The sequence below is a fragment of the Theropithecus gelada genome, chromosome 2 (assembly GCF_003255815.1).
Source record: "Theropithecus gelada isolate Dixy chromosome 2, Tgel_1.0, whole genome shotgun sequence".
In the NCBI taxonomy this organism is placed as follows: domain Eukaryota; kingdom Metazoa; phylum Chordata; class Mammalia; order Primates; family Cercopithecidae; genus Theropithecus; species Theropithecus gelada.
Window position 1 is genome coordinate 12137247 of NC_037669.1, and position 144179 is coordinate 12281425.

The 144179-nt window shown below is 37.1% G+C and overlaps 3 protein-coding genes and 1 pseudogene across 12 annotated transcripts; 2 read left to right on the plus strand and 2 right to left on the minus strand.

Annotated features, from left to right (window-relative positions):
- Nucleotides 1-16547: 16547 nt before the first annotated feature.
- Nucleotides 16548-111828, minus strand: CGGBP1 (CGG triplet repeat binding protein 1). 5 transcript variants are annotated; one of them, XM_025374851.1, is made up of 5 exons: nucleotides 111653-111807; nucleotides 102929-103037; nucleotides 22514-22718; nucleotides 21763-21863; nucleotides 16548-20590 (listed from the first exon to the last, which is right to left on the minus strand). In XM_025374851.1, the coding sequence occupies exon 5, from the start codon at nucleotides 20565-20567 to the stop codon at nucleotides 20064-20066; it is 504 nt and encodes a 167-aa protein (XP_025230636.1). In that variant the 5' UTR covers nucleotides 20568-20590; nucleotides 21763-21863; nucleotides 22514-22718; nucleotides 102929-103037; nucleotides 111653-111807; the 3' UTR covers nucleotides 16548-20063. The 5 variants fall into 5 exon arrangements, with proteins under 5 accessions (XP_025230636.1, XP_025230635.1, XP_025230637.1 ...); XM_025374850.1 differs by lacking the exon at nucleotides 21763-21863 and having other exon boundaries at nucleotides 111653-111828; XM_025374849.1 differs by lacking the exons at nucleotides 102929-103037; nucleotides 111653-111807 and adding an exon at nucleotides 23317-23755 and having other exon boundaries at nucleotides 16549-20590.
- On the plus strand, nucleotides 23784-106617 carry ZNF654 (zinc finger protein 654). Of its 4 annotated transcripts, XM_025374840.1 has the most exons (9): nucleotides 23790-24004; nucleotides 50944-51089; nucleotides 77388-77469; nucleotides 87730-87865; nucleotides 90406-90608; nucleotides 91310-91449; nucleotides 96692-96833; nucleotides 100661-103007; nucleotides 103604-106617. In XM_025374840.1, the coding sequence occupies exons 1-9, from the start codon at nucleotides 23819-23821 to the stop codon at nucleotides 103609-103611; spliced, it is 3390 nt and encodes a 1129-aa protein (XP_025230625.1). In that variant the 5' UTR covers nucleotides 23790-23818; the 3' UTR covers nucleotides 103612-106617. The 4 variants fall into 4 exon arrangements, with proteins under 4 accessions (XP_025230629.1, XP_025230628.1, XP_025230625.1 ...); XM_025374844.1 differs by lacking the exon at nucleotides 90406-90608 and having other exon boundaries at nucleotides 23784-24004; XM_025374843.1 differs by lacking the exon at nucleotides 87730-87865 and having other exon boundaries at nucleotides 23784-24004.
- Nucleotides 58910-59471, minus strand: LOC112618333 (annotated as a pseudogene).
- On the plus strand, nucleotides 111810-120762 carry C2H3orf38 (chromosome 2 C3orf38 homolog). 3 transcript variants are annotated; one of them, XM_025374845.1, is made up of 3 exons: nucleotides 111810-112146; nucleotides 115209-115450; nucleotides 119654-120762. In XM_025374845.1, exons 1-3 carry the CDS (start codon nucleotides 112020-112022, stop codon nucleotides 120266-120268), a joined length of 984 nt encoding a protein of 327 aa, XP_025230630.1. In that variant the 5' UTR covers nucleotides 111810-112019; the 3' UTR covers nucleotides 120269-120762. The 3 variants fall into 3 exon arrangements, with proteins under 3 accessions (XP_025230630.1, XP_025230631.1, XP_025230632.1); XM_025374846.1 differs by having other exon boundaries at nucleotides 119657-120762; XM_025374847.1 differs by having other exon boundaries at nucleotides 119747-120762.
- The last annotated feature ends 23417 nt before the right edge of the window (nucleotides 120763-144179 follow it).

Here is a 144179-nt window from a genome sequence, read left to right on the forward strand (position 1 = left end):
CTGTCACCCAAGCTGGAGTGCAGTGGCACGATCTTGGCTCACTGCAACCTCCGCCTTCTGGGTTCAAGTGATTCTCCTGCCTCAGACTCCCAAGTAGCTGGGACTGTAGGTGCCCACCACCACGCCCGGCTAATTTTTGTATTTTCAGCAGAGGCAGGGTTTCACCAGGCTAGTTTCGAACTCCTGACTTAATCTACCCTCCTCGACCTCTGAAAGTTCTAGGATTACAGGCATGAGCCACCATACCCGGCCTATTTATTTATTTCTATTATGTATTCTCAATTATTTCAGAGGGGTTCTATAGGTGATAACCTTTGGAGACTTTGCAGGTCAGAATATTTATTTATTTTTATCTCACATCTAAATTCTAGTTTGGATAAGTGTATATTTTATATACTTGTAGTTTCAAAATAATTCATACTCAGCATTTCAAGCATTGATCTATTGACTTCTACAGTATAATACCCATCCAATGCTACATCACTGCTCAGCTTTAGGGAATATTTTCTGGACCCTGAGACACAAAGCCAGGGAATATCATGCACATGGGGCTGCCTAGAGTTTGCAACAGCCAGTTCCTGTGCAGACAGCGTTCTTTCGTTCTGGAAGCTTTTAGAAATTTATTTGAGTCCTAATAGTTCTGAAATTGCACAAGTAATTGTCTAAGGCAAAGATTTCCTTTGTTTGTTTTTGTCTTAACATTTAGAGCACTCTGAAATCTCAATACCTGTGGTTTAGCAGATTATGGGAAATTTTTCTCAGTTGCATATTTGTTTATTCATCCCCGTCATTTTCTCCGTTTTTGTCTTCCTGGTACTATTAACTGATAGCATTATGTATGGCGAATTGTCCCTTTTTTTTTTAACTTTTTTTTCTTTGGTAATCATCTCTTTGCCATTTGCTCCATAGTTTGGGGGAGTTCTGTAACCTTATTTTCCAAATCTTCCACTGGTATTTACTGTTTCTTAAATTTTAATTTTGTTAATTTGTAAGAACTATGTTTTCCTCTGATTGCCACCTTGTCATTGCTGTTCTTATTTTGTGGATACTTCATCCTGCTGTATAACTCCTTCTCTGAAGATAGTCAATTCATTTTTTTAAATGTTCTCTTATGGTTACTTGGATCATCTAATTGGCCATGTTAATGAATGCCTTTGGTTTTGTCAAATATGTGGTAAACTATTTCACTGATGCTCTAAGTTGATGGGTGAAGGTTATGTTATGCATTGAGTTGTGTTACCCAAAAAGATACTTTGAAATCCTAGACCCCATCCCAGAGAAAGTGACTTTATTTGGAAATACAGTCTTTGCAAATGCAATCAAGTTAAGATGAAGTCATTAGGGTGGCCCTAATTCTATATGACTGGGATCCCCTATAAAAAGGGAGATTTGGATCCACATACAGAGGGAGAATGTCATGTGCCAACAGATGCCAAGATTGAATTCATGCAACTAGAAACCAAGACACATCAAAGATTGCCCACAAACCACCAGAAGCTAGGAAGAGGCAAGGAAGGATTCTCCCCTGCAGGCTTCAGAGAAGAATGACCCTGCTGACACCTGGATTTCAAACTTATAATCTTTAGAATAGTGGGAAAACATATTTGCGTTACTTTAAGCCACCTAGTTTATAGTGCCCTGTTACAGCAGCCCTGGGAAACTGATACAAGTGGATTTCCTGGGTTTCATTTGCAACTGCTGTGTGAGTCCTTTTCCTCCCAGTCTTCTCCCCTGAATGGAAGAACTTTATAAGGGAGGCAGTACTCTAAAGCCTATGTAGGTGAAGAGCAAACAAACCAAAACAAACAAACAAACAAAAGAAACAAGGCTATGCCTCGCCATCCTCCGGAAGGAAGGCTTTACTTGAGTGGTGCATTAGTCAGGGTTTTATTCAGGGCTCACCCGCATTAGAGAGGGCAATCTTGCTTCCTCAGACCACCAATTCAAGTGTTAATTTCATCCTAAAACACCTTCATAGACACACCCAGAATAAAGTTTGACCAAATAGCTGGCCACCCCATGGCCTACTCAATTCACACATAAAACTATCATAAACCTACCCCTTATCAACCTGGTACCCATATACATGTCCTTAAACCATACTTAATCTCAAAAAAGACAACAAGGTCATATTTCCTCCTGTCATAATAAAACTATTCTGTGTACAACCAGAAACACACTAACATTTCAGAAGAGGAGATAAAGTCCTGAAATGATGTTAACTCTTCTCCTTGATGTCCTGTAACTTACACACAATGATGTAAAGTCAACACACCTTATTTTATATGATAAGGGGGTAGCAGGGAAGAAAACAAAAATATTTGCTTTATCCATCTATGTACACACACACATTTGTAACAAAATAAGGAGAAAATATTCATGACAATTATAGTCCTCATTTCTCACTTCTGTAACTGGTCGTTTGGCTATAGCTGGTATTTTTAACTACCTTCTTCCACCACCCAACCTGTATTCACTTTGCCTTCAGCAAAAACTTCAGCAGGCCATAGTTCTTTACATAGTGGGTAGCCCAAGTTTTCCTTCCTGAAAAGTCTGAGCTATGTATAGCCCTGTCTGAATTGGATTGTTGCAGTTTTACATTGGCCTTAATCACAGAGCATGGCAGTAATAACAGACACCCTAAGGGACCTCTTGTAGTCTAGACATATTCATCCTTACCACCATTGTTGTGTATTGGTTCTATTCCCCTTGGTAGTCAGGATCAGTCACCCCCATCAGAACACTAACTCCCTTCTTTGACTGGTGATTCATAGGCATGAGGAGCCCAAAGTGCCCAAGCGGCAGTCTTAACTTCCAGTTAAATGGACTCATTGTGTCTTGCGGTGGAAGCATTCCTCTCTTTGGAACTAAGACTTCTAGACCAGGAGAACATAAGACTGAGGAATCAGGAAGCAAACATTTTGCTAGTGGGCCATTAGGGGTACTAGTGAATGGTGCTTCTCCCATTTTCAGTCCTTGATTCTGGGACTCATGAATCTTGGCCATGGGAGAAGCAGCACCATGTATTGGATGCTGATCCAAAGCATATAAAGCCCTCTGAAGAGCCTTGTCCTAGCCTTGAAAGGTAATGCCACCTAGCTGGTTCTGGAACACTGTCTTTAGAAGGTCATTCCACCCCTCTGTTAAGACAGCTTCTTGCAGATGATGAAAAATATGGTAAGACTAGGGAACGCATGAGAAGGGGCCCGTTGCCATACTTTATTTGCTATAAGTTGAGTTCCTTGATGAAAACAAATGCTATATGGAATACTATTATGGTGTATAAGGCATGCCATAAGTTCACAGGTGATAGATTGGGTAGAAATAGTGTGTAGGGGGAAGGCAAATCCATATCAAGAGTGTCTATTCCAGTAAGAACAAGATGCTGCCCCTTCTATGATGGAAGAGGTTCGATGTAACCTGCCACTAGATTCTGGGTGACCACCTCAGGCAATTGTGCCTATTAGTGTTAGTCTCTCCCACTGGCAGATCGGGAACTCAGTGGTGGCTATAGCCGGGTTGGCCTTGGTTGGTGGGATTTTATACTACTGAGCCCCTGCATAACCTCCATCCTGCTGAAACAGGAGAGTTCCCTGACTCCCTCATGGGACATGCAACAGAGGTGTGGTTCATTCATTCGGCCACCATGCACTCAAATCCTTTATGGGAAGAGGAGCATGCAGGTGAGCAGGTGCAGGGGCCAAGGCAAGTGCTTTTGGGATCTGGCCTCACAGCAGTGTCTAAGGGTGTTACAATGCTCTTTTAGCCCTCCCCCTGTGGACAGCTTAAGTGTTAAACAGCTCAGTAAAGAGGCAGTGTGACAGCCTTTTTGGGTTCCCACACCCAGTGCATCCCAAATTCTTGTCTTGCATCCAGGGAGAATCAGATTACTTGGACTTGAAGGATGGTAAACGTGGGAATTTTATTGAGTGATCGAGATGGGGAGCTGGAGAGGGAATGGGGTGGGAAGATGATCTTCCCTTGGAGCTTGGCCATCCCGTCGTCAATCCCCTCTCCAACTGCCCCCAGCTGAACTCCTCTTGATGTTCAGATGCTTTCTCTCTTCTCTGCTTCTCTCCCACACCACTCTGCTGCTTTCTGCTCACGGATCCTGGGGTTTGGAGTTTATATGGGCAGAGGATAGGGGGCTGTGGTGGTCCAAAAGGCAATGTCTGGGGCAAAAACAGGAATGCCCGTTCTCATTTAGGGCCACAGGTCTAGGCTTGAGGGTGGGGCCCTTGCCAGGGACCCTGTCCTCCTCCCTCCTGTCCTTATCACTGCCACCATGGCTGCTTTGTTCACGAGCCCACTGGACAATGACAGGGATGGTTGGGGAAAGAGGCTGACTAGTATCCACAGAACAGGCCATCCTGTCCACTTAACTCCTAAAATCCTCCTCTGCTGAGGTCACATATTGGTGAACATTCCCATGGGATACAAATATCTCCACATTTTTTGGCCTATTGAAAGCGGTCTATCCACATATCCTTTCCTCAGATTTCCTTGTCACCAATTTTCTAATCATGTTCCTTCCAAGTCCCTCACCATTTAGCCAAACCACAGGCTGTAGCCCATGAATCAGCATATAATTGCATGTCTGGCCATTTCTCCATCCAATCAAAGTGAACAACCGGGTGCACAGATCAACATTCTGCACATTAAGACTTCCCTTCATCTTGGTACTTCACAGCCTCCAGAAAAGGGCTGTATTGCTGCAGCTGCTCACTTTGGGCTAGTGCCTGCATATTATGTGAAACTATCTGTAAACCATACCTGAATCTTCTCTTCCTCCACCAACTGAATGTAGAGAACTTCCCATGAGGCCATAGGTGCAGGCTGGGAGAGAGAAGGTAATGTAGCAGGTATGGAGACCATGAGCATTTGGGCCACTTATTCATGTAAGATACTTGTGCTTGATTTAAATATTTACCACTTCTGTTGGATGATGGAGTACCACTGTACACACCTAACTTTATGGTTAAGTAGATCAGATATCACTCCATTCATCATGGACCACTCAGGTCATGTGGTAACTTAGTGGTTGCCCATGGCTAAACAGTCAGCCTCTACTAAAATTTAGTAGCAGGCCAAGAGCTGTTTCTCAAAAACAGAGTAGTTCCCTGCAAAGGATAGCAGTGCTTTGCTCTAAATCCTAAGGGCCTCCACTGTCACTCACCTATTAGGGACCTGCCAAAAGCTCCAAACGGCATCCCTATCTGCTGCTGACACTTCCAACACCACTGGATGGCAGGATCATATGGCCCTGGCAAAGAAGTTGCAAGGCAGCCTGGATCTGTGGCAGAACCTTCTTTTATTCTCAGGCAAAACTAGCAGTTTTTCTGATCATTCACTAGATGGGCTGGAGTAACATATCAAAATAAGGAATGTATTGCCTCCAAAATCCAAAGAGGTCCATGAAGCATTATGGCTCTTTTGTTTGTTTGTTTATTTGTTTGTTTGTTTGTATTTGTAGGAGGGACCATATGCAGCAACTTATCCTGCATCTTAGAAGGAATATCTTGGCATGTTCCACACCACTAGACCCTGAGAAACGTCATTGAGGTGGAAGATCACTATTTTTACCCTATTTTGTTTGTCTTTTGTTTCCTTGACTTTATGGGCCTTCAATTTGTGTCAGATGTATTTCTCTGACATGCAAATGTCTTACCAGTGCATCTAGGGTAGTGGCTCCTTCTTGTTCACATGATTAACATACTATCATGGACCAGTGTGATCCCTTATAAAAGGGAAAGACAATAAAATCTCTGTGAACAAAATTATGACATATGGCCGGAGAGCTGATAGACCCCAGAAGTAGGATCATGAAGGTATATTTCTGGCTCTGGCAGCTAAAAGCAAACTGCTTTAAAAAATACCTGTCAATAAAGACAAGTACGAAGGAAAAAGCACTTTTCAGATCAAGTACCAGGGGATGTGTTCATTTGCTCAAGAAATTAAACCACATCTGGCATAGCAGTTGCAATTGGAGTGACCACCTGGTGAAGCTTACAATAATCCACTGTCATTTTGAAAGGTCCAACTGTCCTCTGCACAGGCCAAATAGATAAGTTGAATGGGGATGTGGTGGGAATCACCACCTCTATGTCTTTCAAGTCTTTGAATGGGGGCACTGATCTCTGCAATCCCTTCAGGAGTGTGCTCTGGCTTTTGTTTTATTGTATCCTTAGGTAGAGGTAATTCTACTTGGCCTTTGCCACCAGAATAGCCCTCACGCCACAGGTCAGGGCACCAATGTGGGGATTCTGTCAGCTGTTGAGTATATTTGTGCCAATTTCTGGAACTGAAGAAACTGAAGAAACTTTCTGGAACTGAAGGAATAACCATAGGCTAGGCTTAGGGGTCCATGGGACTCACTGTGAGATGGACCTCAACTAAAACTCCATTGATTACCGGACCTCCATAGGCTCGACTCTAAGCTGCAATATTAAATGTCAAATCTCTGCTTAGTGGGCTCATATCAATAAATTTGGCCTTATCCAACTTTATATTTCTTCTACTATTATCCCACACCCTTAGTAACTATTCCCACATATGTTGCCCCTGGATTTCTTCTTGTGTAAATTAAAAGCCCAAGTAATTATTTTGGAGTGTAGCACTGCAACTTATGGACCACACTTTGTATCTCACCTCTAGGAACCTCTAGGGTCTTAAGTCTATTTATGGGTCAAGAAGCAAGGAAGAGTATTGGGAGTGAATCCTGAGAAGACTCATGGTTGTCTTGCACGGCAACTGCAACTGCTTTAGTGGAGGCCATTACAATTTCCTCAGGTAATGTGGTTAATCTCCTCAGATGGGAATGGAGAGGCAGCTCTCAGTCAAGGTGGAGTGGCTTCTCCTACTGGGGTTCAGGAGGGAGCCCACTGACATTTAGGGGTTCAAAGGCACTGAGGTTTATCAGGCCCTTCCCACAAATGCTCATGCCAACTTTCAGGATACCATTCCTTCCCAATCAGTATCCTCACTTTAACAGTTCATACTTAACAAGGCTGGGAGTTCAACTTACATTGTAATTTAGCAAGTCACAGAATGAGAATCCGGGTTTGATTCTCAGCAATCTCAGCCCTGCAGGTACCAGAGCTAAGGGTCTTCTTCAGGGCACACACAGAAGCTTTTAGGTCATTCATGCAGCACGTGAGTTGGAAATTCAAATGCCTGGGTTCATCGTTTTCTTTTCTTTCTCCACTTTATTCAGTGACATTAGAAGCAACCAGCCCATCTCATTATACTCATTAATTTGCCAAAAATATTTCAAAGTATCTTATACATAAACAGATTCTTGCTTCTTGTAAGTAGTTGAGTATCCAATGGTGGTATTTTGTGTATCTCCATTGTCAGATCATGCCATGAACTATTACTGCTCTTTTCCTACTGAAAATAAAATCATTAGTGTTTACAAATTTAATCATCTTAGAGACCCAATTCCAGAAATCCCAGAATTAATGTCTAAAACTCATCGTTAAAATTCTGTTCTTCTGGACTCACTCTTAGTGACAAAATTTGTATTCGTTACCATCCTATAATAAACAAATAGAGCCAATAGGATGTATATATTCACAGAGAAAAAGACCTATTTATCTGGGTGAGAGAGAGATTTATTATAAAGAATTACCTCACACAAATATGCAGAATGACAGGTCCCAAAGGTGCAGTCAGCAAGCTGAGACACAGAAGAGTTGCTGGTATCATTTCCGTGAGCCTGAAAACCAGGCAAACCAATCATGTGGCTTCATTCCAATTGCTGATAGGCTGAAGACCCAGGAAGAGCCAATGCTTCAGTTTGATTTTGAAGGCAGGAAGAAACCAACGTCCCAGCACAAGGCAGTCAGGTGGTAGAAGACTCTCCCTTACTTTCGGAAGGGTCAGTCTTTTTATTCTATTCAGGCCTTCATCTGATTGAATGGGCCCCCAACCCTGCACATTAGGGAGGGCAATCTGCTTTACTCAATCTTCAGATTCAAGTGTTAATCTCATCCAAAACACCCTCATAGACAGACCCCTAAATAATGTTTGACCAATATCCAGACACCCATGGCAAGTTGACACATAAAGTTAATCATCGCAGATAGTAAAGGAGTTTGTGGCATTTAGGAGCTGGGCAGATATTTGCCTCTTTTCTTTCATTGACATTAGTCTAGACATCACAAATTCCTCTTTGGAATAATGTTTTCTAGGCCTTTCTATGTTATAACGGAAGGCATACTAGTGATAATAAGCAGTTCATTTTATTATAATGTAGTTTATAGGTTTTATATTCTACTCTTTTTTTTTTTTTTTTTTTTGAGACAGAGTCTCGCTCTGTCGCCCAGGCTGGAGTGCAGTGGCCGGATCTCAGCTCACTGCAAGCTCCACCTCCCGGGTTTGCGCCATTCTCCTGCCTCAGCCTCTCGAGTAGCTGGGACTACAGGCGCCCGCAACCTCGCCCGGCTAGTTTTTTGTATTTTTTAGTAGAGACAGGGTTTCACCGCGTTAGCCAGGATGGTCTCGATCTCCTGACCTCGTGATCCGCCCGTCTCGGCCTCCCAAAGTGCTGGGATTACAGGCTTGAGCCACCGCGCCCGGCCTATATTCTACTCTTAAACAATTAAACAGTGCTACCTTCTGTTTAGCATATGTAAGAAGAATAGTAAGACACTGTATAATCATTCACCCTGATGATTATTCAGAGACAACATCTCCTCCTCTTCATTTTTGTTCAGTTTCATTTGCCATTTTTCTGAATCTGCTCTGAATTCAGAAGTGGTTTTTTCAGAAAGTGTTTTTCTTTGAAGCATTTTGAGCTTTGGATTTTCTCTGTTCTTTTGCTTCTCAATCCATTCAATACAATCTACTTTTCATCATCCGTAAATCAACCTTTCCCTTGTCCAGAAATTCCTCAAGATATCTTATCTGCTCATCGGTTCCTTTCGTTCCTTTTAAGGCTACTATGAATTTCTTCTCAGTTATTAAGGTATTTGGTACACAGGAAAAGTCGTAATGAGGCTGTGTGAGGAAAATATAATGTTTCTAATAGGAAAGAGACAGACTAAACAAGCAGTCAGAAATAGAGGAAACAGAGATGATGCAGAAGTTGAAGAAAGCTTTAAAAAATTATAATAGTTGTCTGCGCACAGTGACTCATGCCTGTAATCCCAGCATTTTGGGAGGCTGAAGTGGGCAGATCGCAAGGTCAGGAGTTATAGACCAGCCTGGCCAACATGGTGAAGCCCCATCTCTACTAAAAATACAAAAATTAGCCGGGTGTGGTGGTAGGCACCTGTAATCCCAGCTACTTGGGAGGCTGAGGCAAGATAATCGCTTGAAACCGGAAAGCAGAGGTTGTAGTGAGCCGAGATCGTGCCACTACACTCCAGCCTGGGTGGAAGGGTGAAACTCTTTCTCAAAAAAAAAAAAAAAAAAAAAAAGAGAAAATTGTAATAGTCACAGAGAGATAACAGAATATATTGTAATCATAGACCTAAAATGGGATCCTATAAAAGTAAATGTTCTGAAAAGAATAAAGATGTCTTACAAATTCAAAGCAGGATAAAGTTAGTGTAGGAGAGTATATTATCAAAGCGACAATACAATATAACATAATATATATTACATTTATTTTTCTGAAGATCTCTCTTCTCAGGCCTCTTTACTCTTTCTCCAATCTGAACTTACATTTCTGCAGGTCTAATGCAGCAGTCATCCTGGGATATCTCTGCTTTGCTCTTTCTGAGGTGGTTAATATTCATATTATAAATATAATATAAAATCACACTATATATTTAAAAACAATATTGAGAAAAGCACTATACTTCATAATACAACTCTAGATACCAAAACACCAAATAGGGCACTGTGATTTATGTTTATGGAGCAATGCCTTCATATTATTAAACAAAATTATTTTCGGTCCACTTAGCCAAACTTTTAATTAATCATGAGGGAATAATGAAGCTATTTTCAGTCACACAAGATATTAAGAAATATCCCTTCGGGGTCTTTCTCAGGAAGCTTTTGGAGGATATGCTTATGCCAAGCAATGGATTAAGCAAGGCATAGGATCTGGGATACAGAAAAGGAAGGAACTAGCCAGAAAAGCAGTAAAGCAAAAGACATCCCAGGATAACCACTGTATTAGACTTAGAGGAAACTAAGTTCAGAATTATAAGCAGGAGGAAAGAAGGAGACAGGGGGCCTCAGGAAAGAAAAAAAGGAATTTATAGTTTAATTGACATATATTAGTGTTTGGAAAGATTATTTATAGGTGTTTGCCATATCTGTTGATGTATTTGGAGAAAATAGAATGCAAAACAAAGGGAAAAAAGATAAAATTATTAGATTTAAGAAAAATTATAGGAGACGGGAAAAAAATCACAGTGTACTACTTGGTTCGATGGTGAGCAATCATTTACATGGCCATAAAAACTGAAATACTGCCTACTGATTTTAACTACATAAAAATCCTATAGTGAGAAAAATGTGGGATGATAATAGTAGAAAGAGAACAAAATCTTCATTTTAAGCATCATGTGTAAAACTGATAATTCAAAAATGGTAGTATAAGCATATTATTTAAAACTATGAAAGTAAGTCCAGGTGCAGTGGCCCATGCTTGTAATCCCAGTACTTTTGGAGAGAGAGGCAGAAGGACAGCTTGAAGTCAGGAGTTTGAGACAAGCCTGGGCAACAAACCAAGATCCCCCTCCCCAATCGCCTGCCTATATGTACACAATATTTTAAAAATTAGCTAAGCATGGTGGCATCTGCCTGTAGCCCCAGCTACTTAGGAGGCTGAGGTGGGAGGATCCCTTGAGCCCAGGAGCTCAAGGCTACAGTGAGCTATCATTGTGCCACTGTATTCCAGCTTGGGTGACAGAGCACAGGGACCCATCTCTAAAAAGAAGGAAATAAAAAGTGAAAGTAAGTATCAGAAGAAATAGCAAAATGAGTTTAAAACAGGTGAATGGGGAGGCAGGGATTACTGATTATAAGTCATTTAGCATTATCTGATTTTTTTATCTGATATTTTTGCTAAAACAAGATGTGCACACAGTTTAAAAAATCAGATAATGCTAAATGACTTATAATCAGAACTGTGTGCACGTATTGTTTTGGCAAAAATATCAAATCTAAAAAGAATACAGATGCAAATAAAATGATACCAAGATATGCTGAATATAATTTTAAAACATATTTGTAAATGTTAGTTCTTTCCTAAATGTGGCATTGATATGGTTTGGCTCTGTGTCCCCACCCACATCTCATGTCAATTTATAATCCCTACATGTCAAAGGAGGGACCTGTAATCTCCACATGTTGAGGGAGGGAGGTGCTTGGATCATGGGAGTGGTTTTTCCCATGCTCTTCTCATGACAATGAGTGAGTTCTCACAAGATCTGATGGTTTTACAAGTGTTTGACAGTTCCTCCTTCATATGCTCTCTCTTGCTTGCTGCCATGTAAGATGTGCCTGCTTCCTCTTCTGCCATGATTGCATGTTTCTTGAGACCTCCCCAGCCATACCGAACTCTGGGTTGATTAAACCTCTTTTCTTTATAAATTACACAATCTTGGGCAGTTCTTTATAGCAGTGTGAAAACAGACTAAAACAAGCTAATGCTAACACATTGGTACTTTATATAGCCTTAAGGAAACAGTAAATTGATCGCACACACACACTTATATATATATAGCATTAGCTTCATGGTTAATAGCAGTTAACAGACACAAAAGTCAAGGTGACAGACATTACTATTCACCTCATGAGTTAAAGGTTAACTGACTAACAATAGTGGCAACAAATTTTATTGTAAAATATGTTTCTATAGACATGTAGAATCCAGAGACATGAGCATGTATGTCTTGATGAAGATACTAGATGCAGCATTCTGGCAATATTTGAAGACTGAATTACAAAAATCTGCTTCATTTCGTGGATGTACCTAAAAGTTTGGGCCAAAGGGGCAGCATTTAGAATCTGCAAGGGAGAGGAGGAGCCATTAGGAGAGAAAGAAGAAAGTAATATAGGAAAGAAAGATTAAGAACAGATGGCCATTCGTATAAGGAAAGAAGGCACCTTGACTGTGTTATATTACCACTACTACACTGAGTAGTAAAGGAACTAGTATTTTATCACTAAGCAAGGAGATGCTAGGTGATCCCTCAGCAGGAAACAACACTCAAAGGCACTGTACATTCTGAATTAGCAACCTTCCTGGAGAGGAAGATGACAAATGATTACCAGGTCTGAAGTTCCAATCCTTATCTGATACTGATTTTCTGAAAAAGAAAATTAAGGTGGCATATAGAAACTGTAAGTTGTAAAGAATCACCTGATGATATGTATGCCATTGATCTTATTCCCATTAACTAGCAGATTTTGAAACCTATCTACAGGGTTTTAGTAGTGATTAAATTTATGTTTGTTATAGGCATTATTAAAGCAGAGTGGAGTAATTTATACAATTACTGTAAACATCTAGAAGGCATAGGCTATTTTTAGAGTAAAAATGCAGGGATAATAAAGTCATAGCTTTGAAACTGACCCTGCTCCCCAATTACCTGCTTAGTAATGAATGACTTGGAAAAAATAATGATGCCTTAACTTTTTAAAGGTGCAACTTAATTTTATAAAAGAATTCAAAAAAGATACTTAAAAATACTTGCTAGGCAGGGCGCAGCGGCTCACGCCTGTAATCCCAGCACTTTGGAAGGCCAAGGAGGGCGGATCATGAGGTCAGATCGAGACCATCCTGGCCAACATGGTGAAACCCCATCTCTACTAAAAATACAAAAATTAGCTGGACATGGTGGCGCATGCTTGTAATCCCAACTACTCAGGAGGCTGAGGCAGGAGAATCGCTTGAACCAGGGAGGAGGAGGTTGCAGTGAGCCGAGGTCGCACCACCGCACTCTAGCCTGGGGACAGAGTGAGATACCATCTCAAAAAAATAATAATAATTAAATAAATGAATATTTGCTCATCAATTAAAATTCTTACATGAAAATTAAAGAACTAAAATGATTTAATATTTTCATTAATAAGGTAGATGAATTATGTCATATTGCTATTCTTTACAGTTTAGATACCACTATTGTGTGAACAGGTTTCAATAAAAGTCTACTTTATATTTTGTGTGTGACAAAAATAATATATAATTGCTTTAAATAAGTCAATCATACAAGAATGTATAAAAAGGCAGATGAATATTCTCCCCCCTGCCCCATTTGGTGTCACAACTTGCCTGTGATTTTAACATTCGGCGTGTGTCTGCTCATCTGGTACAAATATATTGCACTTATATAGCTGAAACTAGGCCTCACAAAACCTAAAAAGTTAGCACCAGGTGGCCCTAGATAGGGTCCCACCCTGCCTCGATAGGGTCCCACCCTGATAGGGTCCCACCCTGCCAATTCCGGGAAACAACCTCATGAGGTCCCACCCTGCCAATTCCAGGGGTCTCACCCTGCCTCGAAGTTCCCGGAATCAACAACTCCAGGAAAGAACCTCATAAGGTCCTGCTCTAACCAATTAAACCAAGACCCCTTGCTCAGGCTATAGCTAGACCCAATCATTTTACGCCTTAAGCTTTGTTTGAATTTCGCGCCATAAGCTGTGTTTGAACTTGTGTTTGCCTATATAAACAGCCTGTAACAAGCAGTCGGGGTCCCAGGGCCAACTTAGAGCTTGGGACCCTAGCGCGCTAGCAATAAATAACTCTCTGCTGTGAACCTCGTGTCGGTGATCCTTCGCGGCGACCCCTACCCAGGAGGGAATCGAGAGTTCGGTTCCAACATAGCCTTGTTCAATTTTTTTCAAAAGTGAGAAAATACACTGTAATTTTTTAAGCTAGCAATTACTGTAGACATCTCTTCTGATCCATAATTTTAGGTCACTTAAACAGCTCATAACATAGATGTGTTATAATGTTTTGACCACTGTCCTACTGAGGGACATTCAGAATATTTGTAGTTGTTTACTACTATATTAAAATGAACTTCCTTTTACATATATCTTTACATATTGCTATTTTATTTCTGTAGGATATATTCATAAAAGTAGAATTTGCACTTTGGGAGGCTGAGGTGGGCAGATCACAAGGTCAGGAGATCCAGACTATCCTGGCTAACACAGTGAGACCCCATCTCTACTAAAACTACAAAAAATTAGCCAGGCAAGGTGGCACACGCCTGTAGTCCCAGCTAGTCAGGAGGCAAAGGCAGAAGTTACAGTGAGCCGAGATCGCACCACTGCACTCCAGCCTGGGCGACAGAGTGAGACTTCATCTCAAAAAAACAAACAAACAAAAAAGTAGAATTTACTAGATTAAAAATACATAAAATTGTCATTATTATCATCATTATCACTATTGAATAGGTACTACCTAAGCACGGTAAAAAGAAAAACATTCAAAAAGGAAAAAGGGATATAAAAACCTAGTCTATTATACACCGATTCCTGTTATATTTTAAAAGTTTGGAGAGGCCAGGAGCGGTGGCTCACGCCTGTTATCCCAGCACTTTGGGAGGCCAAGCCGGGTGGATCACGAGGTTAGGAGATCGAGACCATCCTGGCCAGCGTGGTGAAACCCCGTCTCTACTAAAAAGTACAAAAAATTAGCTGGGCGTGGTGGCGGCGCCTGTAGTCCCAGCTACTCCAGAGGCTGAGGCAGGAGAATGGCGTGAACCCGGGAGGCGGAGCTTGCAGTGAGCCGAGATCGAGTCACTGCACTCCAGCCTGGGTGACAGAGCGAGACTCCGTCTCAAAAAAAAAAAAAGGTTTGGAGACTATATCATCTAATATACATACTAACCCAGACGACTGAATTATGATAATCATTAATGTGTCAATAGATATACCAGTGACTATCTTGATATCAAATATTCAATGAAGTGCCTGTCTTACTGTATTTCAGTAAAGTGTCTGTGGCAGGTTCTTACTTTACAAGCATTTAAATTGGTCACTTACATCACCTAACAGATTCTGAAAACTATTATTTTATGGATTATATAGACTACCAGATTTTCAAAGGAGAGACAGACCTTTTAAAAAATCTGCAAATTTTGAACTTTTATTGCCCTTCCTATACAAAATGAGAATCCAGATGAACCAGTGATAACTATTTACTGGCAACAAGTTTCATGATGAATGCTTAAAGGAGCTGCCTAGAAAAAACAAAGACCTCCTTAATCACCCCCAACCCCCCAGGGTCACTATATGATAACAATGACTCTTAACTAGAATGCATGCTCATTAAGGGCTGGGATTATTATTATTTCTGCTGTATCCCCCAGTGGCTAGTGTCAGAGACAGAGATTCAGTAAATACCAGTTGATTGCATATTATTCAAATTTGGCCAAGAGCTTGAGGACACGGGCTTTCAAATGATCTGATTCCAACATTTAAGCAAGGAAGAGCTAAGAAGCATTCACTCTAAATGGTATACATAAAAACAATTGAAAGCAAGTACCATATGGGAAGGGTAATTCGTTAGAAGTGATGTTATTCATATGATGCAAATCACACATCACATCAAAGTCTTGTTCTACTTCCTAGTTTTAGCTTTTTAGCTTTCCACAGTGCTAGGGTTAGCTAGTCTGATCCCAGAAGTATCCTTGCATCATGACCTATCACAGGTACATAATTCAACTTAATTCACACATAAATGGGGAAAAAAGAGAGAAACTTATAAGACTCAGAGGCACATTCAATAGGTTTACATTTAATAAAGGTTGTGGTGAGACACTTTAGGAAAAGTGAAGACAGAACTTTCATGGTTTGGTAATATTAAATTGGAAGCAGGGCCGGGAGCAGCAGCTCACGTTTGTAATCCCAGCACTTTGGGAGGCCAAGGTGGGCGGATCACCTGAGGTCAGGAGTTCGAGACCAGCCTGGCCAATATGGTGAAACCCTGTCTCTACTAAAAATACAAAAATTAGCCAGGCGTGGTGGCACATGGCTGTAATCCCAGCTACTCAGGGGGCTGAGGCAGGAGAATCGCTTGAACCCTAGAGGTTGAAGTTGCAGTGAGCTGAGATTGTGCCATTGCACTCCAGCCTGGGGGACAAGAGCGAGACTTCATCTCAAAAATAAACAAACAAACAAACAAATAAATAAATAATAAACTGGAAGCAGAACTATTGACTTAAGGCCCTTTCTGCCATTTTGAGTCCAGAAAAAAATAAAAACTGCCTTTTTGCCAAACAGAAGTGATTAGTAGCAGGTTTTCCCTCAAAATTATGTAAAATTGAAATATTTTTTATTTGTATGCATTTTTTGTTACAAGTGGTAATGAGGATATAGCAGTGAAACTTCCAGATTAGGTCCTTTAATAACTAATACTTCCAAAAGTAAAAAAAACCCAAATATTTCCAATTAAAAGCAATGATTAAGCTCAAATACTCTCTATATAATTTGGGAGCAAAAGGGGTATCTGTAGCTATGATGTGAATCTGATTTGACAGATTTTATACTTTTACATTGAGTTTAATGACTAATATTATAAAAGGGAGCTATAACTAGTAGAAAAATAACTCAATAAGATTCTGCTCTTTTGGAATCAGGAAATATATTTGTCATTGACTCACAAAACAAAATGTGCTTTCAAAATCTTTTGAAACAATTTTTCTGAAATTTATTTCTAAAAGAGACAAAACTTTAGAAGTGACACGTTTATACTAAGCATACATGCGTGAGCAAAAAATAAGCACGGAATACAAAAATGAAATAGTAAAATTTTAATACAGTATTCTGAATACAAGTAGAATACCACTAGATAAGATTTGTATTTACCTAAGAAATCTATGATAGTATGGGTTGAGATAAACCAGTTTAGGATAGCCACTTCACTATTCACATTTTAATCAGTGCTGACCAGAAGCTAAAACAATTTATTTTAGGCTAAGAGTTGCAATAAAATCATAGACCCAATCTTCCTTGTTATGAATCAAATGAACATGTTTTAAGGTGATTTGTCACTTAATGGTAGCTGGGGTAAGTCATACAATAGAGAGCCCTTACAAAGACTAAGCACCAAATGATGAACTGTTTGTGGCTTTTGTTTTGGGCTATCTTAAGTTTTATTTTGTGTTTTCCATTAACATTCATGTGCAAATTCTTACAGGCAAAATTTTAACATGGAAGTTTCAGCTTGGAGATCTTGCCAACTGCACTTACAACAGTTTTAAAGCAACTGATACTTTCAGAACAATCTCAAGCTTAATTGGTTACCATTACAAGATGCAGAACTTTTTCTTTAATGTTTTCTGGTCCCTGAAAATTCAATAGGGCCAAATGCATTAACTGGAAATAGCATTTTTTAAAGTCTTAATCAAAGATGATAATGGATAAAACAACTATATAGGCTCTCATACACAATCTTTCTAAATTTTCACCCTGTAAGAAATGATTACAATGTCCTTCAGGCTTGTTATACACCCCCACAGAATCAAAAAGAAAGCCAACAAAGAATTTAACATTTCAACAAGCTAGGAACTATTTACTGTAAGCATATCGTGAAATTCTGGAAGACATACTATCAATACTTTGAGAAAACACTATTAACATGTGTTGAAGAAGGCAGTTTATAAATGAAACATTACAAATCTTATGTTTATGCATACAACTTATAAAATAGAAAAAAGTTGCTATTTTTCCAATAGTATAGCATCACACTAACACTATATAGTTAAGATTGAAAACTTCTGTACACACGTTCACTACACCTCCAAAGCAGCGTATGCCTCTTAGACATCCTCATTTGTTATCTAACATATGCCAATCATGGTTTCAGGGATTTGTATCAGTTTGAGCAGGCTACAACAATCATTCTGCCTTATTTCTTTAACTTTAGACAAAGTCAATTAGTTTCAGGGAACAAAAATTTCATAATCAATGAAGAAACATTAATACCAAATCCCCACAACAAGATGGAAAACATTTCTAAGGAGAGGATATAATCCTAACAGAATGGACCAGGCCCCTAGGTACAGTGAATGTGGGAATTAGGAGTCTGAAAAATACATTAAGGTATACAAAATTTAAGTGATTATCAAATCAGTAGTAACTACTAGAAACTTAAATATGAATTATTGATGTTTTTCTAATGTAACATCATCCAGTTTACTGCTTAGGACCACTCTCAAAGCTGATCTGCCATTACATTTTGCCATTAGTGCAAATGAATACCCAAATAATAGGGAGCAGTTTCAATCACATGGAATTTCAAAAACCAGAATGATTGTATATCTAACTTTTTGTATTCTGAAAATAGTGCTATAAAACTCAATTATTCCTAGCTTCTAAAATCTACCATCTTGGATAGTTCAAATTAAACATGGTTGCCTGCAAATTCTTTTCTAGAGGAAGTAAACGCAAAACACATATGGTTCTGTTTTGCTGCTGGTCTCCTCATACACGTGCTTCATCAATGAGAGCACTACTCTAGGCATGCATTTATTATACTACTTTAACATAACTGAACATAAGGAAAACAGTTCACATTTTGATAAGTGATTTGTTTTGGTGGCAGGCTTATTTTTTAATGAAAACAAAGCAAATCTCTGAAGTTAAATGGCCAGTTTGACAACCTGAATTAGAAACTTAAGTCTGTAAAAAAATCTTAAGACATGGAAAGCTGTTACTGAAAAATACACAATCTAACTTTTTTTCACTTTGGCTTTTTCTTTTATAAATGAAGATTTGTGGTAAAAGTCAAAGATAACTCCAAGTCACATAGGGCATCATTTGTCACTGCTTTGTAATAGAAATATATCTCATAAGTATTTTTAACTTGAATTTCAAATAATTTAAGATTTTTTATTAAAGCTCTAGTCCAAGTTTCCAGCTGTTAAATTTTCAAAAAATATAATTTGGGTCTCTGATAGAACTTAGCTAGGCTAAGCTACTTGGATAACCTTACAGGACAGTGAGGTTCAAACAGAAATCATTTCCTGAACATGGTTGATCTTTAAGAGAACAATTTCCTCACCCAAACAGTTATGCAGGATACTGCCAGATCTCCACTACAAAAAACCTGCCAGAATTTCTAGACAATTGTTTACCATCCATGTTAAAAACCTTGTACCACCGGAGGCAAAGCAGATAAAGTAAACTTGTTTCTAGTCTATTCACCTAAATAAACTCATAAAGTCGTATAGAAAAATGAATAGAAAGTAATTTTATCTGTCAGCCAAAAAAATCATTACTAATTCTCTATAAAGAAGAGAAAACTCAACCACAACATGTTTAAATAAAAATGCCAACATTGAAGTCTTTTAACAGCAAGACATAGAAAAAAGTTTGCAAATGCAAGATGATGCTTAAAATGAAAGCTATGGTTTGAAATTAGTATTCATAGTAAGAGACTAAAATCTTGTCACTGCAAAATTCCCCTTGGCTTTTGGCATCGACATTGAAAGATTTTAGTCTTTTGGTCACTTGAAGCTGCTACAAAATACAACAATAAGCCTTTAAAATGGGGGCAGGGGAAGTATGGAATTGAAAGATAGTTAAGGTAACTACATCATATACAAGTAAAACGTAGTTTGAAATAAACAGTCATTTCTGCTAGGGATCTGAAGATATAAGAACAGTTTTCCACTATCCCTTCCTTTTTGAAGAGGATCCTCTAAAGAAAATAATTCCTATAAGTTACTGTTAAGTGGTGTTGCCTGGCAGCAGCTTCAATAGGCTAGTCTTCAATCCAAGTAATTAAGTAATCTTACAAGGAATAATCATACATGGCAACAGGGTAAAAAAGCAGGGCAGTTCTTCCATGCACAAACATTTCAGGAGAAAAACCATTAATTTTAAAGATAACCATCAGGTTTCAGGTATCCTAGCACACTCTAAACCTAGGTTTTGCTTTATACCATTGGTGACTAAAATTAACAATAAGTTTTGCAGTGAGGTGTTTTGTTTTTTTTTTTTGCCTGCAACTATATACACATTGCAAAACTATTCTGCGTCACATGATTTTAAATGAAATAAATACAAAAATGAACCACACAATCAACACATAACTTTAATACTCCACATTTATCTTGATCACAATGGTGGTAACCTCCTAGTCAACAATCTTGTGAGTTGAGGAGTTGATTCTCATTCTCATATCCATCAGGAAGATATGCCCTCCGTAGCTGGTCTGACTTAGGTATGGAGCCTCCATTCTTCACATGGCGAGATAGGAAAGCACGGACTGCTGGGTGATCAGCCTTCTCAAGTGGGATGTTGGCTTCCAGGCACATTTTCACAAAGTCCTGGATAACACTGACTTTCTCTGTTTGCGCAGTACTGTTGCACTGAAGAGATGCAGTTAGGGGCCTCTGCTTCTTTCTCACATTCTGCTCTTCAAATTCTGCCTTCCTCTTGGTATGAGTCTTTGACTTGAGGTGGTCACTAATGGCAGACTTGCGAACATGATTCAGAACCACATTGCAAGAAGTGCAGAAGAGTTTTCCTCCATCCTCATGCAGCTCACCTCCAAACTCAGTGACTCGATCCAGGGGAGTCACATACAGAGCAGTCTTAGAACGGTTTCGAGCAGGTGGTGCTGTTACTACAAATCGCTCCATTCTGACTCTAAATAAATATGGTTCTTTCAAGACAAAAGAAACAAAGATAAGTATTATAACAACAGTTCATTCTGGAACAATAAAAGGCAGTATATAAACACTTTAAGATTAAATACTTCAAAACAACTTAAATTAGTAGACTGTGTGTCTATTAATCTTAGCTTACCTGAAATATATAAGGAAAGGCAAAACTAGAACAAGTTACTAAGCAGTAGCAATCAGGTCTATTCCTTGATTTTTATGAAATTCAAATAAATTAGACTATAAAGAAAGAACTCAAACTATCCCAGATGTCACTATTATTTAGGGAAACCTAGTAACAGGTCAACATTTAGGATATAAATTACATTCAGGATATAAATTGTATTAGTCTCATCCAATTTAGATATGCATTCAAGTTCAAAAGAGTTTCTTTCCTGTCACAATTCTGGGACAACTGAGTTTAGAAAACTGTGGACAAAGTTTTTCAAACAGGTGGGCCTAAAAACTGCCATAATTCTATATGAAGATGAATATAATTTCCAAAACTGTTCTGAGTAAAAACCACAAAAAAAAATTTAATTAACAGCAACAATGACATTAAATTGTAAATCCAAAATACACAGTTCAAAGTAAGTTATTTTGTAATGCATGTATACCTGTTTTCTAAAAGGTGTTATGATATGCAGTCTTATTTCTCCAATACTTTTTTGTTTCCTTTTCCCATTAAAATTAGTAATTACATTTAACATTTACTTCACTTATTAACTAGTAAGAACAAAATCAAGAACATAGTGTCTAATATACAGCAGAACTTCAATTAAAATTTGATGGAAAAAGTAAGTGAGTACCTTCACTATTTGTCCAAATATTTATATTTAATCTAGAAGCAGCCTAATAATTTCTCAATTTACAATAGTAACACACTTTTATGAGCACTGCACTAAATACCAACATCACAGCCTTATGGGCATTGAAACGTTTAGATAATGAACATATTTTGGTAGGTGACAAATCATCAAGTCTTAATTGTTCCCTGGCCATACCTTTGGGCTCTTACAATAACCAAGACTTAAGAAGTTAAAGTGAATTTGATAAAATTCAAGATGGAATTCTGTCTGCATAAATATGATAGAGAAATAATTCTAAGTGTGCTCTGAAGAATTATGCTTTATAAGTGTAATCAGAAATGATGGAGTATTCAACGAATACATACTAGAGAATAGCTGGGTAACATGAACTCTGTTTCAAAATAACTTTATTTGCCAACATATCAGACATTCATGGACACAGAAGATTAAACATTCCACAGAAATTCTGAAAAGTACGACAAAGTATAGGTTTTAATAGATTTACTTTTATTTTTTCCACTTTTTTTTTTTTAAATTGCATAGCTCTCATTTGCCAAATATTGTGTTAGGCTACAGGTTTGCAACGGCAGAGAAGACAACTATGATTCCTACCTAATACTTACCATTACACGTTTATATTCTAAGTAAATGGTATGTGTTTTACACTCCCCCGACAAATCAGTACCAATTATGATTAACGGTTCTAACCTAGTTGTGGGAAATATTAAATATTTGTGCCCCGTAATGCGTAAATCTTACTTTCTACGTAAAAAGTCTTGTATCTTTAAACATTTGGATTTCAAAAACAATAAGCATGTAATTCTTTATAGCATAAAATGCTCAAACATTTGTGCTAATGTGAAAGGCCTATACTTTCCAATGTGTTTGTAATTTCAAAAAGTCTGTTTGTGTTACTGCAGAGGCAAATTTCCACCCAGTAGAGGATGCTCGAGTTTACACACCCAGAGAACAAAAGTGTTTTCAGTAGAAGATAAAGACATTTTCAACAGATGAAGAAATTAAAAAGTGCAGGAATTAGCCAACAAAAGAGAAAAAGCAAATCGTTTACTAGATCAAAATAAAACTCATCATAAGTTTTCAAGTTTAAATGTTTACCGGATTAGTTTCCAGTTTTTTTCGCCTTGATACTTAGCAGGGAAGGGTCTCCAGAGCAAAACCAGAGACGCATCAAATCCTGGCACTTTCCGTTTGTTCAACCCCGGAGATGCCTTCAAATCAGTTTTTCAACAAATGGTGGTGGGGAAATAGTTTCTGGGCTTGCACCCGATTTTCCCTGCGGTGCCAGGAAGTCATGCCTTTACTGTAAAACACGAAAAACAAATGGAAGGAAAAAATGGGGGACGGAAGGAGGGCGACTGAAAAGATGAACAAGAACGTCAACAACTGCCACCACGAAGGTGTTTCTAAAACCACTTTATAGGTAACTCCACACTACAAACCCGATCCCAGCGTTTACCCTAACACTTCCCCTCCCATGTCCTCCTCCGTGGTCCGCCCGCTTGGCACCTCCTCCCGCTCCCCAGGCCTCAGGGTTCGGGCGGGGGCGCGGGAGAGGCGGGGCGCGGGACGTTCCCGACGTCTGGGCTCCCACCTCGGGCGCCGAGCCCAGCACGCCGGCGCCCCGCCGTCCCGACCCCGCTAGCCGGGCAGGGCCGAGTCCCAGGTGCCAGCTGTGGGCCCGGGAACTCGACAGCCGAGTTGGCGGCAGTCTCAAGGGAGGCGGCGGCAGGCGCCTGGCGGAGGCGGCCGCTGTCAGGCTTCCCGTCTCCTCCCTCTTCCTCCCGCCGACAACTGTGCCCCGGCCCCGCCCCCGGTTCCAGCTTCAGGACGGAAGGCCCCGGGCCCAGAGCCCGCACCAACGGCTGGGCCCACCCTCGGCCTCCCTAGCTCCTTGGTACCGTAGGATCGAGGCCGCCGTTAGGGAAAGTGGACGAGGCACGGCCGGAAAGGAAAAGAGAAGGAAAAAGGAGGAGCAAGGGAATAAGAGAGGAGGAAGATCCGTCGCTGCCGCCGTCGCCGCCGTTGCCCGATCGAGCCCTGCGGCGGCCGCCGTGTCCCCCGCCGCGCCCCGTCCGCCTGCACCGCCTATGGCAGAGCCCGTAGGCGGTCCCCAGCAACCGCCGAGCAGCATTGACCAACAGTCGGCCGGTCTATCAAACGGACTGCTGATTTCACCAATAGGAGTAGAAGGGCGGGCATGGGCATGATTGGCAGCTTGCGTTTTCCAATGAAAACTGGGGGCGTGGGTGGGCGGAGCCGGAAGTAGAGCCCAGCCGAGAGGCCCCTGTCCGGCTAGGGAGGAGGGAAGGGGGAGGGAACTAGAGAGGAGGAGGAGGTTAGCCTAGGCAGCTACAGCGGCGGCGGCGCAGGGGCTGGTACGCGCTGGGCGGCGAGAGCCTCATGGCGGAGGAAGAGAGCGATCAAGAGGCCGAACGCCTCGGAGAAGAGCTTGTGGCCATTGTGGAGTCCCCGCTGGGCCCTGTGGGGCTTAGAGCTGCGGGCGACGGCAGAGGCGGCGCTGGCAGCGGCAACTGCGGCGGCGGCGTCGGGATCAGCAGTCGGGATTACTGCCGACGCTTCTGTCAGGTGAGGCGCCCGTTGGCCGCCCCGACTTGTCACCCGGGTCCTGGGCCTCTCTGCGTCTCCTGGCCTTCTCGTCCATGAATCTGGTCTATGTCCAGTGCCCGCTTCTCCCCAACAAGGAGAGTGAGGCTGAAGCTCCCTCCTCCACCTATCCGGCTTGGGGTGGGGGGCGGGGAGCAAGGCGAGGGTGACCCACAGGCTTAGGGTTGCTGAGAGAGTGAGAGTTTGTCGGGAATGGAGGGGCTGGAAAGAAGGAAGGTCGGCTGTCCGGAAAGCTCTGTCCTGACATGCCGTCCCTACCCCAAACAGACCTTCCTGCCCCAGAGTCCCGCCTTTCTTATGTTTCCTACCCTGCCTGGTCTTTCTCACCTCATTTGGCACCTCTGGAAACATTTTCTGCCTTCCCCTCTCCGCCGATTGCCCCCCGTGTTCTCCCCTTTTTTCCGGGATGGGAGACATGCCATCTTTCCTGTCACTGCCACCGTTCACCCTCTTCTAGGGTCTCCTGTCATCCCCTCACAAGATCTCGCTGGGCCGGCTCTCCAGTTGGCGTAGACGCTGACCCACGGTGATTTAGTTACTTTTTTCGGACAGAGGGTGCGTTAAGGCAGTGTGATTGTCATTTTTTTTTTTTTAACCTCCTTCCCTTGACACACGCACTCTTTTCTAATTAACTGCTCATAATGAAAGTAATTTTCCTTAAACTCTTGCTCCGGTTAACATTACCAATCTCCCTCACCCTTCAATTTATAATTTTTTTTATTTAGCCTGTAAAATACAGTGTCTGAATGGTGACATTAAATTATTTACTCAGTCGACCGTCACAGGGGTTTGATGTTGTTCAAAGTGTTTGTAATCAAATATGGCAAATATACCCCCACTTGTTTAGGGGTAAAGTTTGAGTACTCTGAATTCTCATCTACTTGCATTTATAAGTTAAACGGTTTGTTCCCATTCACAACAGTCTTTTTTTGCAAGCTATTTTGGAAAAAAAAAAAAAAAATAACTGCTCCTTTTCCATCCCATTCCTTTTAAAATGTATCTATTATTTTGGACGTACAGGGTTCAGATTCTGGCTCCACCATCTCCTGGCAGAAATTACTACCTTGAACAAGTTACTCTGTGTCAAAGAGGAATAATAGTTAAATAAATATGTGAAGGGTTTGAATCAGGTAGCTATTAGTTTCATTCTGATAACAAGTAGGAAATAAAGTTAATGAGAAGTGGGCATCATGTTTGCTGACATTTCTTTCACTGCTTGTACGGAATTTCTTTCAATGCTTGTAAGGGAAAGCTTGTAAGAATTCCCTTACAAGCACTGAAAGAAAAAGGATGGAGTTGACATTTTTCAGGTAAGTTTTTAATGCTTTAATTTAAATTGCCTTTTGAATTCATGTTTTCCCCCAGTGTCATAAAGAAGTTGGTTTGAAGGGTGTGTCAGTTTCTTTGGCATTGCTATTTAATGACTTTCTTGAAAATGTATTTTTATTTTGATAATTGGCTTTCACTTTTATTTTGAAAATTGGCATTCAGTGTCTTGTTTTCAGAGCACTTGTTTTTTCTAACCATACCTTTTACATCTAGAAACTACGCTATTGGTAGATTTTGTATCTATAGGAATTGTAAACTTCTGAAGATTAGGATACAATTTATATTTTTAATATATTCAGGGGCTGAAAATCTATTTAATTTTTTTGTTTTGCTTTTTATATCAATAATGAGCAACTAAAATTTTAAAATAAATGACAAATTTAGCCTGAAAACACAGTGACTGAATAGTGACAGCACAATATTTTAAGAACAAATGAAGTTGACTACTTTATGACTTCCCTACCTCCTGTATATCCAAGGAAATAAAACAGGAAGAACTTAATGAACGTTTATTTTCTATTGCTAAATTATGTTAGACTGACATACTTTCATGTTACCCACTTTTACCTGAAACATAGTTTATTACCTGAAACTTTACATATTTTATAATACTCTGGATTACTGATAGATATGCTCTGAGGTTCTGTCCTGATTTTACTTTGCAGGTGAGCTTTGTGAAGTCCTTTTTCATATTAAAGCTTTTGGATGGAATAAAATATTCCTTTATTAATTTGACTTGTATGTACCAGAAATAAAATTCTGCCATAGTAATTGCTTTATTTGTCAGTAAGGGAAGCAGGGGATTATTTAATCTAATTCCTAGTCGAAGATTTCTTTTTAAAAATTTGGTTTTCTGACACTTACTGAGGCTAATATTAAGTATAATAATTTGTATTTATTAGTGAATGACTTATTCATGAGTAATGAAATGGGTATTGTGCAGTTGGGGTATGTGACAGTTAACTAAATACATGAATTATACAGACAGCCTAGTGGTGTTTCAAAGAAAGGCTCTGGTTTATCTTCCTCTTTTTAGAGGGAAATATGAATCAAAATTTCTTGGCAGTTAGTTGTGTGGGCAAAGGGAGAGAGGAAGGAACACTTCTTTTCCAGAGCGGTTTTTGTGTCTTTTACCATAAGGAAAAGTAAAACAGAAGATACAGTGTAATGTTGGACTGGCCCTATCACATCCTCCCTTGGCTCTTGTTAGCTGACTCAATAAATGCTTAAATAAAACTGGCCCTTAACTGATACTTAATTTGCTTTGAGGATGAAAAGTAGGGGAAAGTAACTGTTATGGAAGACCTACTAACTCTTAAGCTTCAGACAGCAAGTAACATAGCTGAAATTGAGGACTGAGCAAGTTAATGTGTCTTAGTTTCCATTATGTAGACATGCTGGGATTTGAACTCAGTCTTCAGTTTCTGCTGAAAAGCAGATTGAAATTATAAGTAAATCCTCAATTATAGAGGGTTTTTTTTTTTTTTTTTTTTTTTTTCCGCAAGTGCTGTGAAAGGAAAAAGAAGTTACTGGAAATAACTTGGTATCATGGATGAAAAGTTTATAAAGTACTCTTTCATTATGACACAGTAGTAAACAATATTTCAAGAAGCAGACTATTATTGTCTGACTTGTTAAGTGCTGTAAACACTTTTCTAATTCCTGAAAGTTTTAATGATTCAATTTATTTTGTCACCAAATACACTGAATTTTTTTGTTATAAATTGATTGTAAACTAAGGAAGTTAAGATACTTCTTAGTACAGTGCCAGAATGAATGTAATGAGTAATAAAAAACGATTTCTGGAACCATTTTGATATGTTGATTGAAATATAATTTAAAATTATTTCATACTACAATGGGGTTAATATTCATGCCACAAGGATGTCATGAATATAAAAAGAGAGAAGAATATAAAGTACTTAGTATTGTACCTAGCACACAGATAGACTTAAATAGGTAGATGCTATTAGTATTTCTCTCTTGTAAAATCCTCTGAGGATTCAGGAGGGACGTTAGAGATAATCTGTAGGTAGCTTATAATTTGTGTTTTGCACTAAACTTGAGAGAAAATTTAGAAATGTTACAATTCTTAAATTCTGTTATTTAACTAGAAAAGCTGAATGCTCCTGGTGAAACACAATGATTTATAAAACAATTATGGCAGGGGTTCGTAACATCTCTATGGCAGGGGTTCTCGGATTTTGTTTCCCTTAGGAGACATTTGGCAATGTCAGGAGATACTTTTGATTGTCATGATTGAGGTTTGCTGCTGACATCTAGTGCATGGAGGCTAGAGATGCTACTGAACATCCTACAATGCACAGGATAGCTCTAACAGCAAAGAATTATCTGGTCCTGAATATCCATAGTGCCGAGGTTGCGAAACTTGGCTGTACCCTTACTTTGGGACTCTTAGTGGGTACCTTATATGTGTAATGCTGATATAAATGGCAGCAAAGTTTTTAATGATCCTCAAATACTTTTTAAGTAACGACTATGGGCCAGGCACTGTAATAGCTGCCTTAAGAGATGGTATTCACAGAAAAGAGAGTTTGTCTCATTGTGTTATAAAATCCATTCTAATGTCTGTTAATTTAGAGAAATTAAAATTTGTCTCAGGAAGAAACAATCCTTATTTCTTGGTCTTGGTATAGGATTTGCATAATACTTATTAGAGCTCTATGAGTAGTTTTCTAGGGTATAATACATTTTTACTAATTCTTGCTATTAATTGGGATTATTTTTACTTTATCTTTAATTTTTATTAATGTACATAGTTTTAAGAAGTCATATAAGGCCTAAATACCAGGAATTGCATTTTGGTGCTAATGGAGACCTGGTTTAAACAAGGTGGGCATTTATTTCTTATGTAAAAAAATCTTTAATAGACAGTGTAGGGATGGTACAGTGGCCATACTATCATTTGCTCTTTCTTACCAGTCATCCTTGTCTTACCATCCCGAGTTTGTGACATGATCCAAGGTAGTTGCTTGAGTCCCAACTATCACATCTGACTTCCTAGTGGCAGGAGCTGGTTGTCTCTATGGTGTAAACCAAAACAACTTGTCCTAAATCCTACTCAGTGACCCACTTTCATCTTGTGAGTTATCCCCATCTGAAAAGAATGTTAGGAAATTTTTCTAGATTTTTGATTCTGTCAGTATGGAAGAAAACAAGAATAGATATTATTGAAACAACCAGCTTCCTTCTTTTCCTTTCTTTTTGCCACAGCTTATAACAAAAAATAGCAGTCATGTCCTGTCCTCTTCCTTTTCGACTTCTTATTCTCCAGAGGCTATCACTGGCAACTCTTTGAGTTTTGATGTTTACCTCTATATTTATAAGTAATTTTTTCCCTAGTTGTTTTAGATGGAATCAGTTGGCCTAGTACACGAAGGACTTAGGGACTACCTTACTGTCTCACTATTGATCTCACTATTGAGCATGTTCACTATGTACACTTCGATTATACGCCGTTTTTGTTTATCCCCTTCCTTCCTCCTACTCTGTGTCCAAATGTTCAGTCTCTCAGAGAATTAGGAGTTAGTTTCCATTGTTTTGTTAGGGGAGGGACCTGGGGGAGATTTTGAACTGATCTTTTTGTTTCTGACTCTGTTTTCACTTCTTTTGGTGGTATGTGGTGCCTCAAATTCCTGAGATGTTCTGGGGTTCTGGGGTTTTTTCAAGCACACATTACCTTGTTCCCAAACTCCCTCTACTGATGGCTTGGCTTTCAGTTTCTTGGGTCTATTGAGTCAGTTACCACCCATCCATCTAATTTCCAATACCCATTTGTAGATATCTCTCCTTTTTCATTGCTTTGTCCTGTGGGTTTTGCGCTTTTAAAACACAAATATTTTTACTGTTATTTTAGTGGAGTTTTCAAGTAGGATCAGACGTAAATGTGGTTCAGTCTGTCACATTTAACTAGAAGTCTCAAATTAGTTTTCTAGCTCAGTAAATAATAGTATGAAAGATGAAAAGTATTGAAAATAATTTGCAGTCACTTACTTTTGAAAAAGAGTATCCTATTTTCTGATCTATTCTGTAGTGAATATCCAGAGCTAGAAATAATTTAATTACATTGATTTACATTATGTGTTCCTTTTGGCCAAATTATTTTTATTTCTCAATTGCAAATGAAAATTTTAGCTTTTTAAAAAGTTTTCAAATTTTGTCACATTTGGGATATTTCAAGTCTTCATAAAAGGTGAATTCCCTGGAAAGACATTAACTTGTTTATTATAATTAGGAAAAAACAAAGCAAATGAATCATGTTGATGGCTGTATTTGGGGAGCTAAATTTTTTTTGTTGTTGTTATTGTTGCTCCTTAATGCCTTTATAGGTTGACTTTCAGAGTTGAGTTGAACTGATTGTTCATAATGACATTATTTGTAATAGCAAATCATTGAAAACCACCTAAATGACTATTATTAGGGGAGTTAGTACATATAATGTAATCCTATGTCCCTTCTCCCTAAACAATCATATATTTAAAGAATATTTATTCATACAAGAAACTGTTTATAGTATAACTACTGAAAAGACACAGGACAAAGGTGTTTCACTTTTGTAAACAAAAAGACTGAAATATACCAAATTGTTGTTAACTTTGTAGTGTTATGCTTATGGCTGAATTTTATTTTATTTTTTACATTTGTTTATTTTTTAGATTTTAAAAAATTAAACCTACTTTATAATCAAAGAAAAAATAAAGTATATAAAATAAATTTCATTTTCTCTTCCTCACAGATTGTTTATTATTACTATTTTTTTGAGACAGGGTCTGGCTGGCTGTGTCATTCAGGCTGGAGTGCAGTGTCTGCCATCTAGGCTCACTGCAGCCTCCCTGTCCCAGGCTAAAGTGATTCTCAGCACCCACCAGCCCCCACCCCTAGTAGCTGGGACTACAGGCATGCACCACCATGCCTGGCTAAATTTTTGTAGTTTTAGTAGAGATGAGGTTTTACCATGATCTGCAGGCTGGTCCTTTTTTTTTTTTTTTTTTTTTTGAGACGGAGTCTGATTGCCTGTTGCCCAGGCGAGACTGCCTGCCTCCCGGGTTTACACCATTCTCCTGCCTCAGCCTCCCGAGTAGCTGGGACTACAGGCGCCGGCCACCTCGCCCCACTAGTTTTTTGTACTTTTTAGTAGAGACGGGGTTTCACCGGGTTAGTCAGGATGGTCTCGATTTCCTGACCTCGTGATCCGCCTGTCTTGAACTCCCAAAGTGCTGGGATTACAGGCTTGAGCCACCGGGCCTGGCTGCAGGCTGGTCTTAACTGCTGAGGTCAAGTGATTCACCCACCGTAGCCTCCCATGGTGCTAGGATTACAGGCATGAGCCACCGCGCCTAGCCCTAGATTGGTTATTTTGTACAAATAGGTGCAAAGTTATTTTGAGTATGATGAAATTTTAATTGTTTCCCCAAAACACGTGAGATGCTTTTTTAAAAAAATGAATTGGTTAAACTTATGAACATCATTTTAGAATGACCAATGAGGTTCTAAACTTCAGTGACTTTTTTATACATAGTCTTTCATTAGATACATGATTATTATTGCTTTCCAAATAACCACTCATTACATTGCTTAAAAAATCTATCCCGGCCAGAGTGTGGTGGCTCACACCTGTAATCCCAGCACTTTGGGAGTCCAAGGCAGGCAAATCGCTTGAGCTCAGGAGTTTGAGACCAGCCTGGGCAACATGGTGAAACCCTATCTCTACAAAAAAACAAAAAATTGGCTGGGTGTGGTGGCACACACCTGTAGTCCCAGCTACTTGGAAGGCTGAGGTGGGAGGATCGCTTATGCCCAGGAGGCGGAGTTTGCAGTGAGCAGAGATCTTCAGCCTGGGTGACAGAGCAAGACTCTGTATAAAAAACAAAAAACAAAACCTAAATTTTAATTTTGTAGATACAATGGCAGGAGGAAATAATATTTAAATGGAGTCATTCCTTTTAAGTTTTTTAGTTATATCATCTTTTCACAGTTCTACCAAACACAAGTAAGACACCATTTGTACTGTTATTATTGGCACTGAATTTTCTGGCCTTCCTGCCAAAATGTGCTAAACTATACCTTAAAAATTATAAACAAAAGAACTTTACGAAACCTGTAGTAAAATATTTGTCTGGTAAGATATGTGAAGAAATAAAATAAGATCAATTAAATCTGGCCCATTGAATGACACATTAATTGTATATTAATATGTAATGTTAAAGATATTAGGAGGTGGTGGGACATTGTGGCAAACTGAATTTGAGAGAGGTTGAATTGTATAATTTATGAAATCCTAGAGTCCAGTACATTAACACTGTATACTGTCAACTTTTCAAAGCAGTGGTGAATACAAAAATAACTTAAAGACTCTAAGCAGTAGAAAAGTCACTAATGTGAAGGTTGAAGCTTGTCAATTATATAAGGCATTGGGGATATAGTGGTAAGCAAACAGACATTGCCCAATTTTGTGTGCAGTTATAACTTTGGTAAGTGCTATGAAGAAAAGGTATGTAATACTATAAATGGGAACTAATAGGCTTGACTATGTATATTTGGATACCTGGGCAAGTTCTGCTCTACTGAGATCCTTTGATTTGGTTTGATATGTTCAATTTAAGGTGCTTTTGCCTCATCCAAGGAGAGATCTTGAAGATAGCTGGATTTAACAGAAGCTAGAGCTCAAAAGGGAGGTCTGGTTATCATAGCTGTGTGGATGGTATTCAAAGTCATATGTGTGAATGAGCTCACATAGGGAGAGAAAATAGACTAGGAAAAGGAGAGGACCTTAAAACTAAAGCTTGAGGAGCCTCAAAATTGAATGTCTCAGTAGGAAAGAATGAGTCTTCAAATAAAGTTTGAGAAGGATTAAAGAGGTTTCAAAAACCCAGAGAACTGTGGTGTCACAAAAGGCAAGGGAAGAGAATGTTTCAGGATGGGGTGAATGGTAACTGGCATTGCAAACTGTTGAGATCCAATCGTTGAATTAACATGGAGTCTTGGGTGACTCTAAGAGCTGTTTTGGTGTAGTGATGGGATCAGGAGTCAGGCTGGAATAGTTCCAAGAGTGGGAGGTGAAGGAATAGACAGTAAGTGTAAATAACCTATAAAGGAGAAGGAAAGATATGGTGGTAACTGGAGGCATTGTGGATTGAAGGTAACAATTTTCTTTTAGTAAATTGGTGTGAACTGTGTACACTTAAAATCTAGTGAGAATGATCCATTTGAAAGGAAGCTACGAATCTACAAAAGAAGGGATTATCTATATTATAAGACCCCTGAAGGGGAGGAAGGACAACACTGAAAGCACAAGTGGAGGGGTGTTACTTTATATAGGAGTTTTCGTGGTAGGAGTAAAGTTCATTTGTTAAGAGTACATGGAGGTGGTTGGTAGCTGATTAGAGAGGTATGTTGAATTGACCCACAGAACCATTTGAATTTGATCATTGTGAATGCAGAGTGACCACTAGTATGTACCTTTGTTCATCAGTGCTTATTTGTCTAGGTGAAGGCATAAAAAATGAATTACATTCATTCAGGATTGGGTGTAGACTATGATAAATCAGTTAATTAACTTTGAAAAAGAAAGGGACAGACAGGTTCATTTTCGGGCTCCACTTGTGGCCAAATATAGTACAGAGAAGTGAAAGGAGAATAGAAGTGGTTGTATCAGTACATATTAATTAGACAGGTGCACAAAATTGCCCTGTGTACTGTGAAAATAAGTGTGCATATATAATGTCCTAATAAAATATGTACAGTTTGTTAATATGTATTTCTACAACTAGAGTTTATTGACATTAACCAGTATGTTTTGGTTACTCTAAAGTTGAAATATTATAAATACTATTCCTAGTGATTTGATGTGTGTATGTAAATGTTTTTAATATCTGAAAGCTATTATGGGAATAGTTTCTATATGTATATGCTGTATATATGTATATAACTCATTTTGAATGCTTTTCATGAATCAGGGACTGTGATAAGTCCTTTACCTGTTTTAGCTCATTTAATCCACTACCCTACAAGCTATGTGCCATTATTCTCATTTTTATAGGTCAGGAAACTAAGACCAGAAGAAATGGCTTGACTAAGTCCTGTACCTAGTATGTGATAATCAGACTGTAACCTAGCCAGTTTGACAGTCAAAAGCCAGCCCGTGCACTCAGCCTCTACAGTATACATATACATTGTATTGTATCTAGGAATAAGCATTTGGTATCTATTGTATCATCTGTGCATATCTATTTGATATATACTGTAGCTTACTAAAGCAGTTTTGATTGAGTGGAAGCATTGGAATGGACACTGTTGAAAAGACACCAGGCAGCAGAAACTAAAGATGTTCATAAATGTGAAACAGAAGAAAAAATCAAATTCAGTCTAGCAGAAGTTCCCCATCAGAGGTGATTCTCAGGCCAGGCACAGTGGCTTACACCTGTAATCCCAGTACTTTGGGAGGCCGAGGCAGGTAGATTACCTGAGTCCAGGAGTTCAAGACCAGCCTGGCCAACATGGTGAAACCCCATGTCTATTCAAAATACAAAAATTAGTCGGGTATGGTGGTGCATGTCTGTATTCCCGGTTACTCGAGAGGCTGAGGCAGGAGAATCACTTGAACTCTGGAGGCAGAGGTTGCAGTGAGTCTAGATCGTGCCACTGCACTTCAGCCTGGGTGACGAAGTGAGACTCTGTTTAAAAAAAAAAAAAAGTGATTCTCAACTCTTAGTCCACCCCCCAACCCACTTGAATGTGATATGCTTAGATGAGATAGTAACAATGGCTCAGTTATAACTTTTCTTCATCGCACTTAACTACACAAAACAGGACAATGTTTGCTTACCACTATATCCCCAGTGTCTTATATAATTGACAAGCTTCAACATTCACATCAGTGACTTTTCTACTACTTAGATGGAGAGTCTTTAAGTTATTTTTGTATTCACCACTGCTTTGGAAAGTTGACATTATAGAGTGTTAATGTACTGTATTTTAGTATATATAATATATTAGTAATACAATAATTTAGTAATATAATATATTACACAAATTATAGCAGTTCTCAAAATACAAAAGTTATGGTGACTACAAACCAGTAGAAGTTATTTTATGTTTATTATCTTGTGTTTTGAAAGCAGGAGGGTATGGGATGTGTTTTAAATGTTTATCATAAATGATTAAAGTTCGTCAGTCTCTCCATATTTACATTTAACCTTGAATATCTGGAAATCCTGCCAGTCCCAAATACAATGGATGTGCTTTTTTGCCCTTTATCTGTCTTACTGTGGTTTGACAAATCTCTCAAATTATAGAATTTATTTTTAAAGTCTAAAATTTACATATATTCCATTCTTATGAGAGCATGAAGATCTCTTTCAGCTGATGGGAGTACAGATCACCACAACTTTTCTGGACTACAATGTACCAAGCTATGTTAGAAACCTTAAACTAATTTGTACCTTTTGACTTAGTCATTTTCCTGATAGCATTCATTTATGAGGAATTATAAATTTGGACACAATACTATTCTTCATAGCATTAATTATAATTAATGTAATGAATGAATTAAAATAGGAAACCAGAACATCTAAAATAGGTGAATATCTTTTCATCTCCCATAAATTAAAATTTTATGCAGCCATAAAAAATGATCTTTTCAGTGTCTATGTAAAGTTTTATTTGCATTTTCTTGGTGAGCAGATCCAAATTTTTTTTTTTCAATCAGATTCTTTTAAGAATTTCAAAACTTGCCAAACAAGTCCAACCCAACAATAATCCAGACACACCAAAAAAAGTTATGAACCTTTACTATACACCACTGTGGCAAAGGCAACACTGCCTGTTTTGTTTTTTTTTTTTTGCAAATAAGTCATATTGGTGTTTGCCCATTTAATTTTATATATTCTGTGATTGCTTTCATGATATAACAGCAGGGCTGAAAAATTGGGTTGGAGAAAGTATGGCCCATAAGCTTTCTGGCCCCTTAAGAAAAAGTATGTCAGTTCCTGTCCTAGATTCTCATTTATCGTTTGCAACAACTCTGTGAAATAAGTACTGTTTTTATCGTCATTTTGTGAATGATGCAGCTGAGACTCAGAGAGATTAAGCAGCTACCTTAAGACACACAGCTAGAAAAGGGATCAAGATGTTAATAGTAGTTATATGTGGGCAGTGCAATGATGGATACTTTTTTCTCATATATTATCCAAATTTAATGTATTGAGTATAAAACATAAAGCATAATCAAGAGGAGGGAAAGATATAAAACGTAGGTAGAAGAGAGTTGTGAGAATGTTAAAACTCACTCATCTTTTCTCAATTTATTACTTTGATTTCCTGCATATCATCCTGTCATCCTGTGTTTATAAACTTAGAGTAGATATACAATTTTTGCTTTCCTTCCTGGCACCTAAAACTGTATTATGGAGTTCCCCAATTCTTGATTTGATTTAAAAAGAAAGAAATTATTATCTCGTTTCTTAAAAACTTCTGTATTGGGCCAGGTGTGGTGGCTCGCGGCTGTAATCCCAGCCCTTTGGGAGGCCAAGGTGGGCAGATCACCTGAGGTCAGGAGTTAGAGACCTGCCTGGCCAACACGGTGAAACTCCGTCTCCACTAAAGACACAAAAATTGGCCTGGCGCGGTGGCTCACGCCTGTAATCCCAGCACTTTGTAATCCCGCCGCCAAAGCAGGCAGATCACGAGGTCAGGAGATGGAGGCTATCCTGGCTAACTCGGTGAAACCCCGTCTCTACTAAAAAATACAGAAAACTAGCCGGGCGAGGTGTCGGGCGCTTGTAGTCCCAGCTACTCGGGAGGCTGAGGCAGGAGAATGGCGGGAACCCGGGAGGCGGAGCTTGCAGTGAGCCGAGATCGCGCCACTCACTCCAGCCTGGGAGACAGAGCGAGACTCCGTCTCAAACAAACAAACAAAAAAATCCCACAAAAATTAGCCGGACTTGCTGGTGTGTTCCTTTAATCTCAGCTACTCAGGAGGATGAGGCAAGAGAATCACTTGAATCCGGGAGGCAGAGGTTGCAGTGAGGTGAGATCGCGCCATTGCACTTCAGCCTGGGCGACAAGACTCGTCTCAAAAAAAAAAATCAAAAAAATTTCTGTATCAAGTGAAGCCATTTTGTACTTAACTTTTGAAACTTTTTATCTTCTCTCATATTTTGAAGTTCAACAACTATTAAATGCTCATAACTTATAAGTCCTCATAAAATGCTGTATTTGTCTTGTCAGACAGTACATAAATTGCTTTTTCTTAATATCAATCAATTGAATATTCTTAGATATCTTAGGCATAAATCTACATACATAAAGTACAATAATTGAGTATTGTAGAGGGTATTCCTTTAAGAAAATAATAGGTGCTATGTGAAAAGCGTCATTTTAGTGATTATAGGGAATTTAAAGGAAAAACCACACAATTCTTGCCCTAAAGGAACTGAATTATCTAGTAAAGGGGAAAAGGCATATCTAACCATTATTTCTGTCTGTTATGACCCTGATCCAAACCGTAGTTATCTTTCTCCTGGATTATTTTATTTCCCTGTTTCTACCTGTCCTCACTTTCAGTTTATTCTTTACGCAGTAGTCAATGTGATCCTTTTAAAGATATGAGTGAGGTCTCTTCCAGACCTTCCATACTTTTCTCAGAGTCAAAGCCAAAATCCTTATGGTGGACCACAGGGCTCCATAATCCTGCCCCATCTAGCATTATGACTTTTTCTTTTATTACTATACACTCACCAGCACTAGTGTTTTTGCCACTCCTTGTATGCATCTGCTTCTTGGCTTTTGTTTTGTCTGCCAGGAACATGTTTCATTTGGATATCTATATAGTTTGCTGTGGCATCCTGCTCAGACAGCCTCTTATTAGAGAGATGGAGGCCTTCCCTGAACACCCCATGTAAAGTAGCATCCCATCTCTAATATTCTTTTTCTCCTTACCTGTGTTTTATTAATATTATTTTAAGGTACTTAACACCATCTAATATACATTCATTTACGTCTTATCCCTCCACAAAAAAATGAAAGCATCAGTGAACTTGGTACACAGTAGGCACTCTAAGGTTTGAATAAATTAATGAATAAATATACATAAACTCTAAAATAGGGAAAATGTGATTAGTGCCATTATTTTAATTCCTATGCAAGTTCACATGGAGAGACCATTTCTGATAGAGATAATTTGGAAAATTTTAATGGGTGAAATAGCATTTGACTTGACTCTTAAACAAGTTGTTAGTGTTAAAATGTAGGCATGAAGAAAGGAAATAGTATGGGGTAGGTGGACATTTTAAGCAGAGGAGATAATCTGTCATGGCATATTTATGAATGGCAGTAGTTAATTGATTAGAACTATGGTTCTTAATGTGTGGATCTGCAGACCAGCAGTATGAGCATCACCTGCAAACTATTAGCAGTACAAATTATTGGCTCCACCCAGACCTACAGAATCTAGAATTGTGGGACTAGGGTTCAGCAATCTGATTGTCACATTTTCCCAATGATTCTGATGCATGCTAAAGTTTGAGAGCCACTGGACTAGAACATAGACTCAAAATAAAGTATTGGTAGATAATAAATTGGAAAAATGGATTGAGGCTTGGCTTAGGGGTTTGAATTCTGTGGGATAACATAGCATTTGAGGGCAAAGTCATGCCATTATTAATCTTAAAATATTGTTTTAAGATACCACAGGAGGTAAAGAATGAAAGTCTACATAAAAAAAGTAAGCTATCGAAGTATCCCAGAAAAGAAATTGAGGGCCTGGCTGAATAATGGCAATGAACATGGAGTGGCTGGAACAGTTTCAAGGAATATTACGTACAATAAAGTACTTAGCATTTTGCTAAAAGTGGAGACAAGGCACCTAAGAATTCTATGAAATTATATTGGGTTTCTAATCTAAATATCTGAGAGTATAGTGATGGTATTAACAATAAATGGTGGGAGAAACAATTTAAGATATCTAAACGAACAGCATAGTTTTGGTTCTATTGGGTTTGAAGAGTTAGTGCATTATTTTTAAAAAAGGAAGAATAAAAATTGTTCATCAGTTGCTACAATGTACATTTTTATTAATCTTGAGTATATTTATCCCTATTTAAGAACAGAGCAGTGGATTTTCTAGTAACTTATGGTAAAGTTTAACAAAATGTAAAACTCATAATTTATTTTCTCCTTTTAGTAATATCTCAGTACTTAAGAGTATAAGGCTTTTTAAGAGAGGCAGTTTCTGTGTTTGAGAAAGCTAATTAACCTATGATAGTTTTTTAGTTTAAAATTTCCAGTTTTAATTTGAGGACATAAGTAGCTTTGGTACAGGGGACTAAATGTCCACAAAAATAAGAATCTACCAGATTTGATCATTTGTTTCCCATTTTTGAGTTCACAAAGAAAAATTAAAGTCTAGAGTCTAAAGACGTTAAGATCCCAAATTCCTCCCTTTCTAGAGTATTACTTAATCAGAACCAGTGGGTCTCTCATGTACCCCTGTGATGTAGAGATGGGTATTTTTCAGGAGCTGCAACTTGGGTGTCTTCCTCTGATTGGGAGTGGCTTCTTTTAGCCTTCTAAAGGAGAATTCTTTAACTTCCAGTCTCTTTTGTGTCTTACTTTTTCTTTTTTTTTTTTGTTTGAGACTGAGTCTGATTTTTTCTCCCAGGCTGGAGTGCAGTGGCTGATCTCGGCTCACTGCAACCTCTGCCTCCCAGGTTGAAGCGATTCTCCTGCCTCAGCCTCCCAAGCAGCTGGGATTACAGGCACCCACTGCCACGCCCAGCTACTTTTTATATTTTTAGTAGAGGTGGGGTTTCACCATGTTGGCCGGGCTGGCCTTGAACTCACCTCAAATGATCTGCCCGCCTCGGGCTTCCAAAGGGCTGGGAGTACAAGTGTGAGCCGCTGCGCCCGGCCTGTGTCTTACTTTCTTAAGGGTCTTGAAGATCAGTAGGGCAAACATTGATTACTGCATCCAACCCAATACACATTAAATTTAGAAATATACTAATATTTCTGTCAACTATACTATGTAATAATTCAGGGAATTACTTTTGCCAGTAAAAATTAGTGATATCAGAAGGATGATGGATGTACAGAAAACAGGATACCAAGTGAATTTTGTTTTCAACCTCACCAGGCTCACCAGTGTGCCAGTTAGTTGTGCCAATTGCCAGTGGCCATAACTTGTGCTTATATTTTACTAGGAAAACTCATCAAGTGGTTAATTGTGCCACTGTCTGTTTACCATATTTTGTGGAGGGTGCTCTTACCCTATTTCCTCCTTCCTGAAAGTAGTATCCTAATTTCTGTCTTATTGCAAAGTTTACAAATTTCCATGGACGGTAGCCCTAGGTACCTCATCTTAATTGATGTTTCCTACTTTAGATTTCCATCATATTAAAAGCTTTTAATTTCTATTTCTTCTGTGTTTTCCCGGTACTCCTTATGCTGAAATAAGTATGGAGTCTGTTTAGTGGCACCACTTCTACTGCCTGTTACAAAGAGCATATGACTTACTTGTAGTTTGTAAAGCTTCAAGCATAGTCATTTGCCTTGCAGTCTCCACAACCTGTGTTCTGCTCTTGCATCTGTATTTCTCTAGCCCCAAACATGTGCCAAGACATTTTTAGTCCTGTGCTACCTAGACTGTTGCCACGCCCCCTGAAAGTTTTAGGCCTATCATAAAAACACTCTTTTTGTGCCCCCATATTTGTATTATTTGGATAATAACCTTTGAATGGGTACCTAAAGTGGAAATGCTTTTGTTGTTTCTGAAGTCTGTGCTTTTAGGAGCCCAGTAGAAACAATATCTCTTCTGCTGCTTGCTCTTTTAGACCTTTTCTTTGCTCTGCTTTTAATTATTCTAGGCCTTGCATAATTTGTTCTACTTTATTGGCAGAATAAACATTCCTTTTTGTTACATTTCTTTCAGCAATAGTAGGATATGTCATTTCAGATAAGCAGCTGGTTTTTGTGTTTGTTTACATTTGAGCCTGTTCTTAAATTTGCCTCGCCTATTTTCCTTTTCTTTTCTCTTGGTTTTTTTTGTTCCTTCAGTTGTCTCTTGTAGTGTCTTCCATATTGTTAGAGAAGGAAAGTCAAGGAGTTCCAAGTTCATCAAAAAGCATTCAATATCAAGCAAATTTTGCTCACTCTCGTCTCTGACTTAAGAAAAAAAATCTTACCAGCACAACATTGAACCCAAGACTGACCTCTTAACTTTGTTTCTTTTCAGCATAGCTTTTCCCATTCACTCCCCTGAGACCTAACTTTGACTTTCTGGAGCACTTTTCTTTATGGCACAGTGCCATACCATATGTTGTTATTTGTAGTAACTATTAACCTGAAATGCTTCAGATATTTTAAGGTAATCTCCCTGCTTTTTATCAAATCTTTACAGATTTTATATTACTTGTATAGTAGTCTCAGTCTTCAAGGTGTGGTTTTTCAGTTGCTTTTATTATAGACTTTCCTTTTTTTTTTTTTTTTTTTTTAGACGGAGTCTCGCTCTTTTGCCCAGGCTAGAGTGCAGTGGCGTGATCTCGGCTCACTGCAACCTCCGCCTCCTGGGTTCAAGCAATTCTCCTGCCTCAGCCTCCTGAGTAGCTGGGATTACAGGCGCCCGCCACCACGCCAAGCTAATTTTTGTATTTTTAGTAGAGATGGGGTTTCACCATGTTGGTCAGGCTGGTCTCGAACCCCTGACCTCGTGATCCACCCACCTCGGCCTCCCAAAGTGCTGGGATTACAGGCGTGAGCCACCGCGCCCGGCCCTATTATAGACTTTCTATCTGTCTTTTAAAAAGCAAGCTTTTGCCATATTGCCATAGTTGGATCTCCAGTCTGGTTCACTCTTGACATTTCCATCCCATCGTTACCTTCTGTCCCGCAGTTAGGTACATTTGTAAACAGTCACCCTTCCTTTGAGTAACATCTATATTTTTTTTTCCCTCTAATTTCATCTTTAAGTACAGTTACTTCCGACATATATCTCCTTTTTCTTTTTTGATACCTGTCTAGTCTAGCCCCTAAGAGTAAACTCTTATTCCTAAGGAAGTCCCTCTTCTATCTTAATCAGTATACCCTCCTTTTATTTTTCTTTAATTCTTCCACTGTTGATTGTGAGTGTGTCATCTGTTTTTTTTTTTTTTTAAACAAATTTAGTTCTTGAAACTGAGCAAACCTCATCCTACAGTTGGTGTTTGTTCATCCCTTATTTTAATCTGATCTTCATGTACTTCTTGTGCATATATTTTGGGGTTCCCTTGTCCATGCACCAATTTTAATATTTATGAAGGAAGCATTTAATAGACTGCTCTAAGCTCTGATTTTGGAATCAAATGAAAAGTTGGCAGGGGTCAAAATTCATCAAAAGCCTTTAAAATGACCTACTATTTATAAGAGGAAATTTGGATCTTTAGGCAGATACCTAAGCTGCCACATAGAGGACTCTGACCTGCCTCAAACCTGGTGGAAGTAGACAGCTCAAGAGGGATATGAGAACCAGACCAATACATTAACCTTGGCCAGGAGCTGATAGACTCTTACTGGTATTGTTGATTTTACTTCCATGGGGTAAAAGAATTTTAGGGAAGGAGGAAAATCATCCTTTCACTGGTATTTTTTGAGATGGAGTAAGTTCATATTTTATAAACAGGAATGTAGAGGAAAAGAGAAAAAGTTTGCCCCAAACTTACCATGTCCAGAATTTAGGAAGAGGATAAAAATACAAGAATCAGAATAGAGGAGGAGGATTCTGAATGAATTTTTGTTGTTTAGCCTTCTCTACTCATCTCTCTTTCATGCACCAATATAGGCAGTCTGTTTTCCATTTCTTTGCCGTGGCTTATAAAATGTTGGTTGCTACAAAAAAGAGAAAAAGTTACAGACTTAAATTTTTATGGGGAATCATTGTTCTTCATTTAATTTATGAAATATACCTATGAAAAAACTTGCATTTGTGGGAATGTCAGAAAAATTATACTGCTTCTGAGATAGGGATACCTTTTCAAAATAACACATAGGAAAGATAAATGAAACATGCTGTAATACTATTTTTATGTAAACTAACAGAATGCAATTTAACAGAATATTTTAAAAAACTGAAAAAGTCACAACTGATTTTAAATATTAATGTCAAATGTCTTGGTTCAAAGAGTTATTTACTGTGTGTTTAATGGAAATCATTTCTGAAAACCAAAGTTTTGTTTTTTTTTTTAGTGTAGAAGTAATTTTGTATACCCTGTGTTGTAGCTTCACCGTATTTCATGAGTCACCAAAGCCCCCTGTTTTGTATATATATTTAATTTTAGGTGACTATTGTGAATGTAAATAAAACTACTTCATAGGCTGAATTCGTTTGTAAAATTTCTTTGTATTTGATATAAAACATGCTTAATATGCTAATTCTGGAATCCCTATATTAGCAAGTATAATACTTATTACATTTGAAACTTTTGTGAGTATCTGACTGATTTCTTTGTTAAACTAGTTAGTAGGGTTCTGATACATATTCTTTCCTCTTGGATGGAATTAATTCCTATAACATTATTTAATTTCATTCCTTCTTGTGCATGTTCATTATCTTCTATTAAATTAGCTGGTGTGAATGAAGGGGGTAGACCCTCTGCTTTGCATAGAAAAATAAAACTACTTCATTTTATTTTTGAAATTTCTAACAAGGTGAATGATTTTCAAATTAGTAACTAACTGTGGTTAAAAGTATTAAAGCCCAAAACAGGTAGGGAAAGCTGATAGGGTATTTTAAATAAGTTTAAATCTCATCCCAGGATATGGGGGAGGGGTGGGACAGGAAACACTTCATTTAAGATTTGAAGATACAAATAACTGAAGACATGCTGTTAGTCTAAATATGGGGAAATATTCTGTTTTTCAAAAAGGTAGGTTATGGGAACAGATGACCACTAAAAGTAATAAAATGTTGAGCAAAATTATTGATGGTTAGAAAGGTAGCTCTTCATTTCTAGCCATCACTATGGGTTCATTAAATCAGGTCATTCCAAATTTTTGTTTCTACTTTAAAAAAATGGATTACTGGTAATGGATATGAGAGAGATGACAGACTCAGCATATATCGATTTCAGCATGGTTTTGTATACAAAATTTCTCATGGTATTCTTATAGATAGATAGGGAGATGGGGGATGGATTAGTATTAGTAACTGACTTAACACTCTTGCCTAAAGAATACTGATTAATGGTTCTAAGGTTAGCTAAGGAACTGAACTTGGTACTATTATAAATATCTCTGTGTGAATTTTTTTTGTATACAACTTTTATGATAAAATAAAAAACTAACTTTTCAGATTTATAGGTGCCACAAACTGGGAGGAAATGCTAATGTATTGGCTAAAAAGGCAGTGTTGAAGGTTTGGGCTGAAACTTAAGAATGGGAAAAGTGAGAGGATTAACGTACAGTTATACCGTAAAAAATCAACTATAAAAAGTTATGGGATCTATATGAAAAAGCATTTTTGCTGAGTCAACCTAAAGTAACTTCAAACTAAATTAATATTATCATAGAGTCAAAAACAGGGAGATGATAGTCCAACTAATTCTGACTAGAGTTAACTGAAGTCTTATGTTACATTTTGGGAGCTTTATTTAAGAGGAACATGCACATTTTGGAGCACAGATATGCTAATGAGAACTGAAAATTTTGTAGACTATGGAGAAATAGTTAAAATGATGAAAGGATAGCAGATATTTAATCTAGGCAGAGACTATAATAAAGATGTATCTGATAGCTGCCTTATAATATTTGATGGGATATTGCATGTTTTATTTACATAATTTTAAAACTTCAAACTAGAACTGATAGATGGATGTCACATCTATCTGTTTTTGCTTCATAATGAAGAATCTTCTAATAAAGATGTCTGTAAAGTTAAGTAAATTGTCATTTGAGATGGTGCATTCCCCATCAGTAACAGTATTCATGTTGGTTAACTCTCTGGGAGTGATACTGTAATGGGTATTTTTGCTCTGGTTGGTAGGTTGGACTAGATAATCTTCAAGATTCCTTTTAACAGTATGATTGTATGGAATATTAATATTTTAGAGAGATGTTTACTCCATTTTCCATTTTGAAAAGGTTTTGTCTTATTACATTTACAGAACCTATCAAATACATTAATGTTGTATAAATACCAGCTTTTAAGGAGTAGTGAGTTGAACAGTATGCTTTAGTAAGCCCCCAAAAGTACCAGGTCTTAGTTGCTTGCTACTGTAGATTATGTTCTTTGCAGATTTCCAACAACTTTTAACTTGGAATGTATTTCTAAACCATTTTGGTGTTTTTTTTTTTTTTTTTTAAAACATGACTTTTAGATTTCCATTACATGATTATCCTGATAGAAAAGGTCAAATTGACAAGTGACTCTCTTTTTTCCAAACAATTTATCTTTTTCATTCTCCAGGGAGAATTGTAAAAACAGTGAGTCTTCAGGTATCTGTTCAGGCATGTAGCATTTTATTTATATTGCCGTATGTAGGATATGCTTCATTTGTCAGATGAGTATCGAACTAAATAGCTGAAACTCAGCAGTCGTTTTCAGATTTTATTTAGGAGTGATCTGTTTGCTTGCTAAAAGTGAGTAAAATTTGTTGTAATTAATCATACTTGGAAACAAATAATGAACCAGTTCTTAATGATGTAATGAAATTGTCACTAAAGCAAGCTTGATTTTGTCATTTTCTTTTCTTAAAACAAGGTGCACTAGTAATGGTGCACTTTATATCCGTACCATTTTTATATCTGATAGCTCTTGTTTGTTACATGCCAGAAATTATCGTATATTTTAATATATGTCTTACGTAAATTTTCAGTAGGCCTGTGATTAAAGTGATATTAAATTCATTTTATAGGTAATTTAGAATAGAAGTTTAATGACTTTGCTAAGGTTACCAGCTAATGAGTGACAGAGCTGGAATTCAAACCTAGGTCTGTCTGCTTCCAAAGCCTATACTCTGTCCATTCTGCTGCCAATTTACCTGCTTTATTTTTCCATCTGACTCTTAAAATAATACCTACAGGCAAGGGCAAATCTTGAGGTGCAAATAGGCAATAAAGTGGAAAAAGTAAATGTAGAAATCTGCTTATGTTATCAAATAACATCCAGAAAATCTATAACAACATTGAAATTTGAGGGAAAAGGATGAACAGATAGATTTGTTTTTAAAATTTTTAAAACTGAACTAATTTTAGACTTACAGAATACAGTACAGCTATCAAGAACGGGAGAGTAACATTGGTACAATAGTCACAAAATTGTAGACCTTTTCAAATTTTTCCACTAATGTTCTTTTCCAATTCCAGGATGTTATCCATGATCTCACATTGTATTTAGGTGTTTCTCCTTAGTCCCTTCCAAACAGTTCCTCAGTCTTTCCTTGCCTTTGCTTGCCATTTTTGAAGAACACTGATCAGTTATTAATATTTTTTAGAATATCCCTCACTTTGGGTTTGTCTGATGTTTTCTTGTGACTGGAATCAGTCTGTGCATTTTTGGCAGAAGTACCACAAAAGTGGCATTGTGTCTTTCTCAATGTATTGTTATGAAGAGATTCATGATAATAGTGTATTTTATTATATAGTTCACAGGTGATATTTACCTTGATGGCTTTAAGTTTATGTTTGTGAGGATTTTCCACTCTAATGTTACTGTCTATGTATCTGTTGATAAATGTCTTGGGGGAGATACTTTGAGACTGCAAATCCTGCTTCTCCTCAAACTTTCACTCACTATTAACATCAATGCATGGATGTTGTCTGCAACATTTGTCATTGTGGTGTCTGCCTAGTGGTGCTTCTCTGTCTTTTTCCTTCTTTCACTGTAGGAAACAGCTGTTTCATTGCTAACATTTATTATTTGTATATGTATGGACTTACATATATTTTATTGTATGGATTAAAGTCCAATGCTATCATTATTTTGTTGTTCAAGTTGTGCCAGCTTTAGCCTTTTGGAGCTCCTTCAGGTTGACTCCCATATTCTCATATCCTTTTGTTTTTCACAGCATTTCTCTACTTTCTGGGAACACAAGATGTTCCAGGCTCATCTTGTGTTTTCCCTATCCCAGCTCTGGAATCAACTGCTTTGTTCATTTTATTGGAGAATGGTGTTTAGAGACCAAGATTTGGGCACTAAGTGTGTTACTGTTACTGTAGAGTCATTGCTTCTAGGATCTCTCAATGGATAGCTAAGAAATATTTTTATATATACAACTACATTACATATGAATAACATAAGCATACTCAAGGGGGTAAGACTAACCTAATGTGTTTTAAAACATTTTAGGTATTTAGAAAATTAGCAAACTTATCAGTGCACAGATTGTATTAGTCTGTGTTCAACACATTCCTACAGGTGTGTATCACAGCCATTCTTTGACGCTCCTAAAATGGAGGGTCATTGTGACATGTCTTCTGGTTTGTTAATTTTTTTTTTTTTTTTAAAGACAGTCTCACTTTGTCGCCAGGCTGGAGTGCAGTGGCGCGATCTCGGCTCACTGCAACGTCTGCCTTCCAGTTCAAGCGATTCTCCTGCCTTAGCCTCCCAAGTAGCTAGGACTACCGGCGCGTGCCACCACGCCCAGCTAATTTTTGTATTTTTAGTAGAGACAGGGTTTCACCATGTTGGCTAGGAGGGTCTCGATCTCTTGACCTTGTGATCCGCCCACCTCGGCCTCCCATAGTGTTGGGATTACAGGCGTGAGCCACTGTGCCTGGCTTGTTAATCAGTTTTTAAAAGTGACTGGGTTCGCTGTAAACAAATGATGAACTTAATATTAGTGAACAGCTTGACTGACACCTATGAACTGTGAGGTGTTTGAGGTAAGGAAAGTTGATGACAATGGGAGTCTTCAGGGAGGAGAGAATAACAGGGATGTGAATAGCCAACTAATAGAAATAAAGACATGCTTGATACTGTGTTAATGATCTAGTCTGTTAATGTGGGTTTAGATATGAAGATCATTGTTTGCTCAGTGACAAACTAATGTTTGGTAGTTTTCTTTGTTATATTACAAAAAAGGAGAGGTCAATTAAGAAACAGATACCGATATTTTAGTTGATCACTTTATATGTTTAAATAGTTGTGTATTACTTAGGCTGCCATAAGAAAATGCTGGGTGGCTTAAACAACATAAATTTATTTTCTCACAGTTCTGGAGACTGGAAGTCCCAGATCAGGATGGCAGCATGGTCATGTTCTGGTGAGGGCTCTTTTCATGGCTTGCAGATGACCTGTTCTTGCTGTGTGCTCACATGGCCATTCTTTGGTGAATGTGCATAGAGAAAGAGAGAGGTCTTTCTGCCTCCTCCTTTTCTTCCCTCCCCCTCCTCACTCCTCCTCGTGCCTCTCACTCTTCCTCACTCCTCCTCCCTCTTCTTCCTCACTCTTCCTCCTCCTCACCACCAATTCTACTGGAATAGGATTTCACCTTTATGACCTCATTTAAACTTAATTACTTCCTCAAAGCCCTATCTTCAAATACAGTCCCATTGAGGGTTAGGGCTTCAACAAATGAATTTTAGGAGGACAAAATTCAGTCCTTAACAATTTAGATGATGTATTTTAGGGTTCCTAAATGATTTAATGTAATTTTAACTTAATAGTTTTATATTAAGTTTACATTTTGACAGTTTTGACTGACAAGTCTTCTCTCATTCTCACATTAATTTACCTTGGTCAATTAAGATATGACATTTTATAGTATATACTATATCCTATTTAGAGCAGAGTATATGCTCTTGAAAGTGCTGCCGGATTATTAGAATAGTCTAACATCTTTCTTTGGCATCAGCTCTATCCTCTTCAACTCCCTTTATATCATAGCATGCATCTGGCCTTGGCTACTGCTTCTATCAGCAGTATTCCTATAATTTCTGTAAATATTCACTACAGTAATGTTTGTTATGCTCTTCAAAATAAGAAAAGGGCTTCCACAATCCATAAAGATTGCTGGCCTTAATCTTCCGCTTCTTAGACGATTTTCTTTAAAAGGTTAGAACTGTAGTAAGAGTGGGTTTTTAAGATCTTGGAAAACACTATTCTTATATGTTTGCAGCAGCTTCAGCGTTATCCTGGCCACCATTATGTTAATGGCAACCTACTAGAATACCAAAAAAGAAAGAAAGTGAAAGATGTGCTTACTGCCTTGTGGCCTGGTAGAACACACAGATTAGCTGAGTGCCTATGATAGCACTCACAGCACAGGAAAAAAATTTCATTTTAATAGGGCACTGTAATGTACTTATTTTATATATATAGAGAAAATATTTCAAAGAGAAATAGTGTTATAATGAATTACAGTGCCTGATACGACATTAAACAATGTAAGATAGTATCTAAATTTCAGTTGATTTTGTTTATGTCCCTTTCAGGGTATTGTGGCAAACCTAATGGAGGTGTTGTCCACAAGGACTTGTATTGTGTTAGGTTTGGGCTCAGCTAGACCAGGCAATGCATTGGTAGCTGAATCTGAATGAATGAAGGAAGCTATAATGAGAACAGAACCTGAGAAAGTAGAAAGCTTCTCTTCTAAGGAGATAAACCCAACCCATAAATAGGGAGCAGGTAAGGTTGCAAGTAGACATGGACTGTGAACAAGAAAAATATGAGGCTGTCGGGTACCTATTTTTTATGTGGCACCAGAGTAGGGGTTTGGTAACCAGGGAAAGGCAATAAAGCTAGTCAGGGACTTCAGGGAAGAGCAAATTTAGAGTCAGGTTACCAATGTTTTTTCTAACATTCCTCCTTTTTTCATCTGTACTGATGACAGCATAGTTAGTAGTGGTTTTTACTTTCCAGCTAGTGAGAACTGCAAGATCCAGACGAGATACAAGTTCAGAAACAATCTCCTTTAGCTTTCTTTTTTATCTGTATGTGTTCCCAGAAACATTGGAAAGATGTATGAGTACCTGGTATTGCTATTGGGAATTGTCAAGAACTGTGAAGAGTGAGCTTTTATCCAAGTTTGTCTGCCACAGTTTTACAGGTGCTGGCAGAAGACATGAAACTCTTGAGTCAGAGATAATGGACTTTATTAATCATGGCACAGCAAGCAGCATGAGTTTCATGTTTATGATGGTGCCCCTCGCTACCTCAAGTCTCATACAGTTGACATGGTAGCCCAAGTGGATGCTACACTTAGCAGGTTTTCATCACAGTTGAGGAACCTCAAGTTTAAGGAACCCTAATCTTTTACAATGGTCTGCAAGCATATCTGCCTGAGCTTTGCCCTAGAAGGAGACAATGTCTTTATTATACTGGATATAAAGTGGTTCTCTGCTCTGGAGGGAGACATCATCTCTGGTTTTCAAGGCTGCTTGCTATAAATATCTTCAAAAAGATAAAGTCAGCTAGGGCTTTTTGAAAAATTGTAGAAATGTGAGAGACCCATGGAAAATTGTCTCCCAGTAGGAAGTGATTAGTGTGAAAAGTCTTTTCGGCTCTGTTCTTGCCTTTTGTATTCTAGTTTTCTTAGCTTATATATCAGGAGTCAGCAAACTTTTTTCTGTAAAAGGACAGACATTAAATATTTAAGGCTTTGTAAGCCATATTCTTTCTGTCACAACTACTGAACTCAGTTGTTGTAGCAGGAAAGCAGCCATAGACAAACATAAATGGATAAACCTGGTTGTGTTCCAATAAAACCTTATTTGTAGATATTGAAATTTGAATTTCATGTAATTTTCACATATCACAAAGTGATTTGTTTTTCCAGCCACTTAAAAATGTAAAATCACTTTTACCTCGTAGATGTACAAAAACAGGTGGCAGGCCAAATCTCGCCTGAAGGCAGTAGTTTTAGATGATGAATTTTGTTAATATAATATATTGTTTTAATATAGCATTCTTGCAACATAGCAATTGTTTCTAAAATGTTTTCTCATAAATTACCCCAATTTGGCTTCAGAGAGCATTTCATCTCCATTTTATAGTAAGGAAACTAATGCATTGAGAAGTAAGATGACCTGTTGACCTACCCAGATTAATAAAACTAATTAAGTGACAGAGCCGAGACTGACTGTATTCTGGACTCTTCCCCATAATATGGTACAGGTTAAATATTCATAATCAGAGTATCATGTCATATATCTTTTGTTGCCGGAATATTCATTTATTGCCAGAATTCTTAGAGCCTTAAAATAATGATAATGATAATGCATGATCATTTCTAATTTTATTACTATATTCTACTCGCTAGCTATTTTAATATTGAATATTATTTTCACTAAAGTTGGACATGGGAGATAAAGGGCATTAGTTAACAAAATTTGGTAAAAAAAAAATGGCAGTTGAATAGTACAGACATTCATACACTATATTTTACATCTTTTCAAAGATAATAATTGATTTTATTTTCAGATATATGTCATGAAAATAAACAGTATAGAAGATCCCTCCCTCCAGTCACCTGTGTTCCTGCTGAACTAATATTTTAATTTATCCAGTAACTTTTATGCAAATTTTTAACCTCGAGATGTTGAGAACATTTTCTATAGTAATATCTGGATTGCTTCCCTGTCAGGTGGTTGAAGATTATGCTGGAAGATGGCAGGTCCCTTTGCCACAGCTTCAGGTTCTTCAGACTGCACTTTGTTGTTTTACAACAGCCAGTGCATCATTCCCAGATGAATGTGAGCACGTACAATATGTTTTGAGTAGCCTTGCTGTGTAAGTACTTTTTACTTCTTATAAATGCATTATTTTTCTTGATGTGTTTGAGAATTTGTTTTTGATAATTTCTTCTGAAGAAGAAACCTTTCCTAAATTATCCCCGCAAAAAGTAATGTTTATTTTTTCACTTAAGTATTCAGGTTTAATTTTGAACATGTAACCATAATTTTACTGTAAGTTTTAATAGTGAAATGGAATTTTGATTTACAGATTCCTCTGGTTGCTACAAGCACTTTACTTTTCTTTTTAATTCTCCATATTGCCTTGGGAAGCTATAATGGTAAGTCCCAGAATACAGCAGTTTAGGCTATGATAGATAGTGAGCAGAGAGAGCTTACATCAGGTCAGAAGGAGGTTAGGAAAATCCTGTTTGTTTGTTTTGTTGTTGTTGTTGTTGTTCTTTTTTTTTTTGAGACAGAGTCTCGCTCTGTCACCCAGGCTGGAGTGCAATGGCACAATCTCTGCTCACTGCAAGCTCCACCTCCCAGGTTCACGCCATTCTCCTGCCTCCGCCTCCTGAGTAGCTGGGACTACAGGCGCCCGCTACCACGCCCGGCTTTTTTGTGTTTTTAGTAGAGACGGGGTTTCACCGTGTTAACCAGGATGGTCTCGATCTCCTCACCTCGTGATCCACTCGCCTCGGCCTCCCAGAGTGCTGGGATTACAGGTGTGAACCACTGTGCCCGGACCATTGTTTTGTTTTTTTGAGACAGAGTCTCTCTGTCACCGAGGCCAGAGTGCAGTGGTGTGATCTTGGTTCACTGCAACCTCTGCCTCCCAGGTTCAAGTGATTCTTATGCCTCAGCCCCAGAGTACTTGGGACCACAGGTGTGCACCACTACGCCCAGATAATTTTTGTATTTTTAGTGGAGATGGGGTTTCACCATGTTGGCCAGGCTGGTCTTGAACTCCTGACAGGTGATCTGCCCACCTCGGCCTTCCAAAGTGCTGGGATTATAGGCGTGAGCCACCACTCCCGGCTGAAAATCCTGGTTTTTAAAAAATGCTTACAGAGAACTTCAAATTAAAGATTAAAAACTGAACATTTGTGATTATCCCTTCTGCCCTCCTAAGAACCCACTAAAACATAGTAAAGAAGTAAAAGAGAGAAAAGAATGAAAATAAATAGAGAAAGATTATCAGTGAATGAATGATTTCTACAGTTTTCTGGGGGACAGAAAGCAGATAGAGGAATGGTCATTGAAACACAGCAGAGCAAGTCACAGTTTCATCTGTTATTTATTTATACCTCAAATTGTAGTCACACCACAACAGTGGCTTATAAAATCACTTATCATTACAAATTGCAATAGAAAGTGTCAAGAGTATGTCTCATAGGATAAGTATTATTATGTGAAACATTTATTTTGAGGAGGATGCAGATAAAGAAATTAATTACAATTTTTTTATTTAGTTCAATCACCTCACGTTGGGGTGGGGAAACAGCATTAGAGGTTGAGTATCCCTAATCTGATAATCCAAAATCTGACATCTAAAATGCTCCAAAATTCACAACTCTTTGAGTGCTGACATGATACTCAAAGGAAATGCTCATTGGAACATTACAGATTTCAGATTTCTGGATTAGGGATGCTCAATCAGTAAGTATAAATATAAATACTACGAAATCCAAAACCTGAAACACTTCTAATTCTGAGCATTTCAGATAAGGGATGCCTATACTACTTTTTGATTTCCTCTATATAAATTAACCCTGGAACAATGACCTTTGCGTTCTGGCATTTACAGATTCCTCATTGAGGCTGCTAATTCCTTAATTACTCTAAAGAAAAATTCATCAGCCAAGAAACTCCAGACTCATGCTCGCAGGGCTCCCAATTATTTATATATGGCCTGATTTTTACATATTAATATCTAAGAATCATCAGATATTCAAAAATGCCTTCAGTATGAAAAAACGCAATGAAAAAGTGAAAAATAATTTTGAAAGAAACAGTGTTAATGTTGAAAATAAAAATGAAATATAAAATCTATAATTAGCATTTCTAGAGAGAATTGAGAAGTTATGTGCAACATTAAAATCATCAATATCATGCTGTGTGAAAGGAATAATGAGATATGAAAAATGAATTTGAAATTAAGAAAATATGATGGTTAAAATTTAAAGTTCTGTAGGAAGGTTGGAATATGTAAAGCTGAAGAAGAAATCCAGAATATAAAACAAAACCAAAGAGAAACTTAAATGTGTGCGTGTACATTGTGCCTCTTTAAAAATTGATTTGTATATATTTAAAATTGTAGGATGGAAGGAGAGTTTAGAATGTATTATTTAGATTTGTAAGAGTGAGGCAGTTAAAAAAAAAACCTTTATTGATGGATGGATGGATGGATGGATGGATGGATGAATGGAGTCTGGCTCTGTTGCCCAGGCTAGAGTGCAGTGGCATGATCTTGGCTCACTGCAGCCTCTTCCTCCTGGGTTTAAGCAATTTTCCTGCGTCAGCCTCCTGAGTAACTGAGATTACAGGCATCCATCACCATGCCTGGCTAATTTTTTGTATTTTTAGTAGAGATGGAATTTCACCATGTTGGACAGGCTGGTCTCGAGCTCCTGACCTCAGATGATCTGCCCACCTCAGGCTCCCAAAGTTCTGGGATTACAGGCGTGAGCTACCATGCCTGACCTAAAAAAAAAAAAAAGAAAACTGTATTAAAAAAATTATATTTATTTTGTGATGCTGGAAGGAATATGTGAATGTATTTGTATTTGAACTTTTTGATTATACCTGACAAATCTTACTCAAGTTTAAGTATTTAAAAAAAAAAAAAAAAAAGGCCAGGCGTGGTGGCTCACGCCTGTAATCCCAGCACTTTGGGAGGCCGAGGCGGGTGGGTCACGAGGTCAAGAGATTGAGACCATCCTGGCCAACATGGTGAAACCCTGTCTCTACTAAAAATACAAAAAATTAGCTGGTCGTGGTGGCAAGTGCCTGTAATCCCAGCTACTTGGGAGGCTGAGGCAGGAGAATCACTTGAACCCAGGAGGCAGAGGTTGCAGTGAGCTAAGATCACACCATTGCACTCCAGCCTACATATACAGTGTTTATATTTCTACATTAGTATATAGTCATGTCATAGGCCTTTACATTTACATTCATTCACCATTCACTCACTGACTCACCCATAGCGACATCGTTCTTGCAAGCTCCATTCATGGTAAGTGGCCTATACACATAAACAGCTTTTATATTTTACACTGGGGTGTCCAATCTTTTGGCTTCCCTGGCCACACTGGAAGAACAAGGATTGTCTTGGCCCATATATAAAATAAGTAACACTGATGACAGCTCGTAAGCTAAGAAAAAAAAAATTGCAAAAAGATTATGTAATGTTTTAAGAAAGTTCACGAATTTGTGTTGGGCCTCACTGAAAGCCACCTAGGCTGCACGCAGGCTGCAGGTTGGACAAGCTTGTTTTATACTGTATTTTTACTTAGTTTTTTGTGTTTAGACACACAAATACTATTGTTACAGTTGCCTATGGTATTCAGTACAGTAACATGCTATACAGGTTTGTAGCCCAGGTGTGTAGTAGACTATACCATTTAGGTTTGTGGAAGTACATTCAGTGATGTTCACACAAGGACAAAATCACCTAATGATGCATTTCTCAGAACATATCCCCAGCCGTACTATGTTGGCTGCCCCATCAGAACCATAGAAGTGTTGGAGAGAGAAGTAATCCTTAAAGAATTGGTTATGTAGAGAAAAATAATAAACAAAAAAATAATAACACTACAAAGAAAATGTTTACATTATTTTGCAGATTACCAAAACTGTTTCAGTTATTCTCTACTGATTTTTGAAGAAAATAAGTATTAAAAGAAATTATTCGTAAGCAAGAAGTATTACTGTTTGAGGCATTTTTTCCCTCTTTCATCTATATAATCTTTGTTAATTTTAGCGTTATGTGAAAATTCTTATAAAACTTTCAAAAGTTCTTTGGTTATATGTCATTTATTGACTTCTCTTGCACTGCCTGCTAGCTGATATGATTTGGCCGTGTCCCCACCCAAATCTCATTTTGAGTTGTAGCTTCCGTAAACCCCATGTGTCATGGAAGGGACCCAATGGGAGGTAATTGAATCATGGGGTCAGGTTTTTCCTGTGCTGTTCTCATGATAGTGAATAAGTCTCATGAGATCTGATGGATTTATAAAGGGCAGTTCCCCTGCACACGCTCTCTTGCCTGCCAACATGTAAGACATGCCTTTGTTCCTCCTTCGCCTTCTGCTGTGATTGAGGCCTCCTCAGCCATGTAGAACTGTGAGTCCCATTAAACCCCTCTTTTTCTTCATAAATGACCCAGTCTCGGTATTTCTTCATAGCAATATGAAAATGGACGAATACACTAGCTTTTTGACTACTGCCCATGTAAACAATAATGTGTTAAGCAGAAGCAAATCTTATCTAAGATGTTCAATATAAGTCAAAAGAAATACGTTATGTTGATGACTTACTAAATAGTAAGATTTCTTAGAAGGAAAACTTTTTGCATTATTTGTATTTACTTTACAGAGAAGTTAATTATATTTTCCATACCAGAAGAAAAATGGGGAAATAGCAACATGTTAGTTCTACTAAAAGAGTAGTCAACCTACAACAGTATGTTATTTTATTTAAATATTTAATCAAAAAATTTTTCTAACAATTACTGCATAATTATTTATTCTGTAAAGCTCTGCTTGCTTCTAGGGATAAAAGAGAATATAAGATAGATAAATTCTCGTTCTCAAAGATGTTACAGAGCTAAGAGATATTATATTAAACAAGCAGTTACACTTTTATATAATGGTAGTTAGGAGGGAATTACAGGGTGCAATGAGAGGGGATAACAGGGACTTGACCTGTCTTGGAGGTCAGTGAAAATGTGCTGGGTGAGCTAACTTGCTGTACTCTGAAGGAATGACAGGAATAACTTAGATGAAGGAGCAGAAGAGCCTCTTAGGGATGGCAAACAGAATGTTTAAGGCACCTGGATATTAACAGATTTCAATATATTTATTATCTGTTTTTACAGTTCTTTTGATTTGTATCATGACTTTAAGTTTTTTATTTGCTTGACATGAAAAAATGAGGAGACTGTCTTTTATATATGTATAACATTTACAAATAAAATATGTTATATGGAAAAATTGTAAGTTACTATATTCTCTGGCAGTATTGTCTGGTATATATGTCCACCTTAGTAAAAGGCTTTATCTACTTTGTAATTATACTTATGTATTGATCTGCCTTCTATCAGCTGGGAGACTTGAAAAATTAGAGTTTTGCTAGTGTTGTCTACAGGGAAGGAAAGTGGATTCTGCTTTTATTTATACCTGAGTGTTATTTCCAATGTTACAGAAATAAAAAGTCATGTGGTGAATTGTCTTAAATCAGCTAATTATAATTCTGTCTACCTTTACCTGGGTTGACTGTCCTTCTAAGCTGTATTTTCTAAAGAAACAGAGATTTTGCTTTGTGCATATGGACCTCAAATTCATTCTTTGCAGATAAGAAAACCGAAGCCTGAGAAGTTGGGGGACTTTTGCAAATTGAGTTAATTAAGTTGTTACTGGTTTTTTTCCCTCTTGCCTTGTTTTAGATTGGTTAAATACTGGTTCCTAAGTTAAGTTTCACAGGTGGAACAAAGTCAAACACTCTGAAACTAAGTGGACTTTCAGGCAGAAAACATAAACTTTATAAGTTTTACATAAAAGAAAAGCACATTTTAATGCTGCCTTCACAACCTCCTTTTACCCAACAGGAAGGAAATGTTCATAGATTTCAGCATTCCAGGCAGAGGTGAGTTATAGGACAGCAGGTATTTGCCTGACGGCCACTAGGTCCACAAGAATCACTGGAGGAACTAGTTCAGCTAGTAGTATTTGGTGTGTGCACTGGCAAAGACTAAAAGGTGTATTGGCAAGTTGTCTAAGAGAGAAGACCAAATGTTCTTGTCTTCATGGAGCTAAGTGGGTATAATCAGTCTCTTATTTTGAGTGGCTAGATCATCTTGGACTAGACTACACATGTAATGTTTAGATCACTGATATTTTCTGATTATGTTGCTAAATTGTACTGTATTTCAAACACAGCATTTATGCCTAGCCTAACTTCAGTCTTTACTCTATAATCAAGTTTTACTTGATTGCATTTATAATTTAAGTCTAGGCTTTCGACTAATTTAGGAAATGGCTTGGAAATACAGGAAGAAAGTCTAATTATAAAGGTACATTTGTTTTTTGTGGGGTCTGGGCCCCACAAAAGGTGTTTGTCTTGTAGGGTTCAATGAGTATTGCTCATCTCCACAGCACATAGCACTCTTACTACTTCCTGACTCGTTACATTGACGAACACTTATTCAGCACCTTAACCAATTTTGTATCTACTGTCTTTACTAATCATTTGTGACATGTGAACTTGGTCATTTTAAAGAAAAATCTAGGCCATCCAGCCTTCTATCTCTTTGTCTTCTCTCTCTGAGGAAGAGATAATTTTATATATATATATATTTGAGGCAGTTGGTGGTCTTAATTCTTTTCTCTTACTAAACTTCATGAGATGGTTTTGTTCTTCCCTATTACACTAGAATATTTTGTTTATAGGATTTGTTGTAGCTAAAGTCAATATTAAAAAATTCTTAGTGCATTTGTTTATATTGGCCATCATTAGAAACTTAGTATTGCATTTGGTCTTAGTTGTGACGAGCATCTTTTCCCCTGTAATTTTGGTCTTCATTGCTCCCTTTATTGATTTTGGAGTAAAGTGGTTGGTACTGTAGTTGTTTTATGGGCAAAGAGATAGATTACTAATTGGTATATTTGTGTTGGCAGGGATGGAAAGTGATCGGGGAAAAGAAATACCCTGTTCCCACCCACATTACTATATATATCAGAATCTAGAGGACTGTACATGTGTCGTTTTGGAAAATGGTATTTATTGTTTTTCTATTCTGAAGGAAGGAAAGCTTGATAGTTCTCTTGGTCAGTGTGGATATACAAAAATTAGAGCAAAAAGCAGTTGACTACAACCTACTATTAGGAAGATCTTTATTCTTTAAAAGTTATTCTTTAAAGGATGTATATAGTCATTATGAATGGTGTAAGTACGTTTGAATTTTTTTATTTTGAATGGCTTAATCTTGTACTAAGTCAGATCATTTAAAAACTATATATCTGAACTTTTTTTTTTAACTTCTTTCCCACTAATATTTTTGGTTTATAGAACTACAATATTATACTGGCAGCTTTTACTGTGGAATGAAGAAAAAAGAAAAAAAATTACATGAAATGCTTCTGTAATTATAAAATTGACAAAATTTTGCTCACTGCTTCTTACAAAGAAAACTTATGAGAAACTATCCCAGGATTAAGGCGCTGGAAGAATTTCTTCCAAGTTTGCTATATAAGAAGCAATGAACAGAATTATAGAATTCAAAATATTTAAGCAAATCATATATTTTTAGTATTTTATTGTTTGAAACTTATTAGCTATAGTTTTCTTAAGCTATGGTACCTTGAAAAGGTTTTCCCTTTTAATTTTGGAATTGAGGTTAATAAACAATTTGCTCCTTGTTTTGTAGGGAATGATTTTCAATGAATTCACTTTTGTTTCCCTTTTTAGTTTTTCCCCCTATGAATAGGACTATCAGTATGTTAAAGAGAACCAATACTAGCTTTTCTCCTGTGGAGCACAGTGATAAGCACATTTTTTCAATGACGTGTTTAGGATAGAAAGGGGTGGGGAGAAGGGAAGAGACAGGAATGTGAATGTATTATGTACTAAGAGAAGTGACAGGGATCACCCCCTCCTTTAGCCCTTTGCTGTTTTTTCCTCTTTGTTTTCTGCATCCTCAAGGTATGCATGCAACATCAGTCTCTCTTCATAAAATGCTGTCATAGTTTTGTAGACATTTCACATTAGCTTCTTTTGCAAGAGCCAGGTCTGCTTCATCTATCTTTCCATTTCATTAAAAACATAAATCGCCACAGGAATCTGTTGCCCCAATAATCTTTTCTGGTTCTAGTCTTATCTCAAAGCCCCGAGCGATATCATTGCTCTGTTCTCTTTTTTGGACTTGGTACTGTCAGCACAGTTTGAGAAATTGGATTTCCTTGCTACTTTCTGACTTCTCCCCAGGTTTGTTATTTTAACCCTCCTTCATCATCTTAAACTTTTTTGTAAACTAAGAAATGAGCTAAAGGCAATCCAAGTTTTTCTCAGATTCCCAAGTATTGTGCTCCTCAGAAAAGCCTTTCCACATCAGTAGATACTCCATTTGCCCCTTAACTACATGCGTGTCTAGTACCTTCTCCACAGTGTACTCTTCATTCTCTGACGAACTGTCAGCTGTGTGCTTGGTTTTCTTTCCCATGTTGCATTGTTCCACCTGAAGGACTAAGGCCACTGCATCCCAGATACCCCCAGTTTGTTCTTTCCCTCTGGGCTATCAGTAGTGGCCTCCCCTCCCGGGTCTAGGGCTTGGCAGACTGACCTTCATTTTCTTTTTGATTAAGATATATTTCAGTCAAGATTCAGTTAGGTAAATGTAAACCATGCTAGATAATTCAGTAGAAGGAACTTACTCAGAGAATCACTTTTAAAGGTGTTAGATGATCTGAGAGAATAGACAGGAGATGGTGAACCTGGACAATGGCAATTGTGGCAAGTTGCTGTTAGCTCTAGAAATGGAGGGACAAAGGAAAAAGAAAGTATTACTAGAGCCCACAGACAGGAGATAGTTGATGAGAGGAAGCAGCACTGATTTGTGTGAGAGGGTACCTCTGAAGAGATATAACTACTGCTATAGAGGATCCTAAAGCTGAGGGGTTAGGGGAGAAAGACCCTTGTTTCTCCTTCCTCCTGACTTCTGATTTCTACCGCTGACTCCCTTTAGCCAAACCTAACCAGAACCCAAAGACCTTTGTTTTGAAAGAGATTTCCACTGATTATTGAACTTTACATTGGCAATTTTTTTTTCTTCCCATACTTTAAGTCCATCCAGTGTCTTCTGGCCACATTTTCTTGTGATGAAAAATCTGCTTTTTATCTGGTTCCCTGAATGTAACGTACACTTTTAGGGGCTTGCTTTTAAGATTTCATCTTTATCACTTTTCATTTTTAATTTTTGAGTAGGTAATACATGTTCATGGTTCAAAATGCAAAAAGTATAGAGTGTACAATGAGATACCCTTGCCGTTTACATCTACCTGTCCCCTAGTTTCCGTTTCTGTAGCCATCCAGTGTACTTATTTTCATGAATTTTCCTTTCAGATGTATAATGCATATATAAGAAAAAAACCCCCATATTCTCAATTTAGACAAATGCTAGTATACTACACACACAGTTTTGTATCTCCGCTTTTCACTTAGATATCTTTCCCCATCAGCATAGAAAGAACACTGGTCATCACATTGGCTGTAGAGTATTTCACTCTTATGTGTATATCAAAATGTAATTAACCAGCCCCTTACTAATAGATACTTAGTTTTTGTTTCAATCTTTTGCTGTTACCAACAACTGTTTAATGAATTACCATGTATGAGCGGAATATGTACAAGGGTATTTGTATATCCTAGATGTATCCGAGGAGTAGAGTAAATTGCTTGATGAAAGAGTATAATTTATCAGTTATCATACATTTATACAAAGAATATAATTTGTCACTTTGGTAGATACTGCCAAATTTCCTCTGTAAAGGTTGAACCGGTTTACATTTTTGCCAGCAATGTAAGAGAGTAACAATTTTCTCACACCTTTGTTAACAGTGTTTTTTTTTGTTTTTGTTTTTTAATAATGGGAGATTTTAACACCCCACTGTCAATATTAGACAGATCAATGAGACAGAAGGTTAACAAGGATATCCAGGACTTGAACTCAGCTCTGCACCAAGCAGACCTAACAGACATCTACAGAACTCTCCACCCCAAATTGACAAAATATACATTCTTCTCAGCATCACATCACACTTATTCCAAAATTGACCACATAGTTGGAAGTAAAGCACTCCTCAGCAAATGTAAAAGAACAGAAATCACTATACTGTCTCTCAGACAACAGTGAAATCAAATTAGAACTCAGGATTAAGAAACTCACTCAAACCGCTCAACTACATGGAAACTGAACAACCTGCTCCTGAATGACTACTGGGTACATAACAAAATGAAGGCAGAAATAAAGATGTTCTTTGAAACCAATGAGAACAAAGACACAACATACCAGAATCTCTGGGACACATTTAAAGCAATGTGTAGAGGGAAATTTATAGCACTAAATGTCCACAAGAGAAAGCAGGAAAGATCTAAAATTGACACCCCAACATCACAATTAAAAGAACTAGAGAAGCAAGAGCAAACACGTTCAAAAGCTAGCAGAAGCCAAGAAATAACTAAGATCAGAGCAGAACTGGAGGAGATAGAGACATAAAAAAATCCCTCAAAAAAATCAATGAATCCAGGAGCTGGTTTTTTGAAAAGATCAACAAAATTGACAGACCGCTAGCAAGACTAATAAGAAAAGAGAGAAGAATAAAATAAACGCAATAAAAAATGATAAAGGGGATATCACCACCGATCCCACAGAAATACAAACTACCATCGGAGAATACTATAACCACCTCTATGCAAATAAACTAGAAAATCTAGAAGAAATGGATAATTTCCTGGACACATACACCCTCCCAAGGCTAAGACGGGAAGAAGCTGAATCCCTGAATACACCAAAAACAGGCTCTGAAATTGAGGCAATAATTAATAGCCTACCAACCAAAAAGAGTTCAGGACCAGACGGATTCACAGCCGAATTCTACCAGAGGTACAAAGAGGAGCTGGTACCATTCCTTCTGAAACTATTCCAATCACCAGAAAAAGAGGGAATCCTCCCTAACTCTTTTTATGAGGCCAGCATCATCCTGATACCAAAGCCTGGCAGAGACACAACAAAAAGAGAATTTTAAACCAATATCCCTGATGAACATTGATGCAAAAATCCTCAATAAAATACCAGCAAACCAAATCCAGCAGCACATCAAAAAGCTTATCCACCACAATCAAGTTGGCTTTATCTCTGGGATGCGAGGCTTGTTCACCATAAGCAAATCAATAAACTTAATCCATCATATAAACAGAACCAAAGACAAAAACCACATGATTATCTCAATAGATGCAGAAAAGGCCTTTTACAAAATTCAACAGCCTTTCATGCTAAAAACTCTCAATAAACTAGGTATTGATGGAACCTGTCTCAAAATAATAAGAGCTATTTATCACAAACCCACAGCCATTATCATACTGAATAGGCAAAGACTGGAAGCATTCCCTTTGAAAACTGACACAAGACAGGGATACCTTCTCTCACCACTCCTATTCAACATAGTGTTGGAAGATCTGGCCAGGGCAATAAGGCAAGAGAAAGAAAGAAAGCGTATTCAATTAGGAAAAGAAGTCAAATTGTCCCTGTTTGCAGATGACATGATTGTATATTTAGAAAACCCCATCGTCTCAGCCCCAAATCTCCTTAAGCTGATAAGCAACCTCATCAGAGTATCAGGATACAAAATCAATGTACAAAAATCACAAGCATTCCTATACACCAGTAACAGACAAACAGAGAGCCAAATCATGAGTGAACTCCCATTCACAATTGCTTCAAAGGGAATAAAATACCTGGGAATCCAACTTACAAGGGATGTGAAGGACCTCTTCAAGAAAAACTACAAACCACTGCTCAACGAAATAAAAGAGGACACAAACAAATGGAAAAACATTCCATGCTCATGGATAGGAAGAATCAATATTGTGAAAATGGCCATACTTCCCAAGGTAATTTATAGATTCAATGCCATCCCCATTAAGCTACCAATGACTTTCTTCACAGAATTGGAAAAAACTACTTTAAAGTTCATATGGAACCACAAAAGAGCCTGCATTGCCAAGACAATCCTAAGCCAAAAGAACAAAGCTGGAGGCATCACACTACCTGACTTCAAACTATACTACAAGGCTACAGTAACCAAAACATCATGGTACTGGTACCAAAACAGAGATACAGAGTAGTGGAACAGAACAGAGCCCTCAGAAATAACATCACACATCTACAACCATCTGATTTTGACAAACCTGACAAAAATAGGAAATGGGGAAAGGTTTCCCTATTTAATAAATGGTGCTGGGAAAACTGGCTAGTCATATGTAGAAAGCTGAAACTGGATCCCTTCCTTACACCTTATACAAAAATTAATTCAAGATGGATTAAAGACTTAAATGTTAGACCTAAAACCATAAAAACCCTAGAAGAAAACGTAGGCAATACCATTCAGGTCATAGGCATGGGCAAGGACTTCATGACTAAAACACCAAAAGCAATGGCAACAGAAGCCAAAATTGACAAATGGGATCTAATTAAATTAAAGAGCTTCTGCACGGCAAAAGAAACTACCATCAGAGTGAACAGGCAACCTGCAGAATGGGAGAAAATTTTTACAATCTACGCATCTGACAAAGGGCTAATATCCAGAATCAACAAAGAACTTAAAAATCAACCCCATCAGAAAGTGAGTAAGGATATGAACAGTGTGGTGATTCCTCAAGGATCTAGAACTAGAAATACCATTTGACCCAGCCATCCTATTACTGGGTATATACCCAAAGGATTATAAATCATGCTGCTATAAAGACACACACACACGTATGTTTATTGCGGCACTATTCACAATAGCAAAGACTTGGAACCAAACCAAATGTCCATCAATGATAGACTGGATTAAGAAAATGTGGCACATACACACCATGGAAAACTATGCAGCCATAAAAAAGGATGAGTTCATGTCCTTTCTAGGGACACAGATGAAGCTGGAAACCATCATTCTGAACAAACTGTCGCAAGGAGAGAAAACCAAACACCGCATGTTCTCACTCATAGGTGGGAATTGAATAATGAGAACACTTGGACACAGGGTGGGGAATATCACACACCGGTTCCTGGGGTGGGGTGGGGAGAGTGGGGAGGGATAGCATTAGGAGATATACCTAGTGTAAATGACGAGTTAATGGGTGCAGCACACAAACATGGCACATGTATACATATGTAACAAACCTGCATGTTGTGCACATGCACCCTAGAACTTGAAGTATAATAATAAAAAAAACTTTATTATGACAATTTTCAAATATACCTGAAAGTAAAAGTAGTAGAAGCAACTATCACCCAGCTTCAACAGTTACCGGTATATTGTCAATCTTGTTTCAGGTATATTTTCCCACTCCTTACCCACTGCTAGTTATCTTTTTTTATGTAAAGCTTTATTAAACAGTGTAAATTCCATATAATTCACCCACTGTCAGTTTATATTTCAGTGATTTTTTGGTAAGTTTTATAGAGTTATGCAACCATTACCACAATCCAGTTTTTCATTTTCATTGCCCCAGAAAGCTCCCTCATGCACATTTGCAGTCAGTCCCCAGTGCCTACCCAGTCCAAGGCAACTACTGCTCTGCTTTCTGTCTCTATAGAGTTGTTATTTCTAGACATTTCATATAAATGATATCATACAATATGTAGTCTTTTGGATACTTTCACTTAGAGCAAGTGAAAATATTGAAAAATAGTTCACTTTTTGTGAAATAGTCATGTAAAATAGTCTTTTAAATGACTATTTTTCGCTTAGAATAATGTTCTTGAGGTTTACCTATGTTATAGCGTTTATCAGTAGCTCATTCCTTTTTTGCTGCATAGATTTCAGTATATGGATATATTACATTTTATTTGTGCATTCAGGAATTGATGGCTGCTCAGATTACTTCCAGTTTTGGGCTATGACATGTGTGTTTGTGTTTTAATATGGCCACATCTTTTCATTTCTTTTAGGTAGATACCTAGGCATAGAATTGTCAGATGTATGATTAGTTTATGTTTAGCGTGTTGTAAAACTCTTACTCTATATCCAAAGTGACTGTACGATTAAAATTCTAACCAATTTCCTACTGAGGTAGCAGTTTCTTTACATCTTCACTAATACGTTTTTATCTTTTTCATAATAACCATTCTAATGGTTGTACAGTAGAATCTCATTTTAGTTTTAATTTGCATTTCCTCAGTGCTGTCGTTGGTAAGCATCTTTTTGTGTGCTTTGCTATTTTATATTTTCTTTGACAAAATCTATCAATTTTTTTGATCATTTTTAAATTGTATTATTTGTCATCTTACTGAGCTCTAAGAATTCTTTATGTATTCTGGATATACACTCTTTATCAGATACATGATTTTTGATTTATCCCACTATATCTTGTCTTTTCATTTTCTTATTGGTGTCTTTTGAAGTTTATTGCTGGTTTTAAGAAATTTGGTTGTAATGTGTTTTGTGTCATTTTCTTCATGTTTCTTGATTTTAAGCTTCTTGGATCTGTGGGCTTATAATTTTTGTCAACTTTTGGAAATTTCCTCAAAAAACTTTTTTTAGAAACCACTATTATGTTTTTCTTCAGGGATGCTACCTGAAGGGGAACAACAGCTGTCCTGCAGCTCATTAATAGCTCTAGTTGTTTTTTGTCTTTCTCTTTTATTTTAAATAGTTTTCTATTGCTATACCTTTGTTTTCCCATTATAATATTATCTTCTATAATGTCAAATTTGCTGTTAATACCATACAATGTATTTTTCATTTCAGACATGTTTTTTACGTGCAAAAGCTTGATGAAGTTCTTTTGTTTCTTCCATTTATTTACTTAACATGGTTAATCTTTTCTCTACCACTGGGGTTCACAAACTATGGCCCATGGGCCAAATCCTAAAATAATATCTGGCAATTCAGTCTCTAAACCCAACATATAGTGCAAGAATTTGAAGCCAGTGGTGCACTGAATATCATGATAGCAACAACAAAACCCATATTCAGTTTAACTTCTGATTGGTTTTACTCATATGCTCCACAATAAAGCCCTAGCAGAAGAAAAGACATGCCTCTTTCTAGTCATAAATGCTGTTTACCTCAACCTCCACTGTCTTTTTTTTTTTTTTTTTTAAATAGTAATTTCAACTTTTAGTTTAGATTCTGGGAGTATGTGTGCCAGTTTGTTGCATGGGTATACTGCTGAGGTTTGGGATATGAATGATCCCATAACCCAGTGGTAAACATAGTAACCATTAGTTATTTTTTAAATCCTACCCCCTGCCCCACTAGTAGTCTCCAGTGTCTGTTGTGCCATCTTTATGTCCATGAGTACAAAATGTTTAACTCCCACTTATAAGTGAGAACATGTGTTATTTGGTTTTCTGTTCATGCGTTAATTCACTTAGGATAATGGCCTTATATAATGAAGCCCAGCTTTCAAAAACGAGAAATTATAGACACATTTAAAAAAAAAAAAAGAGAGAACCACTATTAAGAGATAAAGCAATCAGTAGAGCCAGATCCAGATATAAAGGCTATTGTGGAAAAGACAGAATACATTTGAGCAGATTGGAAATTTCGGCACAGAGATGGAAACGTTAGGGAAGATTCAAATGGAAATTCTGGAAATACACACAGTAACAGATGAAGAATGGCTAAGACCTTCAGATTCCTTAGTAGACTTAATGCAGCTAAAGAAAGAATGAACCTTGAATGTAGATTCATAGAAATACTCAAACTAAAAGGCAAGGAGAAACAGAACAGAGTGTCTAAGAATTTAGGAAAATCTAAAACTGTCTACTAGAATCTCAGAAGATAAAATGAGGCAGAATAATATTGACAAAATAATGGCATGAATTTTCTTAAAATAATGAAAAGGATCCAGCTACAGAAACTAGAACACAAGTAGGTCAAAGTAACAAGAGAAAAAGACATTATCCAAAGAAGAGTGAAGATAATGTGTAGCAGACTTCTCTTCAGAAATTACAAGCCAAAACACAATGAAGTGACAATTTTAAAGTGATGAAAGAAAAAAGAAGTATTAACTTTTTTTTTTTTTTTTTTTGAAATGGAGTCTTGCTCAGTCTCCCAGGGTAGAGTGCATTGGTGCCATCTTGGCTCACTGCAACCTCTGCCTCTCAGGTTCAAACAATTCTCCTGCCTCAGTCTCCCAGGTAGCTGGGATTACAGGTGCCCGCCACTATGTCTCGCTAATTTTTATATTTTTAGTAGAGACGGGATTTTGTCATGTTGGCCAGGCTGGTCTCAAACTCCTGACCTTAGGTAATCTACCCGCCTCGGCCTCTGCTGGGATTACAGGCATGAGCCATCACACCTGGCCAGACTTTCAGTTTGAGAAAATATATTTCTAAAGTAAAAGAGAGAGATGCATCTAGAGAGATGTATCTAATCAAAAACTGAGGTAATTCATTTCTGGCAGGCCTGAACTACAAAAAACGTTAAAGGGAGTTCCATAAGCAGCACCAGATGCTAGATAGAAATTTGGATGTATCTAAGGAAATAGAGCTGAAAATGGTAAATAAAAACTGAAGATAAATATCAAATTAAATTTTTCTGATTTTTAAACACTGTAAAACATAACTGATGGTCTAAAGCAGGGGCTGACAAAACAGTTTTTAAAAGGGCTATTTTAGACTCATGGACCCTAGTGTCTCTGTTTGTAACTACTCACCTTTGCTCTTGTAGCAAGAAAGCAGCCATAAACACTACACAAATGAATCGATAGGGTTGTGTTTCAACACAGTTTTTATAGAAACTGGCAGGCAGCCTTTGGGCCATATATTCCAGATGCCAGGAATAAAGCAAAAATTGTAGTGAAATATTATTGGTTTGTAGCATATTTAAAATCAAATGAATGACAAAAATAGCACATAGGTTATTATACCTAAAGCACCATAATATTATTTGAGATTAGGCTGGGATTTTTCAAGACATATATATTTGTAAACTCTGGAGTAACTGCTAAAAACAAGTGGATGTGTTAAGCCAAAGTGGACACTAAATGGAATCTTAAAATTGCTCAGTCCCAAAGAAGGTGAAAGAGGTCAAACAGAACAATGAATAAACAGAACAAAGGAACCTATTAAGATGATAGGTTTTAATCTAAGCATATCAAAAATTACGTAAAATTTAGCCACGCACGGTGGCTCACGCCTATAATCCCAGCACTTTGGAAGGCCAAGGCGGGCAGATTACTTCAGGTCAGAAGTTCGAGACCAGCCTGGCCAACATTGTGAAACCCTGTCTCTACTAAAAATACCAAAAATTAGCCGGGTGTGTTGGTACATGCCTGTAATCCCAGCTACTCGGGAGACTGAGGCACAAGAATTGCTTGAACCCAGGAGGTGGAGGTAGCAGTGAGCTGAGTCACACCACTGCACTCCAGCCTGAGCAAGAGAGCAAGACTCAATTTCAGAAAACAAACATAAATTACATAAAATTCAAATGGTCTGTGCCTATTAAAGACAGGAATTCGGTTGACAGAAAAGCAAGGTCTAGCTAACAGATAACATATCCATGCCCCCATGCCCTTTTTTAGATAAACAGATACATACATTTTTCCACCCTGCTTTTTTTTACTTAGTAGTATATCTTGGAGATCACTCCACAGTGATAGACTATTCCAAATCCATTTTTTACAATTTATAGTATTCTGTGGATTCTATGAATTCTATTGTGTTGATGTAGCATAGTTTAGTCAATTTGTCCTCTACTGGTATGCATTTGGGTCGTTTACATTCTTTTCCTGTTATAAATAGTGCTATGGTTAATATCCTTTTGGGTACCTCTTTTTGAATTTTTGCCAGATTTTGGGGGTAGGTTCCTAAATTGTAATGTTGCTAAATATGCCCAGTGTTCCTTCCATAGTGCTTGTACCATTTTGCATTACTACCCACAAAATCTGGCCTTGTATACCTCTGACCTCGTCACAATTTATTCTGTCAATCTTTTGATTTTTTGACTGAACTAATAATGAGAAATGGCATCTTGGTGTATTTTTAATTTGTATTTTTCTTACTGTGACTGAAGTTTGAATATCTTTTTCTCACATCCTTTGGTATGCTTTATCCCCCCAAAACTCATATTGCAATTTAATTGGAATTGTAACAGCATTAAGAGGTGGGACCTTTGAGAGGTGATTAGGCCATGAGGGCCTGCCCCCTCATAGGTGGGATTAATGCTGTTATAAAAGGGTGAGTTTGGCCTCTTTTTGCCGCTTGGGCCTTCCACCTTCTGCCATGTAATGATCTAGCCTTCCTCCTCTCCAGAGGATGTAGCATTCACCGTACCATCTTCTCAGAAGAGAAGGGCCTCACCAGACACTAAACCTGTTGGCGCTCTGATGAGCTGCCAGAATGGGAGTCAAGTAAGTTTCTCTTCATTATAAATTACTCAGTCTCAGGTATTCTGTTACAGCTGCACAAATGGACTAGGATGTTCTTGAAGACCATTTGTGTTTGATTTTCCACGAGCTATCTGAGTATATGTCAATCCTATTTCCTATAAATTAGTTGGACTTTTTCTTCTCATTATTGTTATAGGGATGTTAAGCTCTTCCTGTGGTGTAAGTTAAAAATGTATGTTTTTTCATTTATCTTTTTTTTTTTTTTTTTGGAAGACAGAGTCTTACTCTGTCGCCCAGGTTGGATTGCAGTGGTGTGATCTTGGCTCACTGCAACCTCCACCTCCTGGGTTCAAGCAATTCTCCTGCCTCAGCCTCAGGAGTAGCTGACATTACACATGTGTGCAGCTACCCCCAGCTAATTGTATTTTTTGTAAAGACAAGGTTTCATCATGTTGGCCAGGCTGGTCTCAAACTCCTGACCTCAACTGATCTGCCCGCCTCGGCCTCACACCTCAGTCCCAGAGTGCTGGGATTACAGGTGTGAGCCTCTGGGCTCGGCCCTTTTTTTCATTCATCTTTTGCTTTGCATGTGGTGATAATTTGTTTAATGCTTTTTTAAGCCATGTAGATTTTTAAAATGTAATTAAAATATATTAATGTTCCCCTATTGCTTCTGAGTTTCTTATCATAGCTAAGAAACATTTCTCAGTAACCAAGTTATATAAGGATTTTTTTCCTGATATTTGTGCTGTATAATTTTTAACATTTGGCTTTCCAGTATGAAGAAGTGAATTTTTCCCTGATTTGAGATGAGATGCTATTTTTATCATATACTAAATTTTCACATACAATTGTCTCTTTTTGGATTTTCTATTTTGTTTCATTAGCCTATTTGTCTGTTCGTGTGCCAACACAATGTTGATTTAATTATAGAGGCTTTACAAAATGTAATATTGGCTAGTCCCTTTTCATTTCTCTTGTTGTTTCATGTTTCCTAGATACTCAATGTTGTAATGAAATTGTCTACCCCCAGAAAAACTTGAAGATACTTTTACTGTATGTAAATGTGTAAATTAGTTAAGGGGAATTTAGCTCTTAACTTATTGAGGTATACACTTTATATACTTTATCTTCCTCCGGTAAAATGACATTGGAACACTAATGCTGAATGAATGCTTATATGTTATTGATGTCATGTGTTTTTGCTCTATTTTTGAAGCCCAGATGAGATTATTTTTATTAGTACTTCAAATTGCCAAAATTCTTTAGCCTATATATTTACTGATTTGCATCTTGGACCTTTCTTTCCAATTTAATTTCCCATGTTTTTGTAAACAATCTATATCTTTCTCTGTTTATCCACTGCTCTTTATTGGTATTTTATAGTTTATTATGATTAGCTAGATGTATAATTATTCTATTTATCTCTGTTCGCATTTTCTGGGCTCTCCTGAATCTATGGATTTGGATTTTTCATCAGTTGTGAAAAATTCTTGTCCAGTTAATGTCTTAGCCACATTTCTTATTTCCCTTTTAGAACTATGATTAAACATGTGTACTCCACCTCTGTGTTCCTTAATTCTTGCTTCTTGTGTTTTCCATTTCTTTTTCTTTCGGTAGGTACTCTGGATAATTTTTTCAGTGTACCAATTTTTTCTTCAGGTGTATCTAATCATCCATAAAATCTGCCTACTGACTTTTAATTTCAATGATTTTATTATTTCTGGAAGCATTTTGACTACTGATAATTTTACCTTGTTCTTTATATTTTCAATGTCATCATTTCTTAAACTATATAATAGCTTATTTTATACTCTCTATGATTTTAATAAAGTCTCTGTGACTGATGTTCTTTTGGCCTTGTTCATAGTGCTTTGTTTCCTTGTATGTTGTGGTTTTTATTGTTCTTATCATGATTATTTTTGTTTATATTGTGAGTTTGTATTGTCTAGAATAAATTTATCTGTGGTAATTGAAGCCTGGATTGAAAGAATTTGCATTTGTTTTTGTCAGGTGCCTGGAGATATTACTAGCTTGGGACCAGTATTAACTAAATTCTTCACTTGAGAATATTTTGACCATGTAGGTATATGAATTCAGGTCACAACCTACAAGAGAAGATTTTCAAAGTAGTTTTTTTTTTTTTTTCTACTTAGCTCCAAGTCCACACTGGCAGTTTTCCTTCCAGTCTAGAAATGTGGGGAAGAATATACTGGTGTAGCTATTTGAATTTGTAGCCAAGGCAAGCTCATTTTAATTGCTTTCAGAGGGAGAATTATTAAAGGTACCTAGTGACTCATACTATGGAAAATACAATGTACAGTTTCTTTAGTTTTGTCCGTACAGTAGTCTCCCCTCATCTGTGGATTCACTTTCTGCGGTTTTTTACCCATAGTTAACTATGGTCCAAAAATGTTAAATAGAATATTCCAGAAATAATACATTTTAAAATTACAGGCCATTCTGAGTAGCATGATGAAATCTCACACCATCCCAACTAGGATATGAATTATCCCTTTGTTTAGTGTATCTACACTGTATACGCTACCTGCCCATTAGTCATTTCGTAGCCCTCTAGGTTATCAGATCAACTATCATGAGTATCACAGTGTTTGTGTTTAAGTAACCTTTATTTTACTTAATAATGGCCTCAAAGCCAAGAGTAGTGATGCCGGTAATTCATATATGCCAAAGAGAAGCTATAAAGTGCTTCAGTTGAAAAGGTGAAAGTTCTCAACTTCAGAAAAAAAAATTGTATGCTGAGGTTGTTAAAATCTCACAGTGAGAACAAATTTCCTATCTCTGAAATTGTGAGAGACAAAGAAACTCATGCTAGTTTTATTGTCCCACCTCAAACTGCAAAATTTAAAGCCACACAGTGCATGTTAAGGTGCTTAATTAAGATGGAAAAGGCGTTACATTTGTGAGTGGGAGACATGAACAGGAACATGTTCAAATTGATGAAAATTGGGTTAGGTACTATCCGTGGTTTAAGCCATCCAGTGGAAGAGAAGGGGTCTGGTAATATCCCCTGTGGATAAGTGGGCACTTGTGTGTGTGTGTGTGTGTGTGTGTGTGTGTGTGTGTGTGAACAAAATGTTAACTTTTTCCTCCCTCAGTAAAGATGTTACTGAAGAAAGTATTTTGAAGATTAAGTGCACTGGAATAGTTGAGTATGTCAACGTTACCCACAATCAAATGCTCTTTGTTACTGAATAGAAATTTCTGTGAGATAACAAAGCTTCAGTTAGTATATATAGAAAAGTTGTTAAAAGTTGAGTGGTTTAAATAAAATGTGGGTAAAAGTTTATTATATTATTGTTTGACTCACATAGAGTAGACCTAATTTTCCTTTACTTAAATTGGTTAAGTGGATTTCTTTTATTTGGATGGTTAAGTATCATATTTAGTGGAATTTTCCTATGGTAGATAAATGCAGAAATCTTTCTTGTATTTTAGTATAAAAATTACTAATATGCTACAGAAATCCAAAAAAGAATAATAATTCTGGTTATCACTATCAAACACTCTATGTCTGTCTGTGTGTTTTAGGGAAGTCTGGTACTTTATTACCATTTGTAATACAGTCATATGCCACAGAATGACATTTTGGTCAATGACTGACCACATATATGACAGTGGTCCCATAAGATTATAATAGCGTACTTTTACTGTACCTTTTCTGTGTTTAGATACACAAATACTTAACCATTGTGTTACAGCTGCATATAACATTCAGTATACAAATGTGCTGAACAAGTTTGTAGCCTAAGAGCAATAGGCTGTATACTATATAGCTTAGAGGTATAGCAGGCTACACCAGCTAGGTTTGTATAAGCACACTCTGATGTTTGCATAATGACACAGTTGCCTAAGGATGCATTTCTCGAATGTATCCCTTTTAGTAAGTGATGCATAACTGTATATAGGAAAATATGGTCTGAATTCCTAGCATCCAAATGACAAAATCAGTTTGTTTCATAAATAGGGACTTTAGTAGTACTCTGGTTATTTGCTTGCATAGCAAATAGGAAGATACTGATTGATGAAAGGCAAATAAGTATGATTATGTATCATAGATTTTTTTAAAAATTCAAAACACATATCATTTAGCATGTATTTGTCCTACTACAAATTATGTTTGTCTGTATATACAGTTGACAATGCAGGAGTTGGGGTGCTGACCACCCTCCCCCATGCAGTCATATTCACATATAACTTTTGACTCCCCCAGAATTTAAGTACTAATAGCCTTCTGTTGGTAGGGAGCCTTACCAATAATATAGAGTGTTGGTGCACACACATTTTGTATGTTATATGTATAATACACTGAATTCTTATAATAAAGGAAGCTAGAGAGTAAGTGTTATTAAGAAAACCATAAAGAAAAGAAAATATATTCATTCTTAAGTGGAAGAGGATCATTATAAAGGTCTTCATCCTTGTTTTCATGTTGAATTTGCTGAGGAAGAGGAAGAAGAGGGGTTAATCTTGCCGTCTCAGGGTTAGCAGAAGTCTGAGTTTGTTTATAAGTAGACCTGCACAGTTTAAATCCGCGTTATTCAAGGGGGAACTGTAAATCATTTTGTTTGGGAATATCCTGGATAATTATTTCAATTTAGGTAAATGAACTGTACATAACTTATAATTTGGACTCAAATTTTTTATAAATGTATAAACTATTAACATATTAAAACATGGTAAAAATGTATTAAACACATTTATTGTAGAAACATATTAAACATGTTCAACATGAAAAACTGATAAATATTATGATACAATAATAAATTTTTGGAAAGAAATCTTTTGATGAGTTTAATCAGATATTTTAAAAAAATCTTTACAGTTTAAGAATAATTGGTCTGTTACATTTCAACAAAATTGACATATGTATAGCTGAGCAGAACAAACTTCTGAAGATCTTGTGTTTCCTCATAGATTGTTGAAGAAAATCTGGATGGTGACATGTTAATAAATAATGGTTGTACTATGTTATTAATCAGCAAATACCTATAGCACTAAGTGCCAGGAATTATGCCAAGTGCTTTTCAAGAGGTGGTTACTAATATTATTACTTGTGTTTTATAAATAAAGAAACTGAAGCATTGAGATATTAAGTAACTTGCCCAGGGATACTCATCAATTAAGTAGTGGAGCTGAGATTCAAACCTAAACAGCTAGACCATGGGTCTGTAAAGGACCAGATACTAAACATTATAGGCTCTCTGCCTACAATAGGTCTGTGTTGTCACTGGTCAACTCTACCATTGTGGTATGAAAGCAGCTATAGTCAATATGTAAATAAATGGATATGACTGTGTTCCAATAATACCTTATATATTAGCACTGATCATTGTATTTCATGTAATTTTCACCCACCATGAAATACTATTCTTTTGACTTAAAAAAATTTAAATATGGCTAACCATTCATATCTCATGTACTGTACAAAAACTGGCCTTCCTCGGGCCAGATTTGGCCTGTGAGCAGTAGTTTACTAGCCTTGCTGTAGGCTGTTACTTATTATGGGCTTCTACTTTATACTATTTTGGACTCATTCAGTCTGCACCCTACAGAGTTTTCTTCCATAAGGAGGGCTATACAAGTTGATCTCTAAACATTTAGTTGATTATTTATAGAGTCAATAGGAAATACAACAGGTTGGAAACAAGAGGTTTCTAATTCTACATATATTTCAGTTTCTTATAGTAATTTCAGTCTTTTCTTACTTCATAAGTACTTGCTGTCTTCCTTAAAACTTCCTCTAAGGAAAAGGTTTGATGTGTTTTGCCTTTATTTACTGTTACTTTGCATGTGGTTTTTCTCTCTTTAATATCATTATCATGGAGTTGGACCATGTTATTTAGGTAACTGGTAGTGGGGTATGCACACTACCATCTGTGCTTTAGATGGTACAGTCCAAACAGCAGTTTGTAAAGTTGGTGGGTAGTGGGTTCATTTCTGTTTTAGGAACATAATAACTGCTGTGTTGAACATGGATTTTGAGTAAGTATGGAATGTCTAGAGTGGAGGTCCATTAGATGTTTAAAGATGAGATAGATGTGAATTAGTGCTTTGTTACTAGGAATAGAGAAGACTCCAGAGGCACTTTTTGGTGGGCTTGTTTTATACTTATTAATAGTAAAATGAAAAATTACAAAAGGATTAATAACAAAAAATAATTCTGCCTTTCATTTCTGACCCCTAGTTCTTATTTGCCCTTTGCAGAGTCAGTTGCTTTGCTGGATATCCTGCTAGATAGTCTGACAATGTACAAACTTTATGTATTGGTGTATATGTTCCCTCCACCCCTTGACCCCTCACCTCCATTCCCATTTACACAAAGATAATGTGATGAATATATATCTCTGTGTCTTTGCTTAACAATATATCTTGGAATTTTTTTATTCATATAGATGTAGCTATATTCTCACTAATGTTCCATTAATATTTGTATTATATTTCATTGTATGGATATATTTAATTTACCTAGTACCCTATGGTAGACATTTCCAGTATATTTCCAGTTTTTTGCTACTATAAACCATTTGTAATGTATATTGTTGTTTATGTCTTTGAGCTTATGTATGTATATTTCGAGGATGAAATTTCTGTAAGTAGAACTGCTAGGTCAAATGGTATGTGTACCTTTTAAATTGTGATGAGTATAGGAACATTTATATTCCCTCCAACAAGATTATCAAGTCCTGTTTCTATACACCAAAGCCATCATAGAATACATCATCTCTTTTATTTTCATAAATATGAGAGGAGAAATAGTATTTCATCTTTATAATTTTGGCCTGACAATTAATAAGAGCATGTTTTTCTATTTGAAAAAAAAAATCCACTTGCATTTATTTTCTGTGAAATATTCTCTTGCAGTTTTCTACTAGGTTATTGACTTTTTATTTTTTTTAACCAAACTTGTAGAAGCATTTAAATTAAGGAAATCATCAAATAATCTTTCTCCGTGTATCAGTTTGCTTTGGACTGGTTTTAAGTTTTTTGGTCCGTTGATATTTTAAAATTTGTAGTAGTCAAATTTATAAAAATGTCAGGTTATGGAATATGGTGATTGTGCTGTAAGTGTGTAACTGTGTAATATTTAGGTCTTTTATATAATTTTAAAAGCATATATATTCTCATAGTTATATTTTATAATTTTAGTCTATTAGTGATTTGTTTTGATTAAAAGCAAAAACCATTTATTAAAAAAAAACTTCAGGTAGTTACACTTGAGGATCTGCTAGATGAATTAAGATCTAAGATTTAGAGGGATTTGTCACTTGTACTACTTTAGGATTGCTAAACAATAAATAATTTTATAATTTTCCATGCTCATGATTAGGAAATCATTCATGTTCTTTTCTTTATGAATCATAAATTATTAAGAGCACATATTTAGTAACAGTATTTCCAAATGATTTATTTAAAAATGAGGAACTACAGAATTTGAGCAATCCTGTTATGAGTGGGATAATCAAGGTAAGCTTAGTGTGAGGAACCATGTGTCATTTATTAGATATAGTTGTTAGTATATGCTATAATATAAATGTTGGCCAAGAGTTTTATGGTGATTCTCTAACTTATGTTTTTGTGTTAATTTTATCCAACTCTTATATCACCCTGAAAAAAACGAGATTTTGGATTTTCTCTGGAGTCCTATTATATTATGGTGAAGCCAGACTTCGGGTTCATTTTAGATCATCCTTCCATGTATAGCTCTATCATTGTTGTGACCTTGTATGCCATTAAATTGTATTGCATTGTGGTCATTAGTAGGCATGAGTAATATAATTGTTTCATTCTATAGTTCTAAAACTGTAAGTATATTTCTTTGTATTTTCCTTGAAGGCACTTCTTTTAAAATCTTACAGAAAACATAATATGAATTCTGGTGATCAGTACAATTTTTTTAAACCAAAAAATTTTAAGTCAAATATTTGATATTAGATAGCTGTTACTAGTTGATAATCTTTTAATTGGAGCAAAACACTCAAAGAAGCAATGAAAATTATTCACTTATTCTTTCTAGGAGTTTCTTTGAGTTGCTGCTGTTCTTTGGAAGAGATGAGTTTTATGAAGAGCCCTTAAAGGATATTCTTGGATCATTCCAGGTAAAAAACAGTTTACTACTTCACATTTTGTTTACACTTAAAATAGACCATTATGCTCTCACTAAATACAGCTTATTGGTTATTTATTGCTTGTAAGTTTTTAATGGTTGCTAACATGACAGTGTTTAAGATCCTGTTATTACTGGCTGATAAAGACAACTCATATAATTAATTTTTAACTGTATTCCCAAGCAGTTCCTAGCTGGAATTCATATTCCACATTTGCTAGAAAAGAGCCTGCTACCACCCTTGTGGATTCCTAGAACTTTCCCTGGTGAAAAACGATTCTTCTTTGCCAGACTTGAAGCAAGCTGTCTATCCCATGCCACTTTTTCCCTTGGCTGTACCTTGATTTTCTCTCTCATAATAGCTTTCCCCAGCTAGGAGGCAGAAGATTTTTTTTTTTTTTCCCGGGCACCTGGTATAGAAGAGAAGAGAGTAAATTCAGAAGGGAATGACAAAAGATTCAAGACCTCTCCTGTAGATGAAAGACATTTGATCTTTTTACTACTTACTGGGAAGCAACCCTGACCCACTCGGTGAAGTAAAGGAAGATGTACTTTGAGCTCCCCCTAGGGGTGAAGTCTCCCTGACTGCCCATTTAGAACTGAAATATACAGACAACGTATCTTGTATTTGTTACCATGGTGTTAAAAGAAAGGCTTATAGACAACCAGACTGCTGTATTAGGTACATTATATTGAACATTCTACTTTAACCATTCTTACATTCAGCAAAAGTGGTAAAAATACCTGTTCTCATGGAACTTCTGTTCCAATTAGAGTATATATTCAAGTATTTAAAACTTATTAATTTTCCATTCCATTTTTTTTGACGCTTGTGTTCTCGGTAATCCATTCTTAAAATTTTACTCGGCAAATGTTTATTGAGTCCTCACAGTATGCTTTGCACTGAAGTCTGAGAAAAACAGTAGTAAGCAAAACAGAAAAATCCTCCTATTGTGGAGTTATTAATTCTGGTATAGGGACAGAAAGACAATCAAACCTTTATTTATTTTTTTTTTTTTGAGACGGAGTCTCGCTCTGTCACCCAGGCTGGAGTACAGTGGCCGGATCTCAGCTCACTGCAAGCTCTGTCTCCCAGGTTTATGCCATTCTCCTGCCTCAGCCTCCCGAGTAGCTGGGACTACAGGCGCCCGCCACCTCACCCGGCTAGTTTTTTTTTTTTATTTTTAGTAGAGACGGGGTTTCACCGTGTTAGCCAGGATGGTCTCGATCTCCTGACCTCGTGATCCGCCCGTCTCGGCCTCCCAAAGTGCTGGGATTACAGGCTTGAGCCACCGCGCCCGACCAATCAAACCTTTATAAATGAAAAACTGACAGATTCATTAGAGAAAAATAGAGGAGGATGGGGATAGTGCTGGCATAGTGATATTGGGGAAGGATATTTCAGTATTAAATGGAGAGGTAAAGAAATACCTCATAGAGATGTCAGCTGACCACTGATAATGGGAACCACTGAAATATTTGGAGTAGACGAGGGACAATATTTAACTTCCACTTTAAATGTATGGAAAACATAACACTAGTGAAGGTACATTTCCTTTATTTTTTCCCTTGTAAGCAGGGTGCCCATTCAGTTATCAAAATAATAAATTTCTCAAGGAAAAGTTAACGGTTTTGCATACTTTTCTATCTCCTGTTCTGATCCTTTGACACTCTCTAATCCTGGCTGATTCTAAAGCTCATCTACTAACCCCCCAACCCCACCTTTTAAAAGTCTCTGCCATTTCCGCCACTTTTGTTACTGTGGCTTCTTCCTACTCTGAATTTCCTTGAGCCTGTAACTCCTACCTTCTAAGAGAGGTTTCACCTTTTGCTCTCATGTTATCTTTACTTAGAGAAACATCCTTCATTTGCTGACCTGAGCTTCTGCTGTAGGTGCTTCCCAGGCCTGTGCCCTTGGGAACTCAGGAAGGGCCAACATGTAATCTTCATGTATACCTCCCTAAAACCTTGTATTTTCCAAGCTTACAAATTATCCAGGCTTTTGACTGACATTGATAATAGTCACTAATTGTGATAAGTGACTAATTCAGTGACAACCCCAAATGTCACTTTTTGAAATATTTTTAATATATTGTACTGTGCAAGTACAAACCCTAGCTCCCCAAGTGGTTCATCTCCATACATCTTTCATACAGATTCATACCAGCATAAGATGGTGTTCTTTCTCTTCTCCTATAAGTAGGACAAACACAGTCCTACTCATATTTTAATGTACATAAAGATCACCTGGGGATCTTGTTAAAATTTAGATTATGATTCAGTAGTTGTGGGAGGGGGCCTGAGAGTCTGCATTTCTGATAAGCTCCAAGGTGATAATTAATGCTGCTAGCCCCGAACCACACTTTGAATACCAAGGTATTCTTTGTTGGATTTGAGTTAACTTCTCTTTCCCCCGCTGTATTTCCACCGTGAGTTTACCAGCTTTGCTGCTTACACTGTGTCATCCTGGGCAAGTTTCATAATTTCTGTATCACTTTATTTATTTGTAAAATGGGGGCAATAACTATACTTGCTGCATAGTAACTTTATGGGTTAAATGAGTAAAGTGCTTGGCATAATTCCTGGCAAAATGATCATGTCATTGTTTTTAAGGTAGGCAGTAGAGCCTGTCTGGTGAAGGGCATGAGTTCTCAAGTCTTACTACCTGGATTTTTATTTTTACAACAATACCAAAACCATGCTATTAGATTTATTATTTTCTTTCATGAATTTCTGATCTCCTAAAATCTCAGTTGTTCAAGTAAAAAGTTCTAACTCTTCTTACCTATAATTTTTCCTCTCTGTTATTTCTAGAAGAAACTTCATTCTTAGAGCCAAATGTTACATTTACTGGCTTATAAAAATTTTCTTCTTAGCCTTTTACTTCCAGTAGTTTTGTTTATATTTCTCATATGATGCATCTGCCTCATCATCATTATATCTAGCAGTTTTCGAGATTCCCAATGAAATGACAAAAATAATGTAAAATGAGGGAAAATAATAATGATAAATGCTGGAAATTAGGATGGGAGCTTGATGTCAATTGCTCAGGGATGAAACCAGATTGACGGGGTGGGGGGGGGGGCAGGGGAACAAATAATACTTGATTGACTGAATGCGATGAAACAGGGAAATGTGTGAGAGAGGAAAAAATAATACAGAGAGAAAGAGAGAACTTCTAGTGGTATCCAGTCATGTCCCCCGCTACCCCATGCTTGTAACAACAAGGGCTGGAGGAAATAGCAGGTGGTAGGGATTTGGGGTGTGATCAATATCATTCTTGTTGCCGCTTCTCAGAAGTGCATCAGGCATGCAGCAGAGCCTAAAGGACAGAAATCCTGAGTGACTTTTATATCCACATTAAAAATAAGATACATGGGCTGGGCGTGGTGGTTCACGCCTGTAATCCCAGCACTTTGGGAGGCCAAGACGGGCAGATCACCTGAGGTTGGGAGATCTAGACCAGCCTGACCAACATGGAGAAATCTCATCCCTACTAAAAATGCAAAATTAGCAGGTTGTTGTGGCTCGTGCCTGTAATACCAGCTACTCGGGGAGGCTGAGGCAGGAGAATCGCTTGAACCTGGGAGGCAGAGGTTGCAGTGAGTAGAGATCACGCCATTGCACTCCAGCCGGGGCAACAAGAGTGAAACTCTGTCTCAAAAGAAAAAAAACACATATATATACATATATATACACACACACATATATATGTGTGTGTGTGGTGTGTGTATGTGTATATATATATATGGCTTTTCATGAGAGCATTCTTTCCATTGAGAGAATGAGGGATGACCCAAACTAAATGCAGCCAGCCCCATTACACAGAGGTAAGAAAGTCTCATAAGAGAGGTGTAGTTGTCTTTCACTGAAGCTTCCTCTGTACTCTCTCATAGGCCATGATCTACCAAATTAAACTGTAGTACATATAAACTTTCTCCTTCTCCCTTTGTTTGGGCATGAAGGATTTGACAGAGACTTATTTACCTGCTAGCAAAACAGTTCTCTGTTACAGATGTTCTAAGTAAAGATGACTAAAGAGGATAAATACCTCAGTTATCATCAGTTAACTGGAAAGATATCTTGTTTAAAAAATTTTTTTCTTAAAGGATCTGTACATTTTTGCCAAGGTTGAGTTCATAGTATCTTCCATGAATGTAAGTGAAATTGCAAAAAAGGGACAACTCCAAAGTCCCAAAAAGGATATACTTAAATAGCTCAGTAAATACATAATTCTACTTATTTTAAAAAATCAAATAATGTAACTTATAGGCATTCATACATTTTTATAATTTTGAGACTGACAGTCATCTTAAAAATTATTAATCCAATTCCCTTATTTAACATATCTGAAAATTAAGCCCCACCAGAGTTGAGGTTTATAGAAGCAGAATGAGGACCTAAGTCTTACTCTCAACCCAGCATTCGAATTCTTTCTATGCCATATTCCCTAATCTATTATAAAGATATATTCATATGTTTACAGTAATGTATATGGCTAAAGCACAGGTTTAAATGTTTTATTTATACTGCTATCTTGAGAACTTTATTGTCTAAGATTTTAAAACCTTCTAAAGACTGCCTTATTAGGGATGGGGAGGGATGAAGAAACTTTACTTTGGTGATCTGAGTGGTAGTCAACAAACGCCTAGACTAGAATGGTAATTGTAGAAATGGCAAAGAACAAACAAATCAGGAGATGGTGAAGAAAACTGACATGATAATCAATAGAAGACAAACATGAGTTTTATATTCAGCCTCAAACACAAATACAAAAACAAGTAATACCTAAGACCAGGGTCTCCAGACTTCTGGAACTTGTATGATATACCATACAGTTTTTAAAATACAGTTTAAGCACATATCCCCTTTGTGCGTATATTACTTATGCACATGTACTCATACTATCTACGTTATAAAACAAAAGTACATTTAAAAAGGATAAAACTAAAATAATGTTTTAAATTCAACAGTATAAAGTCACTGACAGTAGTGTGATTATGGTGTATTTTTGAAACATTTTCAAAATTACTGTATCACAGTGATACAGTAATTTGAAGTCAGATTTTAGGTTCAGTTTACTTTGATGTTTGGTCATAAGTTAAAAGGATATTTTTGATAGCAAATTTCTTGTCTGAGCATTAGGACAAGTACCTAATGCATGTGGTGCTTAAAACTTAGATGATGGGTTGAGAGGTGCAGAAAATCCATGGTACATGTATACCTATGTAACAAACCTGCATGTTCGGCACATGTATCCCAGAATTTAAAGTTAAATAAATAATAAATCCAAACAAAGATGAGCAAAATTAAAAAAAGGAAAATTTTCTTTTCTGAATCATGATGCTCAGTTTAAAATGCCTTCCGTGAATTATGCAAAATTTGACTACCAAATTTGTATTCCTAAAGTCAATCCATGTTTTCTTTAATACTAACCACTTTTACTAATGAATTAAAAACTCATTAAAATGCTCCAGTTGAAAATTTTTCAACAGAAAATTCTTAAGTTTTTTAATGGCATAATAGAAGCATTATAGGTGACATACTGATTTTTGGCAACAGCAATCATGTAATAAATGCAAATACTTCCAAACGTTCATTTTAAGTTACTTTCTTTGTAAAAACTTTGTATTGAAAAACAGTAACTTCTTTCATTGTTATAACTGTCCCCTTTATTTTATATGGGCAAGCTCAGAATGATTAATTTTTGAAAATACAAGGTAAATATTCCTCAGGAACCTACCATAAAAAAAGAATGGCAAATTAAACATGATTGCCTTTTTGTAAAAGAAAAATGCATAACATCCTTAAATTTTATAACTTTATGAAATGCTTTGCTATGAGATAACCAATGAACGTGTAATAAGATTTATGATTATTCTCATCTCATTTCAAAGTATAAAGACTACTGTAATTCAAAGATTATGTTTTTATAATATTAACCATATTGAAGACCTTTTACATTTTTGTCTTAATTTGCTGCAGTAACTTGCTTATGAGTGAATTGGATAGGTGGTGGTCTCTAGCTTTATTCTGGAATCTTCATTCAGACTCCATAGTGCTTCCATTTACACAGATTTCTATAAAACCCTATTTTGATTAAAAAGTTATTTATTATTGGGAATGTATCTTCTCTGGCACATCTTTCCTTTCTTGTCTCTGAAAAAACTTTTAACTACCTAAGAAGATGTCAATACTTAAGATAGTAATGCAAGGCCTTCCTCTTACATAATAATGTAGCACAAATGTTCAATATGGCAGGAGAAGAAATTAAGTTTATTATGGATTAAGGTAGCTAGTAGAAGCTTCTTGGGGAAAGTGGGATTGTGTAAAGATAGGATTTAGATACGTTTATGGAAGTTGTAGGAGAATGACATAAGAAATGGCATAGGTAAGAAAAGACAAGGTGAATTTTGGGAGATGTGAGAGAAACCAGACTGAAGAAAAGGATTCATGATGTGTAATAGGTGAATGAGTAGGTAGGTAAGTTCAGAAGTCCTTAAATTTGAGATTAAAGTAGTAAGACTTTCATCCTATGATAAACTGCTGATGGATCCAGACCAATTATGTAGAATGGCCAGAACACTGATCTGTAGCTTCACAGACACATGTTGTAGGTGCCTTCTCCAAAATGGCAACTAGTTCAGGGAAAAGAAATCTTCCTTTTGGAGTAAAACATTAAGAAATGGACTCTGAAAGAAGTGATGGAGTTGTATTTTCTCTCCACCTTTGGCAAAGACACAAAGTTGAATGGAAGTAATTAAGGGGATTATATTTAGCACAGTGTAATGTGGGTATCAATAATAATAGACTGATGACTTAATAAAGGATTAAGTTAAGATAGAGGCACAATTTATTATTTAAGTAAATATTCTAGAAAAATACAATATGTATGGCTGGGTATGGTGGCCCACGCCTGTAATCCCAGCACTTTGGGAAACCGAGGTGGGCAGATCACCTGAGGTGAGGAGTTCAATACCAGCCTGGCCAACATGGTGAAACCCTGTCTCTACTAATAATACAAAAATTAGGTAGGCATGGTGATGGGCACCTGTAATCTCAGCTACTCGGGAGGGTGAGGCAGGAGAAACGCTTGAACCTGGGAGGCCCAGGTTACAGTGAGCCAAAGTCGCACCATTGCACTCCAGCCTGGGCGACTTACCTTTTTTTGAGACTCTGTCTCAAAAAAAAAAAAAAAAAGAAAGAAAAATACAATGTGTATATATACCCTAAGGAGAGAATAAGTTGTGAATTCTACAGTAATTTAAGTGCTTCCTTATTCACTTTGGAGGTGTTACCTTGAATATCATCCAAAAAAGCCACTATTCTAGTTAAGGAACAAGGAGCCAAAAAATATTTGTAAGCTTATTGTTCTTTCTTCCTTTGTCTTTTTAAACAGACCAAAATGAAATCTTTATTTCACCTGTTTCCTATCCTGAGCTGTTCTCTATAGGAGTGCTCTCCAAAATATGGTATTTTTGACCCCCGAAGTGTACATCCACAAAAACACCATTTATAATTCATTTTTATCTTAGAAAAAGGAATGGAAGCTAGTTTACTAATTTTTAACAAAGATCGGCAAGAGTACAAGTATATAATTCATTATGTAATCATTTATGGGAGTATACACTAAATGTGGGAGGTGTAATTTTAAAAGTGTTCCAAAGTTGCCTGTGGGTGAGAGTTGTTAAATATTCAAATTGTCAGGGCTTTCCCCTAGAAATTCTGATTCAGTAGGTCTAAATTAGGTCCTAGGAATCTGTTTTTTAAAAAGAGCTCCAAGTGTTTCTTATTTTCAGCCAACTTTAGGAAGTTGGAAATATGTCTTGACTTTGTCTAAGTCCAGTTCTAAGTCCCATAGCACTGACTGATGCCTCACCTATCCTTAGACAACTAGAAAGATGGATTGTCCCATGGCTGAGCAGCAGAACTAAGCTCACCAATGACTCAGGGACTAGTGTCCAACTTACCTTATTTCTTGTGCTTTGCTTGGACCAAAAGATAGCTTACAGTAGTTGAATTTTCAGGGCAGTCATCTGTATGTCTAGAGTAATTTGGGAGCTTGCTACCTTGCTTACCTTGGGAGGTTTCAGGTGATCTTTGTTTTTACCCATGAAGCTGTTGCCAAGAATCATTACAATGTTCCATGTATGTTAAATTCATACCTTTATATTTACCACATATTTAATGAATGCTTTAACATGCTGACATGTGGAAATGCAGCAATTAATTTCATGCCAAGGAAATTAAATGCCCTAGAGTATTTATTCAAACTGTTAAAATACTAGAAGAAATAATAGCTAATGTCTTTTGAGTGCTGCCGAGGTGCTAGGCATTGTTCCAAGCACTCTCCGTATACCATTACTTTACCCTCACAACAATCCTATGAAGTAGGTGTTTTAGTATCCATTTTACAGAGGAATTGACTGATAGAGCAGAGAGGTTAAGTAACTTGCCCATTGTTTATAGGATTTTTGTTTGCTTGATTGCTTAATTTGGGACCAACCTTAAATACCTTTTAGAAGATACTTATTTTCATAACGTTTGACTATTTACAAGTGATGTTTTTACTTGACTGAATGATTCTTTATTTTAAAGCTTGATTTCTTCTACTACTTTATTCTCTCATAAAACAAGTAAAACCTCTTTTGTCTATTTTAACCAGGAATGCAATGTGGCATATATAAATCACTATATAATCTCAGCAAATTATGAAAGAATATGAGAGTTTAATAAAAGCAAGGTGTTTGTAGCCACTTTGAATATGTAGCCTTGATTCGTCTAATAAGTAACATTTGTGAAGATATGTTTTTTAAATTCTGAAGCTTTGCTTTATAACTGCTACTAATATCTGAGAGATTTTAATATCTGAGAGATTTTGTGAGCACAGAATTCTGGCAGTTGCTTGTGTTTTGATTGATGTACAATACTCACTTTTTTTTTTAACATCGCCAGTTTCTACATCTAGTTTTTTTCTTAACACTTTAAGCTCTATTTATGCATTTTTGAAAATAATACTTTTACTAGATAATTCAGTTAATCTTTTTAAATTGTCAAATTTGATTCTCTGAACCATTTTAAAAAACAATACCTTGGCCGGACACAGTGGCTCACGCCTGTAATCCCAGCACTCTGGGAGGCCGAGGTGGGCAGATCACAAGGGCAAGAGATCGAGACTGTCCTGGTAACATGGTGAAACCCTGTCTCTACTAAAAATACAAATAATTAGCTGGGCATGGTGACACAAGCCTGTAGTCCCAGCTACTTGGGAGGCTGAGGCAGGAAAATCACTTGAACCCAGGAGGCAGAGGTTGCAGTGAGCCAAGATCGCGCCACTGCACTCCAGCCTGGGCAACAAAGTGAGACTCCATCTCAAAAAAAAAAAACCAACAATATTTAACAAAGTATGTAATTAATCAGAAAGCATAATCAAACTAAACAAAGCTTATAAATCTAAATCTAATAAATGAGATTTATAAATTCAGTAAACTAAGATTCATTGCTTACAGACTTGTTACAAATTTCATGTTACAAGTCCAAGCAGATTCTCTGAAAAAACATTTCAAATACCTTTTTTTAAAAACCCAGAAAATGTGTGGACAAATTCACAACTATTGCCCAACTTAACAATACGTCTTTATTTTAAATCTAAAGCAGAGGTTGGATTTACTTATTTATAGATTTCTTTAACCTGTCATTTTTTTAATCCCAAAACTGCAAATCTAACAAAGGGAAATAGAATCTCCATCTTGCAGCCTTCTACCACGACTTAGATTATATATTTGGGATCAGGACAGGAGACTTTTGTCTACCTGCCAGCCAGAGAGAGACTGTACATTTAGCAGGCACCCCACGCCCCCTGCCGTACCACACACTTTTTTTCTTGTCAGGCTCTTGCCTGCCATTGTTGAGAGGAACTTTATGAACCTTTATATAAATTTAACTGAACATTTTTCATTTTTTTGCAACCTGGTTCTTTTCCTAGAAATGATGTGTCCCTTAGGTTACACGTCATCCCTGTTTGGGATTTTCTAAGTCCAATTATACAGATACTGCTGTATAACCTTTGGCATTAAAGCCTATTTGTGTTCATGGGGTTTCTACACCCTACTTAGGTTACAGTAGTAACCCTTTCTCTTTTATAATTTAATAGCTGCCTCACTGGCCATCAGTCATTTTACTGACAATGATGATCAAGTTTAGTTTTTAACCCCTTTAAATTCACAGAGCCAAAATGATTTTTCTCTCCTAGGAATGCCAGAATCACCTCCGCAGATATGGAAATGTGAATCTGGAACTGGTGACTCGAATCATTAGAGATGGTGGCCCATGGGAAGATCCAGTGTTGCAAGCTGTCCTTAAAGCTCAGCCAGCATCTCAGGAGATAGGTACTTCAGGAGATTCAAAACCAAACCAACATTTGTGAGAAGCAAATACACTTTCATTTACTAACTAGAGCAGTAATAGTGATTTTTCTTCATTTTATAATACTGAATAATGGGAGTGATGTATTTTCACATTAACAGTGTTTTTGTAACCTGGCCCAAAGTGACTTCTGACACCCGGATCGGTACATTTATTTCTCGTAATGGAAATTCTGAGTGGTAACACATCTACTAGATGTTACTTATTTACAGAGAGGGTATTTTTGTCACTTCAGTTGTATTTTTAAAATCTGTTTAAGTAGGAACATCTTTTTCTGTTTTTTAAGAAACAAAAAGTCTGCTTTTCATGAAAGCATATGGAATCTCCCTTCCCTTACACAGGAAGCTTCATGAAGGCTGGAACTCTGAATTTTTGTCACTACTACTGCATATCCTGTAGCTAGCCCAGTGCTTGGTACAGAGTAGATGCTTAATATAAGTATTTGTGGATTGAATGAATGACCACATGATGAATGTGTGAGTGAATAAGTGACTAACTGAATGAATAAATTTGAATTCCAAGTACTCTAGAGCAGTATTTCCCAAACTTCATGAATTAGAAGTTTTGTCTCATACCCTTACTACCTGCATATTTCTTTGATATCACCTCCTGTCCAATCTGATTTAACAGTGGTCCTTTGTAGGCCAGATTTTTCTTTCAAGGCAGGAGGCTTTGTCAACTGCTGTTAATTCTTTTTTAAAATGTTCCCCACATTATTCCTGAACCCCAGAACATTTTGGATCACTAAAACTGTAGAGTGTAAGCTCAGTAACAGTGAATAAGCACAAAAATGTAGAAAACATTTAAAAATGTGGAGAGAGCCAATGGAGTTTAGTTATGAGACAGCCAATGGGGAAAAAACAAGACCTCCCAACCCTGGAACCAGTTAGACCTTGGTTTGGTGAGAAAGACACTTCATTCCACAGATATTGTTGAGCAGGTTATTTCTGTTAGTCACAGGTTAAGGGGTTAGGGTGAGTTGTGAATGCAGTTAAGTGGAGGAGGAGCTTTGAAGGGATGGGAGGTGGGACAAGACTAGGAGGATAGGGCTAAGGTATATGTGACAGTGTTATAAAGAACCCAAGGGGTAAAAAGGACACTGGTGTTTGAGGTGTGGATCTTGGAAAGGGAGTTAAAAAAAAGAAAAAAAAAATGAAAAGGGAGAGAGTTGAAGCTGAAGAGGAAGAGCTGGATTACTGAAGAAGTATGAAGAGTCAAATACAGGAAAGGCAAGGGTGACAGACTGGAGAAAATTATGAGGAGACGGCATGTGCGCAGAGGGGAAGAAGCTAGACAAGGACAGAGCTTCAAGAGAAGTGAGGACAGGGGAGAAGAAAGTTTGAGCTTTTAAGGGATAGATTTAGGCTTCACTCGTAGAATCTAGAATAAACCTGTTATTGGTTGGTCTGAGGGCTGATGACCTTTTAGGCTGGGAATTACATTAAAATAATAAATACTCCTTTGATACCTATACTAGCATACCTCACACTTTGGGAAAAGCTGCTCTAGAGCCTCATTGATATGGATGACTTTTCTCTAGTTGGTGATGATTAGGGGAAAGACCAGAGTGAAGTTATCTTTGCATTAACTATACAAGTCAGTATCATATATTGTAAACAGAATTGCAAGACAAATTTTTAAGCCAAAATAAAACATTTGTAAGCACTTTAGAAGCTACTGATTAAATATAAGTAATTAAAATACTTCTGGATTCAAAATCATAAAAATATGGGTTCCAGTTCCTGCTCTGCCACTTAATTATTTGTCCTTGGGCAAGTCATTTGACCTCTCTGAGACTCAGTTTTGCAATCTATAAAGCTAGTATCATAATACCCATCATAAGGTTGTTGTTAGGTCTAAATAAAGTTATGTAGCTAATGGTGTTTATATATTTTAAAATTGTGTAAAGTATTAATTAGTAATTATCCTTAGTGATACATAAATGTATATTAATAAGCAGTCCTATTTGGCACTACTTTTGGATTAATTTTATCTTTAAATAAAATATATTTTCTTGTGATTCAACTTTTTCATTAATTCAGATTACATCTCTATAATTAATGTGAACTAACATGGTTTTAATGTGACAGACTAGGATTCAGCCTTTTAATCTTAAAGAAAATATTGAGCAGTAAGAAGATAAAGTATGTAATCTTAGACTAAAAAGACATAGACCCATGTTACTTGGAACATATTTTAACATATTAATGAACTGAAAGAAGAAAATTTTTTTTCTTTTAAAATTTTGTTTCTGTTATTTACTTTTTAGACTGAGAAGAAATCAACAAATATTTCTTGAGCACTGTTTTGGTGTCACTCTTATTTTCCTTTTTCCAACCATATAACTGAATATTCTTTTCACAAATAAACTCCTACTAAGGAAAATGCTATTTAAGTAGTTAAATCTAATTAGAAACCATATTTTAGTGGTAAAGTTTCAAAGAACAAAGTTTGAGAGAATCTTTTCTTGAGAGTAATAGAGTCTGTTTTCTTTTTAATATAGTGAACAAATATTTAAGTTCTGAAAATCCACTGTTCTTTGAACTACGTGCCAGATACCTAATTGCTTGTGAACGCATACCCGAAGCAATGGCTCTTATTAAATCTTGTATAAATCACCCAGAAATCAGTAAAGACTTATACTTCCATCAAGCACTCTTCACATGTCTGTTTATGTCACCTGTAGAAGATCAGCTATTCCGGGAGGTATTGTTTGAGACTATTTTTGCCTATTACCATTTTAACCCTGCCAAAAAAAAAAAAAAAAAAAAAAAAAAAAAAACCAAAAAAAAATAGTAGCCCACTGTTGTTGTTAAATTCCTTTTACAGTAATGCCAAAGATTTAAGGATTACATTATCTAGATGTGTTTTCTTTTGGCACCATAACTTAAGGTCATGTTGAATTAAGTCAAAATCTGATATTAACAAATGATGAAATCAATAAAATATACTCATTAATAAGTATTATTCACATTGCACTTTTGATGTGATGGAGAAGAGGTCAAATAAAAGTCAACAAGCTCACAGCTTGCCAGGAGTAAAAAAAAAAAAAAAAAAAAAAAAAAACCCAAGAAGCATTATGATCTTGCCTTTAAAATAAAGTACTAGAGGTAAAATGCTCATGTTTATTTTGTTTCTTAAGGTGAAGGAATTAATCTTTTCCTAATATGGATCATATGTACCTATAGGTTGTGGACATGAATGAGATTAAAAGTAGTCATTGTAAAATGTAGGTGCTGTACAGTGAAACTATGTAACCATGAAAATATTTCTGTACAAGTCATCATTGTCTTTGTAGAAGAAAACTAGAAATCTAAGTAATTCATTTTGAATGTTTAAACATTTATTGCAACTAGCTTCTTAGATACTTTTAATGATATGAACTGATTTCTCTTTTCCTCTTACAGCATTTATTGAAAACTGATTGTAAGAGTGGAATTGATATCATCTGTAATGCCGAAAAAGAAGGCAAAACTATGTTAGCCTTGCAACTCTGTGAATCCTTTCTTATTCCACAGCTCCAGAATGGGGATATGTACTGTATCTGGTAAGTGTTCGCAAATAAAGAAATTGAAATGGTAAGATGGGCAACAGAAAGAAAACTGCAGTTTGAACTTTGTTTTTTAAATTGTGTGAAAATATCAAGCTACTTTAAAAAAAATTAATCAATTTTTTTTATTGCAAGGAACAACAGTAGATTCTAAGAACTAGAGAATTTAAAAAGAAAATGATAATGTGCCACTAAACTGGTGGTGTAAATGTTTAAGGGATGTGCTATAACGAAGCAATGGTTTGAAATTAAATTTTAATTTGGAGTCTGAGTTTTAAAACATTTAAAACTTGCTAGAATATATGAAGCAGCAGGTTTACCTAGCAATCATGTAATTTAAAATGTAATATGAGTGTTTTAAGGTACCTAAAATAAAAACACTCTTCAGGGGCTATTAAGAATTTCTGTTTCCTCGACTCCAGTACACCCATATACAGACATAAACACACAAAACTCTTACCACTTTGCTGTTTCATTATATTCTTAACAGAAAACTAGGTTTCATTTGCTAAACATAATACTCTGAAATGATCATGGGCTATAAACATTTTTTTAAATTCTCAAATACTTAAAACAATAGCTTGAAGGCATATAGCTGCAAACCATAATACTTCAATATTCTTGGTTAGTTTTTGTTTTTGTTTTTTGGAGACAGGGTTTCACTTTGTCACTCAGGCTAGAATACAGTGGTGCGATCAGAGCTCACTGCAGCCTCAACTTCCTGGGCTCAAGTGATTTTCCTGCCTCAGCCTCCTCAGTAGCTGGGACTACAGATGTGTGTGACCATGCCCAGATAATTTTTGTTTGTTTGTTTTGTAGAGACGGGGATTCACCATTTTGCCCAGGCTGGTTTCAAACTCCTTGGGCTCAAGTAAATCTGTCCTCCTCAGCCTCCCAAAGTGCTGAGATTACAGGCATGAGCCACCGTGCCTGGCCCTATTCTTGTTTTATAGATTAAAATCTTCAAACTCAGAGATAAGAGTCAAATAGCTAGTTAGTAGCAGACCTGGATCTGGAAACAGGTAAATTTGTTTCCTAGGGGTTACAATATACCTTTAGTTAGGTTATGCTAATTTTTATTTAAAATTATACCATGTAAATTGGAATTTCAAATAGAGAAAGGGATTAGGAGGTGGTGGTAAGACATACATACGCCCTTATATACAGTTATGCAGCACCTAATGATGGGGATATATTCTAAGTAGTATGTCAGTAGGCAATTTCCTTGTGTGAATATTGTAGAGGTACAAACCTAGATGGTATATCCTACTGCACATCTAGGCTATATGACGTAGCCTACTGCTTCTAGGCTACAAACCTGTATGGCAGTGTTACTGTACTAAATGCTATAGGCAGTTATAATACAATGGTATTTGTCTATGCAAACATATCTAAATATAGAAAAAGTACAGTAAAAATGATGTTATAATCTTATGTGACCACTGTTGTATACGCATTCTGCTGTTCACTGAAATGTTGTTACACTGCATATAACTGTGATTTTTGAAGTATTATCATTTTTTGATATGTGGTTATTTGGAAACTGAAAACAGTCATGACAGTTATAATAGATCTTTTCCTATGGGAATAGGAATGTTCTCTGCCCTGAGCTATATCACACTATTTAAACAGGGTAACTTTAATTCTTTCATTGTAATATACTCATAAATAACTAGAAACAAGTATACGTACACACACACACACACAAATAAAAGAAAAGAAAAATACATTTTATTTTCTTCTTCTATTGGTAACCCATCTCTACTGTTTAGGGAAGGACCTTAAACATATTATAATGCCTGTCTTCCAGCTGCTGGCCACAGGCACCTTCTAAGAATACAAGCTCAGTGTCTCCAGCTGCCTAACCAAAAAGGAGTCTTTAGCCTTCTTTTTGTCTCTTCCTTCTAAGTAGTGTGCGTTCTGATGGCCTACCCTCTTATTTCTTCTACCTCTTTTCTATATTTCTGAATGTTAGAAAAAGTCCCTTTTCTTCCTTCTAGAAGTTAATTTTCACTGTAATTTGATGAGCAGGATTCTTTTCAGCCTCCAAAGTCTGTGCTGTCCATTTCATCCTGGCCTTGCCTATGAGTCAGCTTGTCATCTATCTTCCCTCTGTGTGAATAGAACCGGATCCACAGTTTTGCTGTATCCCAAGCCAATGGGGCAAGTTGCTAAACCCATTTCTCTTTCACAATCATTAATAATAATAATAATAGCCGCAAATATTTGCCGAGTGCTTCCTATATTCTTTGCTTTATATATGCATATGTCATTTAACCCAGCAAGCTTATGGAGATAATACTGTGTTCAAGCCATTCAATACTGTGTTCAAGCCATTCAGCTAGTAACTAGTGAAGCCAGGATTCAAACTTAGGCAGTCTTCCAGCCTCTGCTATATTAAAATTACTTAAAATAAATGGGTCAAGTTTGAAAAAAAAAAAAAAAATCTGCATTGTAAGGGTAACTGACCTCATTATATAGGTTTTCCTCAGAAAGTAGATGACTTAATGGTAATATTAGTAGTTAATAGGGTCTTGTATTAGTTACCTGAGAAATGTGCTGTGTTTTCTAACGCACACATTGAATAAACGAAAACGTGTATAAGCTTCATTAAACCTGCTCTTTTGGTCTTCTAAAAGACTATCAATGGTTTTCAGGATTTTTTCATTGTTTTTTGTTTTCCTTCAGAATCCACTGTACAATTAACACCTAAGATCCCATGTTGTAAATCCAGTCAAAATGGAGCTTCATAACACTATCCTAAGATTTCTGCTTTGCCTGCTTTAAAGCAAAAATCCATAGTAGTAGCCTTCTCTTGGCAAACTTATTAGGATATTGCAATGTACATATTACAGGCTTTCAGCATTTAGGGGAAGTATATGCCAGACATTTCACCTAGGTGTTTCAATTATCTCTCTTAATTCTTTGGATAAAGATGCTGAATAGGAATAATCCCAAACTTTATGTATAAGAAAACTGTATATAAAAGAGATAACAATCATACAGCTAGTAAGAAATGGAGTTGGAATTTGTACTAGTTTGCAAGTGATAGCACCTGTGCCTAACTAGTATAGGACAATATTTAGGGTGCAGTATGGGCTACATGAAAGCTACATGGAAGGCCACAGGTGGTTCTCAAAGGTAACTGCTACCAGGGACACTGACATTGATAATGTTTTTCAAAATCTGTTTCTTTTCTGTCATTTGGCTTCAGTCTCTCTTGCTGCAGACCAGCAGGAATATCAGCAAACCCCAAGCTTAATAGTTTAGAATTGAGAACATCCCAGAGATTCTGACAAGCCTGACTGGGATCATTTTCCCACCCTTGAATTAATATCTGAAGGGGAATGCAGAGGAGGGTCACACAGGAGACATGGCCACTGGCCTTCTACCTTTGTATTTTAGGGCTTTTCCTAGAAAAGGGTGACTCATTGAACTGGGTGTGCCACTTCAGCTAGTGTATAATGCTGTATTGAGATTTAGGTCTCTCTTATTTCCAATTCCATGTTCTTGCCACTGCATCCACTAAACAATGTGTCATTGTATATATTTACAATATATTAAGGGTTGGGGAAATAGGTAGGACCTATAAAATATAAACAAGGAAGCATATGATAGGCATGAATCAGTAAGAGGAATCTTTTCTGAAATAGATATCACTTTAGTTTGGGGTATTCGTGAAGGCTTTCCTGAAGAGATACTTGATAAGGCCTTTGAAAGATAAGCTCATCTTAGGCATGAAGCACTTTCCAAGTACAGCAGTCAGTATAAACAAAAGTGAAAATAAATAAAGCAGTTTAGCTGAGAGTAAGGAGTTCCTAAGATTCAAATCCTGAAACTCCTAACTCTAAAACCCACATTTCTATTGCTGTTAACTTTATAGCATAAGCACTAAATGAAATGTGATCAGGGAGGCTGAAAACAGATCAGGTTAGAAACCACTCTAGAAATACACCTGTAAAATTAAAGGGCCTAAAAGGGTAACATTGAGAAAGAGTGATACAGCTGAGGGCAAAAGTATACTTGAAATGTAAAGACACTGCAAGATAAACAGGTTAGAACCAGATGAGGATAGAGGAATGTTTAGTGTCACTGACTGATCTAGGAAAAGATCATCAATTTTGCAGGAATATGATTAGTTCTGGGTGGGTTAAGGTGATGGAAAGTAATGTAAATTGAAACACCCAGGCATGAAAACTGGAAAGCAGTAAAAGCTAGAGATGCGGTAGGAAGGTATGAAACCTCAAGAGAATTCTAAAAGAGTATGAGTGCAAAAAAAGGGGGGATAGTGGACTGAAACTTAATAAATAGCTAGCATGAAATGGAAGTGGAATTTTGGTTTTACTTCTTGTATGTTGCTTGCTGTCATTTTCTGTTTTGTGTTTTCTGTATTGTCTAAGTAGACTATGTGCACCCTCATGATGGTAATCAAGCCCTCCTTAGACTTAATACCTGTGTGTGCTGAGCTCAAAGTATATGCTCATCACTTTTAAAAACTATTTTCATTAATTATTTTAATACTTTTAGATTATGATGCTTTGTACACTTTTATGACATGTTTTGAAGAATTCTAATTTGCTAAAATGTGATATCGAAATATATCAGCTCTATCATATGATTTGCCTTTGTCTCAAAACCCACTGCTCTTAGCCTTGTGCATCAAATAACAGTGGCTGTATTTGAGAAAAGAATCTGCATATGAAATAGTTCAAATGGTCCACAGCCTGTCTGTTTAAAAGTATGATATCTGAAACATACTATTTCAGAATCAATACTATAACATACTTACAGTTTTAATCTTTAGAACTTTTGATGTCTTAATAAATTGAAAATGAAAAGTATGAACCATTTCTTTATAAATAGTCTACAACATTGGTTTCCAAATTTACAAGTAAAATATTAATTAAAGGCCAGAATTTATTATTTTTAAGTAATCTCAGTATTGGCAAATGAGTATTAGAATTTCTGTTTTGACCCAGTAGTAGAGACATCTTAGGTATGCCAACATATTGTTGGAATTCATTCCTTACCACTGTACATTTGTGATTTCTGACATTTCTTCCTCTCCCAACTTTTTTTAGTTTCATATAGGTAGCAGAAGTAGCTTGGGAGTGAACGTAATACATATTTACACTCATATACATTGCAGTCAGGGCACTATAGAATCAGGGAAAGATAGCTAATGTTTGTATTTGAATAAACTGTATTTTTGATAATTCTCTTTTTTTCTCATTTACAGGGAGTTGATTTTCATATGGAGTAAACTACAGCTTAAATCTAATCCTTCAAAACAAGTTTTTGTAGATCAATGCTACCAGCTTTTAAGAACGGCAACTAACGTGAGAGTCATATTTCCTTTCATGAAAATCATCAAAGATGAGGTAAATAGGATATATTGATCCCTTACGTTTAAAATTCAGTGGCAGTTCACTGAAACTTGAATCTCTTTTGATAAAATTTATTTGATTTTAAAATTGAAGGAAAGGAGGATTTTAAGGCCTCATTTTCCATACATTACATTCTCCTCTGTCCTAACTGCAGACTCTCAACATGGGAGGCTAATTTATTGTTACTTGAAGTTTAACATGGAAGAAATTGCTTCCATTACAACCTTTTTTCTTTTCTTTTTTTTTTTTTTTTTTGAGATGGAGTCTCGCTGTGTCGCCCAGGCTGGAGTGCAGTGGCGCGATCTCGCCTCACTGAAAGCTCCACCTCCCGGGTTCACGCCATTCTCCCGCCTCAGCCTCCGAGTAGCTGGGACTACAGGCGCCCGCCACCACGCCCGGCTAGTTTTTTTGTATTTTTAGTAGAGACGGGGTTTCACCATGTTAGCCAGGATGGTCTCGATCTCCTGACCTCGTGATCCACCCGCCTTGGCCTCCCAAAGTGCTGGGATTACAGGCTTGAGCCACCGCGCCTGGCCTACAACCTTTTTTCTTATAATTAATTTGTTACTTTCAATATTGTCCTAAATCCCATTTATAGAATCTTAACTAATTTGCAAATAAACTTGGTGTATCTATCGATAATACCAGTTCACTGTCACAGAGAAACTTAGTTCCAGTTTTAGGTCCACTGTTTACGTGTAAAGGAACAATGAATTCTGAGGTGTTTTTGAAACTTAAGGACAAAGTTTTTAAATTGTTTATTTGAAGTAATTGTAAAAATGTATTACCTCTTTCTAAAAATAGTCCTGAATCAAGTTTTTCTTGGGCCACTTGCAAGTGAGTACAATCCTACATGAGTCTTACGTAGACATGAAAGTGGATCCTGCAGATCTTTTAGTTTTCCCCCCAAAATATCAATAGGACTTTGAGTATAAAGATAAAGCCACTTTACATTTTAGGTAGCACCATTAAACTGAATCTCTATGTTGGTTACTTTTAAATATATAAGGAGGCATCTATTAAATAATACATTTTAATTTTTTTATATTTTTATGCATTTATTACATTCATTATCACATCACTCATTAGATGTATGATCATGTAGTGATCATATTCTCATGGTAATTTTGCTAACTGCATTCATGGTATGCTTATTAAATGGTGAAATATCATTCAAATGCATTCTCAAAGTAAACCTCTCCTTCCAACAAAAGAAGAAAACTATGTTACAGAACATGTCTTAACATTTGATGTGCATTAGAATCACCTGTAAAACTTAATTTTAAAAAATAAAGATGTATCCATATTTTTGTACATGATTCTTATTTGTACCAAAAATTGATATATATTATTATAGAAAGTTTACAATGTAAGTGAGGTTTTGCCAGTCATCACAGAGCTTTCTTCTTTTCACATGTGGGGTAAACCTATGAATATATTATAAAAGGAAAATTCAAAGATGAAATAAGTATTAAAAATACGATGCTTAATAGTTTATACTCCACTAAAAACACTTATTTGTTGGAATAAATCATTCAATTGCCTCAGTACTGTGAAGAGTCATAAATACTGTGTGAGTTCAGGAGACATAGATGGCATATCTAAAAAGGGTTCACGGAGGAAATACTTTAAGCTGGGTTTTCAATGACATGAGAATAGTATTAACATTTGTAGAGAATTTTATAGCTTACAGGGCACTTTTTCCTCATTTTATTATTTGTTTTTCACAACCATCTGGTGACATTAAAGGGTAGCAGAGAAATGTGGGGAAGTGGGTGGGGGATGAGACTAATGCCAGAGACTGTGTGTGGTAGGTGGAGTGATTGTCGGAGATACTTAAAGGAATTTGAATGCAACAATTCATTCATTTCATTGAACGAATTGAAAATTCATAAATATCCTGGAACCATCAAAAGATTTCAGGTAAGGAAGTAGCCTGTTCTCTTTTTTGATGATCTTAAGATTTTTAAACATGAGCATCTGTATACATTATAATTTTATGAGCCAAGATAGAGGACGTAGGCTGGGAGCGATGGCCTACACCTGTAATCCCAGTACTTTGGGATTCCGAGGTGGGCAGATCACTTGAGGCCAGAATAGAGACCAATCTGGCCAACATGGTGAAACCCCGTCTCTACTAAAAATACAAAAATTAGCTGGGTGTGGTGGCTCATGGCTGTAGTCCCGCTACTGGGGAGGCTGAGGCAGGAGAACTACTTGAACCCAGGAGGCAGAGGTTGCAGTGAGACAAGATCGCGCAATTGCACTCCAGCCTGGGTGACAGTGCAAGACTCTGTCTCAAAAAAAAAAAAAAAAAAAAAAAGAGGATGTAGATAGAAGTATGGAGAAAGAAAAGGAATTCTGTTTTGAATGAAAGGATTTTGAATTTGCTGTATCTGAAAAATCTAGGTAGTAAAGTCTAATTATAATTGACATTTAGAAATAAGTAGTTGGAATTCAGAACAGATTCCAAGTTGTAATGATGGATTTGTAGGAGCAAACTAAGTAAATGCAATAGGTCCGACTTTCACTCATTCTGCAAACATTTATTCAGAGGTTACAATGTACCAACTTTTATGCTAACTATAGGGAGATATAAAAAATGAAACACTGTCCCCTGTAATTTAGGAATTCAAAGTTAGGAGGTGAGGACATACACATACACAGATATTTATAAAACAAAATTGAAATGTTTTTTAAAGATAAGTTATTCTGGGTGGAAAGAATGGGGAATTTTAACTGTACCTCAGGGCAGAGACCAGGATAAGTGGGAAGAAAAACCTTCAGATTAGAGCTGATTCTCAAAAGAATGAATAGGAGGATCAGTAGGAATTTACTAGCTAAAGTGAAAATAAGATGTGGTAAGTTAAGGTCTGCCTGTGGGAAATCTAAGTAGTTCTGCAGGGTTACACAGCATGTAAGGGACTAAGAAAACGTGAGGCTGGCAAGGTAGTATCCCTCCCTGTAATCTCTACTATACCATATGTAGGCAGTATGACATACATACATATATATGATGTTAAAGACATTATTATGGTATCTCCTCCAATCAAAATAAGCCTTTAGATTATTCCACACCACTAGAGAGACACTATTATAACTAAGATGGGTCGACAAAAGATTCCCAAGTAAAAGCTGATGCAATTATCCTTGAGTCATCAGTAAACGTTTCAAAGCTTGAGTACTATTCAGATAACTTCCGGGGGGGGGCTTATTATTCTGAGCCTTATATATCTTATTAGATTTGGAAAGATTATAACTGCCTTCTTTATGTGGGCCACATTTCCCCCCTTTCTGGATAAATAACATTACTTAATAAGCAAAATAAGTAATATTTTTTCATTATAGCACCGTAATAAAAGTTCCCATAAGCAGTTTTTTTTAAGCCTAGTTTATTTCTTGATGTGGAAAATTGATAAATCTGTTAAAATATGTATAATTTTGACCCTTCTCTCAAAAAATATGAGATTTATACCTAAAATAATAAATGGGGGTCTAGAATTCTAAGAAATCTTAATCACCATAAGTTTATGAAACACCGTAAGTCCATTTTGTATTATGGATAGTGGGGCTTGTCAAATGTGAAAATTAAATAAATTGGAAGCTAAAATGCTATCTATTCCACATTATTCTCAAGTTTTAAAAACAGAGAAAGGTATATATTTAAAGAGTTAAACAAGGCTACTAAATATGGAAAACTGCACAATAGAATACTATGTTTATTCAGCTTTCATTTTTAAGAGTTGTATTTTTTAAAGATAGACTAATGTAACCATTTTTTGGGAAAAAAAAAAGTAGCACTAATATTTTTATTTTTCCAGGTTGAAGAAGAAGGCTTGCAAATTTGTGTCGAAATATGTGGTTGTGCTCTGCAACTCGACCTTCATGATGATCCCAAAACTAAATGTCTGATTTATAAAACAATTGCACATTTTTTGCCAAATGATTTGGAGATCCTCAGGATTTGTGCACTCTCAATATTTTTTCTGGAGCGCTCCTTAGAAGCGTATCGTACTGTTGAAGAGCTTTACAAACGTCCAGATGAAGAATATAATGAAGGCACAAGTAGTGTTCAAAATCGTGTTCGTTTTGAATTGCTTCCGATTTTGAAAAAGGGATTGTTTTTTGACCCTGAATTTTGGAACTTTGTAATGATTAAGAAAAACTGCGTAGCATTATTGAGTGATAAATCAGTAGTTAGATTTCTAAATGAAAGCACACTGGAAAATAATGCAGGTAATCTAAAAAGGACAGAAGAACAGCAAGGTTTGGAGGAAGGGTTTGACTCTCTTACAGATCAGAGCACTGGAGAGACTGATCCTGATGATGTATCTGGAGTGCAGCCTAAAGGTCATATTAATACGAAGAAAAACTTTACAGCTCTTAATACTTCCAAAGTAGATCACAATGTCCCAAGGCATCGTTGTATGTTATGTAACAAGGAATTTCTAGGTGGTCACATCGTAAGGCATGCCCAGGCTCATCAGAAAAAAGGCAGTTTTGCATGTGTAATATGTGGTAGGAAATTTAGAAACAGAGGACTTATGCAGAAGCATTTAAAGAATCATGTTAAGAAGATACAGAGACAGCAAATTGCTGCAGCTCAACAGGATGATCAGGAAGTCACTGCTTTGGGAGAAATCAATTGTTCTAATTCTTCCATTTCATTTGAAAATGGGAATTCGGACAGTAAAGATTTGGAAGTCGAGACTCTTACTGCTTCTAGTGAAGGAGACAAAGAAGTCATCCCTGAGCATGTGGCTGAGTTCATTGAAATCCCCGTAAGTGCACCAGAAGATGTTACTGAAAATGTTATTGAAAATGGCAGTCCTGTAACTTCTTTAAATAATGTCTTGAAGCCTTTACCTGAATGTGGGGATGATTATGAGGAGGAAGAGGATGAAGAAGGTGATTATGAAGAAGATGATTATGACCTGAATCAAGAAACTTCAGTAATTCATAAAATCAATGGAACTGTATGCCATCCAAAAGACATATATGCCACAGATCAAGAAGGAAACTTTAAGTGTCCTGCTCTTGGCTGTGTCCGGATATTTAAAAGAATTGGGTTTCTAAATAAACATGCAATGACCGTACATCCAACTGATTTAAACGTGCGACAAACAGTAATGAAGTGGAGCAAAGGAAAATGCAAATTTTGTCAAAGGCAATTTGAAGATTCTCAACATTTTATAGACCACCTTAATAGACACAGCTATCCAAATGTGTATTTTTGTTTGCATTTTAATTGCAACGAGTCATTTAAGCTGCCATTCCAGCTTGCCCAGCACACAAAAAGTCACAGGATATTTCAAGCTCAGTGTAGTTTTCCAGAATGCCATGAGCTTTTTGAAGATCTTCCTCTGCTATATGAACATGAAGCTCAGCACTATTTAAGTAAAACACCAGAATCATCTGCACAACCAAGTGAAACAATTCTTTGGGATGTTCATACAGACTCAAATCCTAATCATCAGGAAAAAGACTCATCTAGTAATGAGAAACAAACTATTAGTCTGCCAGTTTCTACTAGCAAATCAAGGAAAGAGTCTACAGAACCAAAGACATGTATAGAAAGTATGGAAAAGAAAACAGACAGTTTAGTTCAGAATGGAAATGAACGTTCTGATGACACTGTTTCAAATATAAGCTTGATAGACCAAAAGATGCCTGACATAGAGCCAAATTCTGAAAATAATTGTAGCAGTAGTGATTTAGTCAATGGACATAGTGAAATAGAGCAAACACCTTTAGTTTCATCGGATCCTGCTTTGAAAATTGATACAAACAGAATCAGGACAGAAAATGGTTCCATTTTACCCAGTGTTGTACCACAAGAACACAATACCTTGCCAGTATCTCAGGCACCTTCCAAACCAAATCTGACAAGTGAACATACTTCATATGGCTTAATTTTAACAAAACCATACGTCAGACCATTGCCTCCCAGTTACCTTGACGAACGGTATCTTAGTATGCCAAAACGCAGAAAATTTCTGACTGATAGAGTAGATGCCTGTTCTGATCAAGATAACGTATATAAAAAATCAGTGAAAAGATTAAGATGTGGCAAATGCCTGACCACCTACTGTAATGCAGAAGCACTTGAGGCTCATCTTGCACAAAAGAAATGTCAGACACTCTTTGGATTTGATTCAGATGATGAAAGTAAGTCTTCTATCTCCTTAGTAGAGATATCTGTAAAAAAAGAAAATGGCATAAATAAAACTATTATAGATCTTTGAGATTTAAAAACTTGACATTTGTGTAGCACAGATAGTGAAGCATTACTCCATACGTTATTTCCTTTAATACATACAACCAGTATGAGGTGATACTAATATTCCTGTTTGATAGATCAAGCAACTGAAATTCACAAGTAATTTGCATAGGGCTTTGCCTATGAACTTGTGCAAGGCAGAATCTGAACACAGGTTTTTCATATTCTTTGATTATACTTCTTCCACTGTATCAAAAGTTCTTCTTCATTCCAAGTTTCTGTAATAAAAGTTGTAATTTTGATGGGAATTATTTTTCATATGCATTCCAGAATATAAATCAAGTGAATCTGTGTCTCTGTTACAAAAACAGAAGTAGAAAAAGAACCGAAAATAAGTGAGAAACAAAATCAGAAAAAGAGCTTGTCTTTCTACTAATAGCAATATCCTTTAAAATGACAGGGTGTAAATTAAACAGGAATCTGACTTGGAATTCCGGTTGAACGTCAATAAAATTTGAATTAACAGATGTGTTCTATTTTACAGGTGCCTGATGAAAATATTTCAGAAAGACCTATCAATCAAGCAGTAGTGTGAAAAAAACACTATAAGAAAATGCATCATCAGTTTGCTATTTCCCTGATGGCCTTAATTTTAGAGTGGTCTCGGATTACTAAAGATAAAGACAAAGCACATTTTCTAGAATGAACTCACAGAGATGTGCTGGCTTAGACTCCAAAAGGGTTATTATAAAACTCCCAAAGTACCAGTTTTCCAGAAAACCACATTTTAAAGTTTATGATGATTAATAGCAGCAGCATGTTCAGTTTCGCTTATATGAGAAACATGTTTAGGCAACTAGTCAGAAAACCAGCGATGGCCTTACAGAAAGGGAAAAGTTAACACATTATTAAAAAGTGTGTGGGGGGAGGGGGGCTGGTTTACAATAATAAACCATTTAAAGTATTTTATTCTACAAATGGGGTTTGTTTTCTCGTCATGCATAATCAGATTATGTCCCCTCCATTCTGGTCAAACATGTTGAAGGAACCGCTGCTGTTTGGTTTGTGATGATTTAGAAACTTATACATTAACATACCACAGTGCTATCAATTAAAGATTGTAACTGGTTTCCAGATGATTAATTAAGTCAAAGTTCAATGAATGGCACGCCAGCATTGAAAATTAAGAAATAAAAAAAAAACTACAGTGCTTTGCTAATAAGCTCTTGATGGAACCTCCCACTAACCACTTTTGTGGTATAAATTAGTTACATTTAAAGGGCAGCAGTGTCGATAAAATAGGGAAAAAAAAACCATCAGTAACTCTGGGGAGAGATGAAAGGAATCTAAGACTTTACAGGCTTTGTAGTTGAAGGAAAACACTGAATTGCAAATTATTCAATGTGAATAATGGTAAAAGCACACTGGGATATTTCTGTTTGTATATATGTTGGGACATTGCTTGATGATTCATAGTGAGGTCCTTTAGACATTAATATGAGTTATCTAAGTACAGTCCTATTAAAATAACTGGCTCAAAAAATCAGCTAAGAATCAGGTTGAGAATTCATTCATTTTATTCTATTAGGAGAGGTAATTCCAAAATAAGCCATACTACTCCTGTTTTTTTATTCATTAGTGATGACTCTGGTCTGAATAGTAATTTTTATATGTAAAAGGCAGTAGTTACACAAAACATTTGCACAACACAATAAGAGATACATTCATGCATTGTTTTCCTTAGTGATAAGTTATTTTCCTAAGAAAATTTTAAAGTGTTAACAAAATAAATATTTTTTAAAATGCTCTCTCAGATGTTTTCCATTTGTCCATTATGGAAAGGAAGATGCTTAAAGACTTCCTTTTACCTAATAGCGTGTGAATCTAAAACAGGGATAAAAATAACAAAAAGGCAAACTGTTTCAAAACGGATCTCCTAATGTCCCAATGTCAAATATTCCAGTTATTCTAAATAACAAAATCTTTATTCAAGGCAGATAATCTCATCAGACCCTATTATTAGAGCTTCTTCAATGAGGCTATTATGGAAGTGGGGAATTTCTTCCAGGTAGCATCCATATTTTATTAGGATTTCCAGATCATGATAGATCAGATGATTTTTTTTTTAATTTCCCGGTTTTATTCGTTTATCATCAGCATTCACTACTATGCAATGATGGTCATAAGTCCATTCCAAATTTAAATTTGTTTCTGTTATGTAGCCTACATTAGGCTGTGGAATTTACATTTAGGTAACTAAACACAGCTCATAATTCAAGTCTTTTCTTTAAGGTCAGCTAAAAAAATGTTTTCTGTATTTCTTGATACTAAAAATGTAATGATTTTTATTTTAGTTCATTCTAAAAGTATGTCTTGTAATAAAAAGTCTGTTTGGAAACTGGTTCATTTGGACAGTGAAGTCTTTTGAAATATTTCTGCTTTGTACCTTTTCCAGAAGTTTAATATTTTATCACATTTTTCACAAGTTGTAACAACTGATACAAATCCATGCCCACAAAGTATTCCATTTTCATTACTTCCATTGTTCATGCAAAGATGTTTCGAATATATTCCATTTGTTATTTGTTTTTAATTTGAGGTTTATTTCTACTTTTGTGTTGCTAAGAGAAAATTATTTCTGAAAGACTGAGATCAAACTGGTTTATATATAACTAAATCAAGGAATGTTTTATAAAATTCTATTTGACCACCCTGTCTTAACCTCGGTTTATATATTTCTCAAATAGCTAGTGAAAGAATGTGTTCATTTTATTATGTCTGTCTTTTAGCACATAAACCTACATCATTTTGCTTTTATAGGGTGCATAAACTTCCAACAGTTCTAATTTGAGCTTCAGAAGAAAAGGAAGCTTGCTTCTTATTCCTCAGATTCTTCTTTTCTTCTGTTTTGAGGATGTATTCATCCTACATGGACCAAGTTTCAAATCTTCATTTTTAAATAAAAATTTCCTTCAAAAAATTAAATGTTAAATTTCTGCTGTGTGTCAGTAAGGTCAAGAAAATAGCAAATCTGAATTTTTGCTGCTCAGATATTATGGAGGAGGTAAAAAGGGTAATCTCCATGGACAAGGACACTGGTACTTTGGGCTTTAGCCATATTCATTTTTTTAAAACCACCAATTATATAATACTTAAATAATTTATATCATTGAACTTGTGATTCTTTTCAAATCACACTGAAGGTTCAGCCGTACTCCTTTCATGTTTGGTTTAATACTGATGTATGGATGAAAAACCTAAAAGGGATGATAGTGTTTATTTTTTAATTTATTTGGTACTGTAAAACACCTTTTCAGAATGAGTAAATGCTGCATATGCATTTTAGAATTGTTAATATGTGAAAGATATTACAGATTCAGCAAGAAAGGAAATTTGTGCTTCCTTGTTGAATGTTAAATTATTTTACTTTGCATTTTATAAGAGTACAAATTAAAACTGAGCCATTGAACTGCAATAAATCAACAATAGTGTCTCATTTCAAGAAATTTTTTGTACTGTACATAGATTTGTTCAATAAAACGTTGTCCTTGTTGGTAATCAAGTGTTCAATTTTATGTAGTACATTGCTTTCAAAAGGAATTAGACTTATATAAGGTATATATTAAATGAAAATGTCAATTATGTCTTATAAAGGAATGGCATATTTCAGTTAGTATCATTACCATATTTGGATTGAGTGATTTTTTAAAACATAATATAGAAAATAGAAATATCTAAAATTTTACACAAAATAGGCATTTTTGGACATTTTAACGAATGCCTATATGGAGGAATAAAAGTTGATAGAATTCTGTTTCACCAAAGTCACTTCAGGTAAGTGGGTTCAGTGTGATACAGTACTTTCTGCAAACTTAGTAGGTGTCGGAACTCTCCAAAGGCAAGACAGTAGATAAATTTGTCTACATTGGTAATTCTTCAAAAATGAAGAGCTTCTGGTGGAACTTAAAAAAAACAAAGACTGAAATCATTTTGAAATATTACAATATAAATGATGATGAAAATTATTTCCTAGGAAAGAATTTCACTGGGGAAACAAACGTTTTAAAGTCAGTAAGCTGTAACCCAAAGTGATGTCCTTGAGCATGAGGGCTCCTACTTTTTTGGTTCGCTAACAAAGGAAAACCCTCTAAACTATTTGTTATAACTTGCAATTGGAAAAAATGGGGCTTTAAGTAGGAAAAAAACCTTTCTGATGTGATGAGATCACACTGCAAATGATAAATGGGATAAAATGATTTGTGCAACTTACAAGCATTATGCCTTGAAACACTATGAGAGTGTTATTGAAACATTCTAGAGCTGAGATCTAAAATTATCAGTCTGATTTATGGTCATATGATCTTAGACTCAATATATTCCATATTCAAAATAATGAATGTATTGAGGTATTTGGACAAAGTTATTGGGGTTTTGATAACTTCATTTTCCTTTTCTGAAATTTGAGGAATTCTGGGAAGCAACTACTACTAAATAGGCTTCCAAGATAACCAAATTCAGCTGATTTTCATAGCATAATGTCTGTACTGATTTTAAGAATCAACTGATAGAACAGGGACAGATGTTTTAACTGTACATCAAGATTTGAAATAGAGTCAATCCACTAATACTTGGAATAAAAATCGTAAATGATAGAAAGTTTCATGCCTTATTGATGGGTACTGCACAGCGGGGGAAGAAATGGCTTGTTGATATATGCTACCTCTAATTGTACAACTCAAGGGTAAATATGAACACTGCTCAGTAGACACCAAAGTTCAGAAAGGTTAACCTGGTTAAAATCACACAGCTAATAAATGCAGAGGGTGACTGAAAAATCAGATGGGTCCCAAAACCATGTTTCCATTGTGCCACACACTTTTCCCTACAAATGTAGAGCATGAGTGGATCTAATAATCCAAATCGGGTCAGATTTGCCTGAGGATCAGTGACTTCAGAGTCAAAGGATGAAGCCTGGTAGAGAGATATCTGGTTGATGCAGTAGTATCTTCTAGCAGTGATTCTTATGTGGTTTCTAGAGCAGCAGAATCAGCATCACCTGGAAATTTGTTAGAAATGCTAAATTGTGGTCAGGTTGGAGGCCATCTGGCGTAACAAATCCTCCAGGTGATTCTGATACAAGCTAAGGTTTGAAAATCACAGATCTAAAGCAATAAGGTTCTTTGTATTTCCCTAGAAGATAAACTTTCCCCTTAAATTTATAGAACCTTCTCAAAAATTAGTTTCCAAGACATTTAAAGAAGTCCCCTATTACTAGGTACTTAAACTGTTGGGTGAATGGATAATTTAGTAGTAAGATCTAATATCCCAAACCGCTCTAATGGGGAGAGTTTTTTGTTTTTTGCTCAAGTTGTATTCAGTAAATGAAACTACCAGAACAGAATTTAATGGAAACAGTGCAAAGAGGTGTGGGGATCAGTTACACTCAAATTCTAGCATACTAGTTTTATCGTTGTGGAGAGCTGTACATCCCATTGATACAGAATTTTGCTAAGTTTCTCTTCATGTTAGGTATGGCTCCTGTACCCTGTCTTTGGCTCCAGTCATATTTAAAACCCCCATCTACCCTCATCATGTTATTTTAGTCCATGCATTTTTCACTACTATTCCCTTTACTGGTTGTTCACCTTTTTCCCTGTCCCATCTCTCATTCTTTGATTTAATCCTTCCTAAGCATAACCACTTTGTCAGAAAGCCAGGTCTCTTGATTACTCCCCTAGCATTCCTCCTCTCAATACATGGCAACTAGTGCCCGAACCAAAACCTTCTAATCATCCCTGACTCTATCATGCCCTTCACTCTAATTCAAGCCACCATTTTCTCTAACCTGGATGATTTTAATAGTCTCCTAACTGGGTTCCCTGCTTCTACCCTTACCCTCCCTTCAGTCTTCACACCAGCAGCCAAAGTAATCCTGTTCTGAGACAAGTCAGATAATGACATTCCTGTTTAAAACCTGCCAGTGCCTTCAAAGCTCATTCATTTATTCAACAAATATTCATTGGATACCTACCGTATGCTGGCCTCTGTAACAGGCAATGAAAAACAAATCCTTGCCTCACAGAGCTCATATTCTATTGGGGAACAACAAACATACAGTATGAGTGCTATGCAGAAAAATAAAGTGGGTAGGAAATGCATAAGTAAGCATGGTGTTGGTGGTGATTTTAAGCAAGATGATGAGGTAAGGCCTCTGATAAGGTGACTTTTGAGCAGGAACCTGACTAAAGTAGGGGAAAGAGTCATTCAGATATCCAAGGTAAGAATATGCCAGGGGCAAGAGCAAAGGCTTTGAGGCAAGAACCTGTGGCAAGTTGAAGGAACAGATGATAAGGGAACCACTGACTAGTCTGGAGAGATTGACAAAATAATGAGAAAGAGATAAAACATGAAAGCTGAAGTCCATATAATGGTCTACAAGGTTCTAGACCTACACTATCCAAGACAGTAGTCACTAGCCACGTGTGGCTATTAAAATTTAAATTCAAATAAAACTTAAAATTCAGTTCCTTAGTTGCACTAAACACAAGAAGCTCAAGAGCCACGTGCCTGATAGTTACTGTATTGGACAGTAAAAAGAACACTGTCATTTCGAAAAGCATCTTGACAGGTTTTATATCAGTGGCTCTTAATTGTGGGTGATTTTGCCCTGCAGGGGACATGTAACAACGTCTGGAGGTAATTTTGGTTGGCGCAGAGAGGGAAGGAGGTGCTACTGGCACCTAGTGGGTAGAGGATGGGGATGCCTTAAGCATCCTACAATGCACAGGACAATCCCCTGGACAAAAGATTATCCTGCCCAAAATGTCAACAGTTCTATGATCAAGAAACCCTGTGTTAGATCAGTCTTGACTGCAACTCTAACCACCTTGCTCATTGCCTCCTCTTGCTCAAACGGGCTCCAGTCTCCTGGACTCCTTCCTCGAAATCTCTTGCTTCTTCCTGACATGCTTCTCCTGCGGTTCACTCACTTTCTTGTGATCTTAAAAGTCACTTAAAGAAGTTTTCCTTTCAACTTGTATAAAATGCTAACATCCTCTCCCATCCCTGTCTTCTGGATTTATTTTTTTCCATAGCATCTCCTGGCCGACTATATAGTTTCTTACATGTTTACTGTCTATTTCCTTCCACCAAAATGCAAGCATTGTTTTTAGCCCTAGTACAAAGAACAATAACTGGCAAGTAGGTGCTCAACTATAATACATTTTTAATGAACGAATGAAGTAAGTTGGACATGCCCTCCACGTGGTCCCACAGCAACATATTTTAGCACTTATCTTGCCACCTCTTTACTAACAACACTCCCAAAAGCTCCTTGAAGAAAGGTCAGGGTCACGTCTCTGAACCTTCAATAGTAGCAGGCATTCATTAATACTTAATTTAAAATATGAAGAATTGCTGTGTTGAGCAAATGGTACCCCAAATAACATCCACCGACAATTTCACCATATTTTGAATGCCTTGTTTTAAAGACTACATGTACACTATATGACTGATATTTAGCTATTATTTATTTTTGAGACAGGGTCTCGCTCTGTCACCCAGGTTGGGGTGCAGTGAGTGTGGCGTGATCTCAGCTAACTGCAACTTCTGCCTCCAGAGTTCAAGCGATTCTCCTGCCTCAGCTTCCGAGCAGCTGGGATTACAGGCGTCTGCCACCATGCCAGGCTAATTTTTTGTATTTTTAGTAAAGACGGGGTTTCTTTATGTTGGCCAGGCTGGTCTCGAACTCCTGGCCCCTTGTGATCCGTCCGCCTCAGCCTCCCAAAGTGCTGGGATTACAGGCGTGAGCCACCGCGCCTGGTCAATCCTAATTTTCATATGTAAAAATATATTTTAAAGTTAAATTTGCTCGCCAGGATCTGCAGATGTGTACATTTCAGCTACTAAATGGCAATACCCCAATTAAATGTCAACTGATCAAAAACAGGCCTTAAAAATGGAAAGAGAAAAAGGCAAGTGACAATTTAGTCCGATTCCTGTTTAGCAGAGCATGACTATTTCTCTCGTCAATGTGTGTTGCTACCATGCCAATAGTAATATCAGCTCTTTAGTAAGAGCCACGCACTGTTCACCCCGCCCCCACAACCCCAAGAGGTAGGCATCTCCACTAGATCCACTTCCATAGGACACTGAAGGGGAAAAGGCTAAGGAGCTTGCTTACAGTCTGAGTAAATGGCGGAGTAAAACCCTGGCAATCTGGCGTCCAGAACCCCCAACCTTAAATTGCGCGCGACATCGCCTCTTCTAAGGCCGAGCCGGCAACAAGGGAAATGGAGGCAAGAGACTGTCCCGGCGTGTTTGAGAGGAAAGTCCGCTGGAAGACGGCCAGGCACAGTGGATTATCTATTTTTAACTTTTCATACTATAATGTTAAACAAAACTAAATTATTTTAGTTTACTTAATTTAAGGAATCAAACTACCGGCTCACCCAACTCAGAAGTGGCCGCAGAAGACATTCAAGCGCTCCCGGGGGCCCGGCCCGCGGGCGGGGAGGAGCCGCCTCCATTGGACGGCCCCGCGGCATCACGGGAGCTCGCGGTGCACCCGGCTTGCCGGCTGCTTTCTACGCACCTGCACCTGCGCAGCCCTCCAAGGCGCTCTTTTGGAGGAGGGACTTCTCTTTCGGAGGAGGGACTTCTGTTTCGGTAACCAGCTCCCTTGCTGAAAGTGTATGTTCTCCATATAAACCCGGCACTTCCCTTAATTGAGATACGTGGGACTTCACTCCGTCCCCAGCCCGGAACCACAAGTGGGAGCACTTTGTTTCCTGATTGACCTCTTTGGCGATTACTTCCGCCCAGGGGCCTGGAATACTCGAGGCCCTTCGACGGCGAACAACAAGAAAGGCACTTCCGGTGTCTGTTGCCAGGCGCGGGCCCAGTGGGCCGTAGGGGCGACGTTATTGCCGTCGTCTTTACCCCCAGCCCCGGGGGTGGAGATGTCGGGACTCAGCTCTTCAGAGATGGAGGGCTGCCGTAACCTACTTGGCCTACTGGACAACGACGAGATCATGGCCCTATGCGACACCGTCACCAACCGCCTCGTGCAGCCTGAAGACCGCCAAGGTAAGGGCGGACCCTTCCCCTAGAAGGCTGCCGCCCCTCCCCTGGCCTCACGCCTACCCTGCTTAGGCAGAATCCTCGGGAATCTGGGCCGCCGCGGCGGATCCATGGCTCTGCAACTACTACCCAGACTTGGGCTGCCGGGTCAAGGGAGGGAGGTGGTGGTGGTGATGATGGCGCGGCTTCCAGGTTTTATCCATTCAGTATTATGGGCAGCGCTTGTTGATTCAAGGATTCGGAATAAGTCATAGTAATTTTTAAAATTTTTCTGGGGAGCCAGAATGTTTTGCATTTTCAGTTCCGATCAGCTGAAGAGAGTCAGCTGCCGCTCGGGCTTTTTTCTTCAAGTTTGAGTGGGAGGAGGTTGGCAAACATTTTCTATGTCTCTGGTAAAAAGCAGCTACTGTAATTAAATGGCAGACACCTTGAATCCATGTCTCTTTTTGGAGGCAAAATTTTTCAGAGCTAAATTTTCGTACTAGGAATACATACAAGCGAGCTAAATACATATTCCGGTGGATTTTTAAGGGCTATTAGTGCGAAGCCTGATTGTGACTAGTCCATGTAAAAATGTAAAGCGTTTGTTCATTTTGTGTGTCGGGTAGCTAGTTTTATTTTAAATTTGCTGAATTTTACTTCAAAACGTGAAAAATTCCAGATTCCCATATTAGTATACGATTATCTTTAAAAGATTCTGCCCTTTTAAAACTGGGTTTTTCTGCTTAAGTCGGATTTCATTTTTGGCATTGAAGAAAGTGATTTATCACTTTGAGCCATGGACACTAAAAGAGGAAATTCCAAAGAATTAAGACCTAAAATAGCTTTAGACTTACATGGTTCTTCAGTGTTTGTCTTACATGCCTTCACCTTCTTACAGTCATGGTGAGTGTGAATTTAAAATTATAATGGATAAAATGCTGCATTTAATTGATAGGGTATCTAAAAGCAAATAGGAAAAAAATTCCCAGTTCAAAAACGTTTAAATGACTTGAAGAAACATTGTTGGGGGGGTGGGGGGGGGGGGATAACATTTAAGCATATGAAAGTATACTCAGTGTCTTTAGAAACTAATGAAATGAAAACCAGAAACAGAAGTTGTCTTTTCTGTGTACCAGATTGGAAAAAAAAATTAAAAATATAAAGTATAAACTTCAAGTGTTCATGATCAGGTGAAGCAACTCGTTGGCAACTAGTGAAGGAGTTTAAGTTAAAACTACCACTTTGAAGAACAGATTTGACATCTCCTAAAATGGCAGATTAGACACATACTCGAGACCGACCTAGTCTTCTCAAACTTGAATATGCTTTTGAATCTCTCAGGGATCTTGTTAAAATGCAGGTTCTGATTCTTTAGTTTTAGGGGAGGCCCAGAAATTCTGCTTCTGACAAGCTCCAGGTTGATGCTCATACTGCTTGCCCCTTTGGGCACTGGGAGATACGTATGAGAATTTCAAAGTAACAGCGTTTGTAATTGGACACAGAATAGAAGTCTGTAAACAGAAGAATAGCTAGATACCTTGTGTACAGTCATATAACTAATTATGATATAGCAGTGAAAGTGAGCTAGCTATGTGTATCAGATTACTCCAGAAAATATTAAGTGAAAAGCTGATTATAGAAAACTATATACTGTATATGGATGGATTGAATTTATAGCACAATTTAAAACATACCAAACCAAATATAGTTCAGGGATATATACTTACGCTGTACAGCTATAAAAAAAGGGAAATTTTAAAGCAACATTTAGTATAGTAGCTACTCTGAGGTGGATGAGAAGAAAGAGGAATAGCATTAGGGAAGAGACGAAATGGGGGCCTCAAAGATAGTACTATTTCTTACGTCCTAAGTTAGGAGGTATGCATATGGAAGTTCGTCTTATTGCCATTCTGTATGATTCCGACGTGTCAGAAATATTCTTTGGTCTGTGTTTATTATAAATATTTTAAAATAGAAGTCGGCCAGGCGTGGTGGCTCACGCCTGTAATCCCAGCACTTTGGGAGGCCGAGGCAGGTGGATCATCTGAGGTCAAGAGTTCGAGACCAGCCTGGCCAACATGGTGAAACCCTGTCTCTACTAAAAATACAAAAATTAGCTGGGTGTGGTGGCACGCACCTGTAACCCCTTGGGAGACTGAGGCAGGAGAATCCCTTGAACCCAGGAGGTGGAGGTTGCAGTCAGCCAAGATCGCGCCAATGCAGTCCAGGCTGGGTGACAGAGCGAGACTCCATCTCAAAAGAATAAAAATTAAAATAAAAAGTATAAAAATATAAGCCCTGGTTCTCTACTTTCTAGAAATACAATAATTGGGCCAGATGTGGTGGATCACGCCTGTAATCCCAGTACTTTAGGAGGCCAAGGCAGGCAGATCACGAGGTCAGGAGATCGAGACCATCCTTGCTAACATGGTGAAACCCAGTCTCTACTAAAAAAAAAAATACAAAAAAATTTAGCTGGGTGTGGTGTCGGGCGCCTGTAGTCCCAGCTACTCAGGAGCCTGGGACAGGAGAATGACGTCAACCCGGGAGGCAGAGCTTGCAGTGAGCCAAGGTCGCACCACTGCATGCCAGCTTGGGCGTCGGAGAAAGACTCGTCTCAAAAAAAAATAATAGTAATAATAATCGATACCTAATATGGCCTCAACTTTCATTATCTGTAGAGGAGATAGGACTAAAATTCCTTGACATCTAAAATATTGTTGTAATTGTCCCTATTTTTAGAGGTTGTACATGAATTTAGGACTGTTGGCCTTATTAGAAAAAAATGTTTTTTCTGGCTTGAATGTTTTCTTAAAATGCAATTCTTTAAGAGAAAATGCTAAACTTTCACTGTCACTTATGGGAAGTGAAAAGAAGAGATTTTAGGTAAGGGAAGTTTAAGGCATAAAGACATTAAAAGAAAACTGACAATGGACTTCCTATTTTTTTAAAGTGATGGCTATCATGCAACAGCAGTAATATTGTGAAAATAGCTTATAAATATTATTTAATAGAGTTTGTACTGACCTGGCACAAATTTGTAAGTGCCTCATGATTTTTTGTTAATCTTCGCAATTTCTTTCTAGATGCTGTTCGTGCGATATTAGTGTACAGCCAAAGTGCAGAAGAACTTCTAAGGCGTAGAAAAGTCCACCGAGAAGTTATATTTAAGTACTTGGCAACACAGGGGATTATTATACCTCCAGCTACTGAAAAACACAATCTTATTCAGCATGCGAAAGATTACTGGCAAAAGCAACCACAACTGAAATTGAAGGAAACACCAGAGCCAGTTACAAAGACAGAGGACATCCAACTCTTTCAACAGGTAAAATAAATCTTAGAGTTCTTTTCTGAACCTTTGTTCTGTCTGAAACTTTGTTGATAATCCTAAATCTTGGGGAACATGGTTAATAATGTTTGTGGGGTTTTTTTATTTTTATTTTTTAAGAGATTCTTGCTCTGTTGCCCAGGCTGGGGTGCAGTGGTATAATTGTAGCTCACTGCAGCCTTGAATTTCTGGGCTCAAGTGATCCACCCGCTCTGCCTCCTGAGTAGCTAGGGCTACAGGCATGTACCACCATGCCTGGCTAATTTTTAAAATACTTTGTAGGGATAGGGTCTCAACTATGTTGCCCAGGCTGTTCTTGAACTCCTGGCCTCAAGTGGTCCTCCCACCTCAGCTGGTATTACAGGCAAGAGCCACCATGCCTAGCCTATTTTATTTATATTTTGTAATTTTAACTTTGTTTCATATCCTATCAATCCCGAAGGAAGAGACCAGTAAAGCAACTAAAAGAAAAAATGTTTCTGACATATCGTGGTATGTATGTAATCATCTATTGATATGTGAGAGAAAAAGTATTTTTCAATATCAGCATCATCAAATGAGGACTATTAGATTTTTAGAGAGTAAACTGCAAGGTTAATTTTTTTTTTTTCAGTGAAATACTGTTCATTTAAAAAAGGACTGCTGATACATGCAACAACCTGTATGAATCTCAAAAACATTAAGTAGAGCAAAACAAGCCAGACATAACATACTATCTAATTACTTTTATATTAAAGCCACTTCCAGGCAAAGCTAGCATTTGATGATAGATACCAGAGCAGTGGCTGCTTTTGAGTGAGGGCGGGGAATTCAAAGTGAATGGAAAAGGGGCCTGAGGAAATGTTCTGGGGTGATTGAAATGTTTTGTATTTTGATCTAGATGATGGTTATGTAGCTGCATACGTTTGTCAACATTCCTCATGCTGTGTGTTTAGATTTGTGATTTTACTATATGTAAATTAATTCCTTAATAAAATACTATTATAAAATAAGCTGTAAATTAAATGGAATTAACTTCAAGTTTATATTGAGTTTATATGTTTCCATTCAACAATCACTAGTGCTGGTTAAAAGTGGCTTATCGACTTACTCATTCCTTTTTTTTTTCTCAAATATTACTGATTTGTTTATATGCAAATACCTATTTTTTTATATATCTTCACTTTTTTTTTTTTTTAATTATACTTTAAGTTCTAGGGTACATGTGCACAACGTGCAGGTTTGTTACATATGTATACATATGCCATGTTGGTGTGCTGCACCCATTAACTCGTCATTTACATTAGGTATATCTCCTAATGCTATCCCTCCCCTCTCCCCTCTCCCCACAATAGACCCCGGTGTGTGATGTTCCCCTTCCTGTGTCCAAGTGATCTCATTGTTCAATTCCCACCTATGAGTGAGAACATGCGGTGTTTGGTTTTCTGTTCTTGCGATAGTTTGCTGAGAATGATGGTTTCCAGCTGCATCCATATCCCTACAAAGGACACAAACTCATCCTTTTTTATGGCTGCATAATATTCCATGGTGTATATGTGCCACATTTTCTTAATCCAGTCTGTCACAGATGGACATTTGGGTTGATTCCAAGTCTTTGCTATTGTGAATAGTGCCACAATAAACATACGTGTGCATGTGTCTTTATAGCAGCATGCCTTATAATCCTTTGGGTATATCCCCAGTAATGGGATGTCTGGGTCAAATGGTATTTCTAGTTCTAGATCCTTGAGAAATCGCCACACGGTTTTCCACAATAGTTGAACTAGTTTACAATCCCACCAACAGTGTAAAAGTGTTCCTATTTCTCCACTTCCTCTCCAGCACCTGTTGTTTCCTGATTTTTTAATGATTGCCATTCTAACTGGTGTGAGATGGTCTCTCATTGTGGTTTTGATTTGCATTTCTCTGATGGCCAGTGATGATGAGCATTTTTTCATGTGTCTGTTGGCTGTATGAATGTCTTCTTTTGAGAAGTGTCTGTTCATATCCTTTGCCCACTTTTTGATGGGGTTGTTTTTTTCTTGCAAATTTGATTGAGTTCTTTGTAGGTTCTGGATATTAGCCATTTGTCAGATGAGTAGATTGCAAAAATTTTCTCCCATTCTGTAGGTTGCCTGTTCACTCTGATGGTAGTTTCTTTTGCCGTGCAGAAGCTCTTTAATTTAATGAGATCCCATTTGTCAATTTTGGCTTTTGTTGCCGTTGCTTTTGGTGTTTTAGACATGAAGTCCTTGCCCATTCCTATGTCCTGAATGGTATTACCTAGGTTTTCTTCTAGGGTTTTTATGGTTTTAGGTCTAATGCAAGGTTAATTTTAACTTTAGCTCTGTGTAATTTTTTTTCACTTTAGAAGAATTTTATTGCAAATTCTTTCTCACTTTGTTTTTGGTATTGCAAAAATGTCATGAAAACAACCTAAAATTTTACTTTAAAAATTTTTTTTTTTTTTTTTTTAGGTTCCAGGGTATGTGTGCAGGTTTGTTAGACAGGTAAACATGTGCCATGGTGTTTTGCTGCACCTGGCAACCTATCACCTAGGTGTGAAGCCCAGCATGCATTAGCTGTTTTTCTTGATGCCCCGCCCCTACATTGGAACCTAAATATTTTTTATGCTTTTTTTTTTTTTTAGCTAGAAAAAGTTCTATTGTAGAAATTTTCTCCAGCGGACATTGGCTGTTTCTGTTCTTTGTATCTCCACCGTACATTTTAGATATTGCACAAATATTTAAGTGTTGCTTGAATTAACCTCTAGGTAATTTGCAGATTTTTAAACTACATACCACATTTTTTGAATTAATGAGGTTTCAGAGTGAGAAAGCTTTGCCTTCACATTAGGAAAGAATCTTCTAAGAGTTTTCTTACTTTATATACTGATAAGAGCATTGACTTTGAACTCATACAGATACAACTTCAAATTAGGGTCTGCCATATACTAGGTGTGTTAACTTAGGCAAATAACTTGACCTTTCCGAGCCTTGTTTTTTTAATCTATAAAATGATCGTAATAATATCTATGTCCTAGGGCTTATTGTGAAGGTAGGAAGAAATAGCTCTTAAGTACCACACACAGTGCCCAGTATATTGAATAGCAGGTGCTCAGTGAACCTAAGATCTCATATATCTTGGTAAAGTAGTGTTGTGGAACATATGGATGAATGAGATCTAGTCTATCAGGTAGATTTTTACAGTAACTTTTTTTTTTTTTTTTTTTGAGGCAAAGTCTGTCCTGTCACCCAGGTTGGAGTACAGTGGCATGATCTCAACTCACTGCAGCCTCCGCCCTCTGGGTTCAAGTGCTTCTCCTGCCTTAGCCTCCCGAGTAGCTGGAATTACCAGCATGCGCCACTACACTCAGCTAATTTTTGTATTTTTAGTAGAGATGGGGTTTCACCATGTTGACCAGACTGGTCTTGAACTCCTGACCTCAAGTGATCTGCCTGCCTCGGCCTCCCAAAGTGCCGAGATTACAGGCATGAGCCACCGCGCCCAGCTTACTGTAACATTTTCTTTGAAAAAAGAAAAATAATAGAATAAAATTAATCCCAGTTATAGAAAATAACCTGTTTCAATCACCGTTAGAATATCTATTTAAAGACAAATGAAAATGCTTACTTATATCAACTTTATGTAATTTATATACAAAATGTGAACATCTTGAAGGTTTGGAGTCTCGCTCTGTTGCACGGGCTGGAATGCAGTGGTGCTATCCTGGCTCACTGCGACCTCCACCTCCCAAGTTCAAGTGATTCTCCTGCCTCAGCCTCCCGAGTAGCTGAGAATACAGGCACAGGCCACCATGCCCGGCTAATTTTTGTATTTTTAGTAGAGACGGGGTTTCACTATGTTGACCAGGCTGGTCTCGAACTCCTGACCTCGCCATCCGCCTGCTTCAGCCTCCCAAAGTGCTGGGATTACAGACGTGAGCCACTGTACCCGCCCAGTTCATACTAATTTTTTTTTTACTAAACCTTACTCTCTTAGCTGAATTTTCAGCAATTTAAGCTGGAAATTTCTAAAATGATTTTTCTCCTTTTGAAAAAAGATTTTTTACTATGCATAATGGGTTCAGCAAGTTCACATATAGTTCATTTCTCTCTGGTGTAATGGGTGCATTCAAACTTTGAATAGGATAGATAGAAAAATAAATATGAAAGTTAAACCTTGGTGTTATTTTGTATTTATTTTATTTGTTTCAATCAGCAGGTGAAAGAAGATAAAAAAGCTGAAAAAGTTGATTTTCGTCGCCTAGGGGAAGAATTCTGTCATTGGTTCTTTGGACTCCTTAATTCTCAGAATCCTTTTCTGGGACCACCTCAAGATGAATGGGGGCCACAGCACTTCTGGCATGATGTGAAGCTTAGGTTTTATTACAACACATCAGAACAAAATGTTACGGACTACCATGGAGCAGAAATCGTGAGCCTTCGTTTGCTGTCACTAGTAAAAGAAGAATTTCTTTTTCTCAGCCCCAACCTAGATTCACATGGACTGAAATGTGCATCTTCTCCTCATGGACTGGTTATGGTTGGAGTTGCTGGGACTGTCCATCGAGGAAACACTTGTTTGGGCATTTTTGAACAAATTTTTGGACTCATCCGCTGCCCTTTTGTGGAGAATACTTGGAAAATCAAATTTATCAACCTGAAAATTAGGGGAGAGAGTTCCCTTGCTCCTGGAACATTACCGAAACCAGCTGTTAAATTTGAACAAAGTGATCTAGAGGCCTTTTATAATGTAATCACTTTATGTGGTACCAGCGAAGTACGACATAATGTAAAGCAGTTTTTGGATAGTGGAACTGGGGACCAAGTTTGATGTAGTAGAAATTAGACATTGCTTAACAAAAGAGAACTGGGTTTACCTGACCCTCTAAAGCACTAAGTACTGTCAGCCTGAAAAAATCATCTGTACAGAAACTCTTCCAAATACTATATCAGTAATGTCTGAATTATTTCAGATGTGAAAATTGACATATTTTAGTTGAAATACCTTTCTGGACTACAGACTTACATATTATGTGAATACTTACTATTTCTACCCGAATTGCAGCAAATGTTCTGAAAGCTTAATGCAAATAAATCCGACTTTAGATCTGACAGCTAACTGTGTGCCTTAGAAACCAGGTAATATTTTCCTTTTACTTAGTGAATATTCTGCTAATATCTGCACTTTTCATGTGGGAAAGGATTAATAATGGTCCAGGCTTCCCCTCTTTAAGTTTCTTTTTTACTTTTGTCTAACTCTGGATAATTGTATTTTACAAATACATCTCACCGTAGTATATTTTTAAAACTATTAAGTATTTTAGATCAAAGGTCTCATTTTAGAAAATTTAACATTCTTTTTGCAAAAAAGTCCAATAATTTGAAAGTTTAAGAAAAACTTACTACCTCTTTAAATATTTGAGACACGTTTTTCAAAGTTAATCAGCTATAGTCCAAGCTCAATATCTTTTGTAATCTGCACATTTTCCTTACTGTTTTTGGGCAATGATAAATGCTGTTCTCAAAACAGACTTTATTCTTACCTAGGCTTCAGCCAACAGTTTTTTTTTTTTTTTTTTTGAGACAGAGTCTCGCTTAGTCGCCCAGGCTGGAGTGCAGTGGCGCGATCTCGGCTCACTGCAAGCTCCGCCTCCCGGGTTCACGCCATTCTCCTGCCTCAGCCCCCCAAGTAGCTGGGACTACAGGCGCCCGCCGCTTCGCCCGGCTAAGTTTTTGCATTTTTAGTAGAGACGGGGTTTCACCATGTTAGCCAGGATGGTCTCGATCTCCTGACCTCGTGATCCGCCCGCCTCGGCCTCCCAAAATGCTGGGATTACAGGCGTGAGCCACCGCGCCCGGCCCAGCCAACAGTTTTATAGAGCTGTTATTGTAATATGATATAGAGGAAATATGCTGTTGAAATTTTAAAGGTATGTCTAGTTCCTAACTTTTAAACGAATTACTCTTCTTCCTCTTGGTTGATCTTGGCAGAGGTGACAAAAAAACCGAAAACAACCCCATGCATTTATAATGTGTGTTTACACATATACATAAGTATACATATACTCCCACATTATAGCTTAGAATGTTTAGTTTTTTACCTTTCTGTTACTAGGTTTGAGTTACATGGTTGAGTTGCCAAATTATTTACATGCTTTGAAGTTTAAATTCTTCATCACCTAGCAACTGTTTGCTGATCATGGATTTTCTTAGTTACTTTAATTTATAAAAGTACCGTTTGGAAAAAAACTCAATTGGAAAATGTGATGATGTATTCGTACATGTTACTTTTTCCTTTGCTATAATCATCTAGGGATACTGATAAGAATTTTGGAAATAGGCTGAAAACTCATCCTTTTTGTTTTTTTAATGCTATGTCTCTTATGAGGAATACGAATTGGTATGTCCTAAAATAAGAATAAAGGAGGGAAATCCCTTTTGTCTGCTATAAGAATAGTGTATCATTCATATTTAATTTGTAGTTTTGTTGCTCTTAAAGTTTTAGGCATTTAACCAGAACAAAGAAAATTTTATAACTGCTAGTTACACTATTATTGTAATATAATTAAGTATAAAGAAAAGAGTGTGCAAAATAATTTCTTCTCATGTTTTTATAAAGGTACACAATCAGGTCCCAAATCCATCTTTATCCATCCTATACCTCTGCTTGAGTTTTGAAAACAGGGTTACCTTTTATTCCTTAGTTTGAAGTTTGAAATACCATTATAAAGTGTAATAGATAAACATCCTAAGTAAAGGATGAAATTAAAAACCATTCCTGTTGCCACAGATACTCAAAAAGGGCAGGGATTTCCTCTAGGTACCTTTAGTATTGAACTTTTGAGTTCGTGTAAAGCGCAAATAAGGCTGCAATTTCTGCACATGGTTTTGATTCAACCTTAAAAATTTAAAATCCTTTTGATAGTCTTAAGATTCTTGAGGATTAATGCTATTTTATTTCATGTTTATTTCATGAATCCCTAGATGTGGGCACACTGTACAGCCTAATGTTGGAGTGAATGTGTTAATGAATGAGCGAAAAGCAACTTGTATACAAAAGGCTTTTCCGCTTCTGGAGTTTATCTTTGGTTCTTCTCATTAGTGTTACTTTTTCAGTCACGTAGTTTCTTTGAGTTTCATACTTGAATACGCAGAAACTTTTAAGCCCCCAAAATAACTCAGATTTGGGAGGAGAAAGATACTGACTTTAAAAGCCCAGGGTTAGTAACAGACCCTGAGATTCCTGAGGCTACCTGGAAAACATTACAGGGGAAGTGTGTGAAAAAACAGTATTTGGAGGAGAAAGACCTAGAGGAATTGAAATCTATTGGTGAAGCTTGAAGTTTGATCAGCCTTTTGTGAGAATAGCCAAAAACACACTGCCAGGATTGAACCCTACTTGTGCTATGACCCCATTAGTCTGTTCATGTCAGGGAATGGCGGAGAAAGAACCCTGTTGTAGTTCTCTGTTTTGATATACCCAACTGGTATTTGGAAAGTCTGGAGTCAGTCGTAAAGGAGAATACCATACACATAATTCATCATAATTGGGCGGTCAAACTGGGGAGACCGTCTGGCCCTTTACTTGCTGTAGGCTAATTTGCCATAGCCTAATAACAGGGCATACATAGTAAATATCCTTTTTTGTTAAAATTTTTTAAAAATTGTAATAGTTATGTTAGAATACTTTGTTAGAATCCAGAATGTGAAATAACATACTTCATGTGTCTTCTTACCAAAAATACCAACGATAAGGGAAAAAGCCATCTTTAATTTATTAAATCAACTTGAAAATGGCAAACAAGATAGCAGATCAAGAAATGTTCTGGGTTTTCAGAAAGGTAACGTTTTTATACTAAAAGAAGGTTAGTTACCTAGTACCAGTAAGAAATTGTAATGGTGTCTGAAAAAAGATTTAAAGAACAGTGGCTTAAAAAAAAGTACAAAACTGCGTTTTAACAAAATAGATCATATGGCTAAGTAGATCAAAAAAATGAATGCAAACCACACTGTAATGTTATCTTAGGATATCTCTGTTTTCACAAACTTAGATGACCTTTTCTTTCTGGGTTGTGGAAGTTGGTCATACAAGTCGAGTGCTGTGTTCTTTCTCAGGAAAAATGTTTGCATGAATTTTTAGAGTTTTTACATATTTCATTGAGTCAACGGGTTTCACTAAAACATCTGTGCGTCTTATTCTCCATGTGTGGAAAATCCTGCCGTAATGATAATTTCATTTCCCCCAGACGACTACTGTATTAGAAAGTGGAAATATTTATAAAAGATTTTGTGGTATTTTTAAGTCCTTAAGTTAGCTAAGCCTTTTTTATGAGTGAAAGGATAATCTCTAGGAAATGTTAGTTTATGATAGTTGTAACTTGTGAATTTTGGTTTTCAGATATGGAGACAAAACCAACCAAAATACTGTCAAGTGGAACATAAAAATATTAATTCAGAATTTATCTTATTTTGCCAAGATAAATTTAATGAAGAATAACATACTTTGGAGAAAGTGATAAAAACGTGACAAATTTAGAAATGATTCTCCAGACCTTTACAAAAACTTTTGCTGAGAAATTATTTAGAAATATTTGTATATTGCTAATTCTGATGAAGGATTTTGAAAATAGGAATATTTTTTCTTCCAGGCCTATCTATGTATGTGATCTCACCTTATACCTCTTCTTCCTGCCTCTCCCCTCACCCCCAAAATCCTATTCGTAACCTTTGTTATTTACCCAGTTTTGATGCAGATAGCACAGTGTCCATGTTAGGAAACAACACTTTCTGAATTGGGATCTCTGCAAGTTTATTTGGCGTATATTTGTTGAGCATCTATTGATAAGTCACTGAATCAGATACAAGACAAAATAATACATCAGTAGATTATTTACATAAAGTTACATTGGATTCAGATCTCAGTCTCTGGGTTTAGGTTTTCTCAAGGTCGAAACTTTTTTAGGCCCTTTGTCGAAGGATTCAGATCCTTTTATATGGTTTGGAAAATTTTTTAATTGAAATTTTAAACAGCCATATGACTCTAGCTAACCATGTAGTTTTTGTTGTTGTTGTTGTTTTTTTTTTTTGAGACAGAGTCTCACTCTGTCACCTAGGCTGGAGAGCAGTGGCATGATCTCGGCTCACTGCAACCTCTGTCTCCCAGGTTCAAGCGATTCTCCTGCCTCAGGCTCCTGAGTAGCTGGGACTACAGGTGCGTGCCGCCACGCCCGGCTAATTTTTTTTGTATTTTTAATAGAGACGGGGTTTTACCGTGTTAGCCAGGATGGTCTCGATTTCCTGACCTCGTGTTGCACCTGCCTTGGCCTCCCAAATTTCTGGGATTACGGGCGTGAGGCACCGTGCCTGGTGCCATAGAGATGTTATCAATACAAAATACAGGACATTTTGACAGGCCACTTTATTTAGAATTGGAAACAAAAGTTTCCAAATTGAATGCGCTAAATGCTTTTAGCTTTATTTTTCTAGTCTGAACCTTTGCAGTAGCCTTTCAGTAAGATGTAAATATTGAAATTAATTGTAATATTTACTGTGGTATATAAAACCGGAAACTCCAGAACTACTTGTGTTAGACATGAAATCACTGGCCTAGAGTTTGGTAGCTTCTAACTTCTAATGCCAGTACTGCTAAATCTTTTCTTTTTTTTTTTTTTTTGTGAGTCATTTGGTGAGGCTCTTGATTAGTCATTTTCATCTTCAGTTTGTAGATATCATAAGTCTCAGGTATGCAATGAGTTATACTTGAATTAATAAATTCAAGGATTAAAGGAAAAATCACCCACTGCCAACTCTTACTTGTCTGATTCAGTGTTTTCTGAACAAAAAATAATGGGAAAGACTTTTCCTTAAAACATTTAATTTGTAAGTTTGCATCTTTTCCATGTCTCATCTTTTACTATACTAATCATTTGTATTACACTTAATTCTCAAATTGTTATGTGTAAGTTACCTTTGCCTCCCCAAATTGTAAATTATTAGAACCGGTGATTCTTACTTATTTTGCAGTCTTCTTTTTCCCAGTGCCTTGCACAGCATAAGTCAAATTTGGGGTGCTTATTACATGCCAGTTACTATTCCATATACATTGCATGTATTTGCTCATTCAATCTTATGAACAACTACATGACATAGATGCTATTATCCCTCTTTTACCTGAAAACGGGATTGAGTAACTTCCTAGGCTATCCAAGTGTGTGATAAATACTGTGACTACACTGTATTTCCTCATATGTAGTAGAGTTTTGAGGAACACTTTTTGACTGATTATCTTCAATGTGAAGGTTTTCATTTGTTGGCATTTATTTCCAAAACAAAGATTCCTTTAATCTATATTGCTTGTCTAAATACAGAGTAGGAGTATTAATTCATAGTGTATTCTACTTGTAATTATATCTAGAGTTGCTCATTTAGTGATTTAAAACATCTTGGAGAAAAATAGAGAATATTCATGTAAAACAATGTTTCATAAAGATAATTGGGTAACATATGTAACAATTTATATCAAATATCTTGAACTCACCACAATCTCTAGTCTTTCCCTTCTTGTTTATGACACCATTGTGCTTTTAGTGTCAGAGACAGTCTTTGTTTCATATGTTCAATTTCTTGCCACATTCGGATGTAGCATATCTGTATGTTTTCTGTTACAGCTACTGCTGCTGTTAGGTCCTCTTTACCTAACCTTTCACTAATTTTAATCTTATTTCTTTGCTTTAATGTTGGTTGTCTATTTATGATGTTAAAATTTTCTCGGAGTACAACTTTTATGTGCAGAACTTTCGGTGGCGTTGCATTACCTCCAAAATGAAATTTAGATATCATAATCTGCCATTCATCGCCACCTAGTTTGACTCCACTCACTTTCACACATTGTTTGGTACAGTCAGCATCTACTAAGCTTTCTCTTTATCCTGTACTTAGCCCTCCGCTTTTATGCCCACGTGTCCAAAATTATAGAACTTAACTTTTGGCCGGGCGCGGTAGCTAACTCCTATAATCCTAGCACTTTGGGAGGCTGACGTGGGCAGATCACGAGGTCAGGAGTTCAAGATCAGCCAGGCCAACATGGTGAAACTCCGTCTTTACAAAAAAATACAAAAATTAACTGGGTGTGGGGGCACATTCCTGAAGTCCCAGCTACTCAGGAGGCTGAGGCAGGAGAATTGATTGAACCGGCACCCAGGAGGCAGAGGTTGCAGTGAGCTGAGATCGTGCCACTGCACTCCAACCTGGGCTACAGAGTGAGACTCAGTCTCAAAAAAAAACATAAAAATAAAACAAAAACAAAAACTTAGTTTTCATTTTATTACAGGCAATTGGATAATATATTGTAGGAAGAAAAGAACTATGATTCAAACAGTTTAATGAAATTTCTTCAGTCAAGCATTTTTCCTCTTCATTTTTGTGTACATTGTCTAGAATAATCTTTCCCAAGCTTTTTGCATGACTACTTCATTTTCGCCTTTGAGGCTGCCTGCCTTTTATCTTGGATTAAATGTTTTCTCTTATCTAAATTCTCAATATTTATCAGAGTACCTTGTTTGAGTCTAGCACTTTAGATATTATTTGGTAATTTACTAATTTATCATGTATCTCCCCCAGTAAATGTTAAGCTGAGAACAGGGACTGTAACTGTTTTACTCACATTATATTTGTATTGCTTTGCACAGAGACTAGATATTAAATTTATTAAAGATAAATTTATTATTATAGATAGAAATAAGGAAGTGATGCTACTTTGTATTCAAAGCTTTATATATTCCTAGACCTTTGCTTATCTGTTAAAAACAAGACCTAGCGGCCGGGCGCGGTGGCTCAAGCCTGTAATCCCAGCACTTTGGGAGGCCGAGGCGGGCGGATCACGAGGTCAGGAGATCGAGACCATCCTGGCTAACCCGGTGAAACTCCGTCTCTACTAAAAAATACAAAAAAACTAGCTGGGCGAGGTGGCAGGCGCCTGTAGTCCCAGCTGCTCGGGAGGCTGAGGCAGGAGAATGGCGTGAACCCGGGAGGCGGAGCTTGCGGTGAGCTGAGATCCGGCCACTGCACTCCAGCCTGGGCGACAGAGCGAGACTCCGTCTCAAAAAAAAAAAAAAAAAAAAAAAAAAAACAAGACCTAGCATATGACATATATTAGATGCTCAGTAAATATGTTTAATGAATAAAGCCAAAGTTATCTTCTGGAATGATAATATATGAGCTCTAATATACCCTGGTAGGTAGAATTATCTAGTTCTTATGCTTTTTTGTTGTTGTTAAGACAGAGTTTCACTCTTGTTACCCAGACTGGAGTTTAATGACACGACCTTGGCTCACTGCAAGCTCCGCCTCCTGGGTTCAAGCGATTCTCCTGCCTCAGCCTCCCGAGTAGCTGGGACTACAGGCACCCGCCACCACACCCAGCTAATTTTTTGTATTTTTAGTAGAGATGGGTTTTCACCATGTTGGCCAGGCTGGTGTTGAACTCCTGATCTCAGGTATTCCATCCGCCTCGGCCTCCCAAAGTGCTAGGATGGCAATAGTGAGCCACCGTGACCCTTCTAGTTCTTATACTTTTATGAAAGACAACGAAGCTGAAGTGCTCCCCTGACCCCCGGCCCCGAAAAAAGCTTGGTAATTAGTAACATGCTGAAGATCACATAGTTTTGTTGTGGTGATCTGGCCTGTTTTTGTTTTTTAACAACAAAGCCCATGTGTTTTCTTGCACTTCGTTTACAGTCTGACTACTGCCATTACGTTAATTTGAAAGAATTTAAACTTAAATCATCAATTTCTTCACGTGAAGAAATGGACCATCTAGATTAGATGGTTTCTAAGGTCTGCTGTGATTTTAAAGTTACACAGTGTTGTGGTTGTATGTCTTCGCAGCAGTTCAAGAATATTGCTTTTAAAGGAATTTGTAGTTCATTGTTGGGAAATTTTTCTATTATTTTGCTTCCTCATAAGTGATGCTCATTTTTCAAAGACATACATATACATTTTTAAGTATGTGTGTGAGTAGTATGTGTATTTCTGTCTACAAAATTATAAAATGATGAAACTATTCTCTCATAACTAGAATATAAAAGGGAAAAAAGTGTGAATTCTTTAAAATATTTTTCTATGTCCTAATCACTGGAAGTCCTGTAGTTGTTTCAAACTGTGCTGTAAGATTTGTCTTGTTGCTTAGGTTCAAAATATATTTCCATGTTTTAGTCAAGAAAAGTACAAAGTGGCTTGACAGAAAGTGAAATTAAAGACTGCTGGTAATCCCTCGAAGAGACTGAGTAATAGGAGTTGACAAATATTTGAGAGTGGCATTGGAGACAAATGGCAGATTCAGGATAGGCTGTTTCTGCAGGAAGCATGGTTCTGGGTGAGTGCTGCTCATAAAGTCATTGAAAGTTATTCCAGGAGGTTTAATAGAAATGTTTGTTTAGCAAAGACAACAGATTTTGCTATTTTGACTGCAGTGATTGTATTAATTCAGATTTATGAAAGAAAGAGCCCAGAATACAGAAATAAGAAAACAATAGAAAATGTAAGCATGTCAAGAACTTTAATGCTGGAATTGTCAGAGCAACCACAAAATTACTGGGCATCAATAGACTCCTAAGAATTAAAGAGAAATTGCAGAATGTAAGCCATGATTGTCATTTTAGGAACGTTATGCTAGAGCACAGGTTTAGGATTGGGCAAAAGAGTTGATTTTAAGGCTGCATTGGTGTTCTCTCTCTCTCTCTTTTCTTTTTTCTTTTTTTTTTTTTGGAGACAGATTCTCGTTCTGTCACCCAGGCTGGAGTGCAGTGGCGCAAGCTCGGCTCACTGCAACCTCCGCCTACCAAGATCAAGCAATTCTCCTGCCTCAGCCTCCTGAGCAGCCGAGATTACAGGCACGTTCCACCATGTCCGGCTAATTTTTGTATTAGTAGAGACAGGGTTTCACCGTGTTGGCCAGGCTCGTCTCAAACTCCTGACCTTGTGATCCTCCCGCCTTGGCCTCCCCCAGTGCTGTGATTACAGACGTGAGCTTCCATGCCCAGGCTGGTGTTCTCTCTTAAATGTGTTTCAATATGGTGGACATTTATTGAGCACTTAGTTTGTGTTGGGCGTTTCAACAGGAGGCACTGGTATGTAAAGTAGCTTGTTCTAGTTCGTATATCATTTGCACTTTGCTTAACTCGTATAAGTACTTTTTACTGTTTAATAAATAGTTTATTTTATTAGAAAATACTTCTCTGATCTCTCATTGATGCCCTTCGTACTATTTTAACCATTGTCATCTTTGGACATCTGTCTCAATTGTGGGTAAGACTTAACCTTTGGACTAGAGAGTAATGCTGCTTAAAAAATAATGATCGTTGGTAGTCTGTTAAACAGATTTGCAATTTCAAAGAGGAAAAAATGCAACTGTTTTCCACATACTTCACATATATTTTGCAAATCTTATGCACGTAATTCACATATTTTGCACATTTTAAATGTAAGATGATTTGCATGACAATCCCCTTAAGTTTTTAACAGTGTTAGTTTATTGTAGGTGCATATGTACACAGTGAAGACTGTGTAGGTCAGTTTTAACCTCAGGCAACATGAGGTTAACAGGATGTTCACCTTACTAATGTTCTTTCATATTAATTTTAATGCTTGTTAAACTTACATTTTATACTTCATACTCATTTTGCCAATTCACAAAATTGGCTTATTGAAAAATGATGAAAATAATAACAAATATCATTTGTAAAAATGCTCCAGTGGAAATAACTTCAGTGTGAATACAGAATTAGAAAATGTATGTGGTTTTGGCCGGGCACGGTGGCTCACACTGGTAATCCCAGCAATTGGGGAAGCCTAGGCAGGTGGATCACCTAAGGTCAGGAGTTCAAGATCAGCCTGGCCAATATGGTGAAAACCTGTCTCTACTAAAAATAAAAAAAAATTAGTCAGGCATGGTGGCTGTCTCCTGCAGTCCCAGCTATTGGGGAGGCTGAGGCAGGAGAATCTCTTGAACCCGGAGGGCAGAGATTGCAGTGAGCAGAGATCACCCCAGTGCACTCCAACATGGGCGACAGAGTGAGACTGTCTCACAAAAAAAAAGAAAGAAAAAAAGAAAAAATGTATGTGCTTCAGAAGAGATTCTATGTGTATGATGTTTTCAGACATCAGCTGATACAGATAAGGAAGGATAATGACTCTCTGAACTTATTTTTTTTTGGCCTGCATTCCATTCACCATTGGTCAGTACATTGCCTATCAAATACCTACATGTCACCATCAGAGTTATCACATCATTTTAAAAGTACATTAATTTCTCTGGTAATGAATTTAGTTAGGTAATTACTTCACATCTCAGTTTAAAATGTGTTATGCAATATTATGGATGAATCCAAAGTTACAGAAACATCACCCAGAGTTGTATTCCTTTAAACCAAGTACAAAATAAGATATTGTTGCCCAGAAGCTTGTAAAAAGTGTTAACAGTAATAGCAAATATAATCAGGGAGAACAAGTGCTATTGGAAAAGTATTATTGATAAAGAACATTATGTAATTAAGTGACAATGTGGAAGAGCAATTCCTATAATTTGCCTTCTAGAAGATACTATTCAGACAAAGCCACTGCTGTACAGTATATGAATCATATGATGTGTGTTACATGTATCAGTGAGAAGTCCGTAGCAACTCATTCTGTTTATCTCTGGAAACCTTCGAATATAGACAGTGAGGCTATGCTGGGAAGTAAGTTTTGGTGTGGACGAGAAAGGGTGACTCATGACCTTTAATGGTGGAGCACCTTTATTTGAGCAGTAGCGAAGGTGATTGTAAATAAAAGGAACTATACAAAAAGGCCAATCAACACATCCCTTTCTTAAAACAGAGCAGTTAATTATCAACCATAAACCATTTAATGGTGATTTAATATTGAAGGGGCTAGAAAACACCAATCAAATTTTGATCTCTTGAGTCCAATCATTTTTGTAATGCTATATGAAAAAGTGGGCAGGAAGTTACAAAACTTCCTATAGTACTTCCTGTATAGAGGAAAAATATTCACGTGAAATTTTTGAGATGAGGACATAAATTTAAAACATTTCCTTGAGACAGTGTTAATGTTGGTAAAGGGCTTTTCCTTGATTGTAGACACCTTGCTCAAGTGGCCTATCAGCCAATCCAGTGTCTTGAAGAGCCATCACTTCAAGTCTTATGTGAATTTTAGTGGCAAAGAGATCAGATTATTTTAAGACTACACAACTCTCGTGCAAAGACTAAGTCTTATAGAGCTTTATTTTTTCCCCCACTGTCTCATTATTTTTGCTTACCACAGAAACATATTTGGGGGCTTATTTAAAACCATATCTAAATACAGCATAAAAACATAATAATATAATAACATGAAAGAATGCTTCCCTGAGTTGAGTGCAAAGGACAGATTGGGAACCCATTTAACATCATCTACAAGTAGATTTTTGGTGACCTGAGGTAAAAAGATTATTCTGAGACAAAGTATGTAGCCAAAAAAAAAAAAAGTGTACATGTGGATCAATGAAAACAAGAAATGTAAACCATATGTTTAGTCTTAGAATAGCGGAAGAATGGCAAGCTTCCTTTCTTTTTTTTCTTTGAGATGGAGTCTCACTCTTCTGCCCAGGCTAGAGTGAAGTGGTACGATCTCGGCTCACTGCAACCTCTGCCCCCTGGGTTCAAGCGATTCTCCTGCCTCAGCCTCCCAAGTAGCTGGGATTACAGGCACCTGCCACCATGCCCAGCTAATTTTTTTTTTTTTTTTTGTATTTTTAGTAGAGATTGGGTTTCCCCATGTTGGCCAGGCTGGTCTTGAACTCCTGACCTCAGGTGATCCACCTGCCTCTGCCTCCCAAAGTGCTAGGATTACAGGCATGAGCCACTGTGCCTGGCACAAACTTCCTTTATGAATATATTACTGTAGTATAGAACGGTATTGTAGGAAAAGTAAAGCTGCCCATTTACCGTTTTTATAAAGGTTCAACAAGTTGTACACTAAAAGCTTAATGCTGACCTGACTTTATACGACTTCTTAAAGAAAAAAAAATCACCTTTTTACACAAGCAATTGAACTGGAATTGTGTACTTGTGCTTTTTAGAAACCATTCAGTGCCCCTTATTTTATGTCTTTTCATCACCACTGTGCTATGGCAATTTAGTCAGTGATCACTGTCTCCTTTTACTTCCCACCCAAACAAGAATCAGTTTGAAACATTTTCAGTACTGGAATAAAAATTTTTTAAAAAATATTTTCTTTTGTTTACTTTCTGTGAATTACAGTTACTAACATTTTTAAAATGCCGTGTCATCTGTCAGTGGTCAGTCTTCTAGAAGTGTGTAGACATGTTTTTGCACAATATATTTTGGAAGAAGGGGAGATTTTCATCAAATAATTTTTGTATTTTTTGTATTCACTATCATAATTAGTAAATGTATAAATATATTTCTTCTATACATAAATTGAGATGGCTTGCTGCAATGTCTGCATTTTATAGGTTAGTCTTTCTAAGACTGATACTTTTGAAGCTCTTGGACTTGCACGTCAGGGAAAGTCCCAAGAGATGTACACAAATACCTTTAAAATAGCCTTCTGGACTCAATTGTTAGACTTCGCAGAGTAATGGTGAAGTTAAAGAGATTAACATGTTTTTCCATTAAATGTATTTTTCTTTTTATAAGTTCATATTTAAGAGCATTCGGAGTGTTTTCAGAAAATTCTGTATAGTGCAAATTTTAATAATAACTATGACTGTTTAAAAAATTACTATTTGCAGCATGGCATGGTCACTCACGCCTGTAATCTCAGCACTTTGGGAGGCCAAGGGGGGTAGATCACGAGGTCAGGAGTTCGAGACCAACCTGGCCAACATGGTGAAACCCCGTCTCTACTAAAGATACAAAAAATTATCTGGCGTGGTGGCAGGCGCCTGTAATCCCAGCTACTCGGGAGGCTGAGGCAGGAGAATTGCTTGAACCCAGGAGGCGGAGGTTGCAATGAGCTGAGATCTCGCCATTGCACTGCAGCCTGGGTGACTGGGCAAGACTCCATCTCAAAAAAAAATAAAAAAAATTAGTATTTGCAGATGTGAGAATGTACATATATATTTACACATGTACACACACACACATATCTTTTGAATTTTGTCCTATGTGCATATATTACCTGGTCAAAACATATACAGGTATAAACAAATAATGAAGGCAGTTGTTAGTGTATAATCAACCTTACCAGTGAGAGCTCTGACCTTTGCCCCTAGCTCTAGGCTCTTGTAATGTTCTGCAACGTAAGAGTGTCACTCCTGGGGGCATTGGCTGTGGGACAGTCTAACAATGTGATTTATGATAGGTTTTGTGCTGTGCCATATCAGTTTTTACCTAGCTCCAGAGGAACTTGAGTTCAAAGCTGTTAGCCCAACTTCTGGGAGGAACTGTAGACTAAAGGTCATCCACACAAACAATAGGTGATCAAGCCCTAATAAAAACTCTGAACACCAAAGGCTGCGATGAGTATAATGAGTATTGTCCCACATTGTGACTGGAAAGAGAGAATGCCTCTCCATGGGAGAGGGACTGGAAGCTCCACATCGGACCCATGCTAGACTCTGCGCTATATTCCTGTGATGCTTAATTTTAGGAGTCAACTTGACTGGATTCAGGGATACCCAGATAGCAGGTGAAGCATTATTTCTGGGTATGTTTGTGAGGGTGTTTCCAGAAGAGACTGGCATTTGAATCAGTGGGCTGAGTATGGAAGATCTACCCTGATCTAATGTGGGCAGGCACCATCCAGTTGGCTGAGGGCCTGGATAGATCAAAAAGGTAGAAGAAAGGCAATTTGCTCACTTTGTCTCATCTGGAGTTGAGACACCCAGCTTCTCTTGCTCTTGGACATTAGAACTCCAAGTTCTCCAGCCTTTTGGCATCAGGATGTGCACTAGTGCCCCTTGGTTCTCAGGCCTTTTGGATTTGAACCAAGCCATGCTACCAACTTCCCTCATTCTCCAGCTTGGTACTTCTCAGCCCCATAATCATGTGAGCTAATTCCTGTAACAAATCCTCCATCATATTTATCTATCATTTATCTGTCCTATTGGTCCTGTTTCTCTGAAGAATCCCTAATACCAGGAGTGATTCTAGAGGAACAGAATTGTAAGGATGAGCTTCCTAAATTGGTTTTGGGACTTCTGGAATTGGCTCTCTAGTGTGATTATATTTTAGAATGCTAAGGACTCTTATTTCCAATAGTACAGAGAGCACTGGTTGTTCAGGGCATGAGCTGTTACACAGACATCAAAATATCTGCATTAGATACTCCTAATCAGCCATTTGTAAGAGGCAGTAAATCAATGACTCTGTATATAATACGTTTGAATGTTTATGAAAAACTGAATGTCTTAGTCTGCGTTGTGTTACTATAAAGGAATACCGGAGGCTGGGTAATTTATAAAGAAAAAAGGTTTATTTGGCTCACAGTTCTGGATAGCTAGAAAGTTCAGCTTTGGGCATCTGCATCTTAGGGCTTCAGGTTGCTTCCACTCAAGGCAGAAGGTGAAGAGGAGCCAGCATGTGTACCTCACATGACAAAAGAGAAAGGCGGGCAGTGCCGGGCTGTTTTTTTTTAACCTCAGCTATTTCTTGGGAACTAATAGAGTGAAAACTCACTTACCCTTTTCCACCCACAGGGAGGACATTAATCTATTCATGGGGGATCCACCCCCAGGACCCCAAACACTTCCCATTGGGATCCACTTCCAACACTGGGGATCAAACTTCAGTATGAGGTTCGGAGGAGACAAATATTGACCATAGTGCTAAGGAATATAATGATATTTCTTGGTTATTCCTAATGTTACTGCACAAAGTAATGAAAGAAAAGAATGAGTTAAGGGATTCAAATTCCCAGCTCTAGCAATGCATACATGACCTCAGAAGCTTCTAGATGTACCCTGTGGAAAAATTTTCTCTCCTGGAGCCATAGGGCTGAAATTGCTGAAAATCAAACACAAGTCCTCATCATGCGATTGGCTGAATTAAATGGAAGTTGAATCCCCAGCCTCATAGGGCATCTACTGTTAAGGTGAGGACATTGATTGGGAAAGAATGGGATCCTGTAAGTTGATTTGGAGACATGTGGGGAGACATGATGAAGCTGGGGACATTGAGCACTTAAATTTTGATGAGTCTTTTTTGCAAGCAGAAGTGGCCTTTCCACCCCCAGAAGCAGTGGCATTCTCACCCACAGTGGCAATGGCCTTTCTACCCTTAACCCTGCATTGTTTAAGGAAATGACAATGGCCTCCCCTGAGGCATTTGCCAAGAAAGACAATGCTGATTCTCCCCATACCCACTTCTATTACCCCTTTTTGCTTTTAGGCTTATAACTAGACTCAAATCCCAGCAGGCTCCTAAGGGTGAGGTACAAAGTCTGACCCATGAGGAGATATATTACACTCCAAAAGGACTATTTGAATTTTCTAGTTCACACAAGCAGAAATCCAGGCAACGTGTGTGGGAATGAATGTTAAGGGTATGGGAAAATGGTGGAAGGAACATAAAGTTTGATAAGGCCAAATTTATTAATATGGGCTCACTAAATAGTAATCCTGAATTTAATGGTGCAGCTTAGAGAGTTAGAAAGCATACAAACTGGTTGTTTGGTTGGCTGAAACATTAATCAAAAGGTGGCTCGCCGTGAGCAAGTTGAAGATGCCTGATCTCCCTTGGCTTAATGTGGAGGAGGGAATTCAAAGTCTTAGGGAGATTGGAATGCTAGAATGGATTAGTCACCTAAGACCTACTTACCCACACTGGGAGGGTCCGGAAAACACACCTTACCAATACTTTGAGAAATAGATTTGTGAAGGGAGTGCCAGCATCCTTGAAGAGCTCCGTGATCGTTCTTCTCTGCAGGCCAGTCTTTACGATGGGAGTCGCAGCCACTCAATTAGAAAACCTAAATGCAATGGAAGTAATTGGATCTCAGATGGCAAGGGCCAAATGCTGACACTCAGCTGTGAAAAGCAAGGTGGGTGTGGTACTGTTACAGACAGTAGCGTCAAAGCAGCAATCAGGATAACCTGACTCATGCGACCTCTGAAAATGGTTGTTTGATCATGATGTTCCTAGAAGTGAAACAGATAAGACGTCTACTAAATTCTTACTTCATCTGTATAAGGAGAAAAATTATAGGTCAAGTGAACAAGCAAACATTTAACCTGAATCATAAAAATATTATCATAACTCCTCAATCAGTTCCCAGTCTTGAGCAGATTTACAGACCCACAACTCCTTGAATGAGGGAAAGCTAGGTCCCATTAAGGAAGGACCCTAGTACAATACCAAAAATTTATCATTTTAATCTTTCTTCCATTCTTCCCCAAAAAGACCTATGGTCTTTTATCAAGGTAATTGTGTGTTGGTAAAAAGGAAGTAATCAGACCTTTCAGGAATTACTGACGAGTGTTCTAGTAGTTCCTGAAAGGTCTGATTATTTCCCTTTTCCATGAGACCAAAAGCATCACTGTGGCTGTCCAGTCAGAGTAGGGTCTTACGGAGGTCAGGTGGTCAGTGGAGTTTTAGCTCAGGTCCAACTCACAGTGGATCCACTGGGTCCCCAAATCCATCCTATGTTATTTCCCTGTTGTGGAATGCATAATTAAAATAGGCATACTTAGCAACTGGCAGAATCTTTACATTGATTTCCTATCCTGTGGAGGGAGGGCTACTATGATGGGAGAGGCCAAATGGAAGCCATTAAAGCCGTCTCTACCTAGGGAAATTGAAAATCAGAAGCAATACTGCATTCTCAGAGGGACTGCAGAAATTGGTGTTATCATCAAGAACTTGAAGGAGACAGGGTGGTATTTTCACTACATCAATGTTCAAGTCTCTTATTTGTTCTGTGCAGAAGACAGATGGAGAATGACAGTGGATTATTAGAAGCTTAACCAAGTGGTGACTCCAATTGCAGCTGCTATACTAGATGCAATTCCATTGCTTAAGCAAATTAACATAGCTCCTGGTAACTGGGAGGCAGCTTTTCATCATGAGCAATTTTAGGCCTCCAGACAAATATTTAAGAATGTGTCAAAATTATTTCCGTCCTATGGCATAGTGTGGAGCAAAAACTATCAGTGATAAACTTCATCCCAAACCACTGCAGCATACATCTTACATGAATGCGTAAGACTGAGCCCTACCAATCGAAATCGAAATCTAAAAGTGCATTCTTTCCAGCACTGTTCACAATAGCAAAGACTTGGAACCAACCCAAATGCCCATCAGTGATAGACTGGATAAAGAAAATGTGGCACATATATACCATGGAATACTATGCAGCCATAAATAGGATGAGTTCATGTCCTTTGCAGGGACATGGATGAAACTTGAAACCATCATTCTCAGCAAACTAACACAAGAACAGAAATCCAAACACCACATGTTCTTACTCATAAGTGGGGGTTGAACAATGAGAACACATGGACATAGGGAGGGGAATATCACACACTGGGGCCAGTTGAGGGATGCGGGGCTAAGGGAGGGATAGCATTTGGAGAAACACCTAATGTAGATGATGGGTTGATGGGTGCAGCAAACCACCATGGCACGTGTATACCTATGTAACAAACCTACACATTCTGCACATGTATCCCAGAACTTAAACTATAATAAAAAATAAATAAATAAAAGTACATTCCACTATGCCTTTTAGTAAAACTCATTGAAGAACATAAAAATCAGATGTTGAGACATACAGTTTTTGAAATGTGGCTCAATTATTTAAAACCTAGTATACTTTGACATACTACTATATAAATGATAATAGCCAAGATCGATCTAATACGTGCAAGACTTTGGCTTAAGTACTTTTAGATACTAACTCATTTACTCTTTATAACAACAGTATGAGGTAGGTACTCTTATTTTACTTATTTTATAGATAAAGAAACCTAGGCATAGAGATATAAGTGACATACTCAAAGTCACACAGCAGGCAAGTGGCATAGCTTTGGTTTGTACCCAGGTGGCTTAGCTCTGGAATCTGTACCCCTGTATTAGTTTGCTTGGGCTCCCATAATAAAGTACCACAAACTGGGTGACTTCAATAGCACAATTATTTCTCACAGTTCTGAAGGATAGACGTTCAAGATCAACGTGTTAGCCAAGTGTGGTAACGCCTGTAGTCCCAGCTGCTCAGAAGGTTGAGGCGGGAGTATTGCTTGAGCCCAGGAGGTTTTGTGTGGTTTTTTTTTTTTTTTTTTTTTGAGATGGAGTCTCGCTTCTTGCCTGGGCTGGAGTGCAATGGTGCAGTCTCAGTTCACTGCAACCTCTGCCTCCTGGGTTCAAGCAGTTCTCCTGCCTCAGCCTCCCAAGTAGCTGGGATTACAGGCACATGTCAGCACACCTGGCTAATTTCTGTATATTTAGTAGAGATAGGGTTTCACCATATTGGCCAGGCTGGTCTCGAACTCCTGACCTCAAGTGATCTGCCTGCCTTGGCTTCCCAAAGTGCTGGGATTACAAGTGTGAGCCACCGTGCCTGGCCAAGCCCAGGAGTTTGAGGTTGTAGTGAGCTTTGATGTAGCCTGGCCTACAGAGTGAGACCATCTCTAAAAACAAACTAACAAACAAAAACAAGATCCAAGTGTTGACAGAGTTGGTTTCATTCAAATACCTGTCTCCTTGGCTTGCAGAAGGCTGTGTCTTCATTTTATCCTAACGTCGTTTTTCCTCTGTGCACACATGTGTCCTAAGCTCCTCTTCCTATAAGGACACTAGTCACATTGTATTGGAGCTCACCCCAATGATCTAATGTCACCTTAGTTATCACTTAAAGACCTTTAAATACCGTGCATTCTGAGTGGTATAATACATGAAGTTTGGAGCGGCATAATTCAGGTCATAAAAGTCCCTAACCTAACCTCAAGTGATCCACCTGCCTCAGCCTCCCAAAGTGCTGGGATTACAGGGATGAGCCACCATCCTGGCCAACATGGTGAAACTCTGCCTCTACTAAAAATACAAAAATTAGCCAGGCGTGGTGACTCATGCCTGTAATTCCAGGTAGTCAGGAGGCTGAGAGGCAGGAGAATCGCATGAACCCAGGAGGCATAGGTTGCAGTGAACTGCGATCGCATCACTGCACTCCAACCTGGGCAATGGAGCAAGACTCCATCTCAAAAAAAAAAAAAAAAGTCCCTAACCATTAAAATAGTGAATATTTTACCTATTATGTTTGTAATTATACATGTATGCACACACACCACACATTTGTGTTCAAGATAGTTGAAAATCACTTAAAAAGTAGAAAGATTTTCTCCCTGGCATATATATATATATATATATATATATATATATATATATACACAAAACCTCTTCATGGCACTTGGTTGGATCTAGCTATTGTGCCATGGGGTGTTACATTAGATTTTGTTGTGCCTAAATTCATTCAAGTCAAAATAGTCTGCACCGTAACGATCATCGAGGACTCCCGAGGATTCAGTGCAGAACGCCTGTCTGTAAACAAAAACGAAGACTTGGTTTCTGACACTTTGGAAAACTTCCCCCTTTGTTTAGATAGACTTCTGTGGTAATATCCGTGAGTCTGGTTGAATGAAACTGCTAGAAATTAGGATCCAGACACAAATGTGGACTTTTAGCCAGCGGACACAATGTACGACCTTGAAAACAAAACCAAGACCGTCATGCAAGAAGGTTTAAAGCAAGTGGAAGAGTAAAGATAAAGGAATTTGGTTGGGAGCACAAAGTAGAAATCCGAGTAAAGGATTTTGGTCTTCATTTAAACAGTGTGCAAGCCTCATTTAAATAAGGTAAAAAGGCAAATAGATATGGCTATAAAGTGGGAAGCCTGAGCCAATGTTGCAGTGTTTAGCCTAAAATATTGTAACTATATACCCTAAGCATATTGTTTATATTTTATAAAATGAATTTGGTAGAAATTCTTAAATATCTAAATTAAATATCTAAAAGTAAAATTTGGGGGATTATTTAGACAATCCTCTGGCTAATTTCAAGTGCTTTTTTATATTGTTGGTAAGAACAAAATCTTCCTTTTCTTTATGTCCCATTAAGACTCTGAAACTCGTAAGCCCCCAAAAGCAATTTGTTTTCATTTTTCATAAGACTTACATAATATTAAAATGTGCACTTACCTTCAGTAGCTACTATCCAAAAGGTATGTAAATAAAGAACAAAGTTGGAGGCAAAAGTTACTATCAAGCTATAGTAATCCAGACAGTGTGGTACAAATGAGGATCCACAGATGAATGGAATAAAGAACCTAGATAAACACTTGCACTTACATAGACATTTGCTTTTTAACAAAGGAATCCAATGAAGAAGGAGACGTCCCTCAGAATACTAAACATCCATATTTTAACAAACCCCTTGACTCACACCTCTTACTACACAGAAAAATCAATTTTGGATCAGAGACCTAAACATAAAAGCTAAAATCATAAAGCCTTTAAAGGAAAATAGCATATTTTTATGACTTGGGGATAAGCAAAGGTACCATCAGGTTCAGAAAGTAAAATCATTTAAGAAAAAATTGGTAAATTATATGTCATCAAAATTAAAACTTTCTGCTAATCAAAATGCACATTAGGAAATAAATAGGTAAGCTAAGACTGGAAGAAATATTCACAAAGAGATATTCACAAATAAATAGGTAAGCTAATATTCACACCTGACAAAGGACGGGCATGCAGAATACATAGAGTACTCCTACAACTCAGCAATAGAAAGTCAAATAACCTAATTAAAATGGGGCAAAGTATTTGAATAGACAATTTATAAAAAAAGAAGTACAAATTGCCAATAAAAACATTAAAGAGTATACAGTGTCATCTGTCACTATGGAAATACATATTAAAACCAGGAGACAAGACACCACCACCAGAATGACTATAATTTAAAAAGATAAATATTATCAAATGCTAGTGATGTTATGGAAAAACTGGGCGTCTCATACATTTTTTTAAGGATTGTATAATGCCACAACTAAATGCTAAATGCTAAAACTGAAGATATCCTTACACTGTGGCCCAGCATTTTCACGAATAAGCATCTACTAAAGGTAAATAAAAGCATATATTCACAAAAAGACATATATAAGAATATTGATAGCAGCTTTGTTCAGAATAGCCCCCAAAAGGAAATAGCTCACCTGTCCAGTTAGAGATTGGATAAACAAACTATGGCATATATAGTGAAATAGTCCTCGATAATACAAATAAATGAATTATACCTTGAATTCAACATGAAGGCTTAGTGAAAGAAGATTTAAACAAAAGGGTACATACTTTGTGACTCTACTTATAAGAAAGCCTAGAACAAACAAAACCAATCTGCAGTGGGAAAAAAATAACATTGGTTGCCTCTGGAGAGTTGTTCGGGTAGGAATTTACTGTGAAGGGTATGAGAACTTTCTTAGAGGAAGGTCGGGTTCTATATCGTGATATGGGTTTGACTGTGTACAGATGTATATATTTGTCAAAACTCAGTGAATATACACTTAAGAGCTGTACGTTGTAGTATATGTACATTTCACATAAACACACAAATATTGAACTCTAAAGTGCTTACATAAATAAAAGGGATTTAATGGATGGGGGGATGGATTGATGGCTGGATATGATAAAGCAAGTGTACTAAACTGTTAATAGTAGGATCTTGTGGTAGATATTCAGGTACTCATTTAAAATTCTTTCAATTTGCTTTATGTTTGAAAATTTTTATAATGTTGAAAGAAAAATATCAAAAACAACAACAAATTAGTTTGTTCATGTTTCAGGTAAAATGACATTTTACTGACAGAGACTGCCAGAACATTATTTTAGTTTGACATTACTCAGTAGTTTGTCTACTTATGCCAGAGTTGGAATGATTAATTAAAATACCCTTAACATATGTAACAATGTGGTTTGAAACACGTATGAAACAATAATCTCAAAACTGAGGAATATGCTAATATTCACATTGAAAACTGAGGAATATGCTAATACTCACAACTTGACATGTAATTTGAACAAGACTATGTATTTTAAAAATCTAGAACTTTGAGAAATTTGGTTTTTTAATCCACATTAATCTGTATAAGTTTAACTCTCAACTATAATTCAGCATACCAATAAATAACTTCTCAACATACATATAGTACAATAAATACTATAAATATATAACAGTCTTGAATAACTAAGCAATAGGGAACACTTCCAAGACTAAGTAAACTTGAATAATAAAATGTTTTAGGGGCTGCATAGAGCTATGTATATGAGTAAACAGATGTCTTTTATTTTCTAAAGCAAATTTGCTCTAATGGATAGGCTTATTCTTATTGACAAGTTATCGATTTTCTCAGGATTTTAATAAAATGCTCATTTTTACAATAGTTTTTTCCATTTTATTTACTTTTTATTTTAAAAAATAGATTCTTTAAGCAAATTAACACAAGATTCATTTTTCCATTTTAGAGTACCTACTTTAAATTTTCAAATTTTAATTTTATTTAAATGTGTTCATTGGATCATATTTTACTAGAAACTAATTTGTTGAGGCCCAGATAACATGTGATAATACTGCAAAACTATTTTTCTTCATCCTCCCTTTTTCCTCATTGATTTTTTTTCTTTTAAAATTAAGAAAGAATCAAAATACTTTATTTGTGCTCCTCTTGTTCAAAACCCAAATGCTGCTGTGGATCATTTTCAAGGAAGGAAGCTTGTAATACCACCTTAAAGTAGAAAGTGGAAATTTAGTGACATCTTGTGGCCAAGGCTTTTCTTGGAGTGCTTCATGTCTGTGTCATAGAATTGGCTTTGTAGTAATGCAATTCTAACTGGTAAACTTATGCTTCTGAGGGTACATGGAGACTTTCTGGGAAATTTGGCTGGTCTAAAGAGTTTTAGGGCAATCAATTTTCTGATCTTCAATGTCCTTTGCATTTTCCCCAACGAACTTGGTTTAGGTGCCATACCATGTTTCCAGCCTTCTTTTCTTTTCTTTTCTTTCTTTTTTCTTTTCTTTTCTTTTCCTCTTCTTTTCTTTTCTTTTTTCTTTACTGTTCTTTTCTTTTTTCTTTCTTTCTTTTTTTCGCAATTGCTGTTCTTCCATTTTACAAAATAAACACTTACTTCCCTTCTGAGTCTCACTGCCCTGTGGTATTAAAAACTTCTGGATGCTAGTCAAAGAGCATTTTTAATTATTAGTGATTTTAAAGAGAAAGGAAATCACTATAATGATTGTTCAGCAAAAGTTTTGTAAGTCAAGTGGTTGCTAAACTATCTTTAAAATTACTTGATTCTAACAAAATTATAGAAAAAACATACTTTGGGAGGCCAAGGTGTGAGGATTCCTTGAGCCCAGGAGTTCAGCACGAGCCTAGGCAACATAGCAAGATCCCATCTCTAAAAAATCAAAACAAACAAGCAAACAAAATTAGCCAGTCCTGGCGGCACATACCTGTAGTCCCACGTACCTGGGAAGCTGAGGTGGGAGGATGACTTGAGCCTGGAGGCCAAGGCTGCAATGAGCCATGATTATACCACTTCACTACAGCCTGAATGACAGAAGCACTGTCTCAAAACAAACAAACAAACAAATTGAATTAGGTTTTCATCTGATGCTTTATTTACTAGAAGTAAATCTTGACAATAAATTACTATCTGATTATTTTCCTTTTGATATAAAATTTGCATACATTAA

What these genes read in the sequence shown, in the direction of transcription:
- CGGBP1 (XM_025374850.1), bottom strand. Translation starts at nt 20,567, where the DNA reads ATGGAGCGATTTGTAGTAACAGCACCACCTGCTCGAAACCGTTCTAAG.
- ZNF654 (XM_025374840.1), top strand. Translation starts at nt 23,819, where the DNA reads ATGGCGGAGGAAGAGAGCGATCAAGAGGCCGAACGCCTCGGAGAAGAG. An exon ending in ACTGCCGACGCTTCTGTCAG is followed by an intron (nt 24,005 to 50,943) that starts GTGAGGCGCCCG and finishes CTTCCCTGTCAG; the next exon opens with GTGGTTGAAGATTATGCTGG. An exon ending in TGAAAATCATCAAAGATGAG is followed by an intron (nt 96,834 to 100,660) that starts GTAAATAGGATA and finishes TTATTTTTCCAG; the next exon opens with GTTGAAGAAGAAGGCTTGCA.
- C2H3orf38 (XM_025374845.1), top strand. Translation starts at nt 112,020, where the DNA reads ATGTCGGGACTCAGCTCTTCAGAGATGGAGGGCTGCCGTAACCTACTT. An exon ending in GCAGCCTGAAGACCGCCAAG is followed by an intron (nt 112,147 to 115,208) that starts GTAAGGGCGGAC and finishes ATTTCTTTCTAG; the next exon opens with ATGCTGTTCGTGCGATATTA. An exon ending in ACATCCAACTCTTTCAACAG is followed by an intron (nt 115,451 to 119,653) that starts GTAAAATAAATC and finishes TGTTTCAATCAG; the next exon opens with CAGGTGAAAGAAGATAAAAA.